The sequence below is a fragment of the Balaenoptera musculus genome, chromosome 2 (genome assembly GCF_009873245.2).
Source record: "Balaenoptera musculus isolate JJ_BM4_2016_0621 chromosome 2, mBalMus1.pri.v3, whole genome shotgun sequence".
NCBI lineage: Eukaryota > Metazoa > Chordata > Mammalia > Artiodactyla > Balaenopteridae > Balaenoptera > Balaenoptera musculus.
This window is the reverse complement of record NC_045786.1, coordinates 60,833,017-60,954,939: the sequence shown is the minus strand read 5'-3', so window position 1 is coordinate 60,954,939 and position 121,923 is coordinate 60,833,017. Positions and strand designations below refer to the sequence as shown.

The 121,923-nt window shown below is 51.7% G+C and overlaps 4 protein-coding genes across 8 annotated transcripts; 3 read left to right on the top strand and 1 right to left on the bottom strand.

The window, feature by feature from the left end:
• Positions 1–3,074: 3,074 nt before the first annotated feature.
• Positions 3,075–26,545, top strand: LOXL1 (lysyl oxidase like 1). The gene is made up of 7 exons (XM_036844597.1): positions 3,075–4,614; positions 17,970–18,078; positions 20,859–20,996; positions 21,488–21,644; positions 22,234–22,329; positions 23,941–24,056; positions 26,204–26,545. Exons 1-7 carry the CDS (start codon positions 3,417–3,419, stop codon positions 26,208–26,210), a joined length of 1,821 nt encoding a protein of 606 aa, XP_036700492.1. The 5' UTR covers positions 3,075–3,416; the 3' UTR covers positions 26,211–26,545.
• Positions 26,546–43,824: 17,279 nt separating this feature from the next.
• STOML1 (stomatin like 1) lies at positions 43,825–54,169 on the bottom strand. Of its 4 annotated transcripts, none has more exons than XM_036845263.1 (7): positions 53,918–54,169; positions 52,157–52,263; positions 50,946–51,095; positions 50,463–50,666; positions 47,220–47,415; positions 46,540–46,752; positions 43,825–46,014 (listed from the first exon to the last, which is right to left on the bottom strand). In XM_036845263.1, exons 1-7 carry the CDS (start codon positions 54,048–54,050, stop codon positions 45,821–45,823), a joined length of 1,197 nt encoding a protein of 398 aa, XP_036701158.1. In that variant the 5' UTR covers positions 54,051–54,169; the 3' UTR covers positions 43,825–45,820. The 4 variants fall into 4 exon arrangements, with proteins under 4 accessions (XP_036701158.1, XP_036701156.1, XP_036701157.1 ...); XM_036845261.1 differs by having other exon boundaries at positions 50,463–50,693; positions 53,918–54,152; XM_036845262.1 differs by having other exon boundaries at positions 46,540–46,749; positions 50,463–50,693; positions 53,918–54,152.
• Positions 54,170–56,624: 2,455 nt separating this feature from the next.
• PML (PML nuclear body scaffold) lies at positions 56,625–100,494 on the top strand. The gene is given in 10 exon segments (XM_036843986.1): positions 56,625–56,841; positions 58,549–59,015; positions 76,447–76,876; positions 76,878–77,028; positions 78,563–78,633; positions 84,751–84,870; positions 85,274–85,532; positions 86,997–87,049; positions 95,745–95,895; positions 96,966–100,494. Coding segments are annotated over 10 exon segments (2,616 nt in total). The 5' UTR covers positions 56,625–56,712; the 3' UTR covers positions 97,751–100,494.
• A 13,069-nt stretch (positions 100,495–113,563) lies between these two features.
• ISLR2 (immunoglobulin superfamily containing leucine rich repeat 2) lies at positions 113,564–119,093 on the top strand. Of its 2 annotated transcripts, none has more exons than XM_036841293.1 (3): positions 113,564–113,601; positions 114,185–114,298; positions 115,732–119,093. In XM_036841293.1, exon 3 carries the CDS (start codon positions 115,740–115,742, stop codon positions 117,981–117,983), a length of 2,244 nt encoding a protein of 747 aa, XP_036697188.1. In that variant the 5' UTR covers positions 113,564–113,601; positions 114,185–114,298; positions 115,732–115,739; the 3' UTR covers positions 117,984–119,093. The 2 variants fall into 2 exon arrangements, with proteins under 2 accessions (XP_036697188.1, XP_036697187.1); XM_036841292.1 differs by lacking the exon at positions 113,564–113,601 and adding an exon at positions 113,669–113,733.
• The last annotated feature ends 2,830 nt before the right edge of the window (positions 119,094–121,923 follow it).

Below are 121,923 nucleotides of genomic sequence, written 5' to 3'. Positions count from 1 at the left end.
TGGAGCCTGCCTCATTGTTTTCCTCCAACCATAGAAACGTTCTGACCCACAGTGGGCCTCCTGGTCCTTTCCTCTGCAAAGCAGTAAGGCATCCCACTGCTCCTGTCCTTTCTCGGCTTCCCAAACCCTCTGCCGATTGGGTCTAAGGCCTCCTCGTTCCCCCACAGATTTTCCAGAGCCTAGAGTTCTAGCACAGGGTCAAAGGACACTGGCTGTCCCATGGGAAGCCCAGCAGCAGAGCAGCCCGGTCCAGAACATATTAGATTCTTAATAAAGTCACACACTACCAACAAGCTCTTTCAGCCCTATACCCCAGCCCTCCAAGAACCCTTGAGCCTGGTTCCTAGTGCCAGGGACTGGCAACAAGCCTCAACCACATGGCTACGTCTTAAAACTGTGGGTGTGAACACAGCCTGTATGGACTGGGCCTAGTAAGGAGCTGCCCACCACCCCATCACCTCCAGACAGCTCAGGCCCAGCCTAGCCTGGTGACTGGAAGCCCTCATTTGACCCTAGCTCTGCATCCTTTGCAGCCTGCCCAGTTCTCTCTCAGACCCCCACTCTGCAGCTTCCAATCAAAGGATGCCAGGACACCTCCAGCTACTTGGGCAAGGCCTTGCCCTGTGTGTGGAGAGGTGGAACCAGGCAGGCTCCCCTGGGCTCAGAGATCTGAGGGGGTGTTGCCAGCAACTTTGGGAGACCCAGACTGGAAGAGAGAAGGAGGACGAGGGAGGGAGTGGAGAGGAGGGAAGAGGACAGGCCCCAGAGGTTCACCCTGAGCTGGGCACAATGAAGGATGCTGAAGACAGATAAAACATATGAAAGGGACAGAGAAAATGGGGAAGGGGGGAACACCTTTGGGGATGAACCCCTCCCTTCTCTCACCAGTCCAGAGGAAAGACAAAATAGTGGCCACATGACTGGTACTGTGCTGGGTACTTTTCATAATCCTCTTATTTCAGCCTCCCAAATATACCACAGGAAAGGTATTATTACCCCCAAGTTATAGATGAAGACTGTAGCCCCGAGAGCTTAACGAGCTTCCCCGGGGAGCATCTGGAGGCCAGGCCAAGACCCCAGGTCTCCAGTCTCAGCAGAGATGGCTGGCAGGGCCGCAGCCCTGGCCCCAGGAGCCTGTGCAGAGGCCCAAGCTATGTTCAGAGCAGAGTTTATTCAAACAGAGCCTAACAGGAAACTTGGCTCCTCTGACTCACTCTGATTCGACCTTATTAAGAAACAAGAAAGAGCAGCAGGAGCCAGCATTGGGTAGGGTTTCACGCCAAGTGTTGGCTCCCAGGCAGAGGCCGGCTGAGCACAACAGCCTGTGCCCTGATCTCCCCACAGCTCCAAAGCCCTGAGGCAGCCCCTGTCCCCTGCCTGGCTCAAGAAGAAGGGTTCTGCCTTCTCCACTCTGCCAGTGGGGCACCCCTACCTCACAGCCATCCTGTATCCTTCCTCTGTTCCTCGTCTTCCCTTCCCCTCCCTGCCTGGGGGTACCCTGAGGCCTGTTTCCACTGCTCCTCCTCCTCTCCTGGCGCTGCTGCCCATCTGGCTGGCGGGAGGGCCCTACAGGACCCCAGGGATTCCAAGCAGCTGAGGCCAGCACTGCAGGGGGCAGGCGGGAGGGAGGGAAAGCTTAACCCTCCTGGTCCCGGCCCTCAGCATCTGGTTCAATGTCCTGAACCAAACCAATTGCTCTTTGCAGGATTCCTGTCTGGAGTCTGAGATCAAACCCCATACCGGGGAGCTGAGGGGCCTGTGTTGAACGGTTGCTGGCTGGACTACGAGGGTAGACAGAGGCACCAAGTCACCTGAACCAAGCCTCATCCTGAAGCACAGTGGGATGGGGGAACAAATGCTGGCTGGCAAGGATGAGGAAGCAGGGGTCCAGGGTGTCTGAGGAATGTCCACTCTGGCTGTCTCCTCCCAAGGTGGTCTCCAGGCATTTCCAAAGTAGAAGGGGAATCTGGAGAGACCAAGTTAAGGGCAGGTTCTTCCTCCTTAGTGTATAAGCACAAGAGGGAAATTTCTGTCCTCCAGTTCCCATGACCAAGGTTGGAGAAGGCAGTCCAGGGGAGGCATTCAGAGTGATTTCTTGGATGCCAAAGTGTTCAAACTTCTGAGGCCCCTCTTATTTCTGCTGAGAGTATAGAGAACCTGCCAAAGCACTCTTGGGGACCATCTGGTCTAATCCTCCACTGATCAGATGTGACTGGATCAGAATGGGGAAAGGACTTGCCCAAGATCACCCAGCAACCTAATCACAGCAACTGGACTAGTCCCATTCTCCTGAATCCCCCTTTCTGCTATGTGCTTACAGCACATAGTGCCTCCCAATGACGCCTATCCCATATCAAAGACAGCCCCTGAGTTTCACTTTATCCATGTGCACACTCAGGTTATTTCTAGGTTATACAGGACAGAAACCACACAGGATGGGCAGGAAGTTGATCTCTCCCATGATTTCACAACTTCTGTTCAGCACAGGGACATACTTCCGTTCTACAGACTGAGAGAATAAGGCCCAGGGATGTGCCAAGAGGGAAAAAGCTGAAGCTCCATCTGCTTTGTGCTCAGGCCCAGTGAACTAAGGTACACCCGAGGTCCAGAATTAGAGAGTGGCTCAGCTGGGATTCAGCATCTCGTCCAAGAAGGCCCACCAACAAGGAGGGTGTCTGATCACTGGCTTTGGATAATGGGAGCCCAGGAATCCTGGGGAGAGGCTGGAGTGGACAGGAGTCAGGGGCTTATTCAAGCCCAAACAAGAAGCCAGTAAGGTGAGACCAAGGATGCTGGGTCCAAAGCAAAGAGAAATGGCCAGGGTGGTGCTGACACCTCAGCCCTGTTATGGCTGCCAGGGCCCCACTCACCGGGCCTGAGTCCCCAGAGGTCCCCTCCTACTCCCTTCTTCATTCCCTTCCTCAGAGGCAGGTCTGGGGCTTGGCTGGGAGCTCCAGGGACTGAGGGAGCACAGCAGCTGTGGGACAGGCCACATAGCTAAAACCCGGCGGGCCATAGGGCCCCGCGGAGGAGGCCCCAGCAGGCGGACCAGGCTGCCCGAAACCTCCCTACGCTCCCAGCCTGTTGCTTATTCATTCAGAGTGGGAAAGCGCCAGCCCAGCGGCCAGCCAGTGCCGGGCTGGCCATGTAAGGCCCCCAGGCGGTCCTGCCTGCCCGGTGCCCTGCAGAGAGCCTCGTGCAGCCCTGGGCACCGCCCCTGCCCTGCCCTGACCCCTTGGCCTCGAAATGCTGTCATCGGAGGAGCCGTCCCGCTCGGGACAAGGCCAGGATGGACAAAGCTAGAGCTGGGGCAGGCAAGGAGCCGTCCTGTCCTCGAGCCCGTGGGAAGAGAAGCACGCACAGGGAGCCACTCCTGAGAGCCTCTCAGTCCACCAGGCCTCTGCAGAGGGGCCACCATGGCTCTGGCCCCAGCCGGTTGGCAGCTGGGGGCCCTGGTGTGGGGCGCCTGCGTCTGCGTCCTGGTGCACGGGCAGCAGGCGCATCCAGGGCAGGGCTCGGACCAGGGACGCTGGCGGCAGCTGATCCAGTGGGAGAACAACGGGCAGGTGTACAGCCTGCTCAACTCGGGCTCAGAGTACGTGCCTGCTGGGACTCAACCCTCCGAGGGTAACTCCCGGGTGCTGCTGGCGGGCGCCCCCCAGGCCCCGCATCGGCGCAGCCACGGGGGCCTCCGGCGTCGGCAGGCCCCGTCGCTGCCCCTGCCCGGGCGCATCGGCTCGGACACCGTGCGCGGCCAAGCGCGGCACCCATTCGGCTTCGGCCAGGTGCCCGACAACTGGCGCGAGGTGGCCGTCGGGGACAGCACGGCCATGGCCCGGGCCCGCACCTCCGTCTCCCAGCAACGGCACGGGGGCTCCGCCTCCTCGGTCTCGGCCTCGGCCTTCGCCACCACCTACCGCCAGCCGCCCTCCTTTCCGCAGCAGTTCCCCTATCCGCAGGCGCCCTTCGTCAGCCAGTACGAGACGTACGACCCCGCGTCGCGGACCTACGACCAGGGCTACGTGTACTACCGCGGCATGGGCGGCGGTCTGGGCGCAGGGACGGCGGCCGTGGCCTCGGCGGGGGTCATCTACCCCTTCCAGCCCCGGGCGCGCTACGAGGAGTACGGCGGCGGCGAGGAGCAGCCCGAGTACCCGCCGCAGGGCTTCTATCCGGCCCCGGAGAGGCCGTACGCGCCGCAGCCGCAGCCGCAGCAGCCGCCGCAGCCGCAGCCGCAGCCGCAGCCAGCCGACGGCCTGGACCGCCGCTACTCGCACAGCCTGTACAACGAGGGCACCGCGGGCCTCGAGCAGGCCGGCACCGCGGGCCTCGAGCAGGCCTACCCCGACCCGGGCCCCGACGCCGCGCAGCCCAACGGTGGCGCCTACGGCGGCGACCCCCGCCTCGGCTGGTACCCGCCCTACGGCAACATGCCACCCGAGGCCTACAGCCCGCCGCGAGCCGTGGAGCCGCAGCCCCCCTTCCGCGTGCTGGAGCCTCCCTACCTGCCGGTGCGCAGCTCCGACGCGCCCCCGCCGGCTTCGGAGCGCAATGGAGCGCAGCAGGGCCGCCTGAGTGTGGGCAGCGTGTACCGGCCCAGCCAAAACGGTAGAGGTGAGTACGACCCGTCCCGACGCCCAGGCCCTCCTTCATCCTTTACCGAAGGCCTCCCCCAGCTGCTAAGTAAGGACCCCCACCCTCCTCCCCATCGGCAGCCCCAGTGCTTCCCACCTCCCGGCCTTCGCCCTGTCCACACATCATCATCAGTGCCACGATTTGGCTAGGCAGGCCGGGGCTCTGACTTGGGGGGTAGGGGGTGGAGGGACTGCACAGGCTTTGGAAAGAGACACCTTCCAGACCTGGCTTGGGTCATCTGAGGACAAAGTAAAGGAGCCCCTCTCCCCTCCTCTCCCCTCCTCTCCCTCATTCCCATCAGGGCATGTCCTCCACTCTTGGAGGTGCCCCTCTGCCAGCCTCACAGGATGAAGCAGGGAGCATCAGGGTCAGAAAGGCCTTAGGGGACGCCTCTGGAGGTGTGGCAAGTTCCCGGTCACTGGCCATGTGTGAGCTTGGCCTGAATGAACAGGAGATTAGAAGAGAGATTCTGGGCTGACAGGAGTGCAGACTAGACGACCCAGAGTTCCTTCAGGGGCACGCTGCAAGGCCCAGACTAGAGAGGCGAGTGGGGCACCGGCCTGGGCACCAAGAAACTTACTAATCGAGATAAGTAATATTTTAATGCATTTTAAAATCAAAAATAATGCAAAAAAATGAACAAAATATCAAAATTTTAAATAGAATCAGTTATGGTGCCATGCCAAACTGTATTCAAGCATGAGGCAAACTGAAAAATCAGCAATACTGATCGTCTTTATTTGAAATTTTGATGTTTTGTTCATCACAGATTTTTTTTTTTGCGTTAATTTTGATTTTTAAAAATATTGCCTGAAATGTTACTTCTCTTAGCTACTGAGTTTTTAGGCGCCCTCTTAAATTTTGCACCCCAGGCCAGGGCCTCAGTCACTTCACTCAGTTCACCCTAGTCCTGGCCCTGGGGGAGAGTCCCAGGAGGCAGCTGTGGACAGGGGTGCAGGGGGTGTTGAAGATATGACCTAGTCTTGGGAAAGCCCAAGCCATCTACACACGAGGACTCAGTGGAAGGGGCAGACTTCCTTCTTCAGATGAGCGACTGCACATATGCTGATAGCAGGCGGGCTACCTTGGCCAGGGCCCACTAGTGGTCTGGCCAGGGCTGAACGGCCATTGGTCCTGCTGTCCTAGAATTCCCCTTCCTGTTTCTGTCTCTGCAAGTCCAAAGTCAGCTTTGGTCAAGGTTTTCCATTCAGTCCCCAGTGCATATGCGTTCCACCCCAGCCTTGCCTCTTTCAGGCTGCAATTAATACCCTGATTCTTTACTCTTGACTCTCTGCTCCACAACGACGTTTCTGTGCCAGGCGCACCAGGTGAGGGCTGAGCACTGCAGGGCTCAGGGGCACAGGTAGTGCACCCCCAGCCTTTGCTCCTCTGCCTCTGTCCGCACGGGGACGCTTCCTTGTTTCCAGCCATACTGACCTTGGGTGAGAGAGGCTGCCGCTGGGGTGCAGGGGTGGGGACTCCCGTCTCTCTAGGGGCTGCTGGAGCCCAAGGCTAGGGGAGAGGAGTGTCCACACTGGCAGTACTCACTCCCTCACATTCAAGGCGTAGCACTCAATTTGGGTGCTGAATCCCACTTTGAGAACCTGCAGGAGCTCAGGACAGGAGCTAGATGGAAGGCCCTTCTGTGATGTGATGAAGGATGCATCCTCCTGCCACCGAGGCCTCACCCACATCTGATCCTCACCAGGGCTTGCAGCATCCCTGCAGCAGGGTGCGTTACAGCTCTGCATCAACTGCTCCCAGAGCTCCGTGGAGGAGAGCATGTTTTACCTATAGGCTAAACTTCTGTGGTGGCTTTTCTTAGAATGCAAGACCGCAGAGTGGGGCTCAGCCAGAAGGGCTCCACCTCTGGGCAGAGGAGAAAACCGAGGCCTCAAATAGCACTGCTGGCAGAGCCAGGCCTGGGACTTGACATCTATGCCCCAAGCCAGTGGGTTTTCTAAGGTCCTTCTTTAGCCTCTCAGTTCTTAAGGTTCAGAGGGGGACTGGCCAGAGCAAGGCTATGTTTGGAGCGGGGGGTGCTTGGTGCTTAGCAGGGCCTCTGGCCATTGCCCCTGAGCCCCAGTGTTCAATTGGGATTAAAGACATTTCTCCCCGGAACGCAGTATACTAGATGCCAAGCTGAATCCAGGCCCTGCCCTGAGGAAGGAATAGAAAAGGGGGCACCTCAGTGCTGTGATTGGGCAGGCACTGGGGGGATGGGTTAGGGGACCCAGGGGAGGGGCCTCCCCAGTCGGGGGCGCTAGGAACTCAGGGAGGACTTCCGAGAGGAGGAGGTGCCCAAGCATTGCCGCAAGCTGTCAGCACCCTCCAAGTGCCCCTTCCCTAGTCATGGGTGGGGGGGGGGGAAGGTTTGTGTGGGGTGGTGCAGGCTAAATCGGGGCTCACAGAGAGGCCAGAGAGGGAGCAGACCTTCTCCCCCATCACTTGTTCCCCTTCCCACCCTGCTAGGCTGGGACCATGGAAAATCCCGGTTTGGGGAAGGCCAAGCCTTGTGCTTGAGATCAGACCCCCAGGCCTGGTGTGGGAGTCCAGAGCGGATTCTCCGAGACTGACCTCATTCCTCCTGGCCGCACACCCAGGGGTCTGAGGCTGGGCGCTGGCAGCCCGCGCGCGTGTGGGCGTGGACGTGGACATGTCCTCACAACACCAAACACATGTGCGCACCACCCACGTCCTCCACGTTTGGGCAGTTTCCAAGCGCCTGTCCAGAGCCTGGTTTCTTCCTTGGGTGCCTGCACCCCCTTCCCTCCCACCCCGGGAAGGGGGGCTGCCCAAGGCCTCCTGCAGTACCGTTGTCTCTGAAACGTGTAACGGGAGGGAAGGCGAGGAAACAGAGGCCCAGGTCACATACCTGGTCCGCCTGTCACAGCAGATCCGTGCAGAGGCCTGGAGGGTGGCTGCCTGCTTCCCAGCCCCCTGCGCTGTGCCCCTCCCTCTCCCAAGCCGGGCCCTCTTCTCCTAGCCTCCTTGTCCCTGTTCCTGCCTCCTCACAGCCTCAGCTTCTCTGAGCTGGTGGTATCGGTGCAGACTAAGATGACTTCTGGCCCTAGAAGACCACAGCTTTTCTCTCAGGGCCTCCCCCTTACACCCTCAGCCTGATTCACTGCCTCCGGCCACCCTATGAAAGTAACGTGGAGCAGCCGCCCTGGCTGTCCTCCCGGGGCATCTCTGATGGCTATGCCCACCTTGCCTGGCGTGGGTCCTCCTTCCCTGTCCTCACACAACCAATCAGAGCGGTGACTGCCTCCACCGTGGTCCCTTCCAGTCCGTCCTACGCGTGGGGCAGATACACCCTTGCATTGCTGACCATATTACTCTCCTGCTCAAGAAGGCTCTGTGGCTCCCAAGGCCTTCAGGACAAAATCTCAGTGCCTTAGCCTTTTGCGCCAGAACCTGAGGCACCTCCTTCCTCTCCTCTCCTCCTTCTCCCTCTCTCAGGCCTCCACAGCCCCCACGAGGATCGTGCTGCTCCTAGGCCTAGGTGTTTCATGTCCCTGCACTCACACAGGGGTGTTTCTAGGGTATGTCCCTCTCCATCCAGCCTCCTGCACCCAAGAGGCCAGACGGGGCCCCTTAGTCCCTGAGAGCAGCCCTGGCTCCCTGCTGCACCCCCTACTACCTGCCCCCCTGACTCAGGTTGCCCACCCACCTCCACAAGGCTTGGAGTAGATGCAGGGAAGGACAGAGCAGGCCTGGCCACCCAGAGCATCCAGAGTTAGAGCCCCCAGGCGAGGATGATGATGACAACTTCAGCCATTGCAGAGGAGCACTTGCTGAGCTTTGTGGCTTGAATGTGCAATTTCATTCACCCGCACAGCCTCCTAGAGGGGTGGGGATTATGGTCCTCTGGTACAGATGAGAAAACTGAGACCTGGGGAGGTCTCACAGCTGGATGCAGCCGAGCCAGAATTCAAACTGAGCCTGTCATCTCTGCATTGCACTGAGTTGACCCAGGAGGACCCTCACACCACCTGCAAGCCAGCTGGGGCAGGACTTGAGCCTGGACCTCAGTTCCCCCAGCCACCCCCAGAGGGATAATTCTGTTAGCATACGTTGGACATATTATACATCATCTCTTTAATTCCCACAGCAACCCCACCAGCCAGATGCTGTTATCCATCCTGTTTCATAGATAAGGTGACAGGCTCACTTGCTGATTGTCACATGAACTCTTAGTAGTGAAACCAGGATATGAGTCTGCATGACTCCCCATCCTGAGTTCTTAACCCCCATGCATTAATTTTTTTCTAAATTTTCATGTATTAAGGCTTACCTTGCACATCCATTTGGTCATTCAGCAGATACTTGACTCCTACCATGTTCTGGGCACTGGTTGCGACAGAGTGAGATGAAACAGAGAGAGTGCACAGCTTTGAGCACCTCCCCAGTGAGGTGTTAGCGTGAAGCCTTGTCATTCCCACTCTAGACTCCAGAACATTTGTTTAACAAGCACATCTACGGCACCTGACACTGTTCTTGGAGCTTTACAATTAGCTTAATCCTCATAACAACCCTCGGTATTGTTATTACCCCCATTTTGCAGATGAGGAAACTGAGGCCCTCGGAGGTTAAGCCTAAGGTTGCATAACTGGTGACTGGTGGAGGCAGAATCACAGCTCAGCATCCCTCCTTCCTTCCCTGAAGTTGTCTCAAGTTGCTCCTTCAGAAAGAAATGGAGTCTTCAGGCTGAGGAAGTTGGGGTAAAGGGTCAGACAGCTGTGGAGATAGAGGGACCTGGATCCTCTTGTTACTCCCCTGTTTGGCAATGGAAGGTCACTAGTGTCGGAACAAACAAGTCGTGTCCGGGGCAGCCTCATCGCAGGCAGATTTCCTGTCTCCTCTCATATCATTTAGTTGCAAGGCCACATCCTCTCTCCCCTGTTCTCAAACTAGACCATCCCTGCAAGAAGAGACAGCTCCCATTTTAAATAATCGTAATAGCAACTGATATTATTGAACCCTTAATATGCACCAGACACTATGCCAAGCATTTTATTTTTATTTCCTCGTTTAGGACCCCCAGCAAGCTTGTGAGGTAGATGATATTATACCCCCATTTTACAGAGGAGGCAACTGAGGCTAGAGAAGTTCAGTAACTCATCCAAGGTCTCAGAATTCATCAGCAGCCAAGCTCGGACCCAGGCTGACTCTCTCCCCCACTGAACCATCCCAGCCTTCCCTCTGCTTCTGCCCCTCAGGGAAGGGTATGTCTCCGCGTTCATTGTTTCTCTCAGGTCTAAACCCCCTAGGACACAAAAAGTTGGATTTTTTGCCTTGAGTTCACAGGCCCCACAGAGCCTTTTGGGATGGTGGCTGAGCAGGGTGGGGAGTCCTTCGGGACTTACAGGCACCAGGCTACTGCCGCACTTGGCCCGGGAATTCTGGCCTTTCGTCCCGGCCTTTCGTCTCCTCTCCTCCCTCTCTCCCCACCCCAGGGACCCCCATCTCAATCTCCTCTCACCTCCAAAGGGGCACTTCTCCCTAGTAGTCCCAGCCCAAGTCCACCCCACTGCTGTCCAAGCCAAGAGCACATGGAAAACTCCCCAGGGCAGTGGCTGGAATGGCAGGAGAGGAAGGGCGGGGGGAGAGGAGCGGGTGGTCCGCCCAGGCAGCCCACACCTGCTTCCAATTCTGTGCCCGGCATTCCTGCGGAGTAGCAAGCCACTTGGGAGGAGGCTGGAAGGAGAGGCTGGGTCTCGTGCCTCCCCTGCCCTGACCTAACAGCCTCCTCACCACAGGCAGCTGGACCCAGAGGGCCTTTTTGTCTGGATCCAGGATTACAGGGCCGGGGCTGCACCTGGGTCCCTCTCCCCCTTACTGATGGACACCCAGAAACTGGGCATTTAGGTATCACCTGAAAATGGGAAGAGGGTGTCAGAACACCAGAGCAGGAAGGTACACGAATGCGGAAGTCGAGGCCTGAGAGGCCTTTGCCACCAAAGTCTCAGGAGACAACCCACCCTTCCTCCCCGTTGTGGGCCAACTGGAACCATGGGTTTTCCAACCCCAAAGCTAATCCTTTTTCAGAAGAAAGGGCTTTTGGAGTCTGTCCCAGCCTCTGCCTGATAATGAAGGTTGTGCTCACACAGGCAGTGCCAACAGACCCTTTGTGGGGTGCCAGTATTTGTGCTTGTGCTCGCTGAGGGCGTACAGGTGCCAGGCCCTGAGCTGGGTACAGGGAATTCAGGGGCGGCCTGGACCCAACCCTGTTCTCACCGAGGTCTCAGCCCAGCAGCAAGAGACCAGGCAGGCAGGATGCCGCGGCCCAGACCCACTTCCATCTCACCCAACTCGCCAGCTCTCAGAATAAGCTGTGCACCAGAGACCTGGGCCAGCAGCTGGGCGGCAGGCAAAGGACAATCCCACCCTCCCCTTCCCCCAGGGGCTCTCGCCTGGCTGAGGAGAGCAGATATCATCTCATGAGGAAATTCAGCCATTCAACAAATATTCATGGAGTGCCTTACTTTGTGCTAATGCTGGTCTAGAGCTGGGTATTCATTAGTTTTAGAAAAGAGACAAAATCCTTGTCCTTGTGGATCTTGTATTTCCATGGGTAAACATAATAAGTAAATAATAGAAGGGGGTAAGTACTGTGGAAAAAATAGAGATAAGTCAGGGAGGTCTGGAGTGTTGGGAGAGGTTGCAAAGGTAGTCAGGGTGGGCCTCATGAAGGTGACGTTTGAGCAAAGACTTGAAGGAGGCAAATGAGTGATCCATGCAGCTATCTGCAGGTGGAGCATTCCAGACAGAAGAAACAGCCAGTGCAAAGGCCCCAAGGCAGGAATCCCCTGGGGCTTTCAAGTGTGTTCCAGTGTGGTTAGAGCAGCGTGGCATGGGTGTGGGTGCATTACGGGAGACAGATCAGAGAGGCAACTGGGTCCAGACCATGGAGAGCCTGTAGGCCACTGTGAGGACTTTGGCTTTTACTCTCCATGCATTGGGGAGCTCCTGCAGTGACATTTAAACAGGGTCTCTGACTGCTGTGCTGGGAATGGACAGTGGTGGGGGCAGGCAGGGGGAGTCTGAGAGGAGGCTGGTACAGAGATCCAGGTGGAGATATTGGTGGCCGGGCCAGGGGTAACAACGGAGGTGGTGGGCAGTCAGTTTTGGGATATATTTTGGAGATAGAGCTGATGGGATTTTCTGATGGATTGGATGTGGGGTGGAAGAGAAAGAGAGGGGTCAGGCATAACAGAAAGGGTTATGTCCCGTGCAGCTGAAAGGATGAAGTTGCCATAAGCTGAGATGGGAAGGCCATGGGCCGAGTGGGTTTTGTAAGAAAGATAAAAAGTTCAGGTCACTGTGAAGGGTCTGAGGGGCAGGGAGGGAACCCAGGAGACCGTACGATCCTCAGGGGCTTCTGGAGGTGGAGAGAGGGGCACTAAGCAGGGCCTGCAAGGGTGGGCTGGCAGGAAGGTAGGGGCTGTCTTCACACTGGGAAGAGTGTGAGTGAGTGAGGTGTGCAAGGAAGTGGCAGAAGGCTTGAACAGAGGGGAAGGGAGCTTACCTCCCCAAAGGTGAGTGGCGGCCTCCTTCCAGCTCAGCCCCGGCTACTTCCTGGGCAGTTTGCTCAATTGAACAAACACACATCCCCACCTCTGAGTCTGGTCCTGCCACTCAGAGGAGCAAGGCCATCGCTGCCCGTGAACTGCCTCTCCCAGCCTGGTGGGGGCAGCAGGCCCCTGCTGGAAGAGGGAAGAGGGAGGAGCACCGGGTGGTGGCAGAGGAGGGCCTACAGGCTTTATGACCATCCTGGCTCCTTTGCCTGGGCTGTATTGCCCTTCATGGTGGACCGCAGCAGATCCTGCAGCCACCTTGCCTGCCTGCTCGTCACTCAGGTGTGGCACTGCCAGGCTGATGCTGACAATTTAATGTCCTGATTATTAGATAATAATTTCTCAGGACCCAGAGCGCTGGCTCCCGCCCTGGAGGCCCTCCCAGCTCATCTTTATTCAGGCTATGTTCTGTGAGCTTTCCGCTTTCCCCACCTAGGGGCTCCTCTGGAGTCTGGCCGCTGGAGCCAAAATATCCCGCTCTGCGCATATTTCACAACCCACTGACCGGTTCCTGCTGGACATTGTTTATCCTCCAGCCCCAGGCTCAGGAGATTAGGGCTCTTTTGCATTCTGTTTTCCTTCATCTGCTTCTTGTGAGCAGGAGGCCTGGGGAGGAAAGATTTCAAAGGAGACGAGGTTTAAGGAACCCACAGAAAAAGGGAAGCCAAAAGGAAAACAGGTGAGGCGTGGGCAAAGCAGCAGGAATGTAACCTCAGACCCTCCACTCCGGGCAGCCGCCAGGAACTGCTGAGCAGAAGAGAACAGAATCCTCCTAAAGCAGGAAGGATTTAGGTCAGACGGTGGGAGAATTTCCTGGCAGCTAAAGTATCGTCTGCAGAGGTTGTGAGAGGTCTTGGGCTCTTGCCCAAGGCTGGGGAATGGACTGAATAGCTCCTGAAAATATTTTAATCTCCAAGTGTTTATGGAGCCATCAGAACTGCACTCAAGGGGCAGTTAGTCTAATCTCCCCATCGTCCACATGGGAGACTGAGCTTAAGAAAGGGAAGGGACCTGGACAGTAGGGCATTGGGCGAGGTGGCAAAATTGCCTGCTGGAGTCTTTCCCACAGGAAGGCCCCGGCTGAGTCCTGCCAGGGAAGGGGAGGACAGTCCTCGGCTTCCCACGGGCTGGCATGTGGGCCAGCTGGCAGCTCCAGGCCCAGCCTGGGTGAGGTGGGAGGACATCGGCCCTGCAAGAGGCCTTGTGAAGGGGCCCTGGATCCCCCACAGAGGAAGCTCCAGGGGCAGAGCAGGGATGCAGAGTGCTGGTGCTTATCCCTCAGCTCTGTGTCTTCACTGCCCTGGAGGGTCTGATGGGGCCCCCTCAAGGCTGAAGGGCTTCCTCCAGACCAGAGGCTGCCTGCAGAATGGCCTTGGGACCCGATTCACTCACATCCAGCCCCTCCCCAGCCAAATAGCCTGGCTTTGGTCATCCCAGGGGTCTTTGCTACCCTCTGACTCAGTGTCCCCCCAGTCCTGGTCCAGGCTCTCTGCAGCCTGAACCCCCGTGGTCAGCACATTGCTTCTGAGGAAGAGTTCTCACAGCGGGCCGGCCCCAGGCTCTAGGGCATGAGCAAGGTGGAGGACAGTCAGTCTGCATAAATGGAAGCAGTGAGGCCTAGAGAGGGGCCAGGCCCACCCAGGGCCACGCAGAAGGTCTGTGACAGCAGGGTAAGAAGTCTGGCTCCTGCCTACCTCCTGGGCATGGAAGGCAGGATGCTGATGGTGACCAGGCCTCCCTGGGTAGCCTGAGCAAGACCATCCACCCAGCCTTTGAGTGGTCGGCCCCATCCGCAGGGGTCCATCCCTGGGAGACTGGCTAGATGGGCCAAGGAGGTTGCATACTGTGGAATCCTACTAGCAATGACAAGCAATGAACTTGACATATCTTAAAAGTTTACATTGGAAATCAAGAAACAGAATGAGACTATAAGACAATGTCATTTATATACTTCAAGGATACATACCCGCTTCCAACACACTGCAGATTTTACACAGAGACACAGATGTTCAAAGATACGTCTGAGGGTCAGGGTAAGGATAAAGGTTAAAAAAGAATTAATTACAAGAGGGGCCTTGCATAGACCAGTTTAGTTTGTTAGTTTGCTCTGAAATGAGAATTATGATCAATTCAGTTCTCTGCATTTATGAAAACAGGAGTCTGTGGGAAAACGTCCCACTGGAACCTACTTTATAATGTCTCCAGTGCCAGGTCCAAGGGCTGGATGACTCCGTATGTTCTGGATAAGAGATCCCAGCCCCCCAACACACAAAAGTATATCCCATGACTGATGGTTCTCCCTGCCTTTGAGTAAGCTTTATCCTCTCTCCAGGATCTTCCCTTAAAATGCACACTTCTTGGGATGGTGGGGAGGGGTGGGGAGCACAGGTCTGGTTGTAACCGGACTTCACCCAACATTGGCCACCCTGCCTGGAGGGCCTGGTTGTACCCCACAAGCCAGAGACAGCAAACTGGTACCCTACATCCACAAGCCCCGACTCAAGCCTTCCCTCATCCTCCTTCGAACATCACACAACCCACCCACACACCCAAGCCCCTATGGAGGGTCTGAAAGCCCAAGCCTGCAGGCCCGGCTGCTGATGGAATGCCTCCTGGGAGAGCAGTGGAGAAGGAGGCATTGTTCCTTCCTGGGAAAACATACCAGCTGAGGGAGGGGGTCTGCTGTTCCCAGGGACCTCTGCAGGGATCCTGAAGGGGGTGGGGGGGACCCAACCTGAACTCCCAAGGCTGCTCTCTTTTCCAGCAGCTTACCCCAGGGCAGTGAGGGTGTGACAGGGGTGGAGGGCGGGCCAGGGGGAGCTGGTTAGGGGAGTCACAGGATCCCTGTGATGGTCAGAGATGCAGAACAAAGAACATAAAGTAATGATCAGGGTGATTCCATTTAAGTTCTGGAAAAGGCATAACATCTCAGGTGATTAAAAAAAAGATCAGTGGTTACCTGGGGAGGAGGGAGGGGGGATTTACTGGGAAGGGGCTGGAGGGAACTTCCAGGGATGATGGAAACAATCCATAGCTTGATTGTGGTGGTAGCTACACCATGTATACGTTTGTCAAAACTTACCAAACTGTATGGCTAAAATCTGTGCATTTGACTGTATGTAAATTATAACTAAAAGAAATCATTTTTATAAAAAGAATAACAAGTAGAGTCCTGGAAGGAGGTTGGGACCTAAGAGCTCCTCCTGGGGCTTCCCTGACTTGCTGTGTGATTGGGCAAATTCATTGCCCTCTCTGACCCTCCGTTCCCTCCAGCACCTCTGTGTGCCCTGGTGTCCTGAGGGAGACAGGGTGAGGAGCACGCTCGTGGATGATTGGAACAGTATAGTATGAAGCCAGTAATCATTAAAGAAGCCTGCCTGACAGAGACTGACTGCCTAACGGTCAGTCAGCCCTGAAGCATGGTGGGTTGCCCCACTGAGGGGGTGAGTGGGGCCCAGGCCCTGCCCTCAGGGAGTGCATAGTCTGGAGGGGAGTAGACACAAGTAAATACGATAGAATCTAGTTTTAGATCAATACAGATCTAGTAGTGAGACAGAAGTGTGTGCAGCTTGGAATGTCACTGCCAATCAGGGAGGACTTCCTGGAGCAGGAGGCACCTGCCTGAACCTGAGATTCCTCCACAGTAAAAGGAAGATGGTCATCTTTGGCTCAGTGTAGGACCAGGATCAGGACTCAGTATGTGATCATAGCCGGGGTGCAGTCAGAGGCCAGGAGTGGTACCAGCCCTTGCTGGCCCTGAATACCCCTGGCCTCTTAGCTGGCTCTTCCAGCTTCCCTGGACTGCATAGCCAACTCATGAGATGGCCTAGAGAGGAAGGGTCGGGCCAGAAAAGCTTTGTAGAGCCATCTGTGCAGTGTTTATTGAAACCGGGCCTGGGGTGGGGGGTGGTAGGCCATCTGGTGCCAAATGCTGGGTCTCATGAAGCTTCAGGCCCAGCTGACCCACCACCACATGTTGCTGAGGGAAAGGCTCTTTGGTAATGGGAAAGGGGACCATTCCTGTCTTCTTCACCTCCCCCCTCCCCCACACACAAGCTTCTAGGGACCAGAGGGTGAGAAACAGCTTGATACGGAGGTGGCCCTTGCTTTCAAGGCCTGAGGATCCCTTGGGAAATGACTGCAGGCATTCCTGGGGGCTTGAGTAATGGGGCCTAGGCTGGCCAAGACAGCCCCCATCAGCCAGGAGCCACCTCATCCTCACCCACCCTTGTGTTCCAAGCTTGCTCTTCATTCCGAGTAGGTGAGATCACACCGGCTGCTCCTGCATGAGGCCGGGGCCCCAGGGCGAGCAGGGGTAGGGTCTGGGAACCCCAGGCATGTGTTTGTGAGGGGTGGCGTAGCAGACACCTCTGGGAAAGGCTTAGAAGCCAGAGTTCCCCTCCTCTGCCTCATCTTCTGGACCTATAAGCTGACAAGAGGGTTTTGGCAGCAAGAAGGGGCTAGAAGCCTGTCTGCATGACTCAAGCCCCTTCACTGTGCCTGCCCCCCAAGAACTGAGGGCTTGAAAGAAGCTAAGAGGAACTTACAGCTTCATTTTATCATTTATCTGCCAGAATCCCTGCAGCCTGAGAGGGGAGGGTACATGGAGGTCCAGGCCCATTCCCGTTTAAGCCGGTGGCTGAGCTGAGATGGAGCCCAGGGCTCTGGAGTCCCCCTGCCCACCTCCCACCCCACCACGTGCCCCACCCCTTCCACACACCCAACATCAAGATCTTTCCTTCTGTATTCCATGTGGATAGGGTCTGGACACCTGAGTTCGGTTTCTGCTTATTCCTAATCATTCTCACTGGGACTAAGTTATGTACGGGGACGGGGTCAGGGTGGGAGGCAGAATGGACAGACCCCTGGCTCTAGCATAACCTGGGGAACGAGTGATCCAGGGGCTGGAGCAGACTCCAGACTTCCCCTGGGCACTGGGCTCTAGGCCCTGCGGGGCAGGGAGCCAGGCCCTCCTCAGATTGGAGGCCTGAGGCTGCAGACAGGGGAAGGTGTGGTCAGGTCTGGGGGCCAATGACAGGATGAAAGGAATCCTGAGAAGGGCGGGCTGGGCGCCCAGGCTGAGAATCCTGCCGGGTCAGCAGCCTGCTCTGGGGACATGTTTTCCTGTGAGCCCCTCCCTTCCTCATCACCCCCACTTCTGCCAACCACCGTTCACCTGGCTCTGCCCAGGAGCCTTCTGGGACCCACTTGGGGTCAGAAGGCCAGGGTTCTCTCTTGGCGGTTCACAAAGAATGCCAGCTTCAGGGGTGAGAGGAGCAGAGGGTGTCTGGGGTCTGGTGACCAGAGGCCTGGAAAATAAGGACACCAAGGGGAGTGTCTCTGTCAGGAAATTACTTGGTTCACTCATTCCTCCCTCCAGGCCCTTGTTCATGCTACTCCCCCTGCCGAGAATACCCTTTTGTCTTCTCCCACCCCCCCAAATTCTGCCCAGTCTCCCAGATCTGGCTCATGTCCCAGGAGACTCAGCGGTCCCAACAGCATGGAATTCCAGAGGTGAGCCCCTGCTCCCTGACCTCCCTGACCCCACACCTGAGCCTAGGGAGAATGGTTCAGATCACACACCTTGCTCACATTGGGAGGCTTCCAGGAGGAAGTGACAGCCTGTGTAGAGGAAGGAGAACAGCACAGGGCGTTTGGGGTTGGGGAGGTCTCTGGGCTTTAAACCTGACCAGCCTGACCCTCCTCAATGCCAACTATTACTCCCTCCTCCCTCTCTCCCTCTCCCCACTCCAGGTCTCCCTGACTTGGTCCCGGACCCCAACTACGTGCAAGCGTCCACTTACGTCCAGAGAGCCCACCTGTACTCCCTGCGCTGTGCTGCAGAGGAGAAGTGTCTGGCCAGGTAAGGAGATGAGGATGAAGCGTGGACAGTCCCCAGGAGTCACCCAGAACCTGTGTTCATGGCGGCCAGGCTGTCTGCAGGCTGCACGACCCTGGCCTCTTCATCGGTGGGCCTTGCCTGCCCCAAGGCAGTCAGGAGGGGAAGGGAATGAGAGTGATCCAGCATTCCTGTATACATCACTATATGAGGAACTTAATGGCGTTTAATCTTCACACCAGCCCCAAAGGTCTGTGTTGCCCTGTCAGTAACTGAGGAGCAGTGAGAGGAACTAAAACCTTCAGATCTGAGGTGTCTCATGAGAAGGTTCCTCGTGGGGAGCCCAGGGAAGTCTTATAGACGCCTTCAGGATAGAGGGCAGGATTATGCAGCCATCTCCACAGAGGACAGGTGTGGGTTGTCCAGCAGGGGCTGTGGGCATGGGTGACAATGAGGCCTCAGTTATGTGTTGCACTAGAGAGAAGGGAAGGACACCAGTTTACTTGAACCTGGGAGGTGAGCACAGCCAACTCTCCGTTATTCCTGGTTTTTCTGCCTCTTGCAGAGCTTGCTTCTGAATTTATTGACAGAGAATGTTCTGTTCAAATATGTATGCTTTGGGGACGTCTCCCTGTGCTTAAAGAACTCATTAAAGATTATATTGACCTACTTCTTTTGTTGACATCTGTGTATGTTGAAAGCTCCTATATTTCTTAATTATTTGCTTTTTTTAAACATTTGAACTCTATTTACTTTCACTTTTGAGTATCTGGGAAGCCCTTTAGAATCTCAACATTTTCTCACTAATGAAACCTCGTTCACTGCCTCTCAGAATAGCTGACCACAAATTGTTATCCATCTGTAACAAGATAAGGAGCTTGCACTGGAATGTAACTCAACTCACTGCTTCCTTCGTCGAGAAAGTCTTGCTTCAAAAAAAGAAGTAGCAGCTGAACTAGACATTGTGATTCGTGATGTAGTTGTTTTACATGCTGGTGCAAGTTCCTTATCTCACAACAGACTGGCAACAGACAGTGTGCAAACTGGCACCAGTCCAGGGACCACACGTGAGTTCCACTCAGTCGGCCTGCCCACTCAGGTCTCGTCCCTGGGAAGAGAGCATAATGTACTGCTCCTGCTACAGTTCCTCCAGTGGGGAGGAACTCAGCCTCCACGGCCGTCCATTGAGGCTGAGTTTTGAGGAGTTTGAGTCAAAACCAAACTGTTATTCCGTCTTCAGGGAATACCCCGTGTGCCCACACCTGAGCTCCCAGATGGGCTGGGGCGGAGGCACTGGGGCTCCATCCCAGGGCTATCCTGGTCTAGCTGGAGAAAGTGGCCTCTTACCCAGAACCAAGTGACAGGGAGTGGAAGGAGAGCTAGAAGGAGCGGTTGGCAGGCTGGAACTGTGGGCGGCCAGAGGAGGGAGAGGTTGGCAAGGGCTGAGGCATCAGCGGAGGTAGGGTGTGGGCTACAGACCTAGAAAATGCAGCAGAACTGAAGCCCTGGAGCAGCAGGGCCCTCGGAGATTATCGAAAGTGTGGGCTGCAGACCGGTGCCAGTTCACAGACAGCAGGCAGAACTCAGATGAGGGAAGGGACTTGCTCCAAGTCTCACCACGAGTTTGTGGCCAAGCTGGGCCTAGAACCCAGACCCTAATGGTTTCCCACGGTGTGCTGAGCCCAACAGAGGGGTAGGACTTAACTGAACAGAGGGAAGGAGGATGTTTTGTTCCAACACAGACAAAGACAGATTCCAAGCCTCCCTCAGACAAGGCCAAGGGCCTTACGCCCTGGCAGACAGGAGCCTACACCGCCTGTTGTCCAGACATCCTCTCAGAGAGAGCTAATCCCCATGACTGGCCACCTCCTGCCTCTAGCCTTAGGGCCCAGACCTTAATGACTGCCAGGGAAGTGCCCCTGAGTCTGGCCAAGGCAGCTGTCCACAGTCAGCTGAAGAGGAAGGAGCCTTCAGCTAGCCCTCGTTCCTACCTATGGGATGTGTGATGTGTGTCCCCTCACTGCTGCCCCTCAGTTTTCTCTCTTTTCCCTTCTCTCCTCACAAGGCCCATCTCAGTTGGCAATTGGGGGTCAGCAAGTGAATTGTGAACAGGCAATCTACACCAGACCAGTGCTTCCTGAGCATAAAAGGGCAGGTCGCTGGCCCTGAAGCCACACAATCAGGGAGAGGTGGCCTACTCACACTGACGCAGCTCAGGATGTGTATGGTATCAGGGTGTGTTGTAGGCAGCACTGTTAGATCTCACAGGCAGTCACGATTCCTCTGAGTGGGGCAATCAAGGCAGACTTCCTGGAGGAGAGGACCCGAGTTGGGTCTAGGAGGCTGGGCGAGTTCTGGGTCAAGTGAACGGCACAGGCAAAAGTACAGATTAGTGAAAGAGTTAAGTCTGTTTGGGAAACAGTGTTTGAAGCTGGAACCCAGGCGTAGGGGGACGGAGAAGGTCAGAATCTCCAGGATAGGGCTATTTTATAAAAGCCCTCCAAAGATTTTGATTTGCCCCCACCCTCAGGGGCTGTCCCCAGCTGAGAGTCACCTGCAGGCATCAGGGACCCTCAGAGGGTCATTATCAGGCCAAATGCTGCTTTAGAAAGACTCCTTTGGCAGCTGCCAGCCACAGGGCAGAGCCCAGAAAGGAGGGGATGGCCCGCAGAGAGGAGCAGAGGCCTGAGCCTTGGCTGCAGGGCAGGGGTCAGATGTGAGAATCTTCAGGAACAAGCCGACCTACGCTGGGTGTTTGCGTCTGGTACCCAAGCCCACTCTGGTCTCCCCGCCTGTCCCCACAGCACAGCCTACGCCCCTGAGGCCACCGACTACGACGTGCGGGTGCTGCTGCGTTTCCCCCAGCGCGTGAAGAACCAGGGCACCGCAGACTTCCTTCCGAACCGGCCGCGGCACACCTGGGAGTGGCACAGCTGCCACCAGTGAGTGGGCTGCCTGGCCCGCCCCCTCTTCTGGGCCAGGGCCCTGGGCCTGAGTGCCCCTCCCCAGGAGCACTCCGGAGGGGCAGTGCTGGTGGGAGGGCCCCGTGAGCTGTTTTCTGCCAAGGATCCATCACTGGGGCAAGGATTTCTCAGAGAAGCCTTAGCAAAAGCCGCAATGGAAGATGGGACACAGAAGGATCGGTCTTGATAGGGGACGGAAGTATCTAGAATACAGGGCATCACCCAAGGGAGGCCGGTACAGGTGGGAGCCCACGAGGAAGTGAGGGGTCCTGAGGAGGTGCCCTCCTAGGGTGACTGGCTCGGTGAGGACACCAGAGATGCTGCCTGTGGGACACAGCCACCAAGGAGCCCCAGGAGCCCTCAGGAGGCGGTGTCACAGCAGGGTCACCTGGGCCCATCTCAGGAGGGGAACAGGCTGGGAAGCCAGGGGTGACTAGGCCCTCTTCTCCCTCTTCTTCTCCTGCCCCCAGGCACTACCACAGCATGGACGAGTTCAGCCACTACGACCTGCTGGATGCAGTCACAGGCAAGAAGGTAGCCGAGGGCCACAAGGCCAGCTTCTGCCTGGAGGACAGCACCTGCGACTTCGGCAACCTCAAGCGCTACGCGTGCACCTCTCACACGCAGGTTGGGCTGGAGAGGCAGGGCAGGGGCTCTGAAGGACGGGGGGAAGCCCGCCAGGGATGGGGAGGCTGAGCCGAGCTAAAGACGGGCTAGTGCCAAGGCTCCTGGCTGCTCAGCTCAGAGAGTGCAGGTCTTCTTGCCAGTCCTGAAGCCACCAGAGAGCCCCTCGGGGACTACCCTCCACCTCCATTCCCAGGGGTGTCTGCTCATGGAAGGAGAGGAACATTTCAGCGAATTCTGGATGGCATGATATTCCATTTGCCTAGCTGTCCACCCGAATCCATCTTTCTGTCCAAACATCCAGAGAGTGTCCATCTATCCTGCCTGTCTGTCTCTCTATCCATTCCTCCATCCATCTCTCCCAGGCATCCCCCCACCTTCATCTCATCCCTCCATCTGACTATTATATCCATCATCTGTCTGGTCCATCCACCCAGTGGGCTTAGGATGGGGCAGACCTACTCTGAGCAGCCACCCCGGGCCAGGGTCAGGACGAATCACAGAGGAAGGAGGGCCCCAGGCTGCTGAAGTGGGCATGGGGTGGCTCAGGAGTGCACAGCACCCCAACCTCTCTTCCTGTCTCTTTTCCTAGGGCCTGAGCCCAGGCTGCTATGACACGTACAATGCAGACATCGACTGCCAGTGGATTGACATAACCGATGTGCAGCCCGGGAACTACATCCTCAAGGTGGGGCCCCTGGTTGGAGGCACTCCTCCAACCTGATGTTCACGCTCGGTGTCCCCGCCTCTGACATAAGCGTCACCCTCTGGGCATATCAGCTGATGATGTCCCTGAGGCCTGCACTTCCCACCTGAAGGTTTTAGCCTCAGGCAGACACAGCCTCTTCCCATAAAAACACCGAGGAAACTTCGGCCCAAGTGTGGTGATCCTAGAGGAGGTGGTGACTCTGTCTTCCCTAAGTGGCAGAGGACTTGGAGAGCCATGGGGTCCATTCCCCTGTCTGTGGGCAGGGCAGGCTCTGTGCCATCTGGGAGAGGACACTGCCCTCCCTGAGAGAGACCCTCAGCTCCTCATAGGACGCCTGCAAAGCCAAGGGCACTTGTGACCAATAGTTCCTTCTGGCCTGAACCCCTCCTCCATGTACACTCACTCCAGTGCCCCGTCCCTTGCGGAGACAAGTAGAAGAGCACGTTAAGGACACACAGCCCAACATGGAACATACATGCAGGCTGAGCAGGGGCCGGGTCATCATGACCTCTCCGGGGGAAGACGAATCTTAGCCTCCTCTTTGCAGGTGCAAAGCGAGGGTAGGGCTCACTCTGCGAGGCCCCCTGGGCCCACTGCTCTATGCTGGAGTAAAGGAAGAGCAGAGAAGCTGGGCCTGGGAGGCGGCTTTAACCTGCATGAGGACAGGCTGCTGGGTGGCTGCATTCAGAACACGGCAACCTGGAAGCAGTTGGTTGCGCCCCATCCTGAGCACCTCTCAGTGGGCTCGGTGGGGCCTCTGCTCAGCCTCACACAAGGGCCAGGACTGTCAAGGTTATTCTTTTCCTTCCCTTATTCATCCACTCTCGACAAACTCGTGCAAAGGCCTTTCTGAGTTCTAGGTTCCGAGGATTCAAGACACATAAGTAATGCACGGTTCCTGCCCCTAAGGAATGTAACTTAAATATAACATCATTTCCTCTCTTCTTAAACGCTCTGCAAATAAGGCTGGGTGTAGCCCACCCCAGCGAAGCCCTCCCCTATCAATCCAACATTTAAAGGATTTCCTTGTGTCCGGACAGTTCCTCTTCAGACAGGTTATGCTTGGGTCATCATCTCAATGAGTGTCAGGTGCCTTGGGCTCCAGGGCAGGAGATGCTACCTGGCATCAGACAGGCCTTCCACGGGTCACCTAGACAGGCGTGCAAGGTGAAAGGGTGCGAGCCTCGGAGTCGGGGAGACCAGGCATGGGGTCCCTGCTCGGCCCCTCACTCACTGCTGGGCTCCCTCGGGCAGTGGCTCTGAATGCCCCATGTGGGGCCCCCTGGCCTGGGCTCTGACTCTGGGGAAACCTATCTTCCAAGAAGGATGATGCAGTGATGCTTCCTTTGACTATGAGCTGTCTCTCTCTTCATTCCTCTCTCTGTCTCTCTGCATCTTCCCCCATCTCTCCATCCGTGTGTCTCTCTGTCTCTGTGTCTCTTGGTCTCTCATGGTCTTTCTCCATCTCCCTGTCTCCCTCTCTCTGGCTCCTCTGTGTCTGCCTGCCTGCCTCTCCACCTTCCCTGGTGACCAAGTGAAGCACAGCCTCATGACCAGATCCCTTTTCCTTCTGTTCCTTTCCTTCTTCAGGTGCACGTGAACCCAAAGTACATTGTTTTGGAGTCTGACTTCACCAACAATGTGGTGAGATGCAACATCCACTATACAGGTCGCTATGTTTCTACAACGAACTGCAAAATTGTCCAGTAAGTGCTCTTCCCCCAACTCTCCGTCCCCCAGCCCCTCTCCTACCTGAGGAGCAGGCAGGGCCACGTGAAACACGTAGGATACCTGCCCTGTGGGTCACCTTGATGGTCACACGCAGCTGCGGCTGGACCAGCCCACAGGCCGGGCAGGAGGACCCTCGTCCGTGCCCACCCCAAGCGGAGCGCTCAGGCTGCGGGCATGGATCCGGGGCGTGGCTCCCGATCTCTCCTCAAGGGGAGACCAGCAGCAGGCGGCGGGGTTGGGTGGAGGTGCACGGGCTCTGCAATCCTAGTTCTGTGACCCCCTCACTCTGTGACATCGGGCAGTTCACCTCACCTCTCTGAACTACTTTTCTCTTCAACACTTCCCACGCAGACTTGTGAGGAGGATTTAAAGGCCTGACATCTGTGTGTGTTTCAGGACCCTTCACACCGGTGCTCAATGAGTGGCAGCTGTGTGATCATTAGTGTCCGTATCCGGTGGATTGAATTAAGCAGTCTCAGATTAGAACTGATGCTGGTTGGAATCACTTCTAAGCAGTCACCAGTCCCTGGGCCCAGATGTGGAGGCAGTTGATAAACTCTGCGGCCCAGGCCTTTGGCACATGGCTCCTCAGCTGTTGCTGCCCCGGACTGGCTGTCCTCAGCCTCTCTCCTGATTCCTCACATGAAGTACTTTGCAGAGGGACCCCCTGCTTACGAACTCATTAAAAACCCCATCCCACTCCATGTGAATTTTAAATGCTTGATCAGGTCAAAGCAACTCTTGTCCATTTAAAAAATAAAGAAAAAAAAGAGGAGTCTCCTAGAGCTTTAGTCCATCAGCTGAGGAACAAATGGCAGGGATTCCAAGGCCCAGAGAACCGTCTTTCCCCAAATATGTCTGCTTATTAATGGTTGATAGGTATGAGAGGTTTAGGCTATCACCAGGGTCAGGGCTCAGTGTGTGACCAGGATTAGGGCTCAGTGTGTGACCAGGATTAAGGCTCAGCATGCGACCAGGGTCAGGGCTCAGCATGTGACCAGGCTCAGAGCTTGGTGTGTGAGGGCTCAGTGTGTGTTTAGAGGTAGCCCTTGCACCCTTGGCTGCTACCACTAAGCTAATGTTCACAGCCCTCCACCACACCGTGAGAACAGTAGCCTCTGGTTCAATTCAGAGATTAGGTTCCTCATTCACAGAATTAGATCAGAATTATCCAGGTCACAGAACGTGTTTGAAACAACTGACTCCCGCCCCATCCCTGGCAACTTAGCCCTTCGGCAGGCCTGGGTTTGCAGCACCTTCTCGCTCCTCAGGGCTTGTCTTGTTCAGCCATTAAAAATCCAGGAGTCACCTAAACGGTAGAGGCTTTCTGGAAAGCCATTCTAGGGAAGGAGAAGGAGGGCAGGGGGAAGGGAGGCAGGGGCATACATGGGCTGAGGGGTGCAAGGGAGGTGGGGAGCCTACATGCCCTCTTGTCCCCCCCTGCTGCTGGGGAAGGTACATCCAAATAGCCTCCCACTTCCCCAGGTGGCACCATGAGCTGGGCCCCTCAGCGGGGCGGACAGAGAAGTTGCCCTGCGCCCCCCTCCAGCTACCCAGGGGCCTGTGGGCACAGGGCATGCCGAGGCCCTTCCTCCCGAGCCCTTTACATAAGTGCTTGGGGAGGCTCAGGTCTCATTAGTGCGTCTCCTCGACCCTGACCACAGGCGGGCAGCTGGGCCAGCGCGCAGGAAGCCGGACGGAGCGTTTCCAGAAAGGCCACGGGACTGACGCCTGTGGGTTTCAATCATGTTTCTGAAGAGGAAAAAGGAGGACTTTTTTTTTTTTTTTTTTCAGAAGTACTGAGTTAGAGAAAACAAGAAAGTATTTCCAGACAGTAGCAGCTCTGCTAATGGCCTAGAAAAGAATCTGGAACTCAGGGCATGGGGAGGGGTGATGCCGAGACCGTGCCCTGCATGGGAGTCCATGAAATCCCTCTTTTTGGAGCCCCTTTTCCTGAGCCCAGATTACTGACGGAAATGGAGGCCCGTGCCTGCCCTCCCACTTGGGATCCAGGCTGTGGAAGGGAAGCGCTCAGCTGGGGAGGCAGTGGGCGCCTTGCTGACAGTTGAGCGAGGGGCCCACGCCTCAGCCTGCCTTTGACCTGCTCTCTCTCTTTCCTTAGATCCTGATCTCGGAGAGGGTGCACAGATGGCCAACCTCCCCACCTCCCAAAGCAGGTCCTGCTCCCCAGGCAGCCTCCCGCCAGGACAGGCCCGGCCCGAGGGGCCCAGCCACCACCCACAGGCAGGGGCAGCTGGACGCTGGGAGCATCCTTCCCTGCCCGCCTCAGGGAGCGAACGTGGACCAAAACCACAGGGATTCCGGACGCCAGGCCCAGTTGTGTACTTAACTTTCCCCTACAGCGTGATTTTGTTGGTTGTTGGTTTTTATTTTTTATAGTTTGGCCATACCACAGAGCAAGATTGCCCAGGCCTGGGCTGAATAAAACAAGGTTTTTCTACTCTGTGGTTCTGCACGTAGTCTGCCGGCTGGGTTGGCCAAAGCTAGGTTGGGCTCAGAGGACATCCTTGGGCTTCGTCCTTCCCTAGCAGAATGTGGAAGCCACCACCGTCTGAGGACCACAGCTTGACCAAGAGGGCCTCAAACCCACTGTGGAAACCCCACAGGGTTTATCTCAGGGCCCAGCCTGCTGCGTGGGAAGAAGCCCACATCCTGCTGGGGGAGGGGCCCTGGGTATCTTACCCTCCACCACCACCCACCCTGCAGCCTCCCACTCCCACCCCCCTACTCACTCATACAGTCACCCACTCCACCTGCGACTTGCTCTCTTACTCTCATATTGAGCACCTACTGATTGCCAGGCCTGTGGCGGGACTGAGCACACCCAGGAGAATCAGACACATTTCCTGCTCACAGTGGCGCGGGTGCACCCACCAGTGTGAACCCCATACCTAGTGAGACAGCCCCTGGGGGCAACTGTGGAGGCTTCATCTGGGAGGCAGCGTCTCCCAGGAAGGGAAGGGAGAAGAGTTTACTTGGGAGAGGCTGATGGGGGCGGTGGCCCTCTAGCCCCTGTCCTGGCAGTGGTACCCCGAGCTCCTGGACACTGGATCGGGGCAGGGAGAAGCAGAAGGAAGGCACCTCCCCTGTTCCTTCCCCTCCCAGAAGCCCTCAGGACACCTTTGCACCCACCTGCCTCCTGCCAGCTCCCTTCCTTCCCAGGGGAGTAACACTAGTGAGAAAGGGAGAGAAACTTGGTCCAAGAACCAGGGCTCTGGGTTCCAGGGCCAGTTCTCCTGCTCACTGTGTGAGCTGTGTGACTCTGGGCAAGGCATACTACACCTCTGGGCCTCAGTTTCCCCATCAGTAAGACAGGAATGCTCTCCTGCCTGGCCCACATGCTGACTTGGAGAGCCGGTAAGCTACTCCTGCAGAGGCAGGTACTGGGTGAGCTGCAGGGTGTTGGACCCACCCCTCCAGATCACTGTGGTCTCCCCAGCCTATTGCACTCAGCACTCAGAGTTCTCCAAGGAGAAGAGGGTCCCCCCTTTTGGCTCTCACACTATTCATGCCTCAGGATCCCTGGCAGCAAGTAGGTACTCTGACAGGGTGGAGAGGGGGTGCTTCGTGGAGCCATGCTGTGCCTCCAGAAGGACCTGGCCCCAGCCTACTGGAGCCCCTGGGCCACTCACCAGCCCAGGCAGGGGATGGAGTGGAATGTGGCTGCAGCCCCTCTAGCCTCCCCTCACTGAGTCCGTCCTGGCATGGGGTGAGTGCTGCGGCTCTGCCACTCTCCATCTGGGGCCGGGTGGCAGGACGGAGACGGGGTGCGGGCAGAAGCCTGTCATCCAGAGGTCACCGCTCTGCTGCACCCTGCACCCACGTGTGCCTCAGAGATGCTGTCCTGATTCCAGCCCCACCCCTCCTCTCCTTTCTAGGTGCCCCCAGGAGGGAAGGGGAGGGCTGAGACAAGGTCACCAAACTCCAGACTGTCTACCTATGAGGTAGAGTCAAAAGTCCCCAGATCCCAGGTCAGAAAGCTGAAGCCTAGAATGGGAGCCTATCCCACTGAGGCCACAGGCTTCAGCAGATGCTCAAGGGAGGCTCCCGGGGAGGCACAGTGCTCTTGAGTTCGGGGAGGGGGTGCTCTGGCTCTGGAAGGGCTAGAGGGTGGGGATGAGCGAGACCACAGCAGGAGGAACAGAAGGGGAGGAGGAGCAAACCACCTTCGTGCCTGAGCCAGAAAAGGGTTGTTCCTTGGATGCCGTTATTCCAAGAAAACAGTATGGGGCTTTCCTGGGCGGCGGGGATCTGGGTGCCAAAGAGGCTCTCTCTTGGTCCACAGCAGTGCCTGTGCGCCCAGCCCCTCCCCTCTGCGCTGGAGGTCCCTCAGCCTGCTTCCACGGCACCTGCACCGGCCCCACACCTGATGCCCACCCCTTGGGCCAGCCTCCTGAGGAAGGTTCCTGCTTGCCCTGCTGATTCAGGCTGAGTGAGGTTAACAACATCTGCCCTTCCAGCTTGGGGCAGGGGGATCACTCCCCAGCTCCCACCGGGCATCTCCCCTTCATGGTCAAGATACCAAGGCCGTCCTCCAAAGCCTCTGAGCCCTGCCGGTCATGCCCAGGGATGGGGCCTCCCCAGCTGCTCTCACTGTGGCTGCATCGGGTACACACCCAACCACAGCATTTGTTGGGAAGCCCTGCATGTGTCCCCACCAACCCCTGCCGTCCCCCAGATTTAGTCTTACAGGCAGTGTCTGCGGGCAGGGCTGGCACCAGATGGCCAAGGAGAATGAGAGGCAGTGCCCACACCCTGGAAACCTCACTGAAGTCCGGGGATTTGGGTGAGGAGAGCAGCCAGAACCCGGGACCCAAGGGTGCATCTGACACACATCACCCTGGAAATAGCAGCAGAACTTTGTAAGAGTGAGAAAGTCCTGAAAAAGCTTTAACAAAGAAACTCAAGGTATGGAAGGCAGAGGAAGCAGGTATGGATTTTGGTTCCCATATGCCCTGGCTATGTGAAATCACTTATTTAAAAAAAAATTTCTAAATAAAATTTAATCCACTTTGAGCCTCTGGCTACCAGGTGGGAAATTCAATGTCCTGAGTAATTTTACTCCCACCCTGGAGGCCTCAAAAGGCCCAGAACATCAGAGAGGGGCCCTGCAGTCTTCGGTCCCATCTAGTCACTGCATGCAGGCTCGTTGACTGAACCCCCGAGGGCGGGTGTCTCCACTTCCTGCAAAGCTTGGGCACAAGGACACCCAAGCAGCGTGTCCCTCAAGGTTCATACCTGCTCAGGGCACCACCAGGAGCAGGACACCCTCCTTGCTACTAGCAGAGCCATGGCCCCCATCTCCCAAGTCTGGGGGAAGCTGTCTCGACCTCTTTCCTCTGCCTGCTTCCACCACAACCCCCCTAACTCCTCACTCCTTTCCTCCTCCTAGTGGGGGCAACCTTCCATCACCCCACAGTGTGCCTTGGCTCACCGAAGCCACCTCAGATCTGGCCCTTGGGGTGGGGAAGCACAAGTACCTCCTGGGGGTGGAGGGAGAAAAAGAGCCAGCAGGAGAATACCACTAATGATGATGATGATGATGTTTAACTTCTTGAACAGTTAGCCATGGCCAGGCTCTGCCCTAAATGCTATACAAAGGTTATCCTATTTAATCCTCACAATGACCCTACGAGGAAGGCACTGTTATTATTCCCATTTTGCAGATGGGGAAGCTGAGGCATCGAGAGTCATGTAACTTGCCCCAGTTCCCTCAGCTAGTAAATAGGAGAGCCAGGGTTCAAACGCAGGCAAATTTCTGGAGACAGGGGCGTGGCTTCCACCAGATCCTCAAAGGCATCTGAAACCAGACAAGAAGCCACATGCCAGTGCTTTGAAGCACAGCCAGGTCACTGTTCAAACCTTCATCTCCTTCCTCCTCAGCTCTCCGGATTCATGACTCCTGGAAACAGCAGCTCAAAAAGTGGCTGGGCAAGGAGAAGCATAATTCCTCCTAGAAGTAGTGGAATTCATATTTAGATTGTTCTTTATGGGAAGAAGCAAATTAAAATAGACAACCCATCAACTGGTCTAATCAAGAAAAATAATACAAAATGTAAGGTTAGAAAGGAAATATTAACACAGCTATGGAGATGACTTTTGTTAATGTACTTTTTAAAAAATATTTATTTATTTGGCTGCGTCGGGTCTTAGTTGCGGCACGTGGGATCTTATTTGCCCCACAGCATGTGGGATCTTAGTTCCCCAACCAGGGATCGAACCCATGTTCCCTGCATTGGAAGACGGATTCTTAACCACTGGATCGCCAGAGAAGTCCCTGACTTTTGAAATTTAAGAGAATAGTACATACATTCTCCATGCTTATTAATTAGTGTTTCAACATTAAATAAAAATACTCTAGGAATATATTTGTAAATTGCCAAAATTGACTCAATGAGTGAAACACCTATAACTACAGAAGAAATTTTACAGGTCATCTCTAAAATAGATCCGAGATGTAGAGAGTATTCTCATGAATTCTTTCAAACTGGAAAAACAGGTCATTTCTACTTCTCTATTTCAACTTTTCCCAAGCATATGGAGGAAAGATAGATGGATTTTATGCTTCTGAATTGATTTTACGAAGCTCACGTAATCCTGACACTCAAATCTGACAAAGATAAGCGTGCTACCCTACCCACCTTCATGATGATAACCACAGACCAGTTTTACTTTGGCAATGGATACAAAACCCTGGATAAAAGGCCAGCAAATGGAACCCTGTATTATGGTGTTGCCTAATGCTGTCAGCATTGCCCACAATTGTCCAGCACCCAGTGTTTGGCATGCTTTCCCGTGCCCCACATCTGTGCTGGGGCAAAACTGGACCCGATATTTGGATCCAGGCAATTTGGACACAACATTCCCTTTTTATGGTCCTAAGTGCCCCTCTTAGGAAGCAGAGAAAATAAAATGGAGCAGGTGTGCAAAGCTTGCAAAAATACAAAAAGGCTACAGCTTGAATAATTGCCGCTCGTTGGAAACTTGCGGTCAGCTAGAATACTCCGTTAGGTTGATAATTTGTCATTTCTTTTCCTTTTTGAGAAGTTCTTAAGTGTTTGTTTGTTTTTAAATGTTACATTCTCTGCTTTCTCCCTGCTGGGCTTGGCAACTTCTGATTAAATAGTTAAGTCCTGGCGGAATTCCCTCTTTGCTGTATCAATATGCATACCCCCCAAAAACTTGGGGACAGTGCCTGCGGGGACCTGGGCAACAGAACCCTGGGCCCAAGGGGCTTGATCCAGCTGGCAGCGCACCCCTGGCAAACAAGAGAGGTGGGTCCTTGGCCTCTGTCTGGGGTCCCGGTAGCCTGGGAGTTTCTCAGCCAGCAAATAGGACTGTCACTGCCCCTGGAGGCCACCAGATGGCGCAGGACTCTATTTCCAGAGTAAGTGATATCAAAGGCCATCTTATTCATTTATTTTTGGCTGCGTTGGGTCTTTGTTGCTGCACGCGGGCTTTCTCTAGTTGCGGCGAGCGGGGGCTACTCTTCGTTGCGCTGCGCGGGCTTCTCATTGCAGTGGCTTCTCTTGTCGTGGAGCACGGGCTCTAGGTGCACGGGCTTCAGCAGCTGTGGCTCGCGGGCTCTAGAGCACAGGCTCGGTAGTTGTGGCACAGGGGCTTAGTTGCTCCGCGGCATGTGGGATCTTCTCGGACCAGGGATCGAACACACGTCGCCTGCTTTGGCAGGCAGATTCTTAACCACTGCGCCACCAGGGAAGCCCCAGGCCATCTTATTTCTGATTCAAAGCTATTGTCTCTTTCACTTTTGAAATATAATTCAGGCATGTTAGGGAATAATCCGCATCCAGTAAAATTCACACATTTTAGGCATACATTTTGACGAGTTTTGACAAGTATGTGCAGTCGTAGAAAACCCCCCACAATCAAGATGTAAAATATTCCATCACCTTAAGTTTTCTTATGCCTCTTTGTAGTCAATTTTCTACCCTCACCCACCATCCCCTGGCAACCATTAATCTGCTCTCTGTTCCTACAGTTTTGTCTTTTCCAGAATCTCATATAAATGGAATCATTCAGTATGTGGCCTTTTGTATCTGTCTTCTTTCTCTTAACATAATGCTTTTGAAACTCCTCCATGTTGTTGTATGTATCAGTAGTTTGTTCCTTTTTATTGCTAATTAGTATTCCACTGTGTGGACCACAATTTGTTTTTCCATTTATCAGAAGATCTGTCTTTGGGTTGTTTCCAGTTTGGGGCCATTATGAAAAAATACTGCTGTCAATATTCACCTACAGGTCTTCGAGTGGACGTACATTTTCATTTTTCTTGGGTAAATACCTAGGAATTAGGTTTAGTCATGTAAGTGTTATGTTTAACTGTACAAGAAACTGCCAAACTGTTTTCCAAAGCGGCTACTGCTCCACGAAGTGGCTATTGCCAGCACTTCGTATCGTGTGTGTGTTTTTTAAACCATTCTAGCAAGTATGTAGTGGTATTTCGTTGTGGTTTTAATTTTCATTTCCCTAATGACTAACCATGTTAAACATGTGTTCACATACATATTTTCCATCATATCTCATGCTTGATTTAGTTTCTGTTCAAATCCTTTGCCCATTTTTAATTGACTTGTCTGTCATTATAGAGTTGGAAGAGTTCTTTATTCCGGATACAAATCCTTTATCAGTTATATGTTTTGCAAATATTTTTTCCCAATCTGTGGTTTGTATTTTCATTTTCTTACCAGTACCTTTGGAAGAGCAGAAGTTTTTGATTTTGGTGAAAGCCAATATAATCATGTTTTTTATTTCTTTTATGGATTGTACTGTTTATCTTATCTAAGAAATCTCTAAACAGCCATATTCTCTTCTATTTTCTAATATAAAGCATGTAACGCTATAATTTCCCTCTAAGTGCTGCTTTAAATTTTGATATGTTGTTTTCACTTTCATTTAATTAAAATGTTTCTAATTACTCTCATGGTTTTTTCTTCTTTGAATCATGAGTTATTTAAAAATGTGTTGTTTAATTTGCAACTATTTGGGGTTTTCCAGATATCTTTTTGTTATTGATTTATAGTTTAATTTTATTATGATGAGAGAACAAACTTGCGTGATTTTAATTATTTTTAATTTGTTGAGACTTGTTTTATGGCTCAGCATATGGTCTGGCTTGGTGCAGTTCCATATGCCTTGAAAAGAATGTGTATCCTGCTGTTGTTGGGTGGAGTCAGTCCTATAAATGTCATTCGGATTAAGTTGGTTAATAGTGTTATTCAAGTTATCCATAGCCAGGCTGATTTTCTGTTTAGTCACTCATTCTATCAAATCTTGAGAGACAAGTGGATTTGCCTATTTCTCCTTTCAGTTCTATCAGTCGTACTTGTATGTATCCTGATGGTCTGTTCTCCAGTGCATATACTTTGAAGTCGTTTTTCTTCTTGATGAACTTGACCTCTTTATCATTATGTATTGCCCCTCTTTATTCCTGGAAATATTCTCTGTTCCGTAGTCTACTTTGTCTCGTGTTAATATGGACACGAGCTTTGGATCAGTGCACGTCTTTTTTTCATTCTTTTACTTTTAACTAGCTCTTTATATTTAAGATGGGTTTCTTGTAGACAGCCTTGGGTTCTGGAGGGTTTTTCCCCCGCTGTTTGCCTTCAGAGGTCCCTGCCTGCCTCCACCTCGGAGCGGGTCCCTCTACATGCTCTTGCTCGCCCCCTGGTGGTAGACTGCTGTTGCTGTGTCTCGGTCCTCCTGGCCCAGCCTCACTGAGCCTGCGCACCTGGGGCTCAGAAGGTGGGCCTTGGCAGTGTTCCTGACGGTCGTCTGTGGGTCTTGGACAGGAGAACCTTTCCTGCCCCTCCCACAGGGACAAGTGAGTGCGTTGACTTACCCTTCCCCCAGAAGCAGTGGATCTTAGTTTTCTGCCTCTCTTTCAGCAGCCCTGGGACCAAGTCTGCTGTGGCCTGCCCTCGCCCCCATCTCACACAGTGGCTTTGAGAGAACTTCCTTCAGGAAGAAGGTGAGGTTGTGAGCCTGCCCTGCAGCAGCAGCCAGTGACTCCTTGCACGTCTGTGCCACCAAGGGGGTCTCTTCCCTCTCCCACTACTGCTCTGCCTCCAATCCTCCTCCTGGGAAAGAGCTGGGAGGTGGGGAAAACTCCCCACCCCCATACATGCTCTCCCCAAGGCAAAACCCTTGGGCTCTTTGGAATTCAATTCTCTTGGTTGTCTATGATGAGCTCAGTTCTCTGATGGGTTTAAAAAATTATAGTTTTGCAAATTACCTGGCTTCTTCTTCTTGTCAGAATGGGAGTGACATTTTCTTGTGGCTTTCTACATCCTAAGAGGAAGCGAAACTCCGCTTTCACTTCTACGTGCAAATAATCAAAGGGGTTTCTGTACACCAAGTGCCCTCTGAGTGAGTCCTAACGCTTTCTCAGGCAACATCTGTGGCGTGTCTCACGGGTTTTTTCATTTCCCCATGGTTTGGGTTGTATTTGCTGTCACTTGTGTAGCTGACTGACATTTACTGAGCCCTCACTATGTTCCAGCACTAAGTGCATTAGCCCATTTCAAACCACCCCTCTCTTTTTCTCTCACGCCCACATCCAATCTATCAGGCTATCCTTTGGCTCTATCCTTAAAATATACCCAGTTCAAAACTAAAAACAGACTTAACAAGGGCCCAGCCATATGCCAGAGAAATGAAGACTTATTTTCATGGAGGAACTTGTATACGATCGTTCACAGCAGCTTTACTTGTAATAGCCCAAACCTGGAAATTACCCAGATGTCCTTCAGAGGGGCAAAGGTGAAACCAACTGTGGTGCATCCACACCATAGAATAGCACTCGGCAATAAAGGGGTGAACTGCTGACACGTGCAACACCTAGGCTGCATCTCCAGGGACTTAGGCTGAGTGAAAAAGCCAACTTCAAAAGAATACATACTGCATGATTCCATTTATGCAACAATCCTGAGTAACATAATCACAGAGATAGAGTGCAGATTAGTGGCTATCAGGGTTAGGAACAGGAAGGAGGGGTGTGGCTATAAACGGGTGACACCAGGGATCTCATGGTGATGGTACCATCGAGCATCTTGATTGCTGTGGTGGTTACTCCAGGCTACACACGTGACAAAATTGTGTAGAGCTACACACACACACACACACACACACACACACACACACAAGCGCACGTATAACCAGTGAAATCTGAGTAAACTTGATTGATTATGCCAATGTCAGTTCCTTGGTTTTGATGCAGTTCTGTGGTTATATGAGATGCTAGTATGGCTGGGAGAGGGGCACATGGGACTTCTCTGTGCATTTCTTTGCAACTGCTAGTGAATCTATAATTTCAAAATAAAAATAATAAAATATGCATAACTATAATCCAACCCCTTCTAATCGCCTGCCCTACTGCCAGCCTGGTCCAAGCCACTATCATCTCTTGCCTGGATTATTACAATGGCCTCTTAATGGGTCTCCCTATTTTACATACAGTCTGTTCTCAGCAGCTTTTATAATGTAAGGCAGTTTCGGTCATTTGTGGAAATAAATGAAGACCAGCCAAATGAGAAAAGCAAAGTCTGTTTTTCTGGAGCTTGCAAGGGAGTCAGCCACCATCGCTCTGTTTTGGCAGAGACTCAAAGACAGGCAGAGGAGTGGAAAGCTCTGTAGTGGAAGACAGGGAAGGCTTCAGGTGTGCCCTGACCGGAGGCTGCGAGCCCCAGGAGCTGGAGGCGGGCTAACCAGAAGGGGGCAGCCTATGTGATTGGTTAGGGATGCATATTTGGCTTTCTCTGGTTGGTCCCAAGTTGGAAGCAGGGACAAAAATTAGTGAAGCTGTGAGTTATTAATCGAGTCCTGACTGTTGGGGGCTGATTGTTACGGAAGTTATTGTTTTGCTTCCTGGATTGTCACTCGAGATAGCAGGCTGGCTTCCTGCGAGTCTGACTTCTGGCAGGCTGGCTTTCTGGGCTGACTGTTGCATATAAGGGGTTGGTTTCCTGGCACGTTGCTGCAGGTTGAGGATCAGAGTTGTTTTTATATGTGGTCTGGCCCTTGTCTGTTTGTACAGTCAGTCCCCCACGTTCCTCTCCTAGAACTCTCCAGCCGCATCCCACTGCACAGAGTCCTTACAGTGGCTACAAGGCTCCACATGAGCTGGCCCCATTTTCACCTGTAGCCTCATCTCCCACTCTCCCCCGCTCTCCACTCCAGGCACACTGGCCTCCGTGCTGTTCCAAAACATGCCAGGCCCTCTCCCAAGGCACCGGTGTCCTTCTAACATACTGTATGACTTTATTATTTTTTTTTTAATAATGTATATTTAGGCGAAGGGGCAGTGATCAGGGGAGCTGGTATCAACATAAGCTGCCCTCTGGAACCTTCATCCTCTGTGCCTGAGTCGCAGACTGGGTTTTTAAGGTGCCAAAGCTGTTTGGATAATCAAGGCTGTTTGCAGTTCTTCCCAGCCCAGTATCCCGTTCAGCATGGGTGTAAAAATCAGTTCCGGATGAGCAGGCCCTCATGCGGTACCCATGTCCTTTCTTATTCTTAATGCTTGTTGTTTATGTCTGGCTCTCCAAACTAGAATGTAAATTCCACAAGGATAGGCATCTTGGTTTATTCGTTCACTACTATTCCAACACCTATGACATTGCCTTGTCTAGCACAGAGTGAGTGCCCAATACAATTTTTTAGAATGAATGATTCAAAGAATAGGGGATTATGCGTGTGTGCAGATATATTTAATGACATCTACTAATTCTTATGGGGTGCTTGGAGTTTACTGGGCATTGTGCTTAATGCTTTCATATATTATCCCATTTTTATTCTTTATAGCTCTCCTATAGGGTAGGTATTATCAGGGCCACTTAATTGTTCAGGTAAGGTAGTCCCAAGGGACACAGTGCCCAGAGTTCCAGAGCTTCTCAGGAACCTACATAAATGATTAAAACCTGAGAAAAGTCTGACTCCAAAATGCAAAAACTACAGAATAACCCAAATGAATAAATGTTTAATCAAATGTCTACAAACTGTCATAAACTGTTAATTTATGTCATTAATTCTGTGTCAATTTCTTTAATTATTAAATCTAGTGTTCATAAGAACTTCATTCTATTTGAAAATAATTTGTAGATTTTTTTAAACTCTGCAAGTACTTCCAGAATGCAAACGAATGCCCACAGAGTGCTGAGAACTTGCAGATAATTATACTGTGAGTGAATTACTCTTAGCCAAATAATTTCCAAGGCAAACTTACGAAAATCACTTCATATTATTTTACAGTAATATATTATATTTAATGTAGCAATTCTGTGCATTTTAATAATTGATTTGGGGGAGGAACCTCCAAAACTAATAGCACCTTATCCTAGGAAGGTCTTAAAATGGTCTTTGATATAATTAGCCCCATTTTGCAGATTTAGCTCCATGATCTGCAGTTTCCTGGTTACTCTGGTCAACCTCCCCCAATTCTCCTGGCCAAATTCTCCCACTTTCCTGTCCCTCACTTCCCTCCCTAACCCCATCACCGCTCAGCCCGCCCTGGGCCTGGGTGCACACAGGGATGTGTGTATGTGTGAACGTGTATGGGGAAAGTCAGGCAAGGTGAGCATCTCCTAGGCCTGCACCTCAGGCTCTGGTTCTGCTCTGCACTTTTTCTCCACAGTGGCAACTCCTCTGTCCCCAAGATCCTTCCCAGCCCTTGCAAGCACATCTGGAAAGAGAAAACCAGCCATCTCCCAAACTGCCACAAGATGGTGCCACAAGCTCATGACTGGGCTTCTGTGGGCTCCCTTCAAGGGGAGGAAACTCAGACCAGAAGGACAAGGCGCCCGGGAGGCCACGTGGGTGCCATCCTCACTAGCGTCTTCTGCTCCTCAGGGGTGACTCTGGCCCCTCCAGGGTGACTCTCAGGGCCCTGTTCTGGGCCCTGTGGCAGGCACAGCGGTTTGGCTCCTACTTCCTCTTGCTGCCCCTGTCTCCCTGTTTTGTCTCTCCTTGTTCATCTTCCAGCCTCCCTGTCTGTCTGTCTCTATCTTTCCCTCTCTCTCAGTCTCTCCCTCCATCTCTATCTCTGTCTCTCCTCTCTCCCTATCCCCACCTGTCTCCCTCTGTCCTCTGTCTGTCTCTCTCTACCTCCATCTTCTTTGGTAAATCTAATGCTGCTTCATCTTATTCAACAAGTCCATTTTAAAAACCAGCTGCTGGGACTTCCCTGGTCATCCAGTGGTTAAGAATCCGCCTTCCAATGCAGGAGATGCGGGTTCACTCCCTGGTCGGGGAACTAAGATCTCACATGCTGTGGGGCAACTAAGCCCGCGCGCTGCAACTACTGAGCCCGCATGCCGCCATCTACAGCGCCCTGGAGCCTGCGTGCCACAACTGGAGAGAGAAAACCCACGCGCCACAACTAGAGAGTAGCCCGTGCGCCACAACGAAGAGCCCGCGCCACAATGAAAGATCCCACATGCCTCAACTAAGACCCGATGCAGCCAAAAAAATAAAAAATAAAGGAAAAAAAGAGAAATAACTATAAAAAAATAAAAATAAAAACCAGTTGCTGGTGCCCATTATATGGCGGACACTGTGCCAGGCTCTGGAAAGTCGATGGCAGGACACTGGACTCACAGTCCAGGGGAAGAGGCTCCCAGCAGAGGACTGTGGTGGGCAAGTCCCTTTTATCCTCAGCCTCCTCCCTCCCCTCGCCCCTCCCTTTCCTCTCTGTTCTTCTCCCGTCTTCTCGCCTTTCCTCTCTCTCTTTCCAGCCTCTCTCCTAGCTTAGTGGCAGAGAATCTGGGGCAGCAGATGGGGAACGAGTCCCTCTCTGTCTACCCCTACACAGTCCACACCCATCCCCATACAGTGGAGTCGGGCTTAGCAGAGCAACACAAAGCCCCAGGATCTTGAGACCCCCTTTATTCTAAGCCATTCCCACTGCCCCATGGCCCCCACTGATGTAGAGGAAGAGTCATGGGCTGGGAGCTATGAGACATAGGTTCTGGGCCCAGCCATGCCACAAATCCCTCTGGGAAGGCTTTCTCTGGGCCTTGGTCTTCCCATCTGTGGACCAATCATCTCCTGCTCCCTTTCAGCTCTGCACCCTAGTTCTCCAGGACTGTCCCTACCTGGCCACCTTCTAGGCTCACCTCGCACTCCCAGCTTCTCTTTGTCAGTCTTGAAGACATTGGCCTGTGGCCATCACTAAACGACTTGCTGTCATGGCTGGGGAGCTGGACTCCACTTGGCCTAGGATGGGAATCAAGAACCACTCACCAGGATGAGCCAGAAAACTTCGCCTTCCAGCTACCCCTCAAACACACAAATCTCCCCAAGTCCCCACCCCCTCATCACTCTCATTTCATGGTTTTTGGCTTGGAGGCCCCACCGAAAGGCTAACCCTGTGAGGCCTGTGTGAATGACCCAATGACTAAGATTCTACCACTAGCACTTCTTTCCCTTGAAATCGTTACAGTTAATAAACATCCCAGAGCTGCACCCCTACCCCACCCCATCCCCATGTGCTAGGCTGTGCGTGGGGGAGGGGTGGGGGTGGGGTTTGCCCCCATCCTTATTTCCTCCCTTCTTTCTCCAGGGTTGAGGGAGGTGTCAGTCTTCGTCCACAGCTAATCCCTCCATCAGGGCTCAGGGTACCATTCCCTTCTCTTCCTCTAGAGTCTCCCTCTCTCTCTCCCTACTGGATCTTTCCCCCAGCATAATACCCTCTCACTTCCACCTTAAAAATACCCACCTCTATGCTAACCAATGCAATTACACAAGAGAAAGCATTTTAAAGCACTGAAATGAGGAGGTGACGTTTGCAGGTGATTGTATATTGAAGATGAAGTACTATGAATAAAAATACAGTTAGTAAGGTAAGAATTAAGTTAGTACGGTACAGAATTCCTACAGAGCAGTAAATTGCGTTCTGATCAGCTAATATAATGAAAGGAAAGACCTTATTTATAGTAATAGTATCAGAAAAGGTAAAGTACCTGGGAATAAGCTTGATAAGAAATGTTCAAGACCAATATGAACACTGTAAAGCTTCTGAAGAACATTTTAAAAAAGACATAAAAACATGCCAAGTTCACAGATAGGAAGAGTCAGTATCATAAAGATTGCAATTTTCTGAGTTACTTCACACATTTAACATGATCTCAATAAAGATATAAACAATTTGTTTTAACTAGACTGGGTAATTCTAAAGTTTATTTTTAAAAAAACAAAAGAAGAAGAAGAAGAATAGGCAGGAAGAATTTTTTTTTCCTTTTCTTCTCTTTTCTTTTTTAATTTGGCCGGGCTGTGCGGCTTGCAGGATCTTACTTCCCCTACCAGGGATTGAACCCACACACTCTGCAGTGAAAGCACGGAGTCCTAACCACTGGACCACCAGGGAATTCCCAGTAAGAATTTCTTAAGAAGCATTAAAAAGTATTAATCTTACAGATATTAAACATTTTATGAAGCCTCAATCATTAAAACCATGTGGCCCCAGTGCATGGACAAACGTTAGTCCAGTGGAACACAACAGAAAACCCAAATATGGACCCCAAGACAAACAGAAATACATGGCATTGAAAAAAAAATGTGGTTCTATATATTTTATGCTCATTTAAATCCCGAGTGGGTCAAACAGCTACATGTAAAAAATAAAATAATGGGAGTACATGGAATTCCTTTATGATCTCAGAATGGAAGTTTTTCTTATGACTTAAAACATAAAAGCCATAAAATAAAATATATATCATTTCAAATACATTTGTCAAATTTCATGGAAAAGTATCATAAGCAAAGTCAAAATACAAACAACTAATTGGCTTAAAAAAATTTTACAGCTCATATAAAAAACAGCTAATCTCCCTAGCATTTAAAGAGCTCCTAGCTCATATAAAAAACAGCTAATCTCCCTAGCATTTAAAGAGCTCCCAGGTGTCAAAACAAAAATAGAAACAACCAACACTAAAAAAATGGACCAAGTAGATGAAATAACAGTTCACAGAAAAAGAAACACAATGGTTCTTAAACATATTACAAAATATTCAACTTCACACAAAATAAGAGAAATGAAAAAATTTAAGTTTCGAGGTAATTCAATGGGGAAAATATATCTTTTCAACAAGAAGTGCTAGAATATTTGGATACCCATGGGGGGGAGGGAACGGGGGGGAAAACACTCATACCATACACAAAAGTAACTCAAAATGGATCACAAGCCTAAAAGTAATAGCTGAATCCATAAACTTTTAGATTTTAGAAGAACACATAGGGGAAAATCTTCAAGGCCTTGAGCAAAGATGAGCAAAGACTTCCAGGAAAGGACACAAAACCTCTAACCATTGAAAAGTTATAGGGCTTCCCTGGTGGCCCAGTGGTTGAGAATCTGCCTGCCAATGCAGGGGACACAGGTTCGAGCCCTGGTCCGGGAAGATCTCACATGCCGCAGAGCAATTAAGCCCATGCGCCATAACTACTGAGCCTGCACTCTAGAGCCTGCGAACCACAACTACTGAAGCTTGCGCACCTAGAGCCCACGCACCACAACAAGAGAAGCCACCACTCGCCGCAACTAGAGAAAGCCCACGCACACCAATGAAGACCCAATGCAGCCAAAAATAAATAAAATAAATAAATTTAGGGAAAAAAACCTGGATTAAAAAAAAAGTTGTAGACTGGACTTTATCAAAATTAAAATCTACTGCTTTTCAAGATAAAGCACTAAGAAGTTAGAAAGGCAAGCTACAGACTGAGAGAAAATATTCCAAACATGTGCTAAAAAACATGTATCCAGGATTTACTAAGAAGTCTTAAAGCTAATACGAATCTATACTGGTAAGATAAATAAGCCATTTTTTAAAGTGAGAAAAAATATTGGAGACATATGCCCAATAAGCACCCAAAAGGAGGCTCAAAGCCATCAGTCACACCCAGTGAAAAAGACTGACAGCACCAAGTGTTGGCACGACTATCTTGGAATTGGTTTGTTAGTTTCTTGACCCAGAAATTCTACTCCTGAGTATTTACCCAAATGAAAACATATACCCATACAAAGACTTGTACACAGACAGACATTCACAGGAGCTCTGATAATCAAAACTGAAAACTACTCAAATGTCCATGAACAGATGAATATATAAATTTTACATCTATCCATACAACAGAATATCACTAACAATAAAAAAGAACAAACTACAAATATACATAATAACACAGATGATTCAAAAACACTAAAGGGAAAGAAGCTAGACACAGAAGGGTACACACGGTATAGTTTCACTTGTTTGAAACTCTAGAAAAGTGAAATTTAATCAACAGTTACAGAAAGCAGATCAGTGGTGACCTGGACCTGGGGGGGTGGGGGCGGGGACAGTGAGGCTTGAATGGGAAGGGACACAAGGGAACTACGTGAGTTGATGGAAATGTTCTATATCTTGATTGTGGTGGTTGGTGGTTACATGGTGTTCACATTTGTCAAAACACATCAAGCACATTTAAAATGGGTGGATTTTATCATATCACACTTAAAAAAGTAAATGCTGGAGAAAGACAGCAAAAACCCTGTGCTTTTGCTGGGACTGAAAATCCAAGTCTTAAAAAGCAATAAACAATTGAACAACTTTAAAAAATTACACGGAGATGCAATTTTTCACTTACTAGACTGTCAAAAAATCCAAAAGTTTAAAAACACATTGTGTTGGCATGGATATGAGGAAAAACAGACTCTCACTCACTGATAATGGGAGTGTAAATTACAATAACCCCCAGAGAAGGCATTTGGGCAATATTAAATTAGAAACGCTTTGACCTAGCAATTTCCTTTCTAGGACTTTATCCCACAGATGAACTTCAACCACAGGTGAAATAGCGTATGTGAAAGATTATTACTGCAAGATTGTTTGAAATAGCAAAACACACACAAAAAATCTGAATGTCCATCAATGCAAACCAGGTTAAATAAACTATGATACACCCATTCAATGGAATCCTATGTAACTACAAAACTGAATAGGGAAAGTCTAGGTGTGCTAATATGGAAAGATCCTCAACTGTAAGGTTAAGTGAACAAATCAACATTGTATTTGCTATGCTGCCATTTCTGTAAAAAAACAAAAAACAACCAACCCCCGTCCAGAGAGTAATATATTTGGATTTTCTTGTAAATGTATTTTTTTTAAACCTCAACTTCTGGAAGAATAACCAAGAAACTAATACCATGGGATTCCTGTTTGAAAATATGTGGATGGAATCAGGAGTGTGAGGGACAATTTTCATAGCACGCCTTTTTAAAATTCTCTATTCAAAATTAAATACTTATTTAAAAGTAACATCAGAATAATACATTATATATCAATATAGCGTAATAATATAACTCTTTATCACTATTCATCAGGTTATCTTGAGGAAAACAAATACAGGAAGTGCCTAGTGCAGTACAGGGGCATACTTGGCACAGTATCAGTTACTACTGTTACCCCCTCCCCCCAAAAATCCCTGCATACATCCCCCTTCAGACTTTAGGTTCCATTTCCCCACATCGGAGGTGCCCACTGCCTCTTCCTGTGCTCTCACAGGGACTTTCCCCTCTGCCGAATGTCTTTCTCCCATTTCCTTTCTTCTCTCATCTCCATGTAGCTGTCTCAGGCATCATCTCCTCAGGAAGCCTTCTTTGAGGGACACCCTCCCCCTCCCTCCCCACACCCTGGCCCCATTAGGTGCCCCTCGTCCCCCACTGGGGACTACAAAGTCTGCTGGGTCCTCCGAAACTCAGAGGCCTTGAACCTGTGGGCTCCCTTTCCTGGAGTGCTGGCTTCACCAAGGAATGAGTTCCCCTCGACAGGAGGGTATTAACCGCAGGCAGCAGGCTTTGCTCTCCACCCACACAGACATCTAGAAAAGTTTGTTGCCCCTGTGATGCTGGTCCTCCAACAGCCACGGAGAAAATCTGAGTTTCGGTTTCCCTTAAGCTTTCAAGAGGAAGACGCCTGGGGTTTCCCCTCTTCCCCCTGGGGCGCTGTGTGCAGTAGCAATGGAGGGAACAGCGATGGACGGCTCAGGCAGGAAGCTCATGGTCCAGCAGGGAGGGTGGGCACTTACACAAGACCCCTGACAGACACAGTGGGGAACAGGCACAACGACAGCGCCAGAGTAGAGGGGGAGCCCAGGCCAAGCAGAGAAGATCACGCCCCACCAGGGCTCACGGGCAGCGGGCGTGTGGCTGGTGGGGATTGGAGGGAAGGCTTTTGAACAGGCAGCCCTGGCTGGGTGGCCTCCAGGAGTGGAGAGAGGGACAGAGCAGGGGCAGCAACCTGGGGCTCTGGCCCTCCAGGAAGGGGCCCTGGGGCTGAAACCGGAACCCAATGGTGGTTTGGTCTATGCTGGGAGGACCTACAAGAGGCCAAGACGGGCACTGGCAGGAACAAAAGGGCAAACTGGATGGAGCCTGGTGCCAAGGCAGCTGGAGAGGGCCCTGAGGGGAAGGCCTGGTGCCAGAGCACAAGCCAGAGGCTGCTCCTCAAAGAGGAGCCTCAAATTTCTGTGGCTTTTTTTTTTTTTTTTAACAAGTCTCTCCAGGATGTGAGATTCATCATTTCTTAGAACCCGAGATGTCTAAGGCCCCCCCCTTCTCTGGGGTCCCTGAGGTTTGGGCCAGAACAGTAGGGAAACAGTGACCAGGGGTATAACAGGAGGGGCAGCTGAAAGCAGCTCCTACCCCTCTCTTGAATGTGATACGAGCCCCCAGCCCTGCCTTCGTTAGGTTAATGTTTGCCAGACCAGCTCTGTCACACCCACACCCCCTCTTTCCTGCCAAACCTCTACCCTGACTATAAAGAGGAACAGAGTGCCCTGCTTCTGCCTGCTTTGAGACCCATGGCAGGAAGGGGAACTGTGGGTGACTGAAGAACACTGTCAGGGCTTGTGCCACCCTTCAGGGCCTGGGCCCCGGTCCGGCAGCAGGGGCATCACCTCAGAGACCCTCCGACCCACCTCCATTACCCCTATTTCTCTCCAAATACATTGTAAACATCACATTTATTTGAGGTTTTCACACCTCCGGAAAGCACAGGAACAGCAGGGCTCTCCTTCATGCTGCCCTGGGCTCCAGTCCGTCAGGCATGCAAGACCGAGCTGGGAGATGAGTCAAGACATCTTCACGAGCAGGGCCGGGGAGGAGCCAGCCCCTTTCCTGTCCCCATCCCCCCCAGCCTGGGCCTGGACTGCAGTCAGCGGGGCGGACCCAGCCCATCCCCAGATCCCTCCCACTGCAGGGACCTCTTCTTGGTGGCCACCTTCCCTCTCCCTCCTCCAGCCTCTCTGACCCCGCTTCTGGGGCTTGCAGCCTGAGCTGCATGCACTGCTCCCTCACACTGGGACCAAACCCGCGGCTGTCAGGCTGTTTTCTGTCAGCCCTGACTCTCCAGTCAGGCAGCCAGCAGAGCACAGCAGGCCTGGCTCTCCTGTCATGCGCTGTGTACCCAGCTCAGACCAGGTACTCGGCAGGGGACCAGGATCAGCAAAGGCTTGTCCAGAGAACCACTGTGGGTGAGAAGGGCAGGGCTGCCTGACTCGGCCTTTCCCAGTCTCCAGGGTCTCCCAGCCTCCACTCATTGGCTCTTGCTGGGCCTGAAACTTCTCAGGGCCTCAACAATCCAAGGTGCAGTGTCAATGACTCCTCCTCCAAGATGCCCCCCTGGCTTGGTGCCAGGCTCGGGGCTGGGCTATGGACAGTCAGACAAACCTGCTACTTCAAGGCTCTGAGGACAGCCTCCAGCTTCATGGCCACAGCCAGGTCGCCCTTCACCTTCAGCCGTCCGCTCATGTAGGCCCCCAGGGGCCGCAGCTCCCTGCACAACAGGGCCTGCAGGTCCTCCTCAGCCATCTCCACCACCACATCAGGGATGGCATCAGGCACCCCATGTCCCACCCTCCCTTGCCCTGTGGGGAGAAAGAAAACTGAGCATTAGTAGGGGGATGACTATGCTGCAGGAGGTAGAAGAGGTTAGCATGTCCCACTGGGAGGGGTGGAAATAGTGGTTAAGCGTTCAAGTTCTAATACCCTGGGTTCAAGTCCCATTGGCTGTGTGACCACTCATAGAGCCTCAGTTTCCAAATTGGTGAAATGGGGACGACGATAATCCCTAAATCATACGCTGATGATAAGTAGGTGAGATAACGCACAAAACAAGCTCAGCACTGAGCCTGCCATGAACAGGACTGCAACGTGTGTGGGGCTCTTGGTACAGGAAGCTCGGCCATCTGAGTTGTCCTGCTGACGAGGACAGGGCAGTGAGACCGAGGCCTGGATAGTCAATGTCCGCAAATGGCATCTGAGCCCCTGACTGCTACGGGTTTGCCCTAAACTGCTGGCAGGAGCAGGGCCCAGTCTGAAAAAGGATCATGGGTGGTAGGGGCTATGAGCAACCCAGGTGGGAAGGAAGAGAGCAGGGAGGGCAGCTGCACCTGTAGTGAGGTCCAAGAAGTAGATGCTCTGAGTGCCACTGGACAGGACGACATTGAACTGGTAGCAGGCCCCGACCTGGCTGACCAGGGCCTCAGACAGGAAGGGCTTCAGAGCCATCAGCAGCCCCTCGGCCACAGGCTGCTTGGGGCTGGACCTGGCACCACCATGAGGGGCAGACGGCTCAACCTCGTTCACCATATCCAAGGTATCTGCTGGGGGGTGCCAAGGGGATTGGGGAGGGAGGCAGAGGGAAGGAGGTCAATGTGCTGCCGAGGTCAACGTGTGGCCTCCGTACCTTCGCGGCAGTTCCCTCTTACACTCTCTTCAGGCCCACGTTCAGTTTCCTCCTCATTTTCCTAAGAAGCTGCCCTTGAGTTTTTAGCCATAACCCCAAATCCCATTTCTAAGCTACTCCAGCCTTGAATCCAAAACTCTTTTCTGGATGCTGTTGCTTCCTCCCATGGAGGCTCCCAAAGGCCTCCACACACTCAGACACCTGGACTCTTCTCACTGCCTTAGCTCTGGTCAGCTCTAGAATCGGGGTGGCCTGAACAGCTGGGCGGGGTGTGCACTGCACAAGCTGCTTGGTTAAGGGAACAAGCAGCAAAGTTCAGCCTGTGCTGGACGCCAAGCTGAGCGCCCTGGGGAGCACCCTCGCTCTTTCCCCGAGGCTCCTTACCCGGCTCGGGGAGTGGGGCACCTCCTGCCACTGAAGACATGCCTCCTCCCAGGAAGTGGAGGGCCAGCTGCTGCAGGGTGCTGTCCAGGCTGGGCCCAGCTGGACTGTCCTGGGGCAGCTGGAGCACGGCCTCCACTGCCAGCTCCACGCGGTCCACCTCCAGCCCCCAGGCCCTGGTCACATCGTTGATCTCCAGCTGGAGGATGGTGTGGGGAGAAATGGCACTCATTCAACAAACCTTTCCAGAGCACGTTCTTTAGGCAGGCTGGTATGGCCATGGTGGCACATGAGGCACCAGGCCTGCCCTTGAGAAGTTCCCAGCCTGGGACGGAGGCAGAGGGCAATTACAACCCAGCTGTGGGCAGCTGGTAGTGAGCAATCAGGAGAGGGTGTGGGGCAGGGAGGAGGGGGTGATGCCAGGAGAAGGAGGAATCATCCAGGTGAAGGGGCATCAAAGGAGGACCTTTCCAGGCAATGGGAACAACAGGTGCAAAAACGCAGAAAGGAGCACCTCAAATGTTCGGGGAACTGTGAGGAACCACAGTTCCATTTAGCTGGACCCTCAATTGTGGCCTGGGACACCAGAGACAGCCGAGGGCTCAGAGGAGGCTACTCCCTCTCACTTGGATTTATTCTGAGGCACAAGGAGTCCCGGAGATGAGTATAGCAGGCAAGTGTCAGAGCAGTCTTGCGTGTTGCAAAGATTCTCTTGGCTGCTATGTGGACACTGGATTGGAGGGGCTGAGGGTAGAGGCATGGAGACCAGATAGGACGTTGTTTCAAACTGCAGGCAAAAGTGATGCAGATGCGGTGTCAGGCAGAGAGGCAGCTGTGAGCCGAGACACACCAGGGGAGGGGCACAACTCTGTAAACTCTATTAAGCTACAGAAGGACACTAGAGAAATAGAACCGCTGGGCTTGTCGGCTGCCCGGATGTGCGAAAACAAGGAGGGCGGTGAGGAGTTGGAGGAGTCACGTTTCTAGTATGGCTTCCTGCACGGATCATGAATGCGGGCGTTTATCCAGAGAGCATACACAGAGGAAGACACAGATTTGGGGGTGGGTAGGGAAGGAATGGTGACTTTTTAAACACGTTAAGCTTGAGGTGTCTACGGGACGGCCAACCGCAATTGGATAACTGGGGCCAGGAAGCAGGGCAGAGTGGGACTGGATCAGAGTGTTGAGAATAATTAGTGTCTAGAGTTAGCAAAAAGCCTCAGGTGGGTAAGCTCTCCTGGGAGGTCACAGGTGAGAAGAGACCACTGAGGGAAACCTGGAAACAGAAGGGCAGGAGAACCAGGAGTGTGGAATAATGGAAGCCCGAGGAAGCAGAGGATCCAAGAATAAGAGAAGGATGGGTCCATGGAGTCAAAGGCTGCCTCCAGGTGAAGTAAGGGGAGGACTGAGAAGTGCCCCTGTGCTAGCAAGAGGGAGGTCACCATGAGGTCGGCAGTGACGTCAGTCTTAGGAGCGTGGGGGGAGCCTAGATTAAGGACAGGAGGGGAGGAAGGAAAGGGGAGAGAGGGGTTAAGAGCTAGAGGGGGTCTGGGACAAAGGGAGAACATGTGTCCTGGCAAAAAGGCAAGAAGAGGCTGAACTGAGGAAGGGAGCCGAGTCCTGGGACCAGAGCACTGCCCGGTGCAGAGGAAGCAGATGCTTCCAGTGAGGCAGGAAAACAGCACAGATGTAGATGAGTTTGAAGGGGTGATGCTGGAGGAAGCTGAAAGAGTTCTCACCCTAGAGTGTTTTCTCCTGAGGATTAAGAGGCAAGGCCTGTGGCAGAGGGACGGGTGGGGTGGCAATGGGGGAGGCTGGGCTGGGGCAGTGAGGGGTGAAGCGGCTGGCCTGGAGCACGCGGGTAAGCAGCTAAGGAGGGCCCGGCAAGTGAGAGGTGGGGAGCGTGCAATCCCTCTAGAGGAAAAGTACGCAGAAGTGGAGGCGCGGTGAGAATGAGAAACGTGTGCCTGAAACAGGCCTTAGGGAGGTGTGCTGGATTTCCTGAGATTTCATTTTAACCAGGCACTGACCCCACTTTACCAGGAGCCAACTCAATCTGGGCAATGGCCCTACATGACTCCAATGCCCTGGTATGGGACTCACTCCCTTAGATGGCCTCTCTTGGCTTTGCTGCACCAAAGCCATGTACAACAAGGCCGAGAGCAATTTCCTCTTCCTAAAGGTAGATCAAAACTGAATGTGGTTTCATGAATAAAAATTATCAAATTGTGATCTGAGTTGTATAAGACTGAGCACTGGATTGGGGGGTGGGGGGCAGGTGATCTGGCTCTGGTCCAGCTCTGCCCTGACCACAGCTCTTAGGGGCAAGTCAAATAATTTCTGAGCCTTAGTTTCCTTCCTCCAAAATACAACAATAATACCAGCCTTTGCAGCAAAATGTAAAGCAGAGATACACTGAGGCAGGCAAAATGCAATGCATATGAGAGCTTCTCTTGGGAATTTCACCCAGATGATTTACTTCCTGAAGGGATTGCGACCTCCAGGACTGGCATTACCCCACTCCCCTTCCTGTCCTCTAACCCTGGGGAAAGCAGATCTTAGGGGAACGAGGGGAAACTTCACCCACGGTCCCCTGCCAGGACACGGGAGAAAGCACAAGGTGAATGTGAGGAGCAGGGGACACGCCTTCACACGTGTATTTCAACCCCATCTTGTCACAGGAGGGATTTGAGGTGAATGCCAGTGTAATTGCTCACACTCAGAGAAGAGGCAGGAAAAAGGTCCAAATGTCCTCAGGTCCCTTTGTTCTCTTCAGAACAAAGAACACAAACCCACAAAAATGCACATGCTGCCTTGAGGAGCATGGAATTCCCCTGAAGGTGACTGGGCCAGGAAGGCCCCGGCTCCTTTCACCCACCTGCCTGCCCCAAGGCTGCTGAGTGCCCCTGAGGCCCAGTGTTGTCATGGCAATGCCTGCAGAGCAGTGAAGAGTAAAACCTCAGGCAGTCGGGGCAGGACCCAAGAATTTGTGTCAGGCCACTCCCCCGTCCCAGCCCCTTCACCTCTCAGGGGTAGATGTGCCCAAGATCCCTATGGTCTGTGCCACCTTCTGTTCCTCAACTCACAGTCCCACCCAGACCACTGACTCTTCAAAAGTTGTTACACTCTTGGGACATAAGGTAAACTGAGGCCCAGAGTGATCTCGTGCTCTGCTAAAGTGCCCTGGCAGGCAGAGCTGGGCCGAGGTGCCAGCCATCGAACTCTGCCCTGTGTGGAGCTGCCTACCAGGAGCTGGTCGCTGATCTTGAGCTTCTCCATCTGGATCTCCCGCAGAGGCCTCTTGAGCAGAGCCTTGGTCATGGCATTCTGGGCCGTCATGCGTGTGGCTGTGTTCAGGTCCTTCACTGTCATCACCGACAGTACCGGGTCCCAGATGCGGAACTGGACGTCAGCCCCCACAGACAGAACAGCCCCATCCTTAGAGGCCAACTGTTGGGGGAGGCCATGAAAGAGGGGCTGGGGGTGCAAAGAGGCCAGGCCCACTGAGACCACCCAACTTGACCCACTCGCCTGGTCACTAGCTCCTCAAGAGCAAGATGGTATCCCCAAGTGCGTGGGCTTACATATATGGATCACGGATATCCTCCCAGCCCCTCCCCCTTTTTCTGGTATCTTCCTCATTCCTCACCCCTAATGGCTACTCACAGGCCAATACACCCAGCATAAGCCCCCACTCCCTCTGTCCAGGGGAGCCAAGAAGCCCCTCACCTTGCAAGGAGGGACACTGAAGGCTCGTGTCCTCAGATCCACCCTCTGAAAAGAGTCAATGAAGGGCAGGAGGAGAACCATACCAGGTCCTTGAGGGGTGCGGATCCGGCCCAGTCGAAACACGATCATGCGCTCATAGGTGGGCACGATCTGTCCACAGCAGCAAGGGAAAGGGTTGAAAGCACTGAGCTGCTGCTGGCAATGATGTCTCCCCAGGTCCTTCCCTCACCTCTCCCTCTGGCCTTGTTCAGTGTCAGGTATCCTGAGCTCTGTCTTTAGATGAAAAAACCAAAGCTCTGAGACGTTAACTGATGTGCTCAAAAATCACAAAGCCCCCAAGTGAAACACGCAAGATCTGAACGCAGTTCTGAATGACTCCCAAAGCCATGCTCTCAACTGCCATACTGTATTGACTTGATCCTCAGTGAAACCTTTCATCTGTGTGATCTGAAGCTAGACATGACTCAAACCAGGAAACTGTCTGCCCTTGTCTTAGTTAAGGGAAAAGCTGGGCTGCTCTAATAGCAGCCCCGAGCAAAGGGCTTTGCCAACTTCAGGTTCCTGGAGTCCTCAAACAAGGAAATATGTCCAAATTGAGAAATGAAGGCTCAGAGAGGCAGTGACTTGCCCAAGGTCACATGATATTTGTTTCAGTGGCAGTTTGGGGACTAGGATTTAGGACCTTCTAAGGACTCCCTTCGAGACCACACCAAACCCCAAGCTTTCTAGAGACACTGGCTGTTGCCTAGGGCCGCACGAGGGTAGGCTTCCACCTTCACTGCAGCTCTCAGGTGCAATCCTCAACTCTAGCTCATCCTTTCCCATCTGCACCATCCCTTGTTGAAAACTAGGCCTGAATTCCTATTACTCATCACCTGCTGGGCCAGGTTGAGTGTTTTTCATTTCTATTTAACCTAACCCAAAGGGAGGAAGATATCTGTGTGCACCTTAAAGCCAGTGTTCAGACCCCCAAACTTGGGAGTTTGGGAAGACTTGTTTCTGCCACTTATTGGCTCCCAGTATGACTTTGGACAAGTCTGAGCTTCAGTTTCCTCATCTGAAAGGTGAGAATGAACAATTCTTGTCCAGCCCATTTCACAGAGCTGTGATAATATTTAGGGGAAGGGGGCAGAGGATGGGGAATTCACCCACCAATGCCAAAGCTCTCAACATGGCCCAACCATTCTGGGGGCTGACCCAGCCAGCCTTACCTTCAGGGCAAACCAACCAGAAATGGGGAAGGTGATCAGCAGCAGCAAGAACCCCAGGAAACTGATGAGGCCATGGCAGAGGCAGGAAGGCCAGCTCTGAGGTGCATCTGGGGACAAGAGAGCAGAGGTAGTCAAGGAATGCCAGCTGGGTCTGGCAGGACAGCTGCTGGCCGAGTGAACTCAGTCAAGTGTACCTTTTGCCCACCTCCCCTTTCAGTGGCTCCTTCCTTTTCAGGGCTAAGATGTTCTTTCCTAGCTCACAATTCTTCACTCCACTTTAGTGCCGTGCCCTAAGGACCATCAAATACTCGCCTTGCCTAATACTACTCCTATATCTTTGGGCAGGTGCTAGTTAAGGACTGTTCCTTCCTCCCATACACCAAAACAAATCTGTCCCAAGTCCCACCCTCACAAGGCCTATTCTCTGCTAGACGGTAGTCATTGGAGTTGAGAAGCCAATCACACGATGCTCTCCTCACTGGGCTGAGCAGGAGTCAATCCTTTTGTCTGATTTATATTGCCTCCCATAGCTGGCAAAGCCAGGAGTACCTGGGCATCTGTAAACACACGCTGGTTTGAACTGAATGCTGCTGCATAACACCTCCTCTACTATCAGCCCCAGAAGTGTACTTTCAAGGAGTCCTTTTGGAGACAGCCTAAGGCTATCTGGTGAGGGGAGAAAGCACAACTCCAGGTGGCATCACTGGACCTTAGCCTAAAGGGATAAAGCATCAATTGCTCTTCAACAGATGCCAGAGATGAGGGCAAAGCTGTTCTTTCCTAGCTCACAATTCTTTACCCCCCTTTAATGCCCTCTGGGCCATGCCTCGCTTGAAGCAGCTTCAGGTGAGAGGTGGGGGGCGGAGAACTAGGAAAATGAGATTCATCTGAACCACAGGTCCCTGCCCCCGTGAACCAGAAGCCCAGAATGGGAGTGAAAGCTGAGAAAGCCCCAGAATCTGGGAGAGGTTATTTTCTGCTCTCTTTCCTCTCCCAACCCTGAACAGGAAGCAGACAGCAGCCTCTGCTCCACACTTCCAGGAACCCTATACTTCTGGGCTCTCTGAGCCCCAGAATGCTTAATCTCCTTTCTTGCCTCGTTCTGACCCATGTGGCCCCTGCAGGAAAGGAACCCTTGGATAGGGGCAGCTTTCATTAGAGGAGGGTCACAGAGGGGCCACATCCTCTGAGGTTTTGGTTGTTAGGCTATGGCATCTGGGATCTGGCCTATGGGCCAAGGGAATTACTCAAGGATTTGGAGCAAGACAGGGCCTGGAAGACATGACAGGCACCTGAGGGCCTGCCTTTGGGGCCTGTGCATCTCCACCAGGAAACAGGGAGATGCTCAAGCTCAGGGAGTCTAGAGGTGCCCCCTGAGGTGAAGATTCTGCCATTTCTCTGCAGCCAAGTGCCCTTGGCGTGCTGGTGACTTCCTATGCCTAGACCTTAGTTTCTTTCTAGGCAAAATGGAAACCGAAAACCTCTGGGCTGATAAAAGCCGAGGAGAAACGAGGTGGGGCGCGGCTTCATGGAAGATGAGAGAGCTCTGGTGCTGCAGCCCCGTAGCCCTCGGAGGGCTGGATCAGCAGTAGCATCCCAGCGCCTGGTCCAAGCCCTTCTCCACATTGTGGAGACCCCCTCTCGGTCCCTCCTCCTAGAATGTGAGCGCGCAAGACCGGCTGACTCCCGAGAGGCAGAGAGTTCGGGCCCAGGGGTGCCAGCCGATCTCTCCCGGGTCCGCTGTGCTGGGCGGCCACTCACCGGCCCCCGGCCCCACGCCGCCCGGCTCCGGGGACAAGCAACCCTTCTGCGAGCCCAGGAAGCCGAAGCTCGACTGCTGGAAACGGTCAAAGTCCCCCAAGGGCAGCGCCCGGTACCCAGACCTGCCGAGCATGGCTCCTAACGGGGGTTACGCCCCGCGCCCCAGCACGGTGCGGAGCCTGACCAGCCGGCCGCTACACTGCCCCGCCCCTGCTAGCCGCCGCTCCCGGTTTCGCCTGCGCGGCCATGGGCGGTGGCCCTGGCGCAGGAGGAGGAAGCAGGTCGGGCTCGGCTCTCACCGTCGCACAGCGCCCCCTGCGCTGGGAAGACCGAACTGCGGCCGCGGGGCAGGGACGGCGGGTAGTCTGTGTTCCTGGAAGCCCGCAGGAGTCCGTCCTCCTACACCCTGCTCCCACTAGGCCTTAGAAAAGGAGCCGGAAGAGAAGTTGAGCTTTGTAAGGGGGTTTTCAGGAGCTGAATCTTCTCCAGAAGCAAGGAAATGCTACCAGCCTTCTCAGCACAAACTCAAAAACTAGGGACGGATTTTGGGAAGGTTGCCCTTATATGGAATTAGGGTTCTAAGGCATGATAAACAAATTATTCCTCTTTGTGTCCCCCCAGCCCGCAAGCAGGGCCTGGCACAGAGTGGATCTCAGTGCTTATCTGTTGAATGAAGGAGTAGCCAGGTCATTGTGGGTCAAGGTGGGGCAGGAGGGCCTGAACTTGGGCACAAAAAGAAAGAAATTTCGTGTGCACACCTCAGGGAGCAAGGCAGAGTAAGGAAGGAGGGGATTGCACAGCGGAACCCAGGGCAGCCCTCCAGAGCATCACGGAGGTGAGATCCTCAGTCTTCCAGATGCAGAAGCAGCATGCCCCTTGATCCAGGTACCCAGAGGTAACTTGTCTGTCCATGGCTTGAGAAAACCCAAATGCAAATGGTGAATTTACTCTGAGAAGCATTCATTTCCAACAAGGTGTTGGGCAGGCTGTCTTCCAAAGTGGGCAAAGAAATTAATAAAGCTTTCCTTGTCTCACACATGCCAGCCCTCAGGCCCCTCAGTCCCCTTCCAGGTCCCTTCTGCAGATGGCTGCTTACCATCTTTGGCTTTTACTCGTTTGATGGCCTGATTCTAAACCCCTGGGGGCACTGATCAAGCTGCAGGGTAGGGTAGGCTCCTGAGGCTTTGCACTGTCCCTGGGAAGTTAGTTCTCCCCGCATCCCCCCGCCCCCACCCCAGACTATAAACTTTACAAGAGATAGGCCCTGTCACCATCCCTCTAGTCTGTCCCAGACTGGAACTGAGCACAAAATGGGTACACGGGAGTCAGCACAATGACTGGGATGCTTTGAAGTTTGAAGACAGGGGTATTGGCCCAGTGATGCCACCTGGAGTTGTGCTTTCTCCCCTCACCAGCTTGGAGCTGGGCTTCTCCTTTGGCCAAGAGCTAACTTGCTCTCTCCTCATTTTTTTTTTTTTTAATAAATAAATTTATTTATTTTTGGCTGCGTTGTCTTCGTTGCTGCGCACGGGCTTTCTCTAGTTGCGGCGAGTGGGGGCTACTCTTCGTTGTGGTGCGGGGGCTTCTCATTGCGGTGGCTCCTCTTGTTCCAGAGCACAGGCTCTGAGCACGTGGGCTTCAGTAGTTGTGGCATGCGGGCTCAGTAGTTGTGGCACATGGGCTTAGCTGCTCCGTGGCATGTGGGATCTTCCCAGACCAGGGCTCGAACCCGTGTCCCCTGCATTGGCAGGAGGATTCTTAACCACTGCGTCTCTCCTCACTCTTCTCATACCTGCCCACCGGCTCTTCCCATTCCCTCCCCACTCCCTACTGCCTCGGATTCACCAGCCCTTCCAACTGTCACACAAGGCATCATCTTGTTCCCCTCATCTCCACTCAGTGTCCTCCTAGCGTCTCTGACTCAGGTCTCTCCCCACATCCCACGGCCACTATCCTAGACCAGGCCACCTGCCCCTAGGTTGTCAGAATGACTGTCCCAATATACACAACAGATCATGTTGTTCCTCGTTTCCAAACCTTTCACCGACTCTCTGTTGCCCGCAGTACTTGTCCATCTGCTTAGCTATCACCTTGCCCCAGGCCACTCCTGGGCCGACATTACTCATGGGTCCCCTCTTAAATCTGAAAATAACCAAAACTGAAACTGAAAACTAGTTTTCTCTCAAAACTAGTTTCTAAACAAGCTCTCCTGTTTCAAACCTCCATGCCTTTGCATGTGCTGTCCTCTCTGCTTAAAGTGTCCCTCCAGTTTCTGAATCCCTGGCGAATTCCCACCATTCCTTCATGTCCCAGCTGAGGGATCTCCTTTCCAGCCAGTCTCAATACTGTGTGAAAATCTCCTTTTGGGGGCCTGCTCCTCCATTAGACCTGGGGTTCTTCCAAAGTAGGAGCCACGTGTGGCTCACCTCTGCGGCTCCGGCTCCCAGCTGAGGGCTGGCACAAAGCTGTGCCAGTGTGAGATGAATGAATGTTTCAAAACCGAGGGCGGGGGCTGCCTCCTTCCTGGTCAGCTCTGACACTGTCCAGCTGTGCGTCTGCTCCTCTCCTCCCTCTTCCTCCTCCCTGCTCGGGGCGAGTCTTAAGAACCCACAGTCGATTTCTCCGCCCCTAGAACCGCCCACAGCTAGTGTCTCACTTCCTCTCGGGAGGCGGACCCTCGGCGGGCCCCTCCCCTTTCGGACGCTTCGGGAGCTCAGACGTCTGGCGCACGCCTCTGGTTCAGCTTCTCCCGCCCTTCAACATCAAAACCGAGAATCGAAACTGCGCTGGATTCCATGCAGCAGGAGGCTGCACCCGCCCGATCTCCGGGGCCCCAGCAGGACCCCGCACTGCCCCACGCCCCCACCATGCCTCCCCCGGAGTCCCTCTCCGAAGGCCACGAGCCCAGCCACAGCCCCACAGAGGTACTAGTACTGCGTTTGGGGAGATGGGGTTCAGGCTTTGTTGATTTTGCTTGGGGGAGATGTGGGGAGGGACAGGGGAACTTGGCCAAGTACCTTAAAGAGTGATACAAAGAAGGAAGACCAGGCATGAGGTCCTGACCTTCTCGGTTTGGGGTAGCTGTCACGGAAAGTAGAAAATGGGACGAGGATAAGTAGGGGGGGCTCTCTGGGCTGCGATTCTCCACGAGCAGGGGGGGTAAGATGCTGAGGGTCAGTGGCACCCTGGATCGGACTCTTCCGCCCCCACGCTGGGACCTTCCTCTTATCCCCTGCCTCAGACGAAGGACCTACCTAATAGTAGCCTTATTGCACCGGCCTGGGAACCCCCAACAAGTCCCAGGTGTGGAAAAACAAGAACCCTAGTTCCCAGATCAGAAAGTGGGAGAGAGGTGTCTTGGCTAAGGCCTCAGAGTTCCTGTGGTCTCTCCTTTAGGAAGCTTCTTGGATCCTTTTCTTGGAGCACCCTGCTCCCCTAACCCCCATCCCCAAGGGGTTTATGAGGGGTTTATTAGTCTTCTCCTGCACAAACCCCCTAGCCAACCCCGACCCCCAAAGGAACTACTTAGATCACTTGCTCTATGTTCTTCCAGGCCCTTTTTACTGTCCTTCATGAAAGTACAAATAACACCATATTGCAGTAACTTTCATTATTTGCATTTACACCTAGGAATAATATTAACAATACTAGTTAACATTTATGAATATTTCTCATGGGCCAGGTACTGTATTAAGTACTTTTTTTGTGGTAAAATGTTATCAAATATATATATTATGTATGTTTTCTCCATTTCTAAGTGTACAATTCAGTGGCATTAAATACATTCACAATGTTGTGTAGCCATCACCACCGTCTATTTACAGAATTTTTTTATCCAGACAAAGTCTGTACCCTTTAAGCAATAGCTCCTCATTCCCCTCTTCCCCCAGTGGCTAGTAACCTGTAATCTACTTTCTCTGTGGATTTGCCTAGTCTAGATATTTCCTATAAGTGGATTCCTACAATGTTTGTCCCTTTGTCTCTGGATGATCTTACTTGGCATAATGTCTTCAAGGTTCATTCATGTTGTAGCATGTGTCAGAATTTCCTTTTTAAGGCTGAATAATATTCCATTGTGTGTATATACCACATTTTGTTTATCCATTCGTCTGTTGATGGACACTTGGGTCGTTTCCACCTTTTGGCTATTGTGAATAATGCTGTGTACAGAATAATGAGTGTACAAGTATCTGGGTACTTGTTTTCAGTTCTTTGGGGTATATATCTAGGTGTGGAATTGCTGGATCATACGGTAGTTCTATGTTTAACTTTCTGAGGAAACATCAAAGTGTATTAAGCACTTTATGTGAGGTTATATGATGTACACTTAACGAATCTCCTTTTTAAACTTAAGTTCCTTGAAGGCAGGGATTTGTCCTATACATCCTTGTATCTCAGGGCCTAGTACTGTGTCTTAGGAGAAGTAGATGCTCAGTTAATTGTGGAGTGAGAGTGGGAAGGCCTGAGTAAGTGGAGGATTGGGGTACTGATAAGCCTGGATTTTGCATCATCCAATGACAGCCTGGTATGGAATAGGAAGTCCCACTCTGAGCCTGCAGCCATAGGGGCGGGTGTCCATTGGGTGGGGACTCCTGGGACTTCAGATCTCACCTCCCTCTCTGATCCCCCAGCAAGCCACGGAGGAAGAGTTCCAGTTCTTGCGCTGCCAGGGCTGCCGGGCAGAAGCTAAGTGCCCCAAGCTGCTGCCTTGTCTGCACACGCTGTGTTCAGGATGCCTGGAGGAGCCAGGCATGCAGTGCCCCATCTGCCAGGCTCCCTGGCCCCCAGGCCCTGATGCGCAGGCCTTGGACAACGTCTTCTTCGAAAGCTTGCAGCGGCGCCTGTCGGTGTACCGGCAAATCGTGGACGCGCAGGCACTGTGCACCCGCTGCAAAGAGCCGGCCGACTACTGGTGCTTCGAGTGCGAGCAGCTTCTCTGCGCCAAGTGCATCGAGGCGCACCAGTGGTTCCTCAAGCACGAGGCCCGGCCACTGGCGGAACTCCGCAGCCAGTCGGCGCGGGACTTTCTGGATGGCACGCGCAAGTCCAACAACATCTTCTGTTCCAACCCTAACCACCGCAACCCTACGCTGACCAGGTGAGCAGGCCTGCCCAGGGTGGGGTGAGGCATCTAAGAGCGAGGTAGAAGGTGCGGGGAACAGAGTTCCAAAGTCTCACAGCCGGGAACGTGGGTCAAGGAACTTCTAACGTCTTGCAACTCAAAATAAGGTCCACAGACCAGCAGCATCAATAGCGATGACCACAGTTTATGCTGTCCCGTGCGAATGGATGGATAGCAATAGTTTCCAATTTCCCCTTATAAGAAATAATGCTGCAGAATCATCTTTTCACCCATATCCAGTCATTTCTTCAGGATAAATTTTTAGAAATGCCATTTCTAGGTGAAGGGCTATGAAAGTTTTACATTTCGATACATGTGGCCAAACTGCCCTTTAGAAAGTCTTATGGTGGAATTTTCCAGAAGCACTGCCGTGGAGTCTCAGTATAGCTGGATTCTAGAATGAGATGTGGGTAGTTAGTTTCTGTCTGAAAAGTCAAAACCGGAACACCGCACTTCCTGTGAGTGTCTGTATGAGAAAAAAAAAAAAGTCGTGTCCAATATTAATGATTTTTACTAAACAGCACAGGATTTTAATTCAGGATTTTTTGGACAGATAATACATTTATATGGTGCAAAAAATTACAAGCAAAATTTATAGAGAGGACAAAGTCTCCATTCCACTCTGTCCCCCATCTGCCTAATACCCACCGCTTCTCCCTCCCCCATCCACGTTTAACCATGGTTACCAGTTTTGAATGTTTCCAGAGTTTGTGAATATACACACAGGTAGGAGTATATAGTCTTATAGGTCTTATTTTTCCTCCTTTAAGCAAAAAGGTAGCATACCTATGTGAACTTTTAATACTCTCCCCCACAATAGATAGCTTGTATAAGATTCTTGGGGATCTGCTTACAAAGTGAAAGTATTCTTTGCCCACTGGGGGCACACTCAGACAGAGCTCCATTCCTGCTAAACTGACTGTGGCTTGCTTACTTCCTGCTTGGAGATTTACCACCTGTACTACCAGATTCCTCCACAGCTGATACTATTGTTGGAATTTGGATTTCTTTGTTTATTGTTAAGGTTGAGGTCCAGTGGCTTTTCATGTGTTTGTTGGCCATTGAGCTTCTGCATTTGTGAATTGCCTCCTGAGGTCCTTTGCTTCTTTGTTTGTTTACTTTTAGGAATTAGTCTTTAATTGTAAGAGCTTGTTATAGTGCAGATATTTTTCCTGTGTTGACCTTTGTCATTCATTCAATATGAGGTGTTGTGTTTAAGTTTTTAGTTCTATGTAGTCCAATCCATCAATCTCTTCCTTTATGGTATCTGGCTTTGATCATCCTAGGAAAGATTTTTCCCACGCCAATGTTGAAAATATTTACTTATACTCTATTTTAATAATTTGTTTTTATAGTTAAATTTTTCATTCCCATGGAATTTATTTTTGTGTGTGGTATAAGGTAAGAACCCTTGCTTTGCATTTCTCTCCAAATGGAAAGCCAGTTCTCTCAACAACTTTTATTGAATAATTCACTCTTTTTGTTTGTTTTTTACCATTTTTTAAAATCGAAGTATAGTTGATGTACAATATTCTATGTTACAGGTGTACAATATAGTGATTCACAATTTTTAAAGGTTATACTTCATTTATAGTTATTATAAAATATTGGCTATATTCCCCATGTTGTACAATATATCCTTGTAGCTTATGAATAATCCACTCTTGCTTTGATCTGAAATGTCCTTTTAATCTTGTACTAAATGTCCATGTAGTCATGAATATGTTTGTAAATCTCTGTTTTGCACCAAACTATTCTTATGCTAATCCTTACTACTGTAAGGAGTTCTGTAGCTTTATATTTGATAGGGTGAATTCCCATTCTTCTTCAAAAATAACTTTGCTTTCATAATTTGTACAGTTGCTTTTGCTCTTACAATTCATGCAGTTTCAGAACTTACATATTCATTGAGATTTTGACTGAGATGGCATTAAATCTTGGAAGAATTGGCCTCATCTCTGGTTATATCTTTGGGTTTTATAGTTTTATTCACAAACATCTTGAACTTTTAAATTATAGTGAAATTTCTAATATGTAATAATATTATGAATGGAATCTTTTTCCATTATAATTTCTAACTGGTTATCATTAACATTCACTAATGCTATTAATTTGTGTATATTTATATTACATCTAGCCATCTTATTGGGCTCTTTTATTCTTGTAAGTTTTTCAGTTGATTTTTTGGATTTTCTAGGTAAACAGTCATATCACCTACAAATAATAAAAACTATTTTCTTTCCAGTATTTATACATATTACCTCTTTGTAGCTTTGTTTCATTGGATTGGCCAGAACTGCCAGGACAGTATTGAATAATGTGAAGCAGTGGTTAGAAAAGGCAACTTTGTCTTATACCTATCTTTCATGAGAAAGTTTCTTATGTTTTCTTGTTTAGTATGATGCTTATTATTGATTTCCTTAGGTGACTTTTAAAAATCACATTAAGAAAGTTGCCTCCCAGTTCTAGTTTTCTAAGAGTTTTGTTGTTGCTGTTATTTTGTTTTATTTTTAACTCAGGAATAGATGTTCTTTTGGACTCTGAAGATGTCCTTTCACCTTTTAATATGATGAATTATATCAATAGGTTTCCTTATGTTGAACCATTTTTTAATTCCTGGGAGGAAGAACTCTATTTGGTTATGATATACTATTATTTTAATTTCTAGCTAGATTCCATTTAGTACTGTTTTATTCAGGCTATTATCTATATTTATAAATGTGATCAAATTTTATGAATATGTATGATTTCCTTGTCAAGTTTTCTTATTCATTTGATAAGACAACTCTTTCAATGAGTTTGCAAACTTTTTTGAACATGATAATATATATAAATTGCTTAGCATAGTGCCTGGCACATATTAAATACTCAATAAATGTTAAAATGCTACTCTTATAATTTCTCTGCTGTAGACTAGTTTAAAGAACATAGCAATTCAAGCTTATAGAAGTTTCTTGAAAAACTATCTGATACAGGTACCTTTTTTGAAGAGTAGGTTTTTTTCCTCTTTTTTTTGGATCTTGAATCAGATTTTTTGGAATGTTTTCTAGTTCATCCTGAGTTATCTTTTATAATTTAAAAATCTCCTCTATACCTGTAATTGTGTTCCCTTTCTTATTTCTAATGTTGTATATTTGTGGTTACTTTAGTGATCTTTTCAAAGCACTGGCTTTTTGGTCTTTCCTTTTATTGCTTACTGATATTAATGTTTTCCTTTTTTCTAATTAATCATTTTGTTTTTAATCATCATTATTTTCTTTCTTCTACTTGTCTCTCATTATTCATCATCTAACTGAACATTTAATTCATTTATTTGTTATCCTTATGTTTAATACATTCTCCTGTGAGTATGACATTGGCTGCATCCCATAACTTTGATGTAGTGTAATCATAGTCAATCATTTCTCAAATATCTATAATTTCAGTCTTTTCTCTTTTTAAACATTTTTTCTTTGATAGAAGAGTTTGGGGGAGGGAGTTTTCTAAAATTTTCAAGTGGCTTGTGATGTTTGATTTAAATATTTGATGTTAATTTCTACAGTATGGTCACCTAGTATTTGAGTTATACCTGGGACTATACTGATGTTTTCTTTGGGGCCTTGGACCATATTCCGTGGACTAGCATATTCCTAGGATTTTTTAAAAATGTGTATTCTTTGTAGAGATATATCATATATATCTCTCCTCTTTCTATTCTGGTTTAAATTTTTAACAAACAGAACGTGTGTGTGTGTGTGTGTGTGTGTGTGTGTGTGTGTGTATCTCTCACCATCAAGAGTAGATTACAACTGTTCTTCCAGATAAGATAAAACTTTTAGCATACTTTTTCTTCTCCCCTCTTTCTCTTCCCACATTCAGATATAGTTGAAATAACATGAAATTTTAGTTCTAGATTATTACCAAATTTTATGTCTTTTCTATTCTAAGCATCCTTTTTTGACAGTTATTAAGTGTCATCATCACATTATAACCCACTTGTTATCTATAATCTTAGATTTTAATTAGTTTCATTGCTCACAATAATTTTTTCTATAACATATCTTCCTCTTTCTTCAATTATTTAATGTTATTAATTTCCCATTTGGCTGGAATACTTCAAGTAATTTTTTTTTGGTTGCTTTTCAGAGTTTACTTTCTGGAATCTTGATTGTCTTAACTTGCATGTCCTTCATTTGCTGTCACATTTATTTTTTAATTTATTTTTTATTTTTATTTTTGGCCATGCCACGCAGCTTGTGGGATTTTAGTTCCCTGACTAGGGATCAAACCTGGACCCTCAGCAGTGAGAGCACGGAGTCCTAACCACTGGACCGCCAGGGAGTTCTCTGCTGTCACATTTAAAGGAAAGTTTAGCTAGGTGTAAAATTCTGAGGTCACAATCACAAATCTTTCATCTTGGAATATATACACATTGCTTCATAAATTTGTGACCTCCAGTGCTGCAGATGAGAAATTTAATTATTATCTAATTATTTTTCCCCTGTGGGTAATCTGTTTTTGTTTGCTAAGGATTTTTATATAATTTTTCTTTATTCTTGAAAATGATTGATCAAGCTATAGGTCTTTTCTTTTTTCAATAATCCTCTCTGACGTTGTTGAACTGAAAATTCAAATCTTTCTTCAGCTCAAAGAAATTGTCTTCTACTTTTCTATATATTGATTTCTGTTCATTTGCTTATTTTTTCTTTTTATAACTATTGTTTTTTTGTGTGTGTGGCTTTTTTTTAATTAACTTTTTATTGGAGTATAGTTGATTTACAATGTAGTGTTAGTTTCTGCTGTACAGCAAAGTGAATCAGTTATACATATACATATATCCATTCTTTTTTAGATTCTTTTCCCATATAGGTCATTACAGAGTATTGAGTAGTGTTCCCTGTGCTATACAGGAGGTCCTTATTAGTTATCTATTTTATATATTGTACTGTGTATATGTCAATACCAATCTCCCAATTTATCCCTCCTCCCCCACTTTCCCCCACAACCCTTAAGTTTGTGTTTTACATCTGTGACTATGTTTCTACTTTGTAAATAAGTTCATTTGTATCATTTTTTTAGATTCCACATATAAATGAGATCATATGATACTTATCTTTCTCTGCCTGACTTATTTCACTCAGTATGACAGTCTCTAGGTCCATCCATGGTGCTGCAACAATTGCAATCATGTTTTTTTAATTGCTGAACAAGGTCAGTGTTCTCAGGATGCTTTTTCTTGTCAGCCTGTTCTTGTTTTCTCAGTGTATATTCTTAAATCTCCCTGAAAAACAAACTTAGAATTTTTAGAAGGTTTATGTTTCCTATATTACCCTTTTTTTCAGTGTGAGCCAGGAATCAGTTTGGTCCCCATTTTGGCTGCTGATTCTCTTTGTAGGTCCTGTGGTTCTGTGTTGTCTGCTCACATGTACATGTGGACATCTAGACTGCACAGTCTTAGTAGCTGATAGGGGCTGGCAGCAATTGTATAAACCACAGTTTACATCTCCTACCCTGCAGTGAGGATGGGGCCTCTCCCAGAGCCCCAGATGGTGGTAGCTTACAGAGTGCTTCACCTCTAGGGTGGGGAGTGGATTTCTCCACAGTGGGCAAGGTACAAGGGGCAAGGAGGTCCAGCCAGCAAGAGAACAGGATTCTTTTCCCTTGAGCATGGTAGATGGCTTCAAAAACCTGACAGTATTGCTTAAAAATCGTACACACACAGTCACAATTCACAGTTGTTTCACAATCTACCAGTGGTTACTAGGAAAACTCAACTTGTTTCTTCTGCACAAAACCTCAGTGTCATAAATAACCCACAACTTCCTGCAGGTTACAAGTCAATAATAAACCATTCCATCCTTTGACATTGAGCTGACTTAGGGCTCACACTGGGAGCGGCATCAGAAGTGGCTTTAAACTTTCAAACTCAGCCTGGGAGTGTCCTCCCTGGGGCCATTGGCATTTGATCACCATGCCTGTGGAGTCCATTCTTTCAGCCCACATTCCTGCTGTGTAGCAAGCCCTCTGCTAGGTGCTAGGGTATAAGTACAAACAGATACAGCCCTGGCCCTCTGAGGTCACAGTCTGCTGGAGGAACCAGATCTGCAGTTAACAATCAAGGCTGCAAAGTGCTTCAAGGAAGCCTGCTCACCATTGTCACTCTGTGCTGATAGTCGCCCTTAGGACAGTGTGATAAGACACAGTCCTCTCCCTCATATTTTCCCTTGCCAGACGGCTGACATCCCGTGTGTGCTCAGTTATTTAAGGGCAGAAGGAAGAAGGAAGGCAGGCACCAGGCATGTGATCTCAGAAAAGGCCACCTGCCCAGCCTGGATTGGCTGGGGATGGCAGCTTCCAAGGGGGTGTCACACTTAGCCTGGCCTGTAAGGAAGCAGAGAGGGGAGGGAGCATGTGCAAAGGCAGAGGCACCAGCAAGTCTGCTGCATTTCAGGAACTGCAAGTAAAGGCTGTGCTGGAGGGCAGGGTCTGGAAGGGTGAGCTAGGGTCAAACATGGGAGAGTTTGGACTCTATCCTACAATTTCCGGGACAAAGGAATGTTCTCAGTTTGCTCCATTTTCCTGCAGTTTACTCTTGTACCAGCGAGTATCCTGTAGAACACAGTGTGAATGGACCTTTGGGGACTCTGTTGGAAACCCACTGGTGGTATTAAGGCAGAGAGTGGGATAATGTTCAGATCCTCTTCTGCACTCTGGTACTTTGATTGAAGTGGGCAAGTTTAGGAGCAAGGAGACCAGGATTTTTTTTCTTTGGCTGCATGCTTATTTACATTTTACCCTATTCCATAAAGAATTTGAGATTTACCACCTTACTGTTGGATATATGACCCAAGCGGAACTGAAGCAAAGAATCTGGACCTGGTGAAAGGGAGCTGCATTAGGAGGCTGAGCCATGGTGCAGGTGGGGGTGAGGCCTGCAAGAATGCAGAGGTGGCAGCATGGGGAGAAGGCCAGAGTCTCACACGGCCATGACCTGCCTGACCTGGAGGTCAAGGTGGCTGCCAGCCTTTTCATCACATGTGCTGGGGAGCGCTGCGGAGTGCCTTGCAGCCAAGGGTAATGGGGGTTTAGGACTGTCGATGAGACCCATGTTGGGGTGTCAGATCCCAAAGCTTGGCTGGATGGGGTAGGGGAATTAATCCAGGACCATCAAAACTTGTAGCGGGAAGAGCTTTAGTTACAGTTGAGTGGGGAAAATGAAAGACGTATTATTCAAGTTTGAGACGTATGATGAGATCATAAACTGGGAAAAGAGCTCCCAAGACCAGAAGTTGGAGTGATTGGCAACAGGTGGGGAGAGGCATCCTGGGCAGCCCAGGGGAGGGTTCAGGGCAGAGGTGGACATCACGCAGTGGTGGCAGGAACCACAGCGCAGGGGACAGACTTAAAATCAGCCTTGAGTGACGCTCCCCGATCCCTTGGTACCTGGGCAGCGCCTTTCAATAGGAAACTGAAACCTTTTCCAATATGGTCAGAGAATGGGCTCTTCTGGTTGGATTTAATCTCTTCTTAACACAATAAAGCACTTTCCTGTCTTTTGAGATGTTTTTTCCTGTGCTGTTACCTTAATTCCCAGACCCTCCTATAAGATTATTGAGGAAGAGAGAATTGTTGCAAGAGGCCCAGACATTAATGGGAGCTCATCCCCAAATAGGAGATCTTATCCGAGCTAGGGCCAGGACAGGACGCAGGATTTCCTGACTGCAGACTGCAGAGTCTCTCCTGGTGCTGCCAGCCTCCACATACAGGTAGTTTTCAACTAACAACCCGGCCGAGTTGCAAGAAAAGGATTCTACAAGTTGCTTGTTTCGAGCTCAGAGTGTTATCTTCCCTTACAATTAGCTTATTCAAAGGAAGCATGCTATTTAAGCAATGTTAAATTTAATTTTCCTTGACTTTGATGAAAGAAAAAGATACTAAAGTAAAATTAGACTTGCTAAACTTCAAAGAAATAGTTCTTCATCCTAAAATATTTCCTAAAAGACCTCTCTAAGATTAAGCAAAAAAATTACTAAGGCATCAAGAGGCTGGAGTCATTATAGTTTGTTTTTAATGAAATGCATCCATTTTAGACAGTAACAAAGTCTTTGCCATGAAAGATCAGGATGGTCCACTCCCATGTTTGTAGTCTTGGTTCCATGTCACAATGGCTGTAATTCACAGCACTGGTCCTTTCACTTTAACACCACTTTTCATGGATTCTTTGTTTTGATTCAGCTCTTGGTTGGACGGATGTTGTCAATCAGCAGTTTTTCTCAAGAAGGACTTCTGTGTTCTGAATTCCTAGAGTGTCTTGGTGTTGAGAATGTCTATCAGTTGCTTTTACGCTTGCATGACATCTTGGCTGGGTGTAATATACCTGGTCACGGTCTTTCCTTTAGAGCTTTGTAGACTTTGCTGCATTATCTTCGAGCATCAAACGTCCACCAGGAGAGGCCTGAGGCCAAATTTATTTGCTTTTTCTGTCTCGATGCCTAAAGATATTTTTCATTCCTTAAGTTTATCAATTTAACCAAGCTGTCTTGGTGTGGAGCATATTGTATCAAATTATTCTGAAACCCGGCTTGCTCCTTTAGTTTAAAAATTCTGTTTATTTCAATGAAATTTTCTAACATAACCCCTCCTCCTCTTTCTTCCAATTCCTTTCCTTCTCATTTGCCTCTTGCTCTATTACCATTAGTATTACAGTTTTTAATTTATGATTTTATTTTTTTTCTGATTAGTAATCTTAAGAGTATTACCACAGTTTGGGGGAACCTTAAATATTTAGTGAGTATTGAATGAGTAACAAAGATCAGAACCACAGTATACACTCAGAGCTACATAAAATCATTTTATACCTATTTTAATAAAAGTACTTCTGGAGGATATCAAAATTGTTTGTGTCACGTAAGGAGTTACTGCTTGTTTCTGATGTCACCAGATTCTATTAACATTTAATGATTAACTTTATAGTCATTGAATTTTGTAACAAATGCCTGCTTTGGCATATTTTTTAAAAAATAAATTTATTTACTTAATTATTTTATTTTTGGCTGTGTTGGGTCTTCGTTGCTGTGCGCGGGCTTTCTCTAGTTGGCAGCGAGCGGGGGCTACTCTTCCTTGCAGTGCGCGGGCTTCTCATTGCAGTGGCTTCTCTTGTGGAGCACGGGCTCTAGGCGCGCGGGCTTTAGTAGTTGCGGCACGTGGGCTCACTAGTTGTGGCTCACGGGCTCTAGAGCACAGGCTCAGTAGTTGTGGCGCATGGGCTTAGTTGCTCCACGACGTGTGGGATCTTCCTGGACCAAGGATCGAACCCGTGTCCCCTGCATTGGCAGGCAGATTCTCAGCCACTGCGCCACCAGGGAAGCCCGCTTTGGCGTGTTTTACAGTTTGGATTTGTTCTGCCGAAGCTGTTAGAGTTGGGGAGGTATTTTGAGATAGGTACAACTAAATAGAAGAGCTGCCTGTTTATACCATATGTTATTTAATACAGTATTAAGTTATTGTTACCTTAATATCCAATAGCATTTTTCTTATTCATGGCTTTAGTTAATTGATTGTTTCAGCTATTTCCATCTCTTTTGCCGTTTTATTTATTGAAATTAGGTTGGATTTAAGTGAAATAGCTTAATCAGATTAATAAGTAATCACTGTACTTATCTATGTGATAAACTTTGCCTTGTCCTCTTGCAACATTTACTGGCATGTAAATCCAAATTGTGTTCATGTTCACTAATATCCAATACTATATAATTATAGTGCATTATTATAAAACTCAGTGAATTTGCCCAAGTGATCTTTGTTCAAAAATGGAATCTCCTTCATTAACATATTACTTATGTGTTACCTAAGATATTTCTTGCACTTGATACTATTCTGACTGTATTTCCAAGGGGCATCATTGCAGTCACCTCAGTGTATGGTGATAATCACTTTTTTTTTTTTTTTTTTTTTGGCTGCTCCACGCAGCTTGTGGGATCTCAGTTCCCTGACTAGGGATCAAACCAGGGCCCTTGGCAGTGAAAGCACGGAGTCCTAACCACTGGACTGCCAGGGAATTCCCAGATGATCACATTTTAGAAATACCATGTGGTGGCACTGGGAAAGGTTGATTGGAGAGACCAGAGGCAAGGAGGCCTATTAGGGGACAGTGCTAAAGGAGATAAGCCATAATTGGGGCAAGAACAAAGGCAGTATCAATGGGAACTGATGTGACAGATTTAGGAACCAGAATTCTACCTTAATCGTCTCTACATTCTAGCCCCATGCCTGTACATAGCTGGTACTCAGTAATTTTTTTTAAGTAAATGAAGGTAGACCTTAACAAGACTTAATAATGAGTTATTGTTGAAGCAGTCGAAGAGGGGAGGAATCTGGAATTCCCCTTGATCTTTGGCTTGAGTGGCCTTTGAACAGTAGTGCCATTCACTGCCATAGAGAGGGCAGGAGAGACAGGGCACCCATGCAGCAGTGCACCTGCTACCTACTGAATGAGTGACGTGGCCCAGCAGAACACTGTCCACCGTGGATATGCCAGTCTTGAAAGCAGAGACCTACATAGAAAAGAGTGGGGAAGGGAAACTACAAACTTTCTCTTCCTCTTTCTTGGGTGTGGGACCAGCATAAGACCATAGTGTGAAATAGACAAGGCTTCTTCCTCTCCTCTTTCTTTGCTGCTTCTCTTTTTTTTTTTTTTAATTTATTTTATTTATTTACTTTTGGTTGCGTTGGGTCTTCGTTGCTGCTCGTGGGCTTTACTCTAGTTGCAGCGAGCGGGGGCTACTCTTCGTTGTGGTGCGTGGGCTTCTCACTGTGGTGGCTTTTCTTGTTGAGGAACACGGGCTCTAGGTGTGTGGGCTTCAGTAGCTGCGGTGCGTGGGCTCAGTAGTTGTGGCTCGTGGGCTCCAGAGCGCAGGCTCAGTAGTTGTGGCGCACGGACTTAGTTGCTCCGCGACATGTGGGATCTTCCCGGACCAGGGCTTGAACCCGTGTCCCCTGCATTGGCAGGCGGATTCTTAACCACTGCGCCACCAGGGAAGTCCCTCTTTGCTGCTTCTCTTAACTTCTGTTATCTTCCTCTCTGAGACCGCAGGTTTTCCTATCTCTGTCACCACCTTCTCAACTAATGAATAGTTGGAGGAGGGGAGGTCAACAGGAATAATGCTTTCACTCTCTTTGAGCATCCCAGTCTCTACAATTACGCATCTCCTCTCCTGGCTTCAGAAATCTTATTTCCTCAACTGTGTCACCCTGGAGATGGCAGGAAACCAGCCTCATTAAATGCATCCATACTACTGTGTAAATGACTGACGGATCCCTTTAATTACCCTCTAGCTAATTATTTGAATTTCCAAAGGAGGCTGCTCCTTTCCATACTCCACCAAAGTGAGATCCCCCGTCAACCCTTGTTGAGATGGGGCGGTGAAGTGGAGAGTTTTTCCATCACCATTCAGGCAAGCCAGGGCCTGCCCTGGAGTTTTGCTCTGGGGCCATCTCTCCTCCACTAGTCCTGTTTTCATAGGATTTTTGCTTCCTGCATTCTGAGTTACCCTGTTTCCTAGGACAGCAGAAGTGCCATGCTGCTCTGGTCCTAGTGGGAAGTGTGGCTGGTCTAGGGCGGCATGTCCCTACTGGGAAGGGAACAGCCCAGAGACCACACTCAGTGGTGATGTTTCCTTACTGCCTGAGGTTGAGAGGCTCACCCACCAGCAGCAGGGCTCTCCCATGCCATGTGTACATGTGTGGTTAATGCCCCCTCTTCTTTCACAGCTCCAGAATGTCCAATGTGTATCTGGCACTGTGCTGGTCACTTCACATACGCCAGCCCCTTGTCTTTGTAACAGTCTATGAGAGAGCATCCTTATGCCCATTGTATAGATGGGGAAATTAAGACTCAGAGAGAGAAAGTAATTTACTCAAGGCCTCATAGCTAGCGATTGTGGAGGAGCTCAGATTCAGGCCTAGGTCGGGCCGTCTCCAGAACCCATACCCTGTCTGCTGTCACGTGGCCTCTGGGATGGCAGTTTAGACACAGGCAGCTTTTGGATGGGAAGACTGAGAACCCAGGAAACATGTTGGGGTTTCTATTAAGATATTAATCATGCAGTCAATTCGCTGAACAGTCATAAAGGGATAAACAAAACAATATATCACAAGGCAGAAGAGAAAGAGCTTGTTGTAATTCCTAGAGGGGATGTTCTTTTACGGTTCCCCATTGCCTCCTATTTGAAGTCCAAACTCGTTTGTTTAGAATTGATTACGGAAACTTTTGGAAAATCTCAGTAAGTAAAAACGGGGAAGGAGGAAGATAAAGAGGTAACTACTATCAATCTAGACTTTTTCCTTTCCTTCCTGCTGTCTCTATAATCATCTAAAACAGAATGAACAACACTTAGTGTTACAAAGTGTGCTTTTCTTATAATAGGAGGTCATGAATGTCTTTCCAAAAAATAGATAGTTTTGAATTTTCAGGCAGCTGCATCTGTTGATAGTATGATTTCTTCCACTTCTTCAGTGGTTATAAGGTCTTTACCGTCATGAGAGTAAATAGTCAACTATTATGTCTCCATGGTGTTATTTTTCATATTTAACTCCGATTCATCAAAAATATATCTTGGTGTAGTGTATGAAGCAAAGCTCGAACTTGATTTATTTCCCCCCCTGTAGCCAGTTTTCATGATCTAATAGTTGAAAATCCTTTAATGTCCGTTAGTTTGGGATGCTTTGTTTATTATATAAAATATTACATTCTGATAGATGCCAGGGCCTCTTTCAGGACTATCTGGTCTGTTGTGCTGATCATTCTCCTATTAGACTAGTATGTACACTTTTAATAATGGTAGTTCTATAATGTTGTCAGTGGCAGAGAAAATCCCCTTCCTTACACTGATTTTTCAAAAAATTTCTTAGCTATTTGATCTGTTTACTCCTTCATGTGAAATTTATTCTTTTTTCTTTTTTTCTTTTTTTTCATCATGTGAAATTTAGAATCAGTTGGTTGAGTTTTAAAATCTCATTCGTAATTTGGCTCAAATTGCTTTAAACCTTTATATTAACTTGAGGAAAATTAATATTATACTATTTAGTCTCTTCAGTCGGGACCTTGATACACGTTTCTGTTTTTAGACTTTCTCTCTTAGTGGGTTTTTGTCATTTACTCCATGTAAGTTCTATGTATTTCTTGCTAGGATTATGTCTAGGTATTTTTTTTTTTTTTTTAGCATTTTTAGAATTGCTGTTGTGAATGAGGACATGGAAAATTTTTCCATATTTCTTTTCATTTGCTTTGCTGGAATAGAATTAAGCTGTTTTCTTCTCTTAATTCTGGTATAATCCAGCCACTTTGCTGAGCAACTTCTTATTGATTCCGTGGTGTTTTAGTTCATTCTTTCGAGTCTTACAGAAGCAAATAAGTGCCCTTTTGCTTTCCAGAGCTACACCTCTCTGTCTGTGTTAAGTCTGGGTCCTTGTCATGGAGCTCCTTGTGGGTAGGTGCCCACCTCACCTCTGTCTCCCCCAAAAGTGCCAAGCACACAGTGGGTGCTCAGTAAGTGTCCTTTGAATGAGGGTGAAGGAACCCTAGGCCAAGGAAGTCATCCTTGGTCTTGGGTGGCAGGCCCAAAATGGGTCATTCTGATTCAGGGTTTGCACCTCAGTCTTATCAGAAAGTTGGGGGCTTTGGACCCCAGGGCGTCCGATGCAGGCCCCTCAACAGAGACCTGAAGCCAATTGTCTCCTTCCATCCAGAGGGGCAGGGGTGGCTGGTTTCCCTGGGGAGACCCCATTTGGGGCAGAAGGGGCTTAAGAAGAGGACCCAGCAGAGACTGTGGTCCCCCCAGCAAGTCTTGCTCTCCCTCCAGCCAGGCCACCCTAGGGGTCCCCTTCCCAGGCCTGGAGCACTCTTTCTAAGGAAGAGTCACTCACCTCGGTCTCAGCCCCTCTCCCATGGATCCAAAGCTAGGAAAATGACAACTGGTTCTAGTTCTCCCTTTATTTCTATAGCCTATCTAATTGCCCACATCTAGTAGAATTCTGTTCTTTAATTAAAAACATAGGTAATATCAATACATTCACAAGGTTCAAACATGAGAGCAACCTAAAAGGCATACAGTGAAATGCCTCACTCCACCTCTTCCCTGCCCCATCCTGTAAATACTTCTATTAATTTGTATCCTTCCAAGGTTTCTTTATTCAAATGCAATCAAATATGAATATATTCTTATTTTTCTCCATTCTTACACAAAAGGCAGCATCCTATAATGCACTTTGGGTTTCTTTTTGGCTGCGTTGGGTCTTTGTTGCTGCACGTGGGCTTCCTCTAGTTGCCGCGAGCGGGGGCTACTCTTCATTGTGGTGCACGGGCATCTCATTGCGGTGGCTTCTCTTGTTGCAGGGAACGGGCTCTAGGCACACAGGCTTCAGTAGTTGTGGTGTGCGGGCTCTAGGGCGCACGAGCTTTAGTAGTTGTGGCACGCAGGCTCAGTAGTTGTGGCGCCCGGGCTTAGTTGCTCCACGGCATGTGGGATCTTCCCGGCCCAGGGATCGAACCTGTGTCCCCTGCATTGGCAGGCAGATTCTTAACCACTGCGCCACCAGGGGAGGTCCCCTATAATACACTTCTACGCCTTGATTTTTTTACTTAAAATGTACATTGTCATAATTGAACACATTATATGGTAGTCACTGTTCTAACCTTTTATATATATTAACTCATCGAATCCTCCTGATACTCCTATTATTATCCTTATTTTGCCAGAGAGATTTTTCCATATAATGAACTTCCTCAGTGTTTTTCAGCTGCATAGTACTCCATTGTACGGGTGCATTGTAATTTATGTAACTCATTGCCTAGTGATGGGCACTTAGGTTGTTTCTATTCTTTGCTATTATGGACTGTGTTACGTTGTACAAATGTTATTTTTTATGTATGGAGATAGAGCTGCAGAAAAGATATCTAGAAGGGAGAGTGCTGGGTCAAAGGATAAATACATTTGTAATTTTGAGGAATACTGCCAAATTGCCCTCTGTCGAGTTATTCATTCCTTTCATAATTGCTTAACATTTCTCATTAGTAGTGTCTAATTAGGGAGCACTAATATTTCAGTCAATTATAATCATAGTCTTTTTTAAAAACATTCGTGTAGGGCTTACCTCATTTGGTCCTCTCCAGCACTCCCATATGAGGTAGGAATTATCCCTATTTTACAGGTAAGAAAACTGAGGTGCAGAGAGGTTAAATGACCTGCCAAGGAAGGGCACAGAGCTGAGGTCAGATCCACATCTGCCCAGCTTTTTTCTCTGCTCCACCTGCCACTTACCACAGCCACTGGCCCTGCCTCTGGGTGATGTGGGTCTCTGTTACTTAGATCCGATTTCCTGAGGCTGGAGGAGCTCAAGGCTTATGACCCAGTGGCAACCCCCATCCCACTTTCCACACACTTTTCTGTCTGCAGAAAAGCTTTGCTAGCATGGCATAAGTCTCCTGTGTTTGAGCAGGAGGGTCAAGCCCTGGGACCTTACCACCTTGGGTGACTTGGGTAGGTTGAGAGTTGGCAAAGCTGAGGACTAGTACCTGGTGTCAAGATTTTAGAATTGGGTCAGCCAGCAGGCTCTCTGTTGGCAGTTCTGGGACAAGTTGATCTCAGTAATTAAGGCCAAAGTGGCCCCAGCTAAAATCCTTTCTCCTGGCCTCAGGTGGGCTAACTTATTATTTTCATTGCTGGTGAGAGTAAATTACAGCAGTATTTCTAGGGAAGTGACTAATATTTTTCCTGGTAATGTTTGAAGAAGCAGGACTGCAGTGTTTCAGAGCATGGACTCTGAGCCAGGCTGCTTGGGTTTTTATATTAGTTTCCTGTTGCTGCTGTAACATCTACCACAAATTTAGGGACCTAAACCATTAGAGATATATCGTTTTGTACCTCTGGAGGTCAGAAGTCTGAAATGGGTCTCATTGAGCTAAAATCATGACGTCAGTAGGGCTGAGTTCCTTCTGGAGGCTCTTGAGGAGAATCCATTTTCTTGCCTTTTCCAGCTTCTAGAGGCTGCCTGCATTCTGTATTTCATGATCCCCTTCCATCTTCAAAGCCAGCAGGATAGTGTCACTGTGACCTCTACTTCCATCATCCACCTCTCTTCTCTCCACTCTCCTGCCTCCTGCCTCTTTCCTTTATGAGGACTCTTCTGATTACATTGGGTCCACCCAGATAATCCAGGATAGTCTTCCTATTTCAAGATGCTCAATGTATCACACCTGTCAAGTCTCTTTTGCCATGTAAGGTACCATATTCAGGTTCCAGGAATTAGTACTTGGATGGGGGCCATTATTCTGGCCTACTACAATTTGCATCTGGACTCTACCACTTACTAATTGTGTGACCTTGGACCAAGTTATTTGTACCTCTTGGCTCAGTTTCCCCATCCTTAAAATAGGGATAATACTAATCCCCACTCCATAGGATTGTTAGAAGGATTATAATGAGCTGATATTTGTCAAATGCTTATAATAGTGTTCTGACCATAGTAAATGCTATGGAAGTGTCTGCTGGCTAAAATATATTAAATAAATAAAATATACATACTCTTTGATCTAGCAATCCTGGTTATTTGTAATGTATTTCATAGAACAAAAGGATGCATGCATTAGGCTACAGAAAGCATTGTGCATATTGGGGAAAAAATGCAACAAACAGGAAATCACTGGAATGTCCATTAACAGGATGAATGAATCAGTGTGGTCCATCTGGAATGTAAAGAAGCTATTAATGAGGAATACATCAGATCCATACTTGCAGACCTAGAGAGTGTCCTGAACAAAAGTTCAATTAAAGGAGGAAGTTACAAGGTTTAGCATGCTCTTATTTTTTTTAAGAACATCAACCTGCCCAAAGTGTGGTAGATATTTGAGCCAATTATTTAAACTCTGAATGTCTTGGTTTCTTTATCTGTGAAATGAGGATAACAGTAATTCTCCCTTAAGAAACTCTACGGAGGATTAAGTGGAATGAAATGTATCAAGTCCTTAGAATTCTGCTAGCAGCAGCATAGTCTGGATATTTATGTAAAGCTGTTTGAATAGAGAGAGGTGTGAAGGATGCACCCAGGGTGCTCACCTGGTTGCCTCCGAGGTGGGGAAAGGAAATTCAGAAACGCTGGGAAGAGATGATTAACATTCTTGTTGTACGTCTTGGCATTGTTTCACGGATGGAGGCTAGCTATTATTACTTTAGTAACTTTTGATGTTCTAATACGTTTTATTGGTAGTTTGGATACTATCACCATAGCCACAAACACTGAATTGAGAAAAGCACGAACGTAGAAACATACCATGATTCAAAGTTTTGTAATTTTTGAAGAGAAATTTAATAACGAATATAAAGAGAAAAAAAGCAGGCGAGCCCTAAATCAGGCCAGCCTTATGTGTCCGCAGCATCTACTGCCGAGGCTGCTCCAAGCCGCTGTGCTGCTCGTGTGCGCTCCTGGATACGGGCCACAGCGAGCTCAAGTGCGACATCGGGACGGAGATCCAGCAGCGGCAGGAGGAGCTGGACGTCATGACCCAGGACCTGCAGGAGCAGGACCGCGCCTTTGGCGCGGCGCAGGCGGAAATGAGCTCGGCCATCAGCCAGCTGGGCCGCGTGCGCGCGGACACCGAGGAGATGATCCAAACGCGCGTGCGCCAGGTGGTGGAGCACGTGCTGGAGCTGGAGCGCCAGCTGCTGGAGGGGGTGAATGCACGGTACCAGCGCGATTATGAAGAGATAGCAGGCCAACTGGGCCGCCTGGATGCTGTGCTGCAGCGCATCCGTATGGGCAGCGTGCTTGTGCAGAGGATGAAGCTCTATGCTTCCGACCAGGAGGGTGCTGGACATGCACGGCTTCCTGCGCAAGGCACTCCACCAGCTGCGCCAGGAGGAGCCCCAGAGCCTGCGAGCTGCCGTGCGCACGGACAGCTTCGATGAATTCAAGGTGCGCCTGCAGGATCCTCGTCTCTTGTATCACCCGGGCACAGGTAAGCCACCCTCATGGCGCCCTGTTTACCGTTTAAGGGCTTGGGCCTTGCTGCTGCCCCTTGGGAAAGGCGGGGTAGAGAAAATCAGTTCCGTATGACAGAAAAGGAAACTGGGTGGGGGGGGGCGGTTATTAAGTCTCTTGGGTTTGATCACATCATAGGTTACAGGGTGCAGGATAAATCTGGGGGAGAGGAGGCACTGACATGAGGCTGCAGCCACCCAGAGGGGTCACGTTTGACTGATTAACAAGGCCCTATGGATTAGCTGCGATCTTGTGACACTAGAGGAAGTTAAGAAACGACAAAGCTGAGAACCAGACCCTGTATCATTTTAGCCCCAGAGGGACCAACCACTTCAGGAGGTTCTCTTAAGCCACCTGTGTCCAGCAACAGAGAAGTTAACTGGAACATGAGGTATGGGCAGAGGGGCTGAAAACCACTCCCCCCATCCCCCTGTGGTTGGGTGCTTACCCAGAACCATGCTAGGGCTCAGTGGAGGAGATCTTTTTCCCCTGGGATGGCCTGCCATCTGGACCAACTGCCAACCTTTATGGGCCCTGCCTTGTACTGGGCACTTGGGAAGTATGGAGACAGCACACCAGTTCCTGACCTGGAGTTCTCCAGTCCAACTGGGAGACAAGGTTGGGGCACATTACATAGCTGGAGAATGAGACAGTGCTTGGCTCTGCAATACAAATCCAGGAGTTGCAGCACCTTTATAGGAGCTGGAGATATCAGGGGGGTTCCAAGAGACACAGGGGGTGCACAAGAGGGCCTCCAGGGTGGGGAGGCTTTAATGGCTCTTTGACAAAATCTCTAGGCTGGACTCTGAGTTCTGGTCAGCTGGTGTGAGGATGCCCTTACTGGGTAAGGGGAGGGAGGCTACAGAATCCAAAGGTTCTCAGGTAGGTGCCAGTGATGGAGACCTTGCTCACTCCTGCCCTTGGAGATAGTGGACGTGGGCTCATAAAAGTGCAGTACTACAGTGGGCATGGACTTGTGCCTTCTCCACCTAGGTGGTGACTGTTACCCCATGTACAGGAAATGACCTGCGTAGAGTTTAAGCAGCTTGCCTTGGGTGTTGTAACCGGGCAGTGGCAGAGAAAGGAGTTATTTTATTCTGAAGCATGAGAGATTTAGATTTAATAAAAACAGGGTGCAGGTCAGAAGAGTATCACGGAGCTCTCACTATGCAGAGAAATCAGTGAGCAGTAACGGTGTTAGGATTGTCCGTGCTTTGCCTTGGTGATAGCCCCAAGATGGAGAGAGCTGTGCTTGGGGTTTGGAGCCAAAGGCAAGCACTCTCTAGTGCTACCTCTCTCTTCCTTCTGGCTGAGTTCATGCCCATTGCAGTCAGGGAGCTTTCTTTCCAATTACAGCCCCTCCATGGAGCTGCCCCAGTGCTGCCAGAGGCCCTGGAGAATGGGTCTCCAGGAGAAGCAACGGGGATGTTTCCTTTGTCACTGTCCCGAGACAGGATGCTTCTCACCAGGGATGTCTCTGACTTGCCTGTGACCTTCTCTGTGTTCTCCAGATGCAGCTGTTGCCAGGAGAGCCAGCCCAGAAGCTGCCCGCACACCCAGAGACACTTTTGACGTTGACCTGGTGAGATGGGCTTGAGGTCTGAAGGGGAGGTGGTATGTCCTGCCGGTCAGGTGGGTTGGGAGTTCCCCCGTGTAAGGAAGGAAACTGAGTCTTGCTCTCCCTGTGTCTACAGGCAGTAGAGGAGGGAGAGCACCTGAGAGAGGGACAGCAAGGACCTGGACTGGGGCCTTCAGTGGGAGGGAACAAAGGAAGGGCTGGCTGGCTGGCTCTGGGCTCCCAAATGCCAAAGTGTAGCTCTTGATGGGTTCAGGAGGGGTTAGGCCCAGGGATGGACAGGAGATAAAGGAGGTGGGCGCTGGTAGGCAGGCCCTTGATAGATGTGGCAGATGACCCTCCCCTCCGTGTGCCCCACCCCAGGTATGTGGACCTTCCTCTCGTCTCCCCCCACACATGGATCTTGGAGACAAATGAAGAATGGGGCCAGGAGTCAGACAGTGATCACAGCAGCCTGGGTTCCATCGGTGTGATTTCAGGGCCAGCATAGTTCCAAGAACCATAGTTTTCAGGGTTGGGAAGTGCCCACACTCCCTCTAATGTTGGCATCACCTCTGCAGCACCCCTGACCTGCGGCTGTCCAGCTATCATGCACACCCTCCAGGGACATTCTTGAGGCAGCCACTCCCATCTCTGGACTGCTCTGACTTAGAGTGCGTCCCTGGGTGGAAATGCAACGGCATCCCTTTAATCTGTCCTCTTGGGTGCTTGCATGCATGGCTTCTCTCTGCCAGGATAAGCTTCTTCAGTTTCTTCTTGGACCGGGCATCTGATCTGCTCCCCATCCTGGTCATCCAGGTGTACGTGCCTATTGAGGATCTGGGCCCAGGACTGACTAGTCCTCCATGGAAAGCAGGTCTTATGGTGAGGGTGATCAGCCTTTCTAGCTTTGCCATGGCATGGCCTACAGGAGAGAGAGATTGCTGTAGGCTGAGGCAATCAGGAGAGGCTTCCTGTTAGGAGGCAGAACTTAGGATCTGAGAGTTTCAAAGCTAGGAGAGATCTTGGATTCGAACCTTCTCTTGTACAGAGGATGAAGCTAAGGCTCCCAGAGAGGGTGTGACTTAACCTGAGGCCACACAGCAAGCTAGGGGCAGGACTTGAAGCCACTTCCTAACTGCCTTGGGTACTGCATTCCCATATACCCATATACAAAAGTAAAAAACACCAGGAGGGAACCTCCCCGGTGGTCCAGTGGTAAAGACTCCACACTTCCACTACAGGGGGTGCAAGTTCAATCCCTGGTTGGAGAACTAAGATTGCATGTGCCTCACAGCACACCCTAAAAAAATAAATAAATAAAAATAAAATAAGATGGTGCATTAAAAAAAAAAAAAAAACAATAAAAATAAATAAATAAATAAAATAAAACAAAAATAATTAAAAAAAAAAAATAAAACGAAAAAACACCAGGGGAGTTCTCTGGTGATCTAGTGGTTAGGATTCCAGGCTTTCACTGCTGTGGCCTGGGTTCAACATCCCGCAAGCCACATGGTGCAGCCAAAAAAAAAAAGTTAAAAAAGGACATTTTAGCCCATTTTTTTTTAACATGAAAAAACACATTTTATTGCACCTAAGTTATAAGAAAATAAAATTTCTAAGTGAATCAAACCATAGACACAATCCCTTTAAAGGTCGTTTTCCTCCATCATGTCAGGTTGTTACATAACTAAAATTAACCAACTTGAATCTGATTGTTTTAAATCAGATTATAAATAAAACAAACAAAAAAATAAACTGGAGGAGGGAAAAAAAGATCACCTAGGATACAGTGTTATAACCACTTTCAACAGTTCAGCTTGAGTTGTGGCTCTTGGAGAATGAGCAAACCATTTGACTTTTTCATGCATGTTGCTTGTTTGCGTGTACTCCTTTACTACAAAAACTGGATAGTTTTCTGCTTTTGTCAGTTACTCAGAGCAATAAAACTGTAACATTGGTTTTCCCCAATACTGTAAAACACTAAGACTGACCAGCAACTTTTATTTTAATTTTGTTTTATATATTTTTAAATATTTTTCAGGTTTTTTATGTATGTTCATCCATTCACCACAACCCTCAAAAAGAAAGTTTCTCTGCAGAACAGGCAGCAACAGCTCTGTTCCAAGGAATGTGTTTTAATTTTTTTTGCCCAGATAAAAGAAAATAAGCTTTGCACACACTCTCAATTCTTTACTTGCAGGCATACTTCACTCCTTATTTTCTGAAAACTCTCCCATTCAAAGCCTGTTAGAGGCACAGATGGTTCAAGTTTCAGTTAGCCCATTTTTGGATAAACAATACAATCACATGGTCAGAAATAAAAACCTAAAAGTAATAAGGTCTCTCTCCCACCTTGTCCCCTGTCTGTCCATTCTTATACCCATATTCCTATCTTTATTAATTTTTACATATCCTTCCAAAATTTTTTATGTAATTACAAGCAAATATGACTATATAATATTTGCTTTCCATTTTTTTGTTTTTTTTTGTACAAAAGTAGCACAGTATCACATATACATAGTAGTGTGCCCTATGCATATAGTATTTGGGAATTCTTACCTTATCAGTAGACAGGGAGCTTCCTGATGCTTTCCTTTCTGCATCTGCACAGTGGTCCATTAAGTGGATGTAGCATGGGTTTATTTTTAGCTGACTCCTTGGCTATTTAGGTTGTTTGGGCATTACAAAACAGTGCTAGAATGAAAAATGTCCCCAAGAAATCATACGAATGATAGTTGAAAGTGCCCTGCGTCCACAGATTGTGCTGTCTTCCAGGTGCCAGTTGCTGGTTAATGAAACAGCAAGAGAGCCCTACTCCCTTGTGTGAATAAGGTCTAGGCATTTTGCCAGGTCTTGTCTTGTGACCTCTCACTACCAACTACTAAGCAGTTTGAACTTGGAGCCTCAGAAGAATCCTCTTCCTGCAAAGTCTCTTGCTTTCACTTTGGTAATAGGCTTGGGGGTGAGGGTGGATGGAGCTGGGGAATGGAAGTGGGTCACACACCATGCGTGCAAAGGACAGGTGTGGCCGCTTGAGGGTGGCAGGCATGGTCTTGTTGTGCCAGAAGAAAGGCAACTCTTGGACCCACGTTCCTGCCTTAGGAGGCAGGAACTGGGCTTCTAGGGCCAACACTCATCCCTCTTGAAACTGCTGGTGTACTTTCATCGCCACCCTGTGCCTGTAGGCGGAGAGGATGAAAAATACCAACAGGCTTAACTAGGAGCACTTGGGTGGGATAGTGGCTCGGACATTTTCCCTCCTCCATTTCTCACAGGCTCTTTTTGCAATGACGTCACAATACAATGGAAAAAAAAATAAATTGTTTTAAAAAACTGTAAAACAACTATAAATCAGTCATCATGATTTTTTTCTTTACTGAGCCCTGATGTGTGTCCCCTGCTTCATTAACATTGCAGGGGGTGTCAGGGAGGTTGGGACAGAGGTGGAGAGGAGCCCAGCCCCTGTCTTGGGGGAGTTCACAGCCCAGGTGGAAAGAGGTTCGCTTACATGCCAGCATTTGGCAGAGACACACATGAAGGATAGACCAGGACCTTTTCAACTCTTCATTTTTTTTAAATTTATTTATTTTATTTATTAACTAATTAATTTATTTATTTTTGTCTGTGTTGGGTCTTCGTTCTGTGTGAGGGCTTTCTCTAGTCGCGGTGAGCGGGGGCCACTCTTCAATCGCGGTGGCGCAGGGCCTCTCTTGTTGCGGAGCACAGGCTCCAGACGCGCAGGCTCAGTAGTTGTGGCTCATGGGCCCAGTTGCTCGCGGCATGTGGGAATCTCCAGACCAGGGCTCAAACCCGTGCCCCCTGCGTTGGCAGGCAGATTCTCAACCACTGCGCCACCAGGGAAGCCCTCAACTCTTTCATTTTTAATGTGATCAAATACATACAACATAAATTTGCCTAGAAGTGGATTGCTGGATCATATACTAATTCTGTTTTTATTTTGAGGAACCACCATAGAGTTTTCCGTAGTGGCTGCGTCTTATTCTGCGTTAACCACCGACAGTGCACAGCGGTTTCCAATTTCTCTACATTTCTCATTCACACTTTTTTTTAAAATAGTGGCCATCTTAATGAATGTGAGTGGTTTAAACTTTTTGACCACAACCCACTGTAAAAAATATATTTTACATCTAACCTACAGGGTATACACATGCACATACCTGTAGCTAAAACAGAGTTTTGCAAAACAAATTATGCTTGTAAAACATGGGAGCTACTCTAATTTTCTGTTCTGTACTATTCTATGTAATACAAAAAATGCTAGTCATGACATTGCTTTCATGATCCACTCATGGGTCACAACTGTAGTTTGCAGAACACTGGCACAGAGAGTTCTGTGGAGATTGTGTACTTTCCCTAGAGGCCTGGGAGAATATGACCTGGGAGATCATCCCCTCGCCCCTTCCCACACACAGGTGCGCTCTCTGATCCAGCTCTCCTCCCTTTCTGTAAAGATGTTGAGAAAAGAAACCCGGGAAGCAAGGAGGGAGGGAAGGAAATCAGTCCATTATAGCCAATGATTTGGGGAGCCCACATTTCACATGAAAGCACTCGATACCAAGAAGAGCCCCACCTCAGGGTCCCGGTCCCCAGCACATGGCCTGTCGTGCGGGCTTTCCCTCCTTCCCCAGCCTGGGCTCGGCCAGGTAATCCCTGCTGTTCACCCGTGAGGGTGGGCCTTACCACGTCCCCCACCACACGGGAGGGACAGAGCTTGTCCTGAGGAAAGCACATCCCTGGCCTCATCCTCTTACAGCCCAGTGCCTGGCTTTTCCTCTGCTCAAACCCAGAGCCCCCTCCAGCTGTGTGGGAATCCCCTTCCTTCACTGGGCGGACGGACTGCAGGCTCCTGCTGGATGGTCATCCACTGAGCAAACGGGGGTGAGGTGCCAAGGGGTCAGGACTGCAGGCAGGAGTGGCAGGCCAGGGCCCCTGGATTGAACCCCGGAGTCTGGGCCTCCCCTTTCGGAGGGACACTCTCCACGTCACCCACTTGGTTTCAGCAAAAGGTCCAGCTTATTCTTCAGTGTCACACGGTAGAGAAAGATGGTGCAGAGGGATGTTAAAGGATACAGTGGGTGCAGGAAGGGAACTTGCATTTCAAAAACACGATTCAAGCCCTGGTCCAGGCCCTTATTAGGTATGTGACCTTAGGAAATCACTTCACCTCTTTGTGCCTCGGTTTCCTTCTCTGTAGATTGGCAGTAATTGTAATATAGTACCATCCTCTTTTTTTTAACTATAATTTTATTGTAAAATTCACATAAGAAAATTCACCATTTTAACTATTTTAAAGTGTACAATCCAGTGACATTTAGTACACTCACAGTCTGGTACAACCGTCCCACCTCTAGTTCCAGAGTACTTTCATTACCCCAAAAGGAAACCCGGTACCCATGAAGCAGTCACTCCTCACTTCCCCTCCCCCAGCCCCTGGCAACCACCAATCTGCTGTCTCTGTGCATTGGCACTTCTGAATATTTCACATAAATGGAATCATACAGTATGTATTCTTCTGTGGCTGGCTTTTCACTTAGCCTGATGTGTTCAAGGCTCATCCACGTTGTGTGTGTCAGAACTTCATTCCTTTTTATGGCTGGATAATATTTCCCTGAATGGCTATCCCACATTTTGTTTATCCATTCATCAGCTGATGGACATTTGGGTTGTTTCCACCTTTTGGCTATTGTGAACAGGTGACAGGGAGGCCAGTGTCAGCTCAGTGGAAGGATTTCCTCCCTGTTATGACTTTGCAGCCGGAGATGAACTGCTTCCATTAGTAGTGAGCACTTTGTCCCTGGAGTTGTCTAGGCTGGGCCTAGTTGTCAAGCGAGCCTTGAGTTGTTGGGCAGTGTGATCCCTGAGGTCATCTTCCAGCCCCGTTAGGATGCACAGGCATTGAAGTGGTCCCTGGATGCCAGCACCTCAGGGTCACAAGGGGGTGAAGTCATGGAGGCTGTGGGGAGGACTCCTGGTCCCCAGTAGGCTCTGGGCTTTGGACTGGGCAGCCTGCACCTGTTTCTGGGTGAGGCCTTGGGGACTGGGCTGACCCCAGGCCTGGGGACCTGGCCCTGGTCCTGCTGCCTGGTCATTTCTGACTACCCTCATTTCCTGACTTTGCAGCCAGAGGAGGCGCAGAGGGCCCAGGTGCAGGTCCCAGGATTGGCTGTGGTACAGCCGGTGCCAGGGGCACACCCTGTGCCAGTGTACGCCTACTCCATCAAAGACCCCTCCTGCAGAGAGGTAAGGTTCTCCCCCGCCCTCCCCTTCCCTTCCGAGGGCCCAGATCCTCCTAAGCGGTAAGAGGTGGAGCTGAAGTGAGAATCCAGACCTCAATAGGCACCTACTCTACACTCTCCCTGCTCTTGGTTGCCCTGCCAGGAAGCTCCTCTCCAAGCGTGAGCCCCTCCCAGGGCAGTCAGAGGCCAGCAGAGGTCGGTGGTCAGTGGTCACCAGCAGGGCCAGTGTGCATGCTGACCTGGGAGGGCATCCTGTATAGAGAGGTGTGATCTGCATGGCAGATAGCAGAGGGAAGAGCAGGAGCAAAGGGCACGGGGGGCACAGGTTCCTGCCACCCAGGTCTGGTCTCTGCCCGCTGCCCCAGTGGGAGGCCCCTGACCCTACCCTGTGACTCCCCGCTGCACAGGAGGTCTCCAACACAGCCACACCACAGAAGAGGAAGTCCTGCCAGACCGAGTGCCCCAGGAAGGTCATCAAGATGGAGTCTGAGGAGGAGAAAGAGTCAAGGTTGGCTCGGAGCTCCCCCGAGCAGCCCAGGCCCAGCACCTCCAAGGCAGTCTCGCCACCCCACCTGGACAGGGCCCCCAGCCCCAAGAGCCCCGTCATAGGAAATGAGACCTTCCTGCCCGAGAGCAACCATGCGACCAGCGACCCTGGGGAGGCAGGTAGGGAGGTGGGTGGGCAGCAGAGGCTGAGGCCTGCACGCTGTCCTCCAGGGGCTGGGTGGGACCCCTCTTCTGCATCCTGACCCTACCCACGGAGCCCAAAGCCAACAGCATTCCCTGTGTGTCCTGCCCTCAGCTGCCAGCAAACGGGGAAGGGAAAGCCCAGGGTTGGTCTGGGGGGTGTGAGTGGATAGTTTAGCCTGTGCTTTGCTGGGATGCCAGTGTGACGAGCGTGACGGGCCAAAGACCACATCTCCTTAGTTCCTTCCCCTAACACACTGTTCACACTCGTACAGAACCCAGCACTGTGCCTCTGCACGGGGTGGGTCTCCCCAAGAAATGTTTGTTGGTGGGTGCCTGGCATGTGCCCAGAGAGGACTTGGGTAAAGTCCACATCCATCGGTTCCCAAACTTTTCTGCCACCTGCCTAAGGTACCTCGTTTGTCCTAGATACCTTTTACGGCCCCTGCCAGGGAGGGAGTCTTTTCACGTGAGTTGAGGTCAACCCATAGAATTCTGGAACGTTCAAGACAGTTCTTCCTGGATCTGTTTTACCCAGAGTCCAGCGTTATTTTCATTCTAGGTCCCACACTGACCCCTGTCCCTGGTCACACTGAACCCCGACCCTGGTCACACACTCAGCCCTGACTGATAATCCTTGCTCACAAATACTATTGTAATCAGAAGGTTTTGATTAACCTAGATAAAGTATCCTTTTTTAAAATTAATTAATTAAGTTGTTTATTTATTTATTGGCTGCGTTGGGTCTTTGTTGCTGTGCGCGGGCTTTCTCTAGTTGCGGCGGGCGGGGGCTACTCTTCCTTCTGGTGCACGGGCTTCTCATTGCAGTGGCTTCTCTTGTTGCGGAGCACGGGCTCTAGGCGTGTGGGCTTCAGTAATTGTGGCATGCGGGCTCAGTAGCTGTGGTTCGTGGGCTCTAGAGCGCAGGCTCAGTAGTTGTGGCGCACGGGCTTAGTTGCTCTAGGGCATGTGGGATCTTCCCGGACCAGGGCTCGAACCCGTGTCCCCTGCATCGGCAGGCGGATTCTTAACCACTGCGCCACCAGGGAAGCCCGATAAAGTATCTTTTAACTCAAACATCTCGTGGCTCACGGAGCTGAGAAGTGGAACAAACCAGTGTGCTGCTTTAGGACGGCAAAAGGTTCCAAACCAGGTGGTGCTTGTCACGCCCCCTCCACAGGTAGTAAATTCTGAATCACTCCAGGGCCAACAGCTGAATTAAGTGTTCACAGGCGAGGCACAGTAGGCAGTGATGGAAAGCCACCTTGAATAACCCCTCTGCACAAGCAGATCCACACGCTGAACGTTCACATCCCCCCTTGCAGGGCACACGTCACCCACCCGGTCCACTGGCCTGCAAGGATCCCCACGGGAGAACACCCTGGGCCCCATCCACGGGCACCCCTGGCAGGCCCTAACATTGTCTCCCCTACCCCATTTCAGAGGAGCGCGTCGTGGTGATCAGCAGCTCGGAAGACTCAGATGCCGAAAACTCGGTGAGTGGCTCAGAAGTTCGGCCTAGGACTCCTGCCTCCCCCCATTCCAGGTCCCAGGGGGCGCAGCCACAGCAGGTGACTCTCAGACTCGCCTTGCGCCTGGGGAATTTACCAGCAAGGCAGTGAGTCCTGAGCTGTCCAGAGGATAGTCTCCAAATGCCAGCTGTGGTCTGGATCACCCCGACCCTCCCTCCATACCAGGGCAGGAGCCTTCAGTAATCATATGTACTCTTCTGAAAAGCTGGGAGAGGGCTTCCTTCCAGAGCTCTGTCTCATTTCTGGACTAGCCAATGCCTGTGTCTGGAGCTTCCTTATGCATTTTCCGCCCTCTTAAGTCCTCGGTGAGGAGGGTGGACAAGCATTCATTCCCTGGTTAATGGCAGCTGTTGAGGGCTCTCTGGGGGTGTGAGGGCACAGGGCAGCCCCGTGCAGGGCCCAAACAAGCACATGGTGACTCCATGTAAGAAGAACTTCTTTAAAGCCATCCCACAATGGAACAAGTGACCTTACGGGTTGCGACCCTTCTGTCCCTGGAGGTTTGTTAATGGAGGCTGGGCTGTCACCTGTCCAGGGGCAAAAGGGATCGGAATAGAGTGGAAGGTTGGACTGGGTGGCCCCTGAGGTCCCTTCCAGCCCTCAGTCTGAGGTTCTGTGTTGGAAAGCGTGTGGAGCCCACGGAGACCGTCGCACCTCCCTCCTCGCCAGCCCACCCCCCGCCGAGAGCTCACCGAGCGTCCCACCCCTGCTGGGCCTCTCGTCTGCCCCGTGGCACATGCCGACCCCCGGCTTGGCCTCCCCACCATCCTGCCGAGCAAGCTGCCGTCCCTGATGCCGAGTGTCCCGGACAGCCTGCCGCTCACCAGGAGCAAGCTGCCATCCACCGTGGGATCAACTTCCTATCACGCAGAGCACAAAGAAACCCGCGCCTTCGCCACATCTTACGCCTGCCCCTCAGAGTGTATTGTGCCCCCATGTGGACTTGTTCTCCCTCCCAAGGGCCGGTCCAGGCCACCACCCCGGCCACCACCGGGACTCCCAGCCAACCTGCCAATCCCCAGGAGTGTCCCGCCCGCCTCCAAAGGGCCAGCGGCCAACCCCGCCGGGCGGGACAGGCAGCACGATCCCGCGGGCGCTCCCTCCGCGGCTCCCCGCGTGTGGCCCAGTGGCTCAACAACTTCTTTGCCCTTCCTCTCTCTGTGGCTCCCCAGCTTGATGCCTCTCTTAGGGGGGGGCTCGGGGGAGGCAGAGCACCCCAGACTCTTGGAGCAGGAGTCTCCCCTGGGGACTCTGGCAGAGCCCCCATGGAGAATCCCCAAGTCCAAGTCCCACTGGAAGTCCCTCCAGAAGCATTCCCACCACCCCACCCTCCAAAGAGGCCTCCCACCAGCACGGGCCCCCCGCAGACAAGCCTCTGAGAGCCCCAAGTGCCTCCCTCCTCTGCAGCCCTGACCCTGGTCACCTTCCTCTTGTAACCTTGTGGCCAACACACGCCCTCTGCTCCCCGAGCCCCCTCCACCCTGCTGCCCAGCCCACGCACCTAAAGGCCCTACACACAGTAGGCATCCAATACATCATCAGAGAGTGAACCAGGGAATGAATGGCTCCATGGACCTCTGGGCAGAGACCGGTCCTCCCCAGCCAGGGGGGCGTGACTGAGATTCAGGTCCTTGTTCCTCACATCCTCGGGCCTCTTTGCCCAAGACAAGGAAGCTTCTCACACCCTTTGCACCTCCCACTGCCCCATCCCCCGACCCCAAGCCTTCCCACTGGGCCTCTGCCAGGATGTAAGCCCACGAGGGCAGGGACTGTGTCGCTCCCAGGCCCTGGCAGGTGCGGCTGCTCAATAAATACTTGTTGAAAGATCACCCTTGCAAACCCTTCTTCCATGACCATCAGATTCCCTGCTGGGCTTAGCTCTTCCCTGCAGGTGTTTTTTGTCTCCTCCCTGCACTGACGCTTGGTTCACCTGTGAGGCTGCTATGTCCCTCTTTCCCCCACATCAGAGGTGGGAGGTGGGGTCCAGGCCCTCTGTGCCTCCTGTTTGAGTCCCACCGTCTGGCAAGATCCCCTGTGCCTTTGAGGTTCGGGCTCTCCAGATGAACCCCACTTTCCCCAGCTCATCTCAGACATCCTCCTGCCTCCCCCCACGTAGGAAGACTGCCTCCTAGGTTTCCTCTCCCCACGCAGGTCCAGCCTTCCTGGGTGACTTCAATATCCACCACCCTGGTCTCTCCTCGCCTTGACCTTTCAGGGTTCTTTGCCCCATCCCCCTGCAGCCGCCAACCCCATCCCCCATGCCCCCTCCCCCCAGACCTCGCCATCACTGAGAACTTTCCATCTCTAAACTGTCCCACGCAGACTCTGACCACAGCCGTCTGCTCCTTGAACTCTCAATCCGTTCCTTCCAGGACCTCTGCCCTCTCCCTTCCAGCTCCTTCTGCCTCTGCCTCTGCCTTCTGCCCACCAGCCAGCAAGGTCCCCCATTTCAGCCAACCTTTCAACAGGATCTCAGTGCCCTGCCTCCCCCACCCCCAGCCTCCTGGTAGCCTGCCCTCCAAAGACAGCCCTGGAAGGATTCGGTAGCATTCCCCCGCTCCACGCCGCCACCTGGAGGCCAACTTGGCGTTGGAGAAAAGTCAAGGCCAGGAAAGCTACAAATGATTGTCTCCTGGGCTCCCTGGCCTCCTGCCTCAGCATGCCCCTCTGCTCTCCACGGCCCCTCGCTGCACCTCCACTTCCCTAGCTCTGGTCCCTCATCCCCGCCCCCCTCGCTCTTGCCAGTGGGCCGCACCTTCTGCCCTCGGAGGATGACAGGTGGCATGGGAGCAGCCCCCATCTCGCTCTCTGATGACAGATTGACCCGACCAGGTTACATCCTTCCCCCGTTCCTTCTGTTAGGGTGGTGGGGATGGCCACCTCCCTCTAGGACTCACTCCCCCTCTTCCTGGCCCCGCCCTCCTGTCTCCTTGGGAGCCTACTGCATCTCCCCATCCTCATTTGTGTCTTCAAACACATCCTATGGGCTACAGCTAGGCACCCTGAAGAAAGTCTTTCCTATCTCGGCAACCCCCCACCCCAGACCTTCACCCCCTTGGTGCTCCTTCCTCACCCCACTCCCCTGCCCTTCCCCACCATGCCAGTGAGCCCTGCCACCAGCGCCAAGGTAACCTCCACACCTCCGAGTCCAGTGGTCATCTTCAGTCCTAACTCCCCAAAAGACTCTGCATCCCTTGGGTTCAGGACACTTCCTCCTGCAGCTCTGGCTGCTTCTCCCCACTCCCCCTTCAGGTCTCTTTGTTCTTTTAACCGTTGTTCTCCAGCTTAGGTCCGGGCCTTCTTCTCTTTCTAGTCTGTGTACTCCCCCCATGATCTCAGCCACACCCACGGCTTCACTATGGGCTCCTGCCCGCCGGACCAGTAGAGCCAATGGCGTCCTGACGGCTCCACTCGGATGCCCCATAGAAGCCTCAAACTCACCTCTCCGCCTCTCCTCCCAGTAAGTTGCACCATCTGCCTAGTTACAGAAGCCATAGACCCGAGAGCTGCCCAGGACTCCCGCTATGCTTTTTGTTATTCCTCACAGCCAATCACTTTTTGAGTCTTTCCATGTTCTAAATTCCTCTGAAATCTGGGCACTTCTTTCTATCCCACAATCTTGATAAATTTAAAACAAGACTAACCTTGGGTAGCGACAGAAGCCTGGGAAGGAAAGAGCGAGAAAAGGATTGGAACGCCCTTAGTCTTGCCAGACTTCATGAGTGTCAGATGGAGCCACTGAAACCAGCAATATTTTGGGGGTGGGGAGGGACAGGGGGTGGTTAGTCTAGGGCTCAGCTGTCAGCAAGGAGCCACTGGATGATATCTGAGGTTGATCAACTCAGGAAGGAGAAGCACATTTCAGGTTATGAAGAATTAGACGATTAGAAGCAGCTGCTCACCTTTGGAGAGCAGGTCTGGAGGCAAAAGAGCCAGAGGATCACTGCCTTTGTGTAGGGGTTCTTCCGACAAGTTTTTCAAATTAACCATTACACGAGTCCGAAACTTGTTGGAAAAAAAAAATGTAAAAAGAACACAAATTAGATCCCCCTAAGTAGGTGCATCTCTCACCCACCTTCCATACCCCCCTTCCAGATCCCTGGTGTTCCCAGAGTTCCTTGGAGGAAGGGAGCAGGGCAACATTTGCGGGGTGCTCCAGACTCCCCTGTCCTCCCCTCTCTGCAGCCGTTATCTAACCTGCCAGTGTGTGAGAGTTGTAGAATACTGGTCTGCTAAGATGCTGCGTTTCCAAGTGTACCAGGGTGTGTAGGCCCCCTGCTCGGGCTGCAGCTGTGTCAGTGGCTGGAATCGAGACGTCGGGGGGGTCGGTTCTGGCACAGACCTGGCGTGGTGGGCAGGGCTGCTGGGGAGAGGCTGCCTGGGCAGCAGGGGTGCTCTGTAGGAGACCCCGCCCCTGCTGGGAGAGGCAGTGGGGCTGTAGTCTTGGGGTTCAGGGGCGAGACACAGGTCTGATGCTGGAGACCTGGAGTGAGGACTGTGCTTAAAAATGAGGTGGGTCAGACACATGTCTGCTGCGGGCCCCGTGTTAACGGATCCGAAGCTGAAAAAGATAGATGCTCTCATCCACTCTTCAGACAGAAGACTCACCCCAGTGCCCGATAGCAGCAGGACCAAGTGGAATCAGGAGGAGGCCTAGCCGAGGGGGCAGCCCCTGGCAGAAGTGGCAGTGGTGACCGGCAGTGGAAGGGAGGCCTGTGGGAGCAGCTGATCCAGGGGAGGGACCGTGATGCTGGTGAGTGTGCGTATCAGAAAAAGAAACAGGTGCTCAGCCGAGAAGATGGGAGGCGTGTCCTCCGATGGGCAGCAGCAGCTGCAGAGGGGCCAGAGCAGTGGGCAGAGGGCAGTAGGGGCCACAGGCTGGCTAATGGGATCGTTTAGGTTAACAGATAACATGTGAAGTATCTCTGGGGCCTTCAGGCTTTGCAAGAGCTGTGGCTTTGTGTCTGCAAAATACAGCGGTGCGTGCCTTGCCACACTGATCCCAGCTGTTGCTTAAGCTCAGGTGCTAAGAAAGTTCCTCAGGAGCTGGGGACTCTTGATTAGTATTAATGTCAGATACTAGATAGGTATCTTCAGGTGAGGATGTTGAATATCAAAGAGTTTGGCTCCTGTCTGATTTGCTGATGCCCAAACGTGGAATAAATCAGTAATTAGGACAGTGGTTGCCAATCCTGGCTGTACACTGGTGTCACTTGGGGGGTTTTACCAAGGACAGATTCCTGGGTCCCACCCCCAGAGATTCTAACTGACTTGGTCTGGGGTGCAGCCTGGACATCAAGATTTTTTTAAGCTGCTTATGCACAACCAAGGCAGAGACTCACTAAACTGGGGGAGTCAATTGCACATTTGTGTCAGAGAAATGCTGCCCATTTGTATACGTATCAGCCTTGAGCAGAGGTGAGGTGTACATTGCTGGGATATGATCCAGGTGCGGAGGGGAAATACTGGATCTTCCCAGCTAAACCTCCTAGACTTCTGGAAGGTGATGTCAACCCAGCTGCTTCCTATGAGCACCTTGGACTGGCCATTACACCTGCTGTGTTGAGTTGGGATGTGATTGATCTGCTAAGTTGACTGTGATGAAGATAAGTGAAATAGAGCTCGTGAACCTGATTGCCTGTGTGTCCTAGTTGCCCGTGTATCCCGAAAAAAATCCCAGATCCCACGTGGCTCAGTCTGAACACAGTTTTGCAGTCAAAGAAACACAGTCCATTAACCAAGTGTCCAGTATTTACTCACATCTTTCAAAGACTATTACAGGGGATCCAACTCATAACTCACAGCAGCACTCCTTAAATCCTCCACCACTTCACCCTAGCCCTCATCATCTCCCACTCCCTGGTCCCTCAAAGCCTTATCCCACTTTTCACTTTGAGTCCTCACACATGGGCTCTGGTCTCTTTCCCGCTCCAGTTCCTTCTGTTGCCATTCCTTTCCCTTCCAAGCAAATCTCAGCTTTTTCCAATGAAAGGCCCTCTCCTAGATTCTTGGGTTCTGGTCTCTGCCACTCTCCCTCTCTATCCCCCACTCCCCATTATCCTGATTGTGGAATAAGGTCGGGAAATGGCAGTGTTGGGGTGTGGAACAGGGGCAAAAAATGAGCAGGGCCAGAAAGACATCCTGCACTGGAGCCTCTATGTGCTGATTCTGTTAACTCTGGGTCTTTAAAAAAGTCTTTTTTAATTGTGTCAGTACTTCCCAGCTGTACTGCTGGGATTTACGGCAGGGAGGGGGAATTGCGTTTACAGCTGGCTGGAGTTCAGTGGGAGGCATTCCAGTGAGACCAGTCCCATGGGGTAGCCATACTTTATGGAAGTTCCCAAGGACAAGAGGAATCTGGGAGGAAGAGGAGTCACGGCTGGAAGATTCAGCCCTCCCTCCCCTGACAACTCAGCGGAAAGGGGTGTCCTTTTATTAAGGGAGCCAGCAGGTCTTCAATAAGTTCAGGATGAAGGATATTTCCATGACTATAAAAGAGAAAATGACCCCAGGACCATGGGAAGCTCTTAAAAAATGAGGTTCTCATGGCTATCATAAATGACCCTGGTATAAAGATGGGGGAGTTAGCTCAAGGATGCAGCTGTGCTGCTTGCCAGGGAACTCAACCCTTGGAAGAGAATATCTGAAGAGAAGACTCTGGCCCTACAGCCTGAAGAGACAGTACCAGAAGACAGATGGAAGCACCCTGGGCCACTGCAAGGGCTTCTGCGGTTTGGAGCAAAGAGAAGAAGGAAGAAGGAAAAGCCCAGCGTACTGTGTCGGTGGGTGGCAGAGAGGACTCGGCCAAGGGGACAGCTCTTCAGCTGAAGCCCAGGGGAGGCCATAGCAAGGGGAGTCCAGCTCTTTCCACCAGCCCAAGTGTGAGAGCACCCCTGCCTTGTGGTCAGAACAGGCACCGGAAGATTGGAGATAGAAAACAACTTGATTCTCCCATGGGGGAAGAAGGCAGCGTCTCCTGTCTACAGGCTAGCAACTTTAAGGAAGACTCCTGGAGAAGGCTCCTTATAGGGAGGCAAGGGAGCCGTGACAGCGAGACAGAGACTCAGAGCAAGACAGGCCAAATGGATGTATGGCCAAATCGAGAATACAGATATGCAAGGCATATCTTTTGTCAAATTAGGGCCTCAGGTATAAAGTCGCAGAACTCACAGGCTGCTGTAAGCAAAACCAGCTCTAGATGGACTCAGAGTGAATGTCTGTTTCTATCAGTGACTAGGAGGAAGTTGGTGAGCCTGGGGAAGGGCTACGAAAGGCAAATACAGATCAGCCCCTCTCAGGAAGCACATTTTAATTGTGATTAGTAAAGACTTTGCTCTTGGCTGATGTTTTGGTAAAACAAATGTTTCACCCGGAGGGTGGAAAGGCTTAAGAAAGTATGCTAATTCTGCCCCAGACCAGGGATGTTAGCCAGAGGCCAGAGTTCAGGGGAGGCCTCCGATGGCCCCAGGTGAGGCCGACTCCATCAGCCACCAGGGACAGTCCCGAAGGGGGAAAGATCGAGGCCTGCTCTGGACTCTGTCCCAGCAGTGCCCCCAGCCGGCCCTGTGACATTGGCCATGTCCCTCCCGGTGTCTGATTAGTGTCCACAGGTGGCATTCACAGGAGGTTCTGAGCAGGCCACCAAAGACTGAACGTCTGGCTTTGGCAGGTGTGCAAATGATAAGCAATTAACTCTACATTACAAAAGACTCCACCTCTCTCTTTAGCCCCAGCCCCGGGGTTTAAACTCTTATAGCCAGAGCTCTTCCCCACCCCCAAGGCATTTCAACAGTGTTCTTGCCTTGGTGCGGGGGAGAACAGACTCTCAGGTGCCAGCCTTGGAGGAGGCCTGGCCTCCGGCTTCCCTAAGCACCATCTCCTGGACGCCAAACCTGGGGAGCCTTCTCTCCACTGTTCTCACAGCCAGGCTCTGTGTGTCCCCCTAGATGTGGCTGGCGTCCCAGAGGCCCAGCAGCCCTCCCCTCTCCTTTGTGCAGGACACTGGGACCTCAGCTCGCTTGGGGGACAGGAAAAGCCAGGCACCTTGCCCCTTCCAGAGAAACACCTGAGGTTCGAGATGAGCCTCCTTCCCCGTCCCAGGTTTATGATGTTTGTTCTGAGTCTGCTCAGAGAGACGAAGTCAGGAGCAGACACGTCAGGCCCTGCCAGCCTCGGCACTGGCACCTTCCCTGATCCTCCACGCCCAGCCCTACTCGCCCGTGCGCACACTCACGCACACAGTATCACACTTTCACACACACTTGTGTCAACACAGGTCCACAATCCCACACCCCTCGTGCACACCCAGATGCACACACACACGATATTTGCATTCATTCCCACACATTTTTCACGCACACTCACACTTGCCCGCGTGATCTCATCCTACTCACGCACTAATGCACATGCCCTGGTTCACACGCACAACCCTCACACATGCACGTTCACATCCATTCATGCTCTCGCTTGGAGACCCATCTTCCCTTTCCCAGTAACATGCCCTCCCTCAGGTGCACACAGATGCCCCCACGATACCCACGTGCTTGAGTCCCCCCTGCCACACTCATGCACGCCCGCTCACGGGCACGGGCTCACGTTGCCACCGCGCTCCCTCTCGCCCCACGCAGACCCCTGACCTGTTGGTTTTTCTGTGTTGCAGTCCTCCCGAGAGCTGGCCGACAGCAGCAGCGAGTCCAGTGACCTCCAGCTGGAGGGCCCCAGTTCCCTCGGGGTCCTGGATGAGAACCTGGAGGACTCCCGAGCAGAAGACAGGCCCCTGGTTTTCTTTGACCTCAAGATTGACAATGAAAGTGGGTTCTCCAATGGCCACCCCCCACCCCTTTCTAGCTTAGTCCCTGAGCCCCCAGGCTAAGTGCAGATAGAGCGATCTACGAGTCCAGGAGAGCCCTGATCTCTGGCCAATGGCTGCAGCCAGAGAGTGGGCAGAGCACTGGGCCTCCCAGGTATTTGAACTTGGTTCTTTGAATAAGGATGTCTGCTTTGACCAGTGCCTAAAGGCTTAAGGCAAGAGCCTCCAGGGTTCCTGCCCACCCCACCCCCATCTTAGGGAGCCTTGGGAACACACTTCTAAACAGAAACACGATGTGAAAGTCGCTGCTGTGAGACCAGCAGTCCAAGCACAGCCTTAGGCCATGACTACACATTTCTGAATACAGGGCCCATTCGTTCCATGGTAGCTGCACAGGGAGGCCAGCAGAGCCAAGGTCCCAGAGAACTATGACCCCTTCTCCCTCAACTCCACAGTGCTTGCCCTGGCCCTGCAGAAGGCCAGGCCTTGTCCTGTGGCCTGGACTCAATGTGGTGCCAGCCCAGGCAGACGGAAGCAGCAGGTGTTTCCACAGGACAGAGAAGCAGTTTGCAGACCTCACTGGAAGATTCTGGGCCATGCTCTGCATGGAGTGGACCGGGCAGGTGTGCTGTCTGACCCAGTGCTCTGACAGCTGAGGGCCTTAGCTATGTGACCGATGGGATTGGAGGCCAGGGGAAAGGGAGTGGAGGGCTAGGCAGAGACAGTGAGGGGTCTCGAGTGCAGGTGGGTGGAGGCTGGCAGAAGACAGACAGGAGGAACCCAGAGTGAAAGCGTTTGGTGAACTCGGGAAGGTGGCAGGGCAGGAGGGAGCTGGACTCCAGCAGGGGAGCAAGGGGGCGTAGAGGGCAGCCCCGCCTCCCCTTCTGAGCCCCGTCCCCATCAGAGCCAGGGTCAGAGCTGCATTTGAGGCTGATGTTTGTTTCCTGCCAGCAGGCCCCAAGGTGGGGGTCTCTGGATGGGGGGGGGGTCGGCAGCCCTAGAGGACCCCCTGCTCCCGGTGGTGCCCCACGGTGCCCTTGGGGCCTCACGCTGCCCTTCTCTCCTGCCCAGCCCAGAATATTAGCCAGCTGGCGGCCGTGAACCAGGAAAGCCAATTCCGCGTGATCATCCAGCCCGAGGCCTTCAACATCTACTCCAAGGCCGTCTCCCTGGAGGTGGGGCTGCAGCACTTCCTGTGCTTCCTGGGCAACATGCGCCGGCCCATCCTGGCCTGCTATAAGCTGTGGGGGCCCGGCCTCCCCTACTTCTTCCAGGCCCTGGAGAACATGAACAAGCTGGGGGAGTTCCAGAACGCCATCTCAGGCTTCCTGGCCGCCCTGCCCCTCATCCGGGAGTGCGTGCCCGGGGCCAGCAGCTTCAAACTCAAGAGTCTGGCCAAGACCTACCTGGCGAGAAACATGAGTGAGCGCAGCGCCCTGGCAGCTGTGCTGACCATGCGCGACCTGTGCCGCCTCCTCGAGGTGTCCCCGGGCCCCCAGCTGGCCCCGCACGTCCACTCCTTCAGCAGCCTGCAGTGCTTTGCGTCCCTGCAGCCCCTGGTGCGGGCGGCTGTCCTGCCCCGGGCTGAGGCCCGCCTGCTGGCCCTGCACATGGTCAACTTCAAGGAGCTGCTGACCGCACACCGCCGTGATCCGCAGGGGGGCCTGAGGAAGTACAACCGCTTCCTGAGCCTACAGACCCCCTCGTTGCCCGCAAGCCAGCCTGCACTCAACCTGCAGGCTCTGGGCACCTACTTCGAAGGTCTGCTGGAAGGGCCGGCCTCAGCAGGGGCAGAAGGCATTGCTACCCCTCTGGCTGGCCACAGCTTGGCAGAAAGGGCTTCCCAGCAGAGCTGAGAGGAAGGGATGACTGGCTCAGACTCTTCTGGGGACAGAGAGGGATGGGGTCCCTGAGCCAGGCCCTGCCCATCACAGCATTCCCAGGTCCTGGTCCCCAGTTCTCCTTTGTCATTTGGTCCAGAATCAGTTTCCTTCTCTGGGACCAAATTCCTCTTCTCTAAAAAGCCCACAGAGAAGGTTCCAAGGCCAAGCAGCCACCTGCCAAGCAGCCACCGCACAGATCCCTGTGCGGCCCTGGGAGCACGGCTAAGTTAGCTCACCAGACCCCTGGCCCCTCTCCTCCAGGTGCCAGAACCAGGGAGGTCCCTGGTGGAGAAGGCCTGGCCGCTGGGCTATCGAAGTGGCCCCCGTATTGCCCCAGCCACCCGATTCCCACTCCCAAGGGTGTCCTTGCCACTCCTCCCTGACCCCTGGCCATGGCCCCAGGGGGGACCTGCTGACAGCACCCACAGACACTGCCTGCAACACCAGCGGTCCCAGGGGTACCAAAGTGCCTTTCAAACCAAACCACCCCTTAGGGATTTGGGTTCTCCTAGCTTTTGCCTGCCCAGAGGCCAGCTCTGTTCACCTCCCCTCCGAAGTATTTTCACCCACAAAGGGCCTCCTCTCAGCAGAGACAGGGGCTGCTGCTTGCTCCATGCCTGTCCGTGCTTCCAGACTGTGACCCTTCCAAGCCTGCTTCCCTCCTCCTGCCCACACAGATGCCTCCCCTTAGTCGAGGCTTTGCCCTTCACGCCCTCTGCACTGCCCCCGGCCCCCAGCCCTCCTGAGGTGTGTCCTCCAACCCAGCGCCGCTTTCAGTGGACTCCAGGGACCCGCAGCATTGGAATCTCCCAGCAAGCTGCTTTAGTGCATTCTCCAGACAATTCTGATGCCTGCCAAGTTTCAGAACCATTGCTCTGATAGACTGCTCCTCCAGGGAGAAGCAGTGTGGAACAGCAGAGAAGGTCCTGGCCCGGGCCCTGACTGTGTGCATTGAGCGGAACCCAGGGAAGGGCCCCTTCCTGAGCCCCCACGTCCCCACCTATAAAATGGGCTGGTTAGCCGGCATGGTCCTAGAGCTCGCATCCAACTCTGCCATTCTGGGGTTTTAGGAATGGACAGCAGGCCTCTGAGGCAGTGGTCAAGGAGGTTTTCATTCTTGAACCCTTGGTCCCAGCCCTAAGCTAAGGTCCCCAACCTTGTGGTCACACTAGAGGTCAGCAGCAGAACACAGGCAGGTCAGGCCAGTCTCGTCTGACTAGCAGAACCACTGTCCCTTCCCCTCTGCCCCTCTCCCATCCCTCTTCCTTGGCCCCCTGATACTGGGATGCCTCCATGGCCTCAGCTTTCACGTGGGTGAAGGCTTTGCACCCACACCCCTGCCCCCATCCAGCGGGGGCCCTGAAGACCCACTGAGGGATCGCATAGGAACATGCCACCACGTTGAGAGTGCTGGCTCTAACAGTGAACTCTGATGCATTTCAAATAAGATTCCGATTTAAAGTAGGCACTGGCTCTGAAGCTCAGTAAAACAGGCTGGTGGGTGAGGGAAGGAGGGGGCTGGAGCCTCAGTCTGGCTGTGATGACCATCTTGGCAGCAGCAAGGCAGCGCTTGGGCCACTCCTCACAGCTTCTTCCCCTCAGCCCCACCTCGGGACTGAGCCTGCTGATTGCCAGCTCCAAGCCCAGCCTCACAATGCTTTCTACCTTCAGATGGAGTTGATCACAGGTTTTACAGCAAAGGGCTGTTCTGCCCTCTCTCCACTGTCACAGCCTCCAATAAAGATGCGAATCGTCAAAGCCTGATGCACCAATCACAGACTCTGCTCAGCCCACCCCAGGAGCCACTGAGCAGCCTCTTGCCTGGCGAACGGGGCACTTGCTGGCATAGCTGTTCTTTGTGGGGGGTCTTTCAGGACTTAGCAGAGCTGAGCGCCCCTTGTTGCTCAGGTATGGGCCTCAAGGATAAGAACCCCCATTCCAAGTGGGCAGACCAGGGTGGGCCTGTCTGGGATCATCTCCAAAGCAGGGAGCCACCTGGAGGGAAAGAAGCACCAGCTTCAAGAATTACCCGCTAGAGGGAGTCAGGGGCCAGAAACCAGGGTCTGTAGGAACTTTCCCTCTGCCCCCTGCTGGATAATCCTGTACCCTGGATGTCACAGATGGAGTTCTCATTAGTGCCTGCAGGGATTCCCCTGGCACAGGCAGTGTAGGAATTAGCACCCCCATGGCCTGGGTGACAAGCCAGGTAATGTGATTTGAGCAGTGCCACTACCCTTAGCCCCACCTACCTGTCCCAGGTGCCCAAATTCCAGTCCTGGAGTTTTAGTCTCTCATTGCAAATCTAAATATGTCTCCTGTGCTTCATCTTTGAATTCTATCTCAGGTTTATCCATGTCAACTAACCACAAGCTTGCTGGGCTAGAAGTCAGGACACTGAGTTTCAATCCTCACTTAGTTGCCTCTGACTCTAGTCTGGTGCATCAAACTCGTTGATGCTTAGGCTCTGACTCTGTAAAATGGTATAATATGGGTTGTTTTTACCTCATAGGATCTTGTGTGAACCAATGAGAAAATGTTTGTGAAAGTAGCCTTTTAATGTATGAAGAGCCACACAAATGTAAGATCTTATTTTACTGACAACAAAGATGACAGTCTTATTGCTTTATAAGTTATAGAAAAGTAAACAGATACTGGATCTTAGCCAACAAAGGACTTCGGCTTATCTTCAAGGGAATAAAGAACAAGATCTGGCATGGAGCAGACAACTTAGTGGGGCGGGGGGGTCCTGGGTCCCAGGGAGCCAGGAGGGAGAGCAGGGGAGCCTACCTTGGAGTGGTTGAGCAGTAGGTGACTTTGTGTCCCAAAAACACCCAGATGGGAGGTTTCAGCCACACAGACCTGGAGCAGACAACAGCTTTCCTGTGGCAGCCCAGCTCAGCCCTTCCCAGCCCTCCCCTACTCTCAGGCCTCTTTTTGAGGCCCAAGAGCTCAGTGCACCCCCAGGAAGGTCACTTGAAAATCTGCTTTAACCTCAACCTTGCTCTTCCTTTTAACTGCACAAAACTCAGCCACTGCTCCAGTGCTTGGCCCTGCTGTTCCCCCACCCTGCACCCTCCCCTCATCTAGCCCTGGCCAGCCCCACCTCCACCCTTGTTCCTACCCTAGACTCACTCTGACCCCTAGTGCCAACCTTGACAATTCTCCATAATTCAGAGTTGACCTTTCACCCTGCACCTCCCGCTGGCCCCGCCCCCACCCACCTCCTCTGACCTTAGGCTTGTCTCCACCTCACACCCCGGCTGCCCTATACCTAGAGGAAGGGGTCCTTTCTCACCTCTCCTCAGTCCTCACAATTAAGGGAACTACACAGCTAGTGACATGAAATGTCAAGTCAGAGAGAGTCGCACCTTGTGGATCCTGCCCAGATGGAAGGGGAGCTGAGCTAGAGCAGCTCCCAGACTCACCAGCAGAGGGCGCTGCAGCCTCACAGGGCCTGGTGTCGAGGCTGCTACTCTCCGCGGATGGCGAGGGGTGTGGTGTCAGATAAAGGCTCTGGGTAGCAGCAGTCTTTTCCAAAGTGCCACGCATACTTCCGGTGGTGTGGGAGATATCTTTAGGTAGATGGTGCATGGAGAAACATTTTTAACGTGTTAACCGCTTTGTATTTATTTTAACATCCATTAGAAAAAATATAGCCAGCCTCTCAACACCGTGATTTCTGGAACATGGTTGCTCAGAATGATGCTAAAATGGGATTCTTTACAGGTCTAATTTAAAGACAAATATGAAGTAACTACAAGCTCAGAAGGAACACAGGTATAGCAAAACTTGTGACTGTGGAAGTGGGGGACTTAATTTTGGGAAATACTGGGTTACCAGGGGCATTAGAGTAAGGATCAGAGCTAAGGTTAGGACCCACGTTAGAACCGGAATAAGATGGGGTGGGGTTAGGAGTCGGGGTGAGGCCTAAGGTTAAGATTTGGGGTTATATCAAATTTAGGGTCATATTTGGTCATTAAAGTTAGGAATTGAGTTAGGAATTTAATTAGGAATGGAGTTAGATAGGGAGTTCCCTGGTGGCCTAATGGTTAGGATTCGGTGCCATCACGGCTGTGGCCTGGGTTCAATCCCTGGTCGGGGAACTAACTGAGATCCTGCAAGCCTCGTGGCATGGCCAAAATATATATTTAAAAAAAAAAAAAAAAGGAATGGAGTTAGAGTCACTCTTCAAGATACAGGTGTCACTTGAGCAACAGAAAAGTCCATGAAACTGTGGACAGATGGGCAGGAACTTCTGAGGAGGACCCCCTAATACAGAGCCTCAAGTGTAGTCAGACTCCCTCCCCATCCTCTTCTAGAAGCATCCAGCAGAGGTTCCACCTGAGCTCACTGAACCCTGGAGAGAGCACAATGACCCATCCCATCCAGGTGTGAAAGACTCCTGGACAACCAGGAGAATAAAGCTCCCAGCTAACACGACTGAAAGATAACTACATGCTGGACACTCTTCTCATTCAGCACAGCTAACCTCATTTAGTCTCCCCAGACACCCTGTGCGGTTACATCATCATCCTCGTTCTGTCCAGGACGTGGGGTGAGGGTTAGGGCAGGAAGGCGGAGTACCTTGCTCCGGGTCATTAAACTTGAATGTGGCAGAGGTGGGATTTGCCCCACAGGGAGACTGTGTCTACATTGGAGGCCTCTGTGGCCCACACTGCCCAATGCGTTGCCATGCATTTGGGGGGGGTGGGGGGTGGTTTTCCACTCTCTCCTTCCCGTGCCCTCCTGGTCTGTTGATCTCACATGATGCAGGGCCCAGAAAACTCACACCCCAACCTTCCGGTCCCAGTGTCCCAGAATTTGAACTTATCCTAATTCTATTTTTTTCTTTAAGGACAGTGCTTCTCCAACTTTTTTGCCCATTACTGCCCCCCTAAGGAGCCTTTTTAGACAAATTTTTTCCTAGTCATGACTCCCCCAATTAAATTTTTTTTTTAAACATCTTTATTGAAGTATAATTGCCTTACAATAGTGTGTTAGCTTCTGCTTTATAACAAAGTGAATCAGTTATACATCTACAATATGTTCCCATTTCTCTTCCCTCTTGCATCTCCCTCCCTCCCACCCTCCCCATCCCACCCCTCTAGGTGGTCACAAAGCACCGAGCTGATCTCCCTGTGCTATGCGGCTGCTTCCCACTAGCTATCTATTTTACATTTGGTAGTGTATATATGTCCATGACACTCTCTTACCCTGTCACATCTCACCCCACCCCCTCCCCATATCCTCAAGTCCATTCTCTAGTAGGTCTGTGTCTTTATTCCCGTCTTGCCACTAGGTTCTTCATGGCCTTTTTTTTTTTTTTCCTTAGATTCCGTATATATGTGTTAGCATACTGTATTTGTTTTTCTCTTTCTGACTTACTTCACTCTGTATGACAGACTCTAACTCCATCCACCTCATTACAAATACCTCCATTTCATTTCTTTTTATGGCTGAGTAATATTCCATTGTATATATGTGCCACATCTTCTTTATCCATTCATCTGTCGATGGACATTTAGGTTGCTTCCAGGTCCTGGCTATTGTAAATAGAGCTGCAATGAACATTGTGGTACATGACACTTTTTGACCTATGGTTTTCTCAGGGTATATGCCCAGTAGTGGGATTGCTTCCCCCAATTAAATTTTAGTACTGCGATTCCTTAGAATTTTCTATATACAAGATTAGGTCATCTGCAAATAGAGATCATTTTACTTCTTCCTTACACAGATGTACTGTATATCTGTTTATGTTCTGTGGTCCTTTGGAGGGTCAGAAACCACTGGAATATCTAAGGTTGTCAGTGCCCTCTCCACCCTGGACCAATTTTCATCCCCTCTGGGGCAATGTTGCCCCCGTTGAGAATGCATGATTTAGGGTAAGACCCTATCCCCAGTTATAATGCAAGTAAGAAGTGTCATGGTGGGTGTTAGCCCCTCCATGCGGCTCAGTTCACAGGTGGGGGTGAGGTGAGAGCAGGCTACAGGGAGATGGGAGGGAACGTGGGCAGAGGTCTCTGAGGACATGCTTCCCCAGGGTGGCCTTGGTCCTGGGCTCAGTCCCAGGCCCAGGTCCAGGATGAGCCTGGGGACAGGGAGGGACAGGGGGCCGCACCATCACTTATTTTTGTCTCGGAATCCAGGTGTCAGCTCCAAACCTTTTGGACCTGAATAAAGCAAATGCCTGTGGGGACTCTACTGAGAGAAGGGTCAAGAATTTCAACTGACTCCCCCTCTCAAAAAACAAAACAAAAAGTTTGAAAATCTCTACCCACTCCTACAAAATGCATTTGCTGCCAACAGAGGGAAAAATTCCTTCATTCTTGGCTCAGGGAACTTCCTTAAACTCAGCCCAGAAGAATTCTTTAAAGACCAGCTGCCTGGACTATGCTAAAGTCAGTTTATAAATATTATAAATATCCCAAACTTGATAGCCAAGCAGATTACCAAAGCTAGCTAGCAAACCACAGAAATTTTCCACAAAGCTATCCAGCCAAACAAGTATGATCGGAGATATTGTGAAATCCAGTGTCGCTTGTCTGATTGTCTAAAACTGAGTTCTTTGCGCAGACCGAGTTCAGAGGGCCTGGGGGTAGAATTTACCCGAGGGCTGACATTCTCCTGGAGTTCTACAGCCATAAAGCCCTGGCTTGACACCACAGTGGACTGATTCTAGAGTAAATCAGACCAACCAAAGAGGAGGCAGTGGGTGGGTGAGGCTGGGCCCATGGTGGTGGTGCCCCTGTCGAGTCTGCTTGGGGTGGGCAAGGATGCTGAGTAGTAGTTAGGACGTGGGCTTTGGAGGGACCTGGTTCAAATCCCAGCTCTGCTGTGTGACCTTGAACAAACTACTTAGCCTCTGCGGTCTCATAGGCAAACTGGGGGTGACAAAACATACTTAGAAAATTGTGAAGATTAAATGAGATACATAAAGCACTAAAGTTTGTGAATTGGCAATCCTCAATAAAAAAAAGAACTCTATACATCCAACGCCACAGAGGAGAAGGCATTGTGCTGACTCCCGTTAAGTACTGCGGGCTTCTCCCTTCCTCTCCTCCCTCCCCTCCCTCCCTTCTGGTTCCGGTCCATTTAGGATTTGGGCAACTCTGTCCCTAAATCCTTCTCCTGGTGCCTCTGTCCCCATCTCTCCAAACCTCCTCCGCTGTCTCCTCTACCCCGACGGGGTCACCATGCAGGCTGCAGGCTGGAGGGATTTACTACGGTCCCCTCCCTCCTCAGCCCCCACCTGGGTACCACACACAGCCATCTGCAGGCAGGTCACTTTCTGGCAGCACCAACAAAGATGTGGGTTGAACAGAGGAGGTCCTGGGAGAAGCAAATAAACACATCAAGTTTCCAGCTGGGTCTGGAGATAAGGGCTCGGGGATACAGGCTGAGGTATCTCAGGCGCTGCACCGGTTCAACCTTCTCAGCCTGTCCATGCTGGTTTTGCAGGCGGCAGGAAAGCCTATTGGGGGAACTTCAAAGAGGACATTGCAGAGAACTGCGGGGGGTGGGGGGAGGCCGTCCCTGCTGGGGATGAATTTGGGTAGGGTTAGGCCTGATGAGGGAGAATGTGACACATCGGAGCTACTGTCCCAGCTGAGGCACTGGGGTGGGGAGGGATGATTAGCCCCAAGGCACAGAAGAGAAAACTGGAACCAAGAAGGGAGAGAAGCTTTTCCAAAAGTCTCACAGGAAGTCAGTGGAAAAGCCCCCAACCCCTGATCTCCTGCTCTGGATCCCCTTACACTGAACTCTGCCTGGTTGTTACCAAGATGTGGCCATTAGAACTGGATTTGCCTGGGTGCAGATTGAAGGCACGTCTGCATCGGGCCAGGACCCACCAGAGGCAGGGCTCTCCTTCCTCCAAACCTCTGCCCCAGCTGGCTGCCTGGCTGGGGATCCGCATGCTGCGATTAGGGCTGCTCCAATCCAGGGCACAACCTCATCCCTCCCAGGCATGTGCATGGCTCTGCTTCTGATGCCCACGAGCCCTGGAGGAGGACTACAGGGGGCTAATACAAGAGACCTGAAGTAGGGGCACCTGTCCCACTCCAGAAACAGCTGCTCTCTGCCATCGGAGAAGCCACATCTCCAGAGAGTCTCAAGGGCTTCCTAACCAGCAAGGTCAGCGATGGCCACTGAGCTCAGCTTGCCCTTGACCAGACTGCCCTGGGAGGGCATCTCAGAGAAGCTGAGTGCTGGGGGCATTTCCCGGCCCTACCTGCTCTGTGACCTCCCTCTTGGCCTGTCTTCTCTCCAATAAAGCGGAGGGGTAGGGAGAGAAGACCTCCAGGCCCTGAGCTCTGATGCTCTGCAACTCTGGACAACTCCCTGTCTGTCCTTTGTCTAAGACAAGTGCAGGCTTCAAAGAGTCCTTCCGGCTTTGGCCCCAGGTGACCTGATGGAGCAGATGGAGCCTGTCCAAGGGACACTAGCCTTTCAGAAGCCCCAAGGTTCACGCACACAGGATGTCTGAACATGTTGGGAGATGCGGGAGCCTGTAAGCTCTCTTAGGGCAAAGACATCATCTGCCTAGTTCACAATGGCACCCAGGCCAATCAGGGCACCTGGTAACATGGGTTGGGGGGAGTGTTGGGGGGGGTGGTACTGAGTTACTATTTGTGGAATGAATGGCGTAGCAGACCTGTTTCTGCATGCCCATCCCTCTGCTTCTGTGTGCTTTACTTCTGACAGCTCATACCTGTGACTTTCTTCCGAGGCCTGTCCTTCAGCTACTGGAACTGATTGCCTACAGGCACAGAGAGAGGGAAATGCCTGGAAGTTTCCATCCCCGAGGGCAGCCCCTAGCGAATGTCCGGCTGCTGTGCGTCTGTGGAAGCCAAGCTTCCCTACCTAAATCAGGGCAAACTGAGGTGTGATTATGCCTAGAGCTTCCTGGGGTCAGGCTGAGACTGCCTGAAATCACACCCTGGCTTGGCTTCCTCCCCTTCCATGGCTTCCCTGTTCCCTTGCTGGTTTCTGCTAAGGCATTTCCTTAATGGGTCACTGGTGTGTGAATCCTTGTCTCAGCTCTGCTTCTGGGAAACCATATCCAAAAACAAATGAAAAGCCTGGTGACAGCAAGAGACTGAAGATACCCAGGAGGAAATTCAATTTAGTCCATGCCGCCATGTGCCCCCATGGGCTTTGATGGGGACAGTGGATGCAGAGACCTTGGGTGACCCTCCAAGAGCTTTGAGTCTGAGGGATGGAGGAGGAGGAGGAGATTCCCTGGGCCCTGCCCTTGTGGGCTCTGCTGGGGACCACACTGGGTTACGGGGAGGGAGTCTCTGACTACATATTTATTGTGACCTCTCTCCATGTCCTCTGATGGCACCAGGCAATGAACAGTCGAGGGCCCCAGAACAGGGAGGAGTGGCCTCAACTGCTGGAAGAGTTGTGTCTCCCTTCTGCATCACGCCCCCACCATAGCCCATCCCACCAGCCAGGGAGCTACTGGCAGCTTTGGCCTTTCTTCCTGGGCCTACACACCAGGCTCCTGAAACATTCATTGGTCAGATTTAATCTCTAATCACAACACCCCCTCTGCCCCCCGACTCCTACTATGTGAAGGAAGTGTTTTGTAGCAGGACTCCCCCTGCCCACAGAGTTGTGTGTAGCAGTTTGGGGAAGGGGGGGGGTAGTTAGCTCCTGGGCCCAGGTGTGCTGAGGGTCTCAAGAGATGAGGCAGGCTGCAGTGTGGTGGGGAAAACAAAGAAACTGCCCAGGGGCATGAGGAGGAGGGTAAGCGGTGGTCCCCAGACTTTCTGAAGACCTCCTCCTGCAGGAAGCCCTGGCAGACGCTCCCTAGAGACCCCAATCCAACCTGCAAACCTGCTTCTCAAGCCACAGCACCCAAGGACAGCAGCCCTGGAAGGGCCCCAGAGCACATCTAGCCCATTCTTCTACCTTCGCAATGGTAGAGACTTAGAATGAGAGAGGCCAAGGGGTTGCTTAAGATCACGCAGCAAATTTGTGAAGCTGGCACCTTTGTGCTGTCTCTGCATTCTTCATAAAACCAGTAGAATTCTTCCTCCTGTTTTCCACCTCGACAGTAAAGTGCCTCTCTCCTCTGCCATGGGACCCGGTGACATGTTCAGTATGTGAAGTCATGTAGGAACATCTTTGAATTCAGAAACGTCTCCTGTTCATAAATATCCAACTAACGACTGAAACTTCCACTGCTCCCAAAATAGCTTTGGATCCCAGCACAGGCATTTCCAAGAACAGATTTTTATCCTTTCAAGAATTCTATGAAAGCAGAGAATAGTTTGTATGCCTACCCAAAAGAGCTCCCTGATCCTGGTCACACATTGAGCCCTGACCCTCGTCACGGATGGTGGACATAGACTGGTCTAATTTTCAGGTAAAGGGGTATCTACTACAGTTCATTATAATTATGTCACTCTCAATTCATTTTGATACAGTGTTAGATTACTCTGATCCTGCAATTCCCCAACCTCTATTTCAAGGGGATTTCTTGCTTATAGTGAATCTTGGGATTGACTCCTCGACATCCATTTCAGGGCTAGATGATTACTCTAAGCCAATCAATTCCATCCCCTTTGCCAGTGATTGGCTCAAAGATGGGGAGTCCTAAGCCAATATGTGTCAAGAAGACCTTAGGAGAGGTGATGGCTTCTGGAAAGGGAATCCAGTCTCTCTCTTCCGCTAGTCTGCTACTGATAAGCATGTTACTCCAGCTGCTGCTGAAACCCTCCAATGACACTGAGGGACATGAGTCTCAAGTTGAAGCCCTGTTAAGGGAGAGGAGAGAGACAGAAAGAACCCGAGCCTGCCGATGTCATTGAGCTACTGAATCAACCAGCCCTGAAGCCGCCAGCCTGGCTTCCTGCTTGTGAGATGATACACTTAATAGTTTAAAACACTGAGATGGGAATTTTGTTATCTGCAGATGGAAGCATCATAAATAATTCCCTGCCCTCCCTTCCCCTGCTTCCCCCTGCCATGGAGGGGCTGGACTCCCACTCTGGGGGAACCAGTCCTGCCTGGGCTGGGTAGAATAGCTAAGCACGTTGCCCAGGCAGGAGTGTTGCCTCTTCCAGGCAGGAGTTTCCCATCTTTGGTGAGACAAGCACAGACCCAGATAATTACATGAGATGCCACTGGAAGAGCTGTCGTTAATTTTGATGGCAATAAAGAGCCTTGCCAGAAAGTTAAGCTAATTTCATGAAAGCACTGGGAGGAAGGTCATGAACTGGATCCCAGCTTATTAATAACGTCGAGCTTCATTTGAACCATTCAGGAAATTCCTCCCAGTTGCCTCCAGCAAACTGCCACAGGTTGCTACTCTCCTCTGAAATCAACAGTCTTCCCATATGCAAATGTGGATTTTTCTGTTTTTCCCTAGAAAATAATTAAAGTTACAGAGCCCAATAAATACTTAAACAGATCGTGGTTTTAATTAAAAACCTTTCTCCAAGCCTGCAGCTGCAGGTCTCTCTTCCCAAACAGGCACACTGGTGACAGCTGCAAATGTCAGAATCTGGGTTTAAGTATCTGAGACTAGAAATCTTTACAAATAATAATAGTAATTCTGATTTTTACCTATGCCATGGTGTGTGGGAGGTGTAGGGGGGAGTGAAGAGAGATATTTGGGGGAAGGGCCAAGGTCTTTCCCCCTACTGGGGAAGCAGGGCACAAGCATGTTGGAGCAGGTTCAGCAGAACCTCAAGATACCTGTACCCAACGCTGCAAGGTAATAATGATGGCTAATTCTAGCTATTGTTGAAAAAAATAAAAACTCATTTCTGAGCACTACCTAAGTACCAGGTACTAGGTGCTTTGCATGCATTGACTCATTTAATCCTCAAGCAACCCAATAAAATGGGTATTCTTATTTATACCCCTTCCCCACCCCCAAGCACAGAGAGGTTAAGTAACTTGGCCAAGGTCACACAGTGAGTACATGGTGGAGCCTCATGCTAGAATCTTCCCTCTTAACCACTATGTAGTATGTGTATGAGGGAAAGGAGAGATGGAAGTTAGCAGGGGTTGCGGGGGGGGGGGGGGTTATAACGGGGACTCCAGAAGTTGAAAGGTGGGAAGCTGTGTGTTTAGGAGATTCTAGCTGGAGGGCAGGTGGGAAGGGTCTGCTGAGTAGGCTGCTATGCTGGGGATCTGTGATGCCCTTCTGGGTCCTGGCTTTCTTACTCTCAGGGACTCTCCCTCATTCATTAAATCACCCACCTGGCACGTTAAAAACAAGGGCATGTACAGCTCTGAGTGCAGGTGCAACTGAATCGTCTGCACAGTGTTATATGTCCTAAACCTTTAATCAAACATCTATTACTTCCAACTTTGCAGTTTTCTATTCCCCTCTTAGAGCCTGAAAACTATTTTCTCTTTCAGATCTCAGGCATTTTATAAGTCCCTGGCAAAGTCAGAAGACTTAAGGACTACCTTCTAGGCCTGGGTACTGGACTCAGAGAGAAAGCACTCATGCCACACAGGGAAGGTTGGGGAGGAGTACAGGAAGGTTTCGTCCCAGGAGAACTAAACTTACTGGCTTGCTCAATGAGCATCCAGAGGGTGCCTATTGCGCCCTGGGCATTGAAAACACAATGGGGTGCGAAGCCGGGGCTCTGCCTGTGTTGGGCAGGGGTGAGGAGGCTGCAGATTCCTGGGACATAACGCTGGGTGGGCATGGGAAGGAAAGCTTCGGTGCCTTGGTTTAGCGTCTCCCACTTCGGAACTTTGCGCCACAGGATGCAGAGCCGGGAGCAGCGCACGCCCGGGTCCCGGGCTGAAGCCGCCGATCCTCGGGGCCCAGGGTACCCCAGCCATTGCCCCGCGCCTCTGAGCCCGGCAGGCGGTTTCCAGCAGGGGGCGCGCGCGAACCAGGCCTGGGCCCGAGACTTTGAATAGACCGAACCCGGGTAGCTGGTGCCGGGATCCGGGGGTTTTAACCCGCCCTACTCTCGGGACCGTGCGGGTCGGCAAGGTCGAAGTTAGAGGTCCACAAAAAGCTGCCCAGAGCTCCAGCTCTCCGCCCTGGGTGTATCTAGGGTCGGCACCCCAGCCTGGTCAAAAAGCCTTAGCCCGGATTCTGTAGATTCCAAATCTGGGCCCTCCACGCTGGTGTCTTGGAACCTTGTATCCCTCCTCTCCCCTACTTCCACACACCTAATTAGGTGTCTGTTTCTTTAACCATCAAAGACTTGGGCGGCGGTGGGGGTGGTATCTTCGTTCCCGGTTCCCCAGCCCTTCAGTAACTGTACCATTATCAACATTACAGACATTAGAGGCCCCTGCGCGCCTGGCGGCGCCGGTCGAGATGCTCTCAGGCTTCTTCTAGCTGAGCTCGGAGGCTGATCCTGGAGTCGTACCTCCCATCCTAGGTCTCGGCGGATTCTGCCCGGGGCGACTCGGGGTCTAGCCCTGCTAGGGCGGGCACTGAACTCTTCAGGGTCCAAGGCGGGGGTAAGGGTTGTCTTTTCCCCAGGGCAGGCTTGGGGAACAAAAGCGCTTGCTGGAGAGTGGGCGGGAGCTGCGGGGGTCTGCGGGAGTCGGCGCCCTCGCCTGGGTGACCACTGCGCCCTTAGTCGCCCTCCAGGCGCCTGATGCCCTGTCTCCCTGCAGAATTCCCCTGGCTTCAGCATCCCCGGCAAAAGAGCAAGGAAAGGGGGTCTTTCTTGGCTTGCAGGCCCCAAAGGTTCCCAGGACTCGGGCGGGTGGGGTCCCTGCGGTCCGGGAAGTTCTCCGCGGAGAGTGAGCGAGCTCATTTTTCCTTCCATTCCCCAGCCTCTGTCTTCCAGTCTTTCAACCCTTCCAAGTTATCCCCAGCTTGCCTCCCTGTACGCCTCCTAGCCGAAAGCAAAGAGAACCTCCCAACGCACAAAATAAAGAGAGGTGAAAAATGGGTGGAGAGTCCACAAGTCGCGCGCCTCCGTGCCTGAGCCTCGGTCACTGCCTTTACGCCAGGCTCCCCTCCCCCCGCCAGGGAAAGTCTCCAGGACCCCCATACAGGACCCGATTCTCCAACCTCGCTGCTCGGCCCCCGGCTCCCCAGATCCCTCTTCCTTGGCCAAGGCTCCTCGAATTGCCCTTCAGGATTACCAAGACGCGTGGACAACACACCCAGGACGCCCCCCTTGCTCCGCAGACAAAGGGTCTGTGCCAGGCCAGCCGGCCGCGCCATTCCGCCCAAACCGCCCGGACTCACTCCTGGACTAGGGACCTGCTCTCGTTGCCCCCACCGCACGGTCAAGATCCTCTTACTCCTCCTCCCTCTTCGAAGACACCGTCTCCCTCAGGGCGCCCCCGCGCCCCTCCCCCGGGGCGTCTGTGGGAACTACAGGCACGGGCAGATGGAATGAAGTTCTGGGTTCTGAATTCTGGGTTGAGCGAGATGCGCTGGTCCCAGCTGGCTGGGCTGCCTGTAGCGACCGCAGGAATAGGAGAGAGGGAAGGCTACGAAGTGTGTGTGCGCCAGTCTGTTCATATTTAATTTATAAAGGCTCCTCGGAACCCCGATCGGGTGGTCTCTTTAGAGGCAGCGCTCCTCACCCGTCTCTCTCCCCCACCTCCCCAGCTCATTAAAATGCTCAACACTGAAATCGGAAGATTGATCTCAGAGGCCCCAAACCGACCCACCTCCAGAGACAGCCACGGCCCGAGTGAGGGCTGGGGGGAACACGTGCGCCCGGAGTGCTCAGTGTCTATGGAAATACCGGGGAAGGCAGGGGCTCTGCGTGTTTCCCGAAGCCTGCACCCCTTTTCCGATTCTGGTCAGCAACTCTGTCTCCAGGGCTGCCATGGGCACTGAGGGGGAACAGAAATCGCGTTTTATACAAATGCCTCGACAACCCTGGGCTTCCACTTCTTTGTCGCCAAAAGAAATATCGGGGTTTCTCCAGAAACAGGAAGCGAGAGTCCGGAACAGCGAATATTCGAGTCTGCTGAGGCCCGTTGTTGTGTGAGGGTGTCAAACATTAGGGCGGTATCGGGCCGCAGAGGCTTTGGGGGACAGTGTGTGGGGTTGATGGTGTGTTTGCTCGTTAGACCGTGAAGATGATGGCGGGGGCGGAGGAGGAAGAGAGATGCTCAAGCCTGAAGTCTCCAACCCACAGTGCTCAAAAGGAGCAGACGTTTTGTAACCATCCCTTTCCACACCGCCGTCTGCTGCAGCCCCGGAGCCCCATTCGCCCCTAGCTGGCAAGTCCTGAGGGCGAGGCCCTTGGGTGCGCTCGGACCGGCTTCCTGGGAGCGGAGGCTGGTACCAACGCGCCCTGCCCCACCCAGCGGTGCGCACGGGCCCTCGAGCTGGGCGGTGGTCTTCCAGCGGTGGTTTAGCCACAAAAGGCGAGACGTACAGAGTCGACCTGAGGAGGCTGGGCAGGGGAGCGCCCGGTAGGGCGGTGCGTTCTAGTCTTCGGGTTGGGCTGGCAAGAGGTGAGGTGGGAGCTGGGGAAACCAGGGCTCGTAGCTGCCCAGAGCCAGGCAAAAATAGCAGGGAGGGTGAGGCGCTCTGCTAACACTATCAATTATGCATCGTGTTGAACGTGGCTTCGGGGAGGAGGCGGCTAGCAGCGGGGGTGCGGGAAGGAAGAGTCCGCGCGACCCCTGCGGCGCGCAGCTCAGCCGGTCCCGCGCGAGGACTCTCTGCGCCACCGCCTGCCTTTGCAAAAAGAGTTTTAAGGCAAAGACACGCTTCCCTCCCCCCTTCAGGAGTGAGCTCTTCCTTCCCCCAAATTCCTCAAAGATGGTTTGTCTCACGTGTTGCGGGGCGTAAAAGAGGCTCGCATTCAATTAGCAGCAAAGCTAACGGGCTCTGGCGGGACCCGCGCGTGAGGGTGAGTGCGCATGAATGTGTGTGCCTTTAGGAGGGGGGAATGCTGAGCGTCCCGGGTGAAGGTGTGCCTTTGAAAATGTGTGTGAACGTAGCGAGATCTCAACACATTGATGCGATTATTACATGATGACGGGTAATTCTAACATATGAAGAGCGACTGTGTGGAGGGTGCGAGGGTCTGTGTCTGTGCCAACGCGTTTGAATGGGGAGGGAGTCGTGTGATTAGGGATAGTGACAATGTCTACAGATGTGTAAATGAGGGGGGGGATGAGGGTTATGGGAGTGTGGTGAACTGGAAAGAGCCAGGCCAGGGCGCTGGGCGTGGGGGCGCCCCTTTGTGACCAACGTCCCTTGGCCAGGGGAAGAGTCTCTATGGCTTTAACAAATGTAGATGATGCGGGAGGTGGGAGAGGCTGTGCGCGTCCCTGCTGAGCCCGGGAGCGCGCGAGGACTCTCTTCAATCTGCAGCCAGTGAGAGGTGGGGGGAACAGAGGCGAAAGGAAAAACTGAAGTGGGACCTCAGGGCCAGGGGAGTCCACAGCTTACCTGTCCCTTTCTCTGCCTCTCCCCCATCTTCCCCACAGTCGCAGCAACAGATGTGGGAAGCGCCCTTGGGCTGTCGTCCTGGCTCCGCGACCTCAAGTCTGCAGAAGGGGTTGCAGCCCGAGGGCAGCGCGCGGAGAGTCAGCGAGCAGCGGGTAAGCAGCGGAGACCACCCCGTAACACTGACCCAGATGGGGGTAAATCCCGTCCAGGGTGCCAGACCCTGCCGGCTCTCTCTAGGCGAGACCGGGGAGAAGAGGGGAGGGGCCTTCCCTCCGGAGCAAGAGGGAGTGGGGAACGCGGGTTCCAAAGACCAGAGGGTGGGAGGGGCTCTGCCGAACCTGCCAGGAGCCCTAAGTGGGAGCGGAGAATCTGTTTGTAAGTCCGTTTGTATGACTGCGGATACGAATCTTTTATTGGGGGGGGGGGTTGTCCTCAGGCATTGTGGGCTGCAGAAAAGAGGCAGAATCTTAAACCTTCTACTTGATTAGCTAGTGGCAGCCCCCTTGACCCATCGGCTAGGGACTTCCCCGCCCCCATGGGAGCCGTCTGGGAAGATGCAGAGGGGGGAGTGAGGATCTTTAGTGACCTCCCTCCATTGCTCTTGGTCCCAGCTCGGAGGAGGACCTCCTTCCTGAGAAGGAAGGTTGATCGAGGGGCCCTGTTGGTTTTCCCCTCCTAGGAGTTGCAGCCCAGGGCAGGCGGCTTCAATTGCGGCTGAAGAGGGACCTGATGAGTCTGTTTCCCTGGTCCCAAGCCTCTTGCCACCTGCAGCAAGTTCTCAGCATTTGCTGATCCGCTGGGATTTCAGTCTGAGAGGGCTGTGCACAGGCGCAAGTGCTCGCCTGTGTCCCTGTGTGTGGGTTGGTCTGTGTGAGGACTTGTGCCCTGGTGTCTGTCAATTCTCACAATGAACAGGAAAGCACTTTGCCCCGTGGTGGAGAACGCTGTACAAATGCTGTGTTCAGTTGAGAGAACAATGAGGTCTCCAGGATATATTGTGTCTGTGTCTGGGTGTCTTTGTGTTTGTATGTCTAGGAAATGTGTTGTGAACCCCTAAGCCCCTGCAGAAGTTGTCGGTTTGATGGCAGGTGCCTGGGCGTGTGTTTGTATTGTTGTGCGCTTGTATGGGCGTGTGTGGGCGAGTGCTGTGCCGTGGGACAAAGAGTTCAAGGGAGGACAGGCGGTCACGGACAAAAATACCCTTTCTATGTATCCCTTTCACTGAGTTAAATGAAGGCTTAGAAACATAGTCAGGGCTCGATGCAAAGCCCAGGGCAGACCTGCTAGCGGCCCACTCTGTGGAGGGCTCAGCCCCAGGCTGATGGGATAGGTAGAGAAAAAAGAGCAAGGTACGAGGCGGCTAGAAAAGGAAGTCAGGGCCCTGAGAGGGAGCAAGCATTGAATCCCAAGACTTTTACTGAGCTCCAACTCGTGCCTAAGAGAGGCTGCTGGGCACAGAGGAGAAAGTTACCGCAGCCCTGGGACCTGCCCTAGACGGGTTTACGGAGGAGGCAGATGGATAGGGAAGGGACGCTGGGGCTCAGTGAGTCACCTTCTCCCCTCTTCCCCGGGCTTCCACCTGCAGGATCCGCGATGGTGCCCTTGAGGGCCCTGTGGCTGGCTTGGGCGCTGCTAGGAGTGGCCGGAGCGTGCCCAGAGCCGTGCGCCTGTGTGGACAAGTACGCGCACCAATTCGCCGACTGCGCCTACAAGGAGCTGCGCGAGGTGCCGGAAGGACTACCGGCCAACGTGACCACGCTTAGTCTGTCGGCGAACAAGATCACCGTGCTGCGGCGTGGGGCCTTCGCCGACGTCACGCAGGTCACGTCGCTGTGGCTGGCGCACAATGAGGTGCGCACCGTGGAGCTGGGCTCGCTGGCGGTGCTGAGCCAGCTCAAGAACCTCGACCTGAGCCACAACCTCATATCCAGCTTCCCATGGAGCGACCTGCGTAACCTGAGCGCTCTACAGCTACTCAAGATGAACCACAACCGCTTGGGCTCGTTGCCCCGGGACGCACTCGGTGCACTGCCCGACCTGCGCTCCCTACGCATCAACAACAACCGGCTTCGTACACTGGCTCCTGGCACCTTCGATGCGCTAAGCGCGCTGTCACATCTGCAACTCTATCACAACCCCTTCCACTGCGGTTGCAGCCTTGTGTGGCTGCAGGCCTGGGCCGCGAGCACCCGGGTCTCCTTACCGGAGCCCGACTCCATCGCGTGCGCCTCTCCTCCTGCTCTGCAGGGGGTGCCGGTGCACCGCCTGCCCGCCCTGTCCTGTGTACCTCCCAGTGTGCATCTGAGTGTTGAGCCGCCGCCTGAGGCGCCGGGCAGCCCCCTGCGCTCCGGCCTAACGCTCATGCTACACTGCGTCGCCGAAGGACACCCCACGCCCCGCCTGCAATGGCAACTTCAGATCCCGGGGGGCACCGTAGTGTTAGTGCCGCCGATCCTGAGCGGGGAGGACGACGGGGACGGGGCGGAAGACGGGGAGGAGGAAGGAGATGGGGACGGGCCAACGCAGACAGAGGCTCCAACCCCGACTCCAGCACCCGCTTGGCCCGCGCCCCCAGCTACCCCGCGCTTCCTGGCCCTTACAAACGGCTCCCTGTTGGTGCCCCTCCTGAGTGCCAAGGAGGCAGGCATCTACACATGCCGTGCCCACAACGAGCTGGGTGCCAACTCCACGTCAGTTCACGTGGCAGTGGCAGCTGCAGGGCCCCCAAAGCACGCTCCTGGCGCAGGGGGAGACCCTGACGGACAGGCTCCAACCTCGGAGCGTAAGTCCACAGCCAAAACCCGGGGCAACAGTGTCCTACCTTCCAAGCCCGAGGGCAAAATCAAAAGCCAAGGCCTGGGCCGGGTTAGCGTCCTCGGGGAGACACAGGCAGGGCCGGAGGGGGACGAGGAGGCAGGTGAGGGTGAAGAGGCGGAAGACCAGGTCTCTGCTGACCCGGTGGAGGAGCAACGCTGTGGCCACGGGGACCCCTCGCGGTACGTGTCCAACCACGCGTTCAACCAGAGTGCCGAGCTCAAGCCGCATGTCTTTGAGCTGGGCGTCATCGCGCTGGACGTGGCGGAGCGCGAGGCGCGGGTGCAGCTGACACCACTGGCGGCAAGATGGGGCCCTGGGCCCGGCGCGGCTGCGGGAGCAGGGCGGCCCGGACGGCGGCCATTGCGCCTGCTCTATCTGTGCCCGGCGGGGGGCGGCGCAGCAGTGCAGTGGTCGCGTGTAGAGGAGGGCGTCAACGCCTACTGGTTCCGTGGCCTGCGGCCCGGGACCAACTACTCCGTGTGCCTGGCGCTGGCAGGCGAGGCCTGCCACGTGCAAGTGGTGTTCGCCACCAAGAAAGAGTTGCCCTCTCTGCTGGTTATCGTGGCCGTGAGCGTGTTCCTCCTGGTGCTGGCCACCGTGCCCCTGCTGGGCGCCGCCTGCTGCCATCTGCTGGCCAAACACCCGGGCAAGCCCTACCGTCTTATCCTGAGGCCGCAGGCCCCGGATCCCATGGAGAAGCGCATCGCCGCCGATTTCGACCCGCGTGCCTCCTACCTCGAGTCCGAGAAAAGCTACCCGGCAGGCGGCGAGGCGGGCGGCGAGGAGCCAGAGGAGACCCCCGGGGAGGGCCTTGACGAAGAAGCAGAGCAGGGGGACCCAGATGGGGACCTGCAGAGGGAGGAGAGCCTGGCGGCCTGCTCGCTGGTGGAATCCCAGTCCAAGGCCAACCAAGAGGAGTTCGAGGCGGGCTCCGAGTACAGTGATCGGCTGCCCCTGGGTGCCGAAGCAGTCAACATCGCCCAGGAGATTAACGGCAACTACAGGCAGACAGCGGGCTGAACCCCCAGCCCGTCTGGCAGCCCATTCCCATCCCCCACCTTGGGTGCCTGGGAGCAGAAGCCTTGGGCTGGCAGGATTTATGCCCCCCCAACTTTCACTTACTCCACCCCCTTACCACCCCCTAACCTTGACTACTGGGGACTTCTAGTGGGGAGTCCCACCCACGACGGTCATTGTCCTCGTGGGCTGAATTCCCCTCCATGGCGAGCACAGTCCCCCGCTCCTCCCTCCCTGTATAAGACACCACCCGCTGACCGTGAGGCGAAATCCAAGCCTCTCCGTTCCCACCGCAATTATCAGCGAAATCCGCCCCGAGCCCGCTCCACAGTGGGCTCGGAAGCCAGAGGAAATGGGAGAAGACTTTGGAAACATCTGATGGGCATGCTGTGGCTCGGGGGTCAGCCCGGGACCCCCAGGAGATGTCCTTAGCGTGGAGCGCTATGGGGTCCCGCCTCAACCCCTACTCCGCCCTTTCCGGGGTACACATCCCAGAAGCCGGAATTCTGTGGCAACTCCCCAGTTTTTAGTTTCAAAGCCCCCTTATGACTGGGAACCAAACGCTTCTGTCCCCCGTCCCCCACTCCGCTTCTGACCAGCTGGAGCCGAGACGGGTGCCTGCGGCGCCTTTCAGCTCCGCGCTCCGATTTTCATATTTTCGTTGTTTTCAAAGACAGTGACACTCCGGATCTGGTGCTAACACTCCCTTGCTAGCCTCTGGGAAAACTGGGTGTGTGCGTGTCTGGGGATGGGGGGAATCCGCCTTCTCTCGCCCTCTCTCCTAACTTAAAGCGCCGCAAAACCACGCGCCCTGTTTCCGCGGAGGGTGCGGCCTTGGTCCCGGGCCAATTTCGTTGTAGGTCAGTCGGGAATTTCTGGAGACTCGACAGCTCCGCTTGCGCTGCAGCATGCGGCCCAGACCTCAGCTCGAGAAGCACCAGGGGCGCCGGAAGCCAACCCCGGTCTCCTGGACCGGGCCTCTGGTGAGGGGCGAGCGCCCCGGTTCGCACAAAGCCGGCGCGTGACCGTGCGGCGGGATCCGGATGGAGAAAAGCCCCTCGGTCCTCGCGCCCCCCCGCCCCGCCCCTCCTTCCGCGAGAATAGTAATATTTGCGCGGCTGTAGTCCTAGACGAGCGTGCTCTGTAGGAGAAAAGTCTGTGTCCTGTAAAAGTGTGTCAAGGGTAGAGTAGGGAGGCGGGCGGGAGGGAGGGCGGGGAGAGGGGACGCGGCGCGGCGACTCGGGCGCTGGTCTTTTTTCTTTCTTGCAGAAAAGCCTAGGGGTTGGGGTGGGGGGTTTGGGGCATCGGGACCAGCCCTGTCCGTGAAGCGCAGCACAAGTGCGGCCCGGGGCTGAATAGCCCCTTGGAGTCCGCACCCTTTTCTAAAGGCGTCTGTATGTAAACAGTCAATAAAACAATCGATTTGAACTGGCCTTGGTGACTCTTTGTCGGGGGACAGAGGCAGGAAGCCTGGAGGATGCAGGAGGAAACAGCAGAAGGAAGGAGCCCATAGGATCCTCCCGTTGGGATCCTTTGTGTGATTTTTTGTTTGTCTTGTGATTTTACCAGGTGTTTACACCTGGTGCCTGCTCTTGGTGCCTCCAGCTCAGGGATGGAGGGGGGAAACCAGGTGGGATGGGAGAGGCTGGAAGTGAGTGGGGAGGGCTTGCAGAGAGGGAGGGGTGGCTCTCTGCAGACTGAACGCGGGGAGCTCCAGAGTGTGTGTGTGTGAGTGTGTGCGAGTGCACAATCCTCCTTGGGTTGACACTGTCACGATGATGGGGTGTGGCTGTGCGTGTGAGGACTGCCTAGTTTCTGTGTCTCAACACCAGCTTTGGTTCTCTGAAGATGCATAGGGGCAAGACTTGTGCACAAAAGATGTCACAAGTAACACAAATTACAGAGCAGGCAAATGATGGAGAGCAGCAAAGGGGGAAATCGGCAAGGTTGATTCCACAGAACAAGCTGACACTTTCAGCCCAGGAGCCATGTGTGTGTGTGCATGTGCATGTGTGTGCGTGTGTGTGCGTGTGCGTGTGTGCGTGTGCATGTGTGTGTGTGTGCGTGTGTGTGTTGGGGGATGGTGCTCAGTGAATGATGCATGGACACCTGGCAGGGCGTGTGACTGTTGGTGTGGTCTGAGGTGGGTGCACATGTACCATCAGGGTTGGAAGCACACTGATTTAATAGTCCTAGAAATGGGGCTTCTTGGGTGGGGAACAGGAGAGACAGAGAGATCCAGAGTGGTTGCTCCTGTCCAGCCTACAGTGCTGGGGTTGGGCCGGTTGTATTTCAGCTGAATCCCCCCAGGGGATGGGGAGCAGTCAGGAAGAGTGGTGGAAGAGGAAAGGAATAGAAATGAGGGGGGCAGGTGAAGAGTCCATCTCTACTCTCTTTTCTTCCTGCTTCTAATCTCTTCTCATCCCTCACCCTCTCTGTGGGTAGCAGGTCTTCCTAACTGGACCAGGCCAGTCTGGGGACCAGGCCCAGGTCCAGACACCCAGCATCCTGTCCTAGCTTGTCTCCTGGCAGAGGCAGTAGCTGGGACATTTCCCAGGGCCAGAGCCCAGGTTCCCTTCCCAGACCAGCAAAGCTGTCTCTGAGAAAAATTCCCCTCTGAGGACCGCAGTCCAAGCCCCACCACTGCAGCCCACACCACTGTCAGGGACGTAGCTCAGAAATATCTTTTAGGAAGAGGGCTGCTTTGTTCTATCTGCAAATGCTGCCTTTGAGCAGGGGGCAGGGACTGGCCCAGTTCCTGTGGTTCAGGAAGCCACCCACACAGTTGCATTTGGGCACAGGCCTGGCTGGGCTGGTGAGTGCTTAGCAATGTCCATCCCCCCCCAGTCCTCTCCTCATGGGAAGAGGGGGTAGAGGGAAGGCCTCCTTCTTGTTCCCCCCTGTCCTAAGGATTGAGAACCCTCCTGGAGACCCCCTAGGATCCTGAGTGCCCCCAAGAGATTGTGCAGAGTTGCTGAGAGTTCTGCCCCTTCTTTGTCCCAAGCCAAGCTTTCTAACGAACACATCGCTGCTCTGCTCGGCCTCATGCTCCCTGGACGAGGCAGGCCCAAAAGCTTGGCCCATAGGACAGGAATGGGTGGGTGCTGGAGGCTAAGGACCACGGTGCTGTGACACTCTGCCGACTGCCCATTGAGATACCAGCCCTCTCAGGAACTCTGTAGCTTCTGTCCGAATGTTTGGCTCATGAACAGAATGGTCCCCAGCCTCTGGCCTTCCTTCTTATCTCCTTTTAAATTTTATTCTTTCATTTCCTCCCCTTCTCTCCTCTCTGTTCTCTTTTTTTCTGCCTCTCCCTTTTTTCTTCCTCAAGGAATCTTATAAAATCCCAGGATTGGAAGGGACACTGAAGACTTACTAATTCAACTACCCACTTGAGGATTAATTCTTTTCTACACAGTCCCCATCAGGTGGTTTTGCAACTTCAGTTTATATTTATCCAGACATGGGGACTCACTATTCACTCCCTCCCGCCAAGGAACCAGTTGTTGAGCAGTTTAAAATGTGTTTCCTCACTTCCACCCCCTAGGCCTGATGTTGCAATTGGCACATGCTCTGTGAGAACCTGCAGAGGTGTGGTGATGTGATCCCCACCTCCATCCCTCACTTCAGGGCTCCAAAGCTTTTCATTCAATGCACATTTTTGAGCCTCTGCTGTATGCTTCAGGTGCTGTGCTAGCTAACTCTCTCCAGTGTATTTTGTTGTAAAACTTATGTGGATGGGAATGGAGTCTAATGGGTTGAAGACAGAGAGAGACAGAGAGAGAGAGAGAGAGAGTCTGAATGTGTATGAGGGTACCTGGAAAATGGTCAGAGAATGCAATATGACAGCAGTAGCCTTGGAACTCAGAGCAATTTATCAGGAGCAGTAATTCTTTGAGCTACAGAAACCAGATGCCCAGGATGTGGCCTTGAATCAGATTGG

Bases quoted from the DNA above. Each gene is read 5' to 3' on its own strand.
- ISLR2 (XM_036841292.1), top strand. The intron at 114,299-115,731 runs GTAAGCAGCGGA...TTCCACCTGCAG, and splicing joins GGAGAGTCAGCGAGCAGCGG to GATCCGCGATGGTGCCCTTG.
- STOML1 (XM_036845261.1), bottom strand. From the start codon at position 54,050: ATGCTCGGCAGGTCTGGGTACCGGGCGCTGCCCTTGGGGGACTTTGAC. The intron at 52,264-53,917 runs GTGAGTGGCCGC...TCTTGTCCCCAG, and splicing joins CGGCGTGGGGCCGGGGGCCG to ATGCACCTCAGAGCTGGCCT. The intron at 47,416-50,462 runs GTAGGCAGCTCC...ACCATCCTCCAG, and splicing joins AGATCAGCGACCAGCTCCTG to CTGGAGATCAACGATGTGAC.
- LOXL1 (XM_036844597.1), top strand. From the start codon at position 3,417: ATGGCTCTGGCCCCAGCCGGTTGGCAGCTGGGGGCCCTGGTGTGGGGC. The intron at 18,079-20,858 runs GTAAGGAGATGA...CTGTCCCCACAG, and splicing joins GAGGAGAAGTGTCTGGCCAG to CACAGCCTACGCCCCTGAGG. The intron at 22,330-23,940 runs GTGGGGCCCCTG...TTCCTTCTTCAG, and splicing joins CCGGGAACTACATCCTCAAG to GTGCACGTGAACCCAAAGTA.